The 141663-nt window shown below is 52.5% G+C and overlaps 3 protein-coding genes across 8 annotated transcripts in view; 1 reads left to right on the forward strand and 2 right to left on the reverse strand.

The window, feature by feature from the left end:
• Window positions 1-12724, forward strand: part of SERAC1 (serine active site containing 1) — a 35111-nt gene extending 22387 nt beyond the window's left edge. The window contains exons 11-17 of one of the 2 annotated variants that reach the window (XM_079779938.1): window positions 741-891; window positions 2351-2486; window positions 3709-3803; window positions 5175-5272; window positions 6359-6541; window positions 7751-7894; window positions 9334-12723. In XM_079779938.1, coding sequence (XP_079636064.1) covers window positions 741-891; window positions 2351-2486; window positions 3709-3803; window positions 5175-5272; window positions 6359-6541; window positions 7751-7894; window positions 9334-9470 — 944 coding nt within the window. In that variant the 3' untranslated portion in view covers window positions 9471-12723. Of the gene's footprint in view, window positions 1-740; window positions 892-2350; window positions 2487-3708; window positions 3804-5174; window positions 5273-6358; window positions 6542-7750; window positions 7895-9333 lie in introns of both variants that reach the window. The other variant, XM_079779939.1, reaches the window with a different exon arrangement.
• Window positions 12725-14342: 1618 nt separating this feature from the next.
• On the reverse strand, window positions 14343-92253 carry SYNJ2 (synaptojanin 2). Of its 5 annotated transcripts, none has more exons than XM_079780397.1 (27): window positions 92057-92253; window positions 72253-72339; window positions 65919-66189; window positions 63123-63348; window positions 59778-59861; window positions 50263-50324; window positions 45963-46059; window positions 43137-43309; window positions 41621-41702; window positions 40839-40973; window positions 40583-40748; window positions 40025-40213; window positions 38036-38117; window positions 37225-37365; window positions 36094-36286; window positions 33292-33450; window positions 31559-31715; window positions 29359-29476; window positions 28930-29148; window positions 28747-28825; window positions 27860-28028; window positions 27247-27414; window positions 25675-25806; window positions 23655-23764; window positions 22542-22650; window positions 19238-19389; window positions 14343-17846 (listed from the first exon to the last, which is right to left on the reverse strand). In XM_079780397.1, exons 1-27 carry the CDS (start codon window positions 92175-92177, stop codon window positions 17130-17132), a joined length of 4398 nt encoding a protein of 1465 aa, XP_079636523.1. In that variant the 5' UTR covers window positions 92178-92253; the 3' UTR covers window positions 14343-17129. The 5 variants fall into 5 exon arrangements, with proteins under 5 accessions (XP_079636523.1, XP_079636522.1, XP_079636521.1 ...); XM_079780396.1 differs by having other exon boundaries at window positions 23655-23761; window positions 40839-40988; XM_079780395.1 differs by having other exon boundaries at window positions 14344-17846; window positions 40839-40988.
• Window positions 92254-100199: 7946 nt separating this feature from the next.
• Window positions 100200-141663, reverse strand: part of SNX9 (sorting nexin 9) — a 68950-nt gene continuing 27486 nt past the window's right edge. The window contains exons 3-18 of the mRNA XM_079781063.1: window positions 139588-139662; window positions 138228-138353; window positions 128630-128795; window positions 126779-126929; window positions 124087-124171; window positions 121919-122044; window positions 121691-121808; window positions 116384-116514; window positions 112911-113014; window positions 111197-111300; window positions 109146-109223; window positions 108531-108607; window positions 107090-107179; window positions 105231-105345; window positions 103555-103646; window positions 100200-101711 (exon numbers count right to left, since the gene is read on the reverse strand). Coding sequence (XP_079637189.1) covers window positions 101664-101711; window positions 103555-103646; window positions 105231-105345; window positions 107090-107179; window positions 108531-108607; window positions 109146-109223; window positions 111197-111300; window positions 112911-113014; window positions 116384-116514; window positions 121691-121808; window positions 121919-122044; window positions 124087-124171; window positions 126779-126929; window positions 128630-128795; window positions 138228-138353; window positions 139588-139662 — 1686 coding nt within the window. The 3' untranslated portion in view covers window positions 100200-101663. The remainder of the gene's footprint in view (window positions 101712-103554; window positions 103647-105230; window positions 105346-107089; window positions 107180-108530; window positions 108608-109145; window positions 109224-111196; window positions 111301-112910; window positions 113015-116383; window positions 116515-121690; window positions 121809-121918; window positions 122045-124086; window positions 124172-126778; window positions 126930-128629; window positions 128796-138227; window positions 138354-139587; window positions 139663-141663) is intronic.

A 141663-nucleotide genomic window follows, 5' to 3' on the forward strand; every position in this document is an offset into this window, starting at 1 on the left:
TTATAGGGACTTGAGCATCCGTGGATTCTGGTATTCGAGGGGCCCTACAACCAATTCCTGGCAGATACTCAGGGGCAACTTAAGTTCTGAAGAGTCTAAAATTATGTGAAGATTTTCAACAGCATGGGTTGGTGGGACCAGTGCCCCTAACCTCCTCGTTGTTCAGGGTCAACTGTATATGCATATGTTCTTCATTTACATATATTAGAAATAAAGAATTTACATTTAAGAGTGTCTTTTGATCAGAAGAGGGATCGGAAAATTCTATCAAGGACCGCTTACAAATAAATTTTATTTGTTCCTCTTTTTATAGGTTCTTAAGGTAGAAACTGAGATCACTGATTTTAACCTTTTTCTTGTTTCAATTATATATTACTATGTATCAAGCCATCCCAGAACTCACTTGTTGAAACAGCAGTTATGTATTTTGCTCATAAGTCTGAAACTAGGGCAAGGCGGTGTAGGGAAAGCTTATACCTGCCTTACGCAGCATCAGTGGGGCAGCTCAGCTGTGGGCAGTGGATGCACTTTCCAGATCACTTGCTCACAGGGCTTGCAAGTTGGTACTGGCTGTCAGCTGGGAGCTCAGTGGGGCTGGGGCCATTGGCTCCTTTCTACATGCTCCTTTCCGCCAAAGCCCAAGAGAAAGCCAGGTAGACCGAAGGCCATCGTTTTCCGTCTGAAACCTCTGCACCATTCGAGACGGATGATGGGGATTTAGGAGGTGTTCTCTTCACCAGGCTGGGTTTCCTTACTGGCAGAAGCACTGAAGTCTCACCACATTGTGGAGGCCTCACATGCCGCCAGAACCCTGGCTAACCTAGACCGAGAGACAGTGCGAGAAAAGTACCAGGACGGCGTGTACGTGCTGCACCCCCAGTGTCGCACAAGGTGAGAGAGCAGCTGTCCCCTCTGTCCCTGTGGGGATGGGAAGCCCACAGGGCTTCCTGTTCTAATTTATTTCTGCGTAATTTAGAGGAATTAAATACCTTACAGGTAAGAAAGTCACACCTTATATACGGAAAGTTGTCCTCCTCACCTCAGAAGAATCTCAGGCTGCCACAGAGCATGGAAGGAGCCAAGTTCTCAGGGTTCTTTCACATCGAAGGCTTGGGTCCAGGAAGGCGGCCTTCACCTTGCATTACAGGTCGCACTTAAACTGTGTGCGCGTATTTCTTTGTCTCAGAGCACTTTCCACGTAGATTCAATAACTGATCCGGATTGTACAGGTTGTTCTGGATGGGAAGGAGCTAGGACATTATTATTTATATGCAGGCACCCAAATTAGCCTGGGCCTAGGCCTCCAGGGACTGGAAAAGGTTGATGCCAGGTTTAAAAGCACGTGCTAGAAGCAATAAGTCGTAATAAATCTGACTCACACTCCTCCTCAAGGTCATTTCTGGCCACCTTTTCCAGTTGTGTCATTGACAGAAAGGACCACAATGAAAAAGTTACATATTTCTTGGATTTTGTCAGACACTTTAAAATATTAACTCAGAAAAGAGCAAAAACTTGTTTTTTTTAATTTGAAAAATGGATTGCCTACTTAATTCCAATTTGCAAGTAAAATACTATGGTATTTGTGTGCTGCATAGTTGTGTGTGCCCTATAAAAAGATGTAAGTAATATACTATCTACATATTTTAAATGTCATGTCCAAGGAAAGAATATTACTTTAAAATGTCATTAGCAGCCGGCTGGAGTGGCTCAGTTGGTTGAGTGTCATCCCATGAACTGAAAGTTCACCGTTCTATTCCCGGTCAGGGCACAGGCCCAGGTTGCAGGCTCGCTCCCCAGTAGGGGTTGTGCAGGAGGCAGCCGATGGATGGTTCCCTCTGACATCCATTTCTCTCTCTCCCCTTTCCCTTCTTCTCCAAAATCAATAAAAACGTATTTTTTAAAAAGTCATTCGCTCTATTTCTGATAAACATTATCCTTGATAAACTTTTGAAAATCCCTTTTATGCACGCTGACTTTGAAATTACTCTAGCATATTCTTATTTAATTTTTAAAATACTTATTGATTTGTGGGACAGTCTCATTGAGTTCTTTGTAGGGCAATCTGACATGTGTCACTTCTCTCATCACTTAACTCGCTGCAATTGATTTTAATTGGTCCGTCTGGCTAGATGTCCCCATTTCTATAGAGCAGTGAGCACACTCCGTGCATGGCTTTGCCAAAGCTCCTTGGAGGGTTCTTTAGCAAACCTGCACTCCTAAAGCTTGCCTTCATTTTTATCTTATGTCCCGTAACCCTGCTAAGCACCATCCACAGAGTGTGCTATGTAGATTCTCACCAAAACAATAATGTGTTCATTCTGCTTCTTTTTAAAACTCTCTCCCCTGTTAGTCAGCCCATTAAAGCAGATGTCCTTTTTATTCACGGCCTTATGGGAGCAGCATTCAAGACGTGGCGTCAGCAGGACCAGGCTCTAACTGAAAAGGTTTCAGGGGATGAAACCAGGTATACAACATGTTGGCCCAAGGTAAGTATACGGCTGACTCTGGTAGGCCACCTTTGTCACGACACACTGCGTGTCACTGCCTGTTGGAGCCCTCATTGTGACTTGCTTTTCCATTTTTACTGGGGGTTTTTTCTATGCATTGTTTCTTTCCCTTAGTGACACCTGTGGTATGTTACAAGAACAGCTGGGCTTATCACCTTGTGTAATTTGTGTACAGTCTGTGACTCTAAAAGAATATTCCAATAAGTAAAAAAACAAAACAGGGACAAGGGCCAGTAATCATTCACTTCAATTAAAAATATAATACAGCCTGACCTGGTTTGGCTCAGTGGATAGAGCGTCGGCCTGCAGACTGAAAGGTCCCAGGTTCAATTCTGGTCAAGGGCACACGCCCGGTTTGCAGGCTCGATCCCCAATAGGGGGCATGCAGGAGGCAGCCAATCAATGATTCTCTCTCATCATTGATGTTTCTATCTCTCTCTCGCTCTCCCTTCCTCTCAGAAATCAATAAAAATACATTAAAAATATATATATATAATACAGCAAATAAGATATTACATGCATGGTAGTTGGCTAGTTCTATGATTTTAATAATGTCAAAAATAGAAAGACTTTGAAGAAGTAATTCTCCTTTGGATTTCTTTGACATTGTTTCTTCCAAAGAGCTTAACACTGAGATGCAGTCCCTGAGTGGAAGCTCTTGAAGCTCAGTGGCATTGGTGCTGGAAGCATGTGGAGAGTGCCCAGGGCTTGTCCCGCTCTGCCCACTCCCCTTCACAAAGGCTTGTCAGCGGAAGAATGGCTTTTCCTCGGTGGTGACATAGAGGTGTGGTGCTAACGACAGAGCCTGGTCCATAGAGACAGAACTGGGACTGTAATGAATGGCTCTGAGTGCTCGGGCCGAGTCTCTAACCATCAGACCATACTATCTGTCCTGAGGTCATAGCTTCCTGTGAAATGCTTTCAAAAAGCCCATTTGATCCAGACTCAAAACCAGGCCTTGCTTCTGGCTGTAGCAGATTAAAACAGAGTATCCTCTGGATACCTACTGGCCTGACGCTATAAATACTCATGCCACCTGTGACCAGAGACTTGGAAAGATAAAATGCTGGCCTTTTTTTCTGGTCAGTGCGATTTGTAGTCAATATTGCAGGAGTCCTTTAGTTATGAATTTCAGTTACTAGGAAATAATAGGGGCCGTGGAAAGTCATATATGTTCTTTTGTACCTTTTATTTTACGTAGACATGGTTAGCAAGAGACTGTCCCGCTCTCCGGATTATATCTGTGGAGTACGACACCAGTCTCAGCGACTGGAGAGCGAGGTGCCCGACAGAAAGGTAACGGGAGCTTTGGGATGGCGAGGCCCAGGCCACAAGTGGGCCCTCAGGGATGGAGACGGTGTTTTCTTAGGAAAAACTAACCGTTGTTTCTCTCTCTTCTCGAGGAGTTAGCCACACATGAATTAACGCATAGACTTAGGGTGTCAGTGTTGGCTCCTAACGTGGTTCACTCACAGCTACTCTAGTAGGAGGACCATGGACCCCACAGCAAAGCACCCTTCACTCCTGAAGTACACGTGGTGCCTTTTGCTTTTGTGTTCACAGTCACACTGGCTAACGGAAGCACAGAAAACGATGCTGAGCAATAGAGGCTCCTTAGGTCACTTGCATGTCACCCGTGCAGTTGTATATACAGGAAGGGCACGGGACTTCAGCTTAGGACCTAGACGGTTGCCAGTTCTACCTCTGACTCACTGTGTGATCTTAGACAAGTCATTACTTGTCTGGAGAGCTTGGTCTACAAATTGGGAGACTCAGTCTGAGTCTTGGGGTTCTGTATGGCCCCCACCTAGATGCCCATAACGGTGCTGAGGGCGGGGAGACAGGACCCAGGGCTCCTTCCCATTTCACCCAGAGGACTCTGACAAGCCTTTATTCTGAAGAAAGGATTCTACAGGTAAACAGTTGGAAACTTCCAGACCAGACAGTTTTGACATTCCCGTTTTGAAAATTACTTATTTTGAATGCTCTCATTCTAATAACTTTCTGGTATTTCTAAGTAACAAACTAAAATAATGTTTTCAGCCTCAATACAACAACGACTCAGTACAATGACAGCTGCCTTCATGTAGGCCAGTGGTCGGCAAACTCATTAGTCAACAGAGCCAAATATCAACAGTACAACGATTGAAATTTCTTTTGAGAGCCAAATTTTTTAAACTTCTAATGCCACTTCTTCAAAATAGACTCACCTAGGCCATGGTATTTTGTGGAAGAGCCACACTCAAGGGGCCAAAGAGCCGCATGTGGCTCGCAAGCTGCAGTTTGCTGACCACTGATGTAGGCGAATCACAAAAGAGAGGCCACTAATGAGAAAAGACCCATGTCCTAAGTGCTGGGGGCAGTTGGTGTGAGACCAACCTTTGACCTGTGAAAATTGCTAGACTCGTATTAGATGCTCAAATGAGCATTCAAGTACATGAATGACTTGTTCTGGGCTTAGATACTCTCAACTATGCCATGTGACTAAGTTAGAAATGCGGAATGAGCAATTGTAGAAGTTGAGCAGAGAAAATGGGGTATTCCTGACTCCAGATGTAGCTCGTAGCATTGGTCCAATAAACTAAAGTTCTTACCTTAACAACTGGATAGCAAACTTTGGGCCAATCAATAGCCTCCTGTCATGCCTGCTGTTTTCATTTTGTTCAGAAAGTCCATTGCATTCAGGAGCAACGAACTTCTTCAAAAACTCCGAGCTGCTGGTGTTGGGGACAGGCCGATGGTTTGGGTGTCACACAGCATGGGGGGTAAGTGCGTGTCATCGCTGTGAAGCGAGCATTGTGAGGGCATTGTCGGCCATGCAGGCTACCTGAGTTACTGCAGCTCTCTGTCTACTCGAGTGACCCTTTCCCCCTAAATAAATGCTCTTGTGCAGCTAGGGGTTTCAAAATTACTCTTCTCCTTCCGTGCGAGTCCTTTGTCAAGAAGGGGCAGCTAGTGACAAACCATATAAAAGGGATATGAGGTTGACAACTTAATGCTGTCATGTCATGGTAATGAATAAGCATCAGAAGCAGTCCCTGGCTTCTGCAAGCCTGACGCGTGACTGTTCCTGGCTGGTCCCAGGGCTCCCCTCTCTTTCCTGCACCCCAACCACTGCAGAGTCCCTGACTGTTCTAGTGCCACAGCCACAGCCACAGCCCCTTCGTGCCTGCCCACCCGGCCCTGCAGGTGCCCGCTCTGCGGCTCCCTGTGCTCGCTTGCTGCGGGGCATCTCCCAGCCCTGTCCCCAGTCCAGTTCTTAGTCTCGCCGCCCGCCGCACAGAGGGCCTTTCTGCGCTGCTGCCAGTGCACCTGCTGAGATGCGCAGGCGCCAAGTGCAGCGTTCAGCTGAGAGGAAGGCAGTGCCGCCATCTCCGTGACCTTGTGTTTCATTGCTGCTCCACGCCCGCGGGGCACAGAAAGCGCCTTCCTGGGTGCATTTCCCACAGAAGCTTGTTTTGCACGGAGAGTCGGCTTCATGGACTGTGTGCTTTGGAATATTAGTACTGTCCTAACGGTGGGCCGCTGTGGGCAGGATGGGGGACTGGCAGCTCATTTTCGCTTTATTGACGGACACGTAACATAGACCTGATACGCCTTCTGTGGGACAGTGCAGCCTGGGATACAGATGAGCTTCTAGAATCTTGTTTGTAGGTAAGAGTCTGACCCAGAGGACAGGGAGTATTATCCAGTGTTGATACTTTAAGCCCTGTTTATTAGACTACAGAGAATTATTCTTAAACTTTTTAAAGAAAGCTTCTCTTCTCTGTATTTCTTGTTTTGCATATGCTGGGTTTTAAGAGCAATGGAGGTTTTAAGAGCTTCTGCCTTTTTGTCTTCTCCGTGGCCAGGTCTTCTTGTCAAGAAGATGCTGTTGGAAGCCTCTCAGAACCCAGAGATGCGCACGGTCATAGACAACACCCGCGGGATCATCTTCTACAGCGTCCCGCACCACGGCTCCCACCTGGCCGACTACTCTGTGAACGTCCGCTACCTTCTCTTCCCCTCGTTGGAAGTCAAGGAGCTCAGCAAGGGTAACACTGATCTCTGTCCTGAGGGAAACGGGGACTGTATTAACATCAATTGCCTGGGGAGGGAGAAAAAAGACAGTTTCTAACCTGACTAGATCATCTCGTTTTACTATTTGTATATGAATGTGTTTAGACTCTCATGGAAAATGTTCAGTTTGCGTCTGGCTTTTCTTTGATACTTACCCTTTTTGTCTTAAGCCATTGTTTGTTCAAATATAACAATTTTAATACTATGTGAAATATTTAAAAATTTAAATTACATAATGTTTTGTTTTAAGTATAATTCCAAATTACCAATTGCTTTTTTCCATGAATTTGGAAAATCATCAACTGTTAAAATATGCACACGCGTTGAAGATTTTCACCATATCAACTGTAAAGCATTATATACAGGGCAGGGCAAAAGCAGGTTTACAGTTGTTCATAAGGAAACTAACAAATAATAATACAAGAATAAACTCTGGGTTTGCATAGTCACAGCTGTCAACCTACTTTTGCCCACCCTGCATTTGCTTTCATTAGTAAGCGTTTTCTTTTCCTCTGGAGTACCTGTGGGTCAGGATGTGGAGCCCTCGGCTTGAGCTTAATGTGCCAGATGTCTTTCTATTCCTGTTTTCTCTCACCTTTATGCAGAGAGAGTTACTTTATCTTCTGAACCTTTTGTGGAATTTTATTTCTGCAGTCAAATTTTATTTTCATAAGCTGTTTCTTGTTCGTTGACCCATTATCTTTTGAAATCATTCTAAAGAGACAAATTAGTGGGGGTTTTAAGTTTCTCTCTGTTTCTTCCCCGTCCGGTTTTCTGTTCGCTCCTCAGGTCTGACTTTAGGATGTCAGCTTTCCTCTAACACCCGGTGCTTCGTGGGAGTCCTTTCATACTGAGGCTGAGGGATTCTGCTGCAGACAGGCTTCGGGATGGGAGGCTGTGCCGAAGGGTGGGTGTGGGGTGCCAGCCAGCACACGGGGGGACCCCGAGTCCCACACACTAGGGGCTGCTTCCTGTCAGCAGTAATGTGGGAGCTCTCCCCCCAAAACTGGCCACTCATTTTTGCGTTTAGCCCTCTACTCTCAGCTTAAGGAAGTAGAGACGGTAAACTAGCCACCATCCAAATTAGAACCCTGATTTTCCCTCTAAATTTGGAAGGTTAATGTATTTTATTGTGAATTGGATAAACAGAACCTGCCACAGTCTTATTCTCTATAATTTTACAGATTCTCCTGCGCTTAAGGCACTACAGGATGACTTTCTGGAGTTTGCTAAAGACAGAAACTTCCAGGTGCTGAATTTCGTCGAGACACTACCAACCTCCATCGGGAGCATGATCAAACTCCACGTGGTGCCTGTGGACTCAGCAGGTACTCCCTGTGCAGGAACTTGCTGGCCATTAGACACCTAGTTGGCGATACCTAGCATTTAATGATAAACGTCAACTTTTATATTTAGTTTCTCAATTTTAGGGAGATTTAGATTCTAATCCTGTTATTCTTTTCAGCCATAGATTGACATTTCTCCACAAACATATAACTCCCCACCCTTCATTTAGTTGATTAGATGGCAAAGGTTAATTGGCTAACTCTAAATTAGCCATCAACAGTGAACTCTGTTGCATTAAGGTAAGAACACAAAAACTCTTCTATTAGCTAGACTGAAAGGGGCATTTCATTTAAAAGACTGATAACTGCATGCAGAAACCTTAAAAAAAATGAACTAAAGGTATGGAGGCTTTAGTAAATAAATGGAAGATGTATGGAATATTCAACAAAGATTTTTATGGGAAAAACTAACATTAAAAGTAGCATCTCTTCATAATCCTGAAGGTGAGGGAATGACAGGACCTGCTACTACAGTGTATTGCACTGTGCCATCGGCTCTTTGAGAGTAGGGCCCGAATCTTCGTTCTCCTTATGGCTCCTTGATTACTCCGTGATGGTAGGTGACCCTGCCTATGGCTCCCCGGACCCCTCAGCTTGCTGTGAAACCCTTTTCTGATCACCCCGGAAGCGGGCTTAGGTGCTGCCCGGGAGCCCGCAGTGCCCCCTGCAGCCGGACAGTGTGAGGCTGGGCACTTGCTGGGCGGATCTTTGGTTTGCATAACACGTTTTGTCCGCACCTCCTTCCATGCTATCTAAATAAAATGAAAAGCCTTCATACTCCAGTGAAACCTAAGGATGGTTTTCCTCAAGAAATGTGCCGTAGGGTGAGCAGTTACTACTGAGAAGTTGGAGAGCTCAAGGAACAGCTGCGGGTATTTACCAAAAAGGACTTTGGAGCTTAAGCCAAAAGCCAAGTTAACATTATGGATTAACTGCGTGTAGTGACAGAGCCTCATCACAATTCTGTGTGCGCCTTCCTCTGTGTCACCAGGAGGCTCTTTTTCTCCCACACCACCACCAGCAGCCCGGGTATGGCTAGAATGGACCCTATGTGAGATATTCCCATTCTTTATATCAGGACAAGGGAGCTCATTCATTATCAAGTTTTATAATATAAGCTCTAGAAAAAGTGTTTCATTATATTATAGTGATCAGGCTCTATTCACTACTAAATTAGGAAGTATACAAATGAATTTATGAAATGCATAAATTATAATTATACCTGCTGAGAATCCATTCAGGCATGATTAATCAAATATAGTTTAGCTACAGTAAAACTTAGCTAAAGATCCTTTATCTTTTAAGAGTCCCTGTCACAACCAAGTGAACATTTAGAACTGCAAATTTGGCCTCTTTCAATATTCATAGGGGAGAAGCTTGCATTTTTACTTAGATTTTGTTCACTTTTTTGTTTTCTTCAGATTTAGGCATTGGAGATCTGATTCCTGTGGATGTGAACCATCTGAACATTTGTAAGCCAAAGAAAAAGGATGCTTTTTTGTACCAACGTACCTTACAGTTCATCCGCGAAGCTTTAGCCAAAGACCTTGAAAACTGATAATTACCTTCCGTTTTTCATGTGAACACAGTGCAAGAAGCTTGGTGGTCTCTTTTGAAGCAATCGTGCAAACATAGTCACTGTGGCATCGCGTGGTCTGGAGTCTGTTGCAGGCAGCAGAACACTGCAAAGCACAAGCACAGAGTGGCACTCAGAGAAGGAAGGGCTAGACGGAGTCTTTTGGTTTCAAGGACTTCCATGGGTGCCAGTTGATGCTGTGCAGTGCTGTCCCCGGTGAACACGCTGCTGTGGATAGAGAGGACCTTTTGTCACCTGTGACCGCCTATAGCTTACGCGAGCGGAGCACTGATGGCTTCTGAAGGGACAGTGCATCGCCAGCTTGCCATGACCATGCTATTGGGCGAGTACCTAGAATGGGCAGAGCATGATCTAGAACATAAAAGACTTTTTGTTCTGGGATTCCATGTGCTGTAAATTTTTACTAATCTGTAAGGGTAAACCTTTGTCTAACATGTTAACTGTTAGACCTGTTGCCACCCATGGGTCAGTTCCTTGTACGTTTTTATTTTCATATGGCTGAGAACAGATATTTCTCTTTAAAAAATCTAGCTTATAGTAATTCTTTCCAGACTTTAGCTACCTATACTTGTATTTTTCCCAGATAAAGTAGCTAACCCATTATTGATCACAGTGTGAATAAAACTATTCTAAGCCATTATATAGATTAATAATATTTAGTATCAAGAATCTCAGATTCTCTTTAGACCAAATAATTTATCCCTTTCTTTCCTGCTCCTTTAACCTCCAGCAAGTGAGAAATAGGAAATCATGTTGACTTTTTCTAAATAATGACATTATTGAGATATAATTCACATTTCATAAAATTTACCCTCTTAACTCAAGGTTATTTTTAGTAAATTTACAGAGTTGTGCAATCATCGCCACTGATCTCAGAACATTTTTCTCATCCCCCCAAAGAACCCCATAACCCATAGCAATCACTCCTCACCTTTTCTCCTCCAGCCCTGGCAAACACTAATCTACTTCATCTCTATGGATTTGCCTGTTTTGGACTTTAATATAAATGGAATTATACACTATGTGCCCTTCTATGTCTGGCTTCTTTCTCTTAGTATAATGTTTTCAGGGTTCACCCATGAGGAAGCATGTATTGGGGCTTCATTCCCTTTTATGGCCAAGTAATACTTCATTGTATGGATATACCACACTTGTTCATCAGGTGATGGACATTTAGATTCTTTGGAATTTGGGGGTATTATGCTGCTTGAACATTTAGATTCTTTGGAATTTGGGGGTATTATGCTGTTTTTCATTCTCTTGGATGTATACTAGGAATGGGATTGCTGGGTCTTAATAAGCTCACTAGAGGCCCGGTGCATGAATTTGTGCACGGGTGGGGTCTGGCCAGCCGGCCCGCCCCGATTGGGGCTGATTGGGTGGGGCCCGCTGGGGGGAGGGGCCACAGGCAGTTGGCCAGCCGGCCCTGCCCCCTGGTTGAACTCCCCATCGAGGGGACAATTTGCATATTAGCCTTTTATTATATAGGATATAACCATTTTGAAGATGATGGACATTGTAGAATGGGATAATCAAAGCTAAAACGAGTACAGAATCTAGAGGTAAACAGGTCATCAATAAAACCCTGTCAACATCTAATTGTTTAATTTGCAAGAACCTAACAAGTGGCTTAACCACTTGTGTTATTGTGTAGATACAGTGAATGCATGGTTACGAGCTGACAATAGTAACAACAATAAATGCTAGCTAAGGGGATGATATGGGGAGAAGGGGGAGATACATTTGGTTCATTTTCTTTTCCTGTTTTCCATGAACCATGGCAGGTAAAACATGGTTGAAACAATTGTTCATTAATGTAGAGTAATGCAATGAAACCCCACTCCTTAAATCTCTATATAGCTGTTATAGCGGTGCTTTTAAAATGAGGTCTGGGAGAGAGATCCACTGTAGTACTAAATTACATAGTTTTTCAGGCAAGGCACTTACATTTCTTTTTATGCTGCCTATGAAATGGATATAATTGTACACAGGTTGACTTCATCAGTTTTGTGATAGTTAAGTCAATGTTTTTAAAATAATCATTGCATGAAAAATACTTTAAGAACACAAAGTATGAAACATGTATTGGAAATAGTTTCAAACTTAGACCATCAATAAAACGCTCTGGGAATTTGATCAGCTTTGTTTAAATACCCTTTCTGGGGAAAAAATTCAAATGAAGCTTCATATCACCTTCTCCCTCATGTGAAAAGTCACTTTTTATGATCTTGTTTAAGAAGGAAGTAAACAGAATATAGGTGTTACAGAACAAATTACTGAAAGCAAGCTGTAAATATAGCTAGAATGAAAATGAAGTCAGTTATTTTTACTTAAAACCTATTTATTTCTTTGTGGTTACATTTCCCCCAAACCTACCAGATTACATTGGCAGCCCTAAATTTCAAGGGCACCGAGTCCCCTTTTCCCCAGGGTTTAAATTAAATGTCGCCACAGAAAGAGACTACAAAAAGGAGGGTCATGATACCTTTCTCAACAGCATCTCAACCCGTCACCCAGGCTATGCCGACACACAGGATACGGTGGAGGTGCAGGCCTCTGCCCTGTGAATGCCTGAGGGTGGGGACACCAGCATTTACTTCCTAGTGAGAAACATAGTGCAGTAAGACAGTGATGTGTCTCATAATTCACAATGCCCCTTAAACTCCAATTCCTAAAATTTGAGTTTTAGGTATATTTTCCTGAATTTTTACTCCTTCGTAATATCAAATATATTGAATGAGTTTGTTTTTATTGACATTTGGTATAAAAATTATATCCATGAAAAAGTTGAAGCATGTTTAATAAATGTCACTTTAAAGTACTTACTACAACTGATTGTGCCCTTGTATTGGATGTTGAACACTCCCAATAGCTAATCACTTAAAATTGATTGGAAATTTGTTTATGAAAAGGGATATTTTATTATGAACTAGAGGCCCTCTGCCTGGCCTGTACCCTCTTGCAATCCAGGACCCCTTGGAGAATGTCGGATAGCCGGTTTCAGCCTAATCCCCACAGGCCCGATCCAAACAGGAGGGAGCCCGATCCTGTGTGTTGAGCATCATGTCCCCTTGTGGTCAGTGTGCGTCATAGCGATTGGCCGGCCAGTTGATTGGTCGCTTAGGCTTTTATATATATAGATTACCTTAATAGAGCAGAAGACATAAATCAGTTTAATATCTAAGGAATTTTCAAATTTAGAACAAGCCATTTCTTGTAAAATTTCCACTTCTTAATCTGTGTTCAACTTGGCCTTGGAGTTTAGAAACATGGCCATGGAGTTCAGTACCTGGTCCCAGAGTTGGGAAACACTAAACTTACTAGAATCTTTGATTTTTAGTTTAATCCAAACTTCAATGCATAATCCATGGATGCACACAGTGGGTGGTAAGGGCCTGGGGCCAGGGGCCAGGGTGGGCTGGAGGGAGGTCCATGGGGGAAAAAAGGAGACATGTAATACTTTCAACCATAAAGATTTTTTTAAAAAGAAATGAGAAGCCATTTCAACTGATAACACACAAATACTAAGGTTCACAAGAGACCAATATGAACAATTATACGTCCAACTATCTCTTAGGAAGATAATGTAAGATCCCCCCCACACACCATTTATAAACTTTATTCCAGGTGCTTTGAAGAGTTTCTATTAGCCCAGGCAAAGCCTGTAATCTTTTTTTAAAATAACACATGCTAAATTTTTAAATGTTTTTTTTTTTTAAATTGATTTTTAGACAGGAAGGGAATGGGATAGAGAGATAGAAACATCATTGATTGGCTGCCTCCTGCAAGCCCCTTACTGGGGATCAAGCCCGCAACCCAGGTATGTGCCCTGATGGGGAATTGAACCAGTGATCTCTTGGTTCATGGGTGGATGTTCAACCCCTGATCCACACCGGCCTACGAAGCCTGTAATCATAACCACTCTTACACAGATTTGTTTAGGTTTCTGTTACCCACTATTATCTACAGAATAAAATCCTAAACTGTCATTTAAGGTCTTCTGAAGTTCTTTCCCATAGCCAACATCCTTTCCATGTACATAAATCCACATTGCTACTTGTCAAATCCTTAATCTTCTCCACTCAAATGTCCCCGGGCTGTGTGTTCACAATCACTCATTTGTACTCTCCTACGTCACTGAGTTAGAGGTGATTCTGTAGACACAAACAGTTGGCCTCGAAGGGAGCGAGTGTCAAACCTCTCTCTCCCATGACCTTGGAAAAGAAAGGATCCTAACCAGCGGTTTCCTCCTCCCCAACCAAGCCCAGGGGCTGTGCAATCAGGTCAAGGGACTTCAAAATGGTACTTACTGGGCAGGAAGGACTAGCCATCTTTATTATTTCGAGATTGTCAGTATATCCTCATTCCTAGAAATCATCAGAGAACATTTTTAATGTATGTTTGTGTTAATTAGCTGAAAACCAACCTAGACAGAACTTGAACACTGTTTACTCTCTTCTGCCTCGACATAGTAATAGACTCAAACCGATCTAGCAGTCTAAGATTGCATGTCTGCTATAAGACCCTACAGAAAACGAATTCTCGCATCTCTCACATCTTATAAATATTATAGCTTAAAGTTATTATGTATGGCGTCATAGTGGTCCCGACCGGCATTATTCAAGTCACAAATTCTTAACCAAATTATTCTAATGTTTTTTCAACTCAGTCTGATGGTTGAAAAAAAAACAAAAAACCCAAAACTCAAATAGAGGAAAACTGTTTGTAATGTAGTCACATTTCATCCAGAACAGAAGGCTAGCCAAAAAAGCTATCCCAATATTCTCTTCATATCTAAAAAGAAGGCAAATTACAAAACAAAGACAAAACATTTAATAGATTTTTTTTTTTACAATTTCAGTACAAATGATCACTTCAAATAAACATTACAGGGTTTTTATTCATTGCCAGTCAGTCAATAAATAATTTTTGTGGCTTTCCTTTCTGATGAAATAAATCACTCTGTTATAAAGAGAATGTTTTAATACATTACTTTGCTTATACTTATACACATCAGGAGAATTCTATTAAGTGTCATGAACTTCAACAACTTTAAAACTTTGACAGGAATTGCTTAGACAGATGTCCTAATTCCAGTAATTTACTGGAATGAATTTTAAAAATAGCCGCGAAGTCGGAGATGACACTGTGCGAGGGAAGACGGCGATTGGAGTCCTCGAGAGCGTGCTGAGTTGTAAAGTTCCTTGCCGAAAACACGGGACCGCAGCGAACTGCAACGTCTTACAGAAAAGGAATGAAATAAACGACAAGGTCACAGTAAAAAGCCCCGTGTGGGAGGGAGCATCAAAGAAAAACCGAAAATACAAACCCCATGAGTGACATCCCCGGATAATGACATCCCCGAACAGCGGCTGCTCACTGTGGTTATCCACTGCCTGCCCCTAACCTAGGAAACCGACAGCTATGAAGCCTCGATTTAAAAAGTAAATAAGGCAATGCTAATTGTCTTCTTAAGAGGAAGTTGGTTGGGAGCCTCATATTATCAACTCAAAATCCAACCTACGTGCGGTCACTGACCGTGAACACCCGGGACCAAGTATTTGTTCAACTCATCATGTTAAACTACTGGTCACTTTCCTGTGTCACTACTTACTGTTGGATTCCTAAGTGCTACTTGTGTGACGAGCACCTGTCTCCATTGAAATTCAGTTCCTGTGCCAGTCACTGGCGACTGGTTTTCTAGAACAAAGAAGTAACTTGAGAATTACGCCTGTTCCCAGCGCTGCAAGCAACTGTGGTGGCACTGACTTCCCCCTGCCTTTCTAACCGATGGTTACATGTACCTGCTTTCAAATTCACCTCCTTTAGGTGGGAAAAAAGGTTATAGACAAGAAGAGCGGCTGCATTAAGAAACTTCTGCTTCCATTTCCAATTGTACTCTAGTAGCCACTGGAAATCATTGAACTTCTCCGAGCCTGCTACGCATCCTGCGTGCTTGCTTCCTCTATGCGTTCAAGGATTGTGTTATTTGCATTTGTTAGAGAGGCAAACATGATATAAAGCACTTACTACCGAAGGTGTCCTAACACCTTGGACCAGAAACACCATCCTTTTGTGACATGACAACTCGTGTATTCTGCTTATCTCGATGGGTCAGTAATGCCTTTTCCTTTGCTCAGTTTTCAGATGAAGTGAAATAATGTGGTAGTTTTGTTTTTGTCTTGAGTGCCGGATGTAAATGATCGGCAGTGTACCTTGACAGTGGCAATGAGAAATAATTCTGAACACCCCCGAGGTCTGATCAGTAAAGAGAGAGTGGTATTCCCTGGGCAAGACCATCCCTGCCATCCCAACCGTTGGCATTTAGTGTAGGGATTCCCCGGTCACCTCAGGGGTAGCCCAGACTCATTGCTGTGTGACCCTATGACACGAAAGTCTCCTCCGTATGCCATGTGACACACTAAGATTTTTGCCAGTGAATTTATTAGCAAAAATACAATATCTGCTCCAAATGAAACGCTAGGCCTTCTAACATTGTTTTTTTCAATGTGGAACAGCATGGCCATTTCTTTTTAAATGATTTCACGGGCAAGAAGTGGTGTTGGAGACGTAAAGGGAAAATGCAGGTAAAAAATAGACTTAACTGACATAGAGAGAAGCCAATCCCGAGACGCTGCCTGGGTCTCTTATGGAAAAGGGGCACGAGGTGCTTTCCTTCCTGACGCTGCAGCCAGACCAGGCTAAAGCAGACAGTCATCATTATAACACTGAGGACCCACGGCAGGCGCCGGTAGGCGTTCTCCCATTTGTGCGTTTACCAGGTACGGAATATAAGGGAGAAAAGAAGTCACAAGGTTTCCTTTAAGAGGGGCTAGACGGCGTGTAAACGCCGGTTTACGAAGCACACTAGGGCTCAGGGCCGTCGCAGGGTATGGGGCGTGCGTGTCTGAGACAGGACACAGGAGTCTTGAGCGGGTGAAGCTCAGGCTAAGCTGAGGCATATGCTTCAGGGCCCCAAAGGCACAGACACCGTCCCCGCACGGCCAAGGCTAACAGACACACGCACATAAACACACACCAGGGAGGGGCAGCCCCGTCGCTGGGTTCACCTCTTTGCTGCTCTGTCTGTGACGTTTCTAACCTGGTGCACGGCGGTCAGGCGCGGCTCTCCATGGTCCCCACTACCTGTGAGTGTGAGCCTTACTTTATGCACCCACCCCCAGGGGACGCACCAAACAATGACTCTGAATCTGTAAAATACAAACGAAATGAAAGAACACCATATACACACGTAAACCCAACAGCCATTTAAAACTCGACGGGAGGGAACTTCGGCGGCGTCCACGAATTCCCTTTTCGAACCCCCACACGCGGACTCCAGCAGGAAGGCTCCTTCCCGCGCCCCTGAGCGGAAGCTCGGAACGCACACGTCTGGAATAACCATACCTCGGTGGCTGAGCAATAATCTTACTGAATTAAGAGACACGATTTTTGTAAACTACACAGGAGGGGACAGAAGTCCGCATGTGGCTTCAGTGTGCCTTTACACGGATGTCTCTTCCGCGGGGGCGTGGAGGCGATCGAACGGGCTTTTCTCTATAAAGTGCTGCCTGAGGAGGAAGGCACGCATTCTGCCAGGGCGCGGTCCACGGCTCCCGCTCAGGTCTTCGCCAGTGGGTCAAACACCTGCAGCACCGTCCTCTGGTCCGTGTCGCTGACGGCGGCCCAGGGACCCGCGTCTTGGTGCCTGTGCTCTGGTGGCGGCTCCTCCGCGGCTGAGCCACCGACCTGCAGTGGGGCTGTGTGCGCCCTCCTGAGGTTCCTGGTCCCCGCGTCCAGGGGCTCAGAGCTCTTGGACAGCCAGGCGCTATTCGCCAGGTTAGGGTGCTGGAGAAGGCTCCAGAAGGGGTCCTGGCCATCACCCAGGAGGGAGGCCGCCTCTGGTCTGGGCTCCTTGCGGCCATCGGTCTGGGCGCTGGCTGGCGGTGGGGGGAGCGCGCCCCCGTCCGGCCGGTGGGCAGGGGGGCCGTCGCTGCGGAGGCCGCCGCGGGCCAGGTCCTGGAGGAGCTGGCTGTGGGTCTGCAGAACCTGCAGGTGGAAGGCGGCCGGGGCGGACTTCTTCCTCCTCGGGGGCACCTGGGGCACAAGAGGCGGAGCCCCCCCGAGGGGCGGCGTGGCCCCAGCAGGGGCGTCCTCGTCCTCGGGCGCCGGCTTCCCAGCGCTCGGCCTCCTCTCGGCGCCTTTCCCAGGCGGAAGCGTTCTTGGTTTGGGAACAGGCGGGCCGGTCACAAGAGGAGGGGTGTCCAGGCTCGTCTCCGGGGGCCCGATTGTAAAATGGACAGTCTGTGGCCCGGACTGTTCTTCCGGCGACGTGGGCTGGGGAAAGGCAGGACACAGAGTGAGTGAGAGGCCAGCGCGGGGAGCGGGGGGGCTTGGGCATCAGCGCTCAGCGTCAGCCAGGACATTCTAGCAAATTCGAGATTTGAGAATGTCGGGGATGCGGCAATGTGACCGGGGCAGAAGCACACGGCAGGAACACACACACGCGGGTCAGGAGCACCACGGGCCGAGGAGAGGTGGGAGGGGACTTGAAAACCAGGGCCACAGGCGGCATCTGAGACGGGCTCCCTTTGCTCCGGAGGGGAAGGGGCCTCTCTCCTTAGGAAAGCACCCTCCCCGGCGCTCGGCCGGAGGCCGCGGCGTCGCTCGTCCACACAGATAAGCAACCGCGGTGCCACTTAGGTCCCGGCCGGGCCAAGTGCAGGACGCCCAGAGCCGCTCGCTCCTGGGACGTGGTGTTTAAAGATGGGAGAACGGAAACATTTACACGGACACGTCGCTTCCCTGGTTCTGATTCAAAGCCACCCCAGAGAGAAGAGCCGCGCGGGGCGAAAGGAAGCTGTTTCCAAAGTGGCCTCCGTGTTTCCTTCGCTTCTTTAGACAACACGCGGCAAGCACAGGCCCCTCCGGCCGCCGCTCCCGCGCAGCGGGCTGGGGCCATGAACTACTTTCTGCTCCTGGCTTTTAAGACGAAAGACAAAGCGAGGGCGGGGGGAGAGAGGAGGAAAATGACAGACACCACAAGCCAAGCGGGCAGAGGGGACAGCGAGCTGGGTACGCGCGAGGCGCCGAGGCCCCGGCCCACACGTCCACGGGGGAAGGCAGGGGTCATCTGTCAAGAGCAGCGAGGGGTTACCGAGCGTCCGGCCCTAGAACACTGAGGTCAAACGGAAGGTCCAGACGCCTCTAGAGGTGCCAGTCTTTGGGCGGCTACTGTCCTGACAAACTCATGTCTCTGAAGCAGCAAGCAAGGCTGGGGAGCTGGCGAGCCAGAGCAGAACACAATCTGCAAGAGAAGTGGCGAGAAGAGCCGTGGCACGTCCGCCCCGCAGGCGGCACCGCTAGGACCGGTTACTGTTCTTCTGACGCCAACAGGACCGCCCATGTGGCGCCTGCACACACGCCGCCGACCGCACGGACGGGAGCCCCGGAGCACGGGGAGCAGGCCGCCCACCGCGGCTCGCTGTGGGGGCTCAGCCGCCAAGCCGCTCCCCATGTGGTGAGAAATGCCTGGCTTTTCCGCGCAGCCGGAGCCGGGATACGGAGGAGAAAGCAATTGCCAAGCATCTTCCTCAGGGATGGGGCCGTGCCAGGGACTCGTGAGTGTTTACGGAGAGACAGACTCAGTGGAGATGGGACTCTTATCTCGCCAGACGTCCAAGGTTCGAGCAACTCAGGGCTAAGAGGCGGGTGCTGCCAGCTCTTACCTTCCCGGTCCTCCTGAAGGTGGGCTTCTTCATGGCGGGGACTCTGGGTGCGGGCCGGCGGGGCAGGAGCGGGGCTGGCCCCACTGCGGGCTCTGGCTTGGAGGACTCCTGGTCCCTCAGGGCCGTGGCGTTTAGGACTTCCCCTGGGGGGCCTGAAACATACAAGTGCATGGCTCAAGTGCCCAGGGCCATGTAATCTTTAGATCATCTACATTCTGAGGGTCATTTATTGATGCAGCATATTTCCTTTTTTTTCTAAAAAAGACACTTGAGGGTTGTCAGGACCAACGAGCTAGCTTTGGCCCCCAGCTTCTCATGCTCGCATCCCAAGCAGGGATGGTGAGCTGGGTCTGTAGTGGTCTCGGTGGGGCATCAGTGACGCCTGACATCACATTCAGAGATGTGTGTGTGTGTGTGTGCGCTTCTCACGGGAGATCACCTAAAGCTCCTGAAAACCTCGGCAGGGCCCATGATTAAGAAAATGTTAAGTTCAAACTCCAGGCAGGTTTCAAACTTCATACCTCTCCTGCCTCCACATCCACAGCCTTAAAAAAAAAAAAAAAAAAAAAAGCCAATATGACCAGGCCGGCGCAGCTCAGTTGGCTGAGTGTCGTCTTGTGCACCAAAAGGTTGCCGGTTCGATTCCCAGTCAGGGCACATACCTGGGTTGTGGTTCGATCCCTGGTCAGGGCATGTACAAAAGGCAACCGATCATTGTTTCTCACATCAGTATTTCTCTCTCTCCCCCTTCCTCTTTCTAAACATGTCCTCTGGTGAGGATTAAAATATATACACTGAGTGGCCAGATTATTATGATCTCTGAATGCATAATAATTTGGCCACTCAGTGTATATCCTATACAAGAAAAGGCTAATATGCAAATTATCCCCTTGACCAGGAGTTCGACCAGCAGGCAGGCCGGCCAACTGCCCATGTCCCCTCCCACTGGCCAGGCTGGCTGGCCAGACCCCACCCATCCACGAATTCATGCACCAGGCCTCTAAAATATATATATACTGAGCGGCCAGATTATTATGTGTTCAGAGATCATAATGATCTGGCCACTCAGTGTATATATCTATATATATAAAAGCCTAAGCGACCGTCCGACCGTTTGACCGGTAGCTATTATGCGCACAGACCACCAGGGGGCAGAAGCTCAATACAGGAGCTGCTGAGTGACAACAACTTTGCAGAGTGCCCTCTCAGACCCCGGGACCCCTCGGGGGATGTCGGACTGCCGGTTTTGGCCCGAACCCCGCAGGCCAGGCCGAGGGACCCCACCTGCTGGAGGGATGCCGCTCACTCCGCAGATGCCCTTTGAGCTCCGGTGCCACCCCAGGTGCGGCCGGCCGGGGAGGGGCCGTGGGAGGTTGGCTCCAGGGTGTGTCCGGCCCGTTTCACCCAGTCCTACCCCACCAGAACCTTCTAATTAATTTACTTTCAATGTGCACAAATCCGTGCACCGGGCCTCTAATAGTAATATAATTCACACACCATAAAATATACCCTTTAACCTTTTGCACTCGGATGTCGAGTGTGACTCGACACTGTTATCATTAGAATAAAGGAATCGAGAAAAAAGCAAGCGAGTGCAAAGGGTTAAAGAATAGTTCTGCAACCATCACTGTCTAATTCCAGAACATCTTCATCACCCCCCCAAAACCCCACACATACCCTAGCACTCATTCCTCCTTCCCTCCTCTCTCAGCCCTGGAAACACTGTAACTTCTGTCTGTAGATTTGCCTGTTCTGCATACACAGTGTGTGTGTGTGTGTGTGTGTGTACACATAGCATACTATTTTCAAGATTCACCCATGATGTAGCATGTATTAGTATGCCGTCCTTTTTTATTTTATGGATAATATTCCACTGTATATTTACACCACATTTTATCCACTAATGGACACTTGAGTTGTGACATACACTTATAGTTATACTAGAGGCCCAGTGCACGAAAATTGTGCACAGGTAGAGTCCCTAACGGCTGCTGGCTGCCGGCTGGGCCTCCCTTCCCCTGGCTGCCTGCCGCCGCCGCCGGGCCGGGTTGGGGCCGGCCGGGGGGAGGGGCTGCGGGCAGTTGGCTGGCTGGCCCACCCCCTGGTCAAACTCCCGTTAGAAATTCCGGTCGAGGGGACAATTTGCATACTAGGCTTTTATTATATAGGATTTAAAAAGAAATAAAAAACAGCCTTGACCAGGCAGCTCAGTTGGTTAGGTGTATCTCTGATACAAGGTACAATCCCAGGTCATATAAGAATCAACCAATGAATACATAAATATGTGGAAAAATAAACTGATGTTTCTCTCTCTCTCCGCCCCTCTCTCTTTAAAATCAATGAAAAAATCTGCCGAAACCAGTTTCGCTCAGTGGATAGAGCGTCGGCCTGCGGACTCAAGGGTCCCAGGTTCGATTCCGGTCAAGGGCATGTACCTTAGTTGCGGGCACATCCCCAGTGGGGGGTGTGCAAGAGGCAGCTGGTCGATGTTTCTCTCTCATCGATGTTTCTAACTCTCTATCCCTCTCCCTTCCTCTCTGTAAAAAATCAATAAAATAAAATAAAATAAATGAAAAAATCAAAAAATATAAATTGATGTTTAACAAATATTTATTTGAAAATAGATTTAAATTAAAAAGAAACCACTTGAGATGATATTACCCTACAACAGTGCTTCTCATCCTCTTACTTTCTGCCCTCTTTCGATGTTATTTGAAAATCCCAAGTAAGTTAAACACCCTGACTAAAAACAACTCAGCCCCTTGGACGGCATGTGGCTTTCAGAGGGCATGCTCTCCCGCTTCCAAAATCCAAACAAGCGAGTGACCAGGGCTGTGAACGCAGCGGGGAGATGCTCAGGTAACATATGACTAACGTGGGTTAAGGGAAGTGACAGCAACTACGTGAACCGGCAGTTAACTGTGGGCTCTCTGACATCAAAGAACCGAGAGCTGCTGGTGATTTAGAAAGTGGGCTTTGTGTCTGGAACAGGAATGTGTACCTGAGTACCCCTTCTTCAGCAGGATGGGTTAGTGCCTGGAGCATCAACCTTGGCTACCATTCATTTGTGTTTATGTCACTCTCTCCCTTAAGTACTGCTTAACAATCCTGGGATCCTCTTTATATACTTACTGAATTTTAAATATATAACTTGAAATGGACCATACATCTTAGTGGTGGAATTCTACAAAATGCTGCTAACGGTGGCTTTTGTTTAATCCTGCCTTTAGGAAAAAATTATTTCCTCCTCTCAACCCGTTTAGTAGGAAGATGAAAAGGAGGGAGGAGGCCCGGGAGCACCTACCGCCTCTGGCTTCCAGGAGACACCGGATGGCGGCCTCTGCCTCCCGGGCGTTGGTGGTTTTGATCTGCTTGACATTGTAAGGCTTACTGATCCCCGTCCTGGCCTTGGGCTGGAGGGCAGATGAGGAGAGAAGCGTTAGGAACACGGGTTGGAAGCAGCCTCACTGGCCAGCTCCCCGCCCACTGATCTGCACGTGAGCCATCAGTGGTGACGAACACACCATCCTGTCTGAACCGCGTCCTCAGCCCCTGCCTCGGAGCTGTGTTAGAGCGGGGACCCTCGTCTCCCCACCGGGGGGTCACCAGTTTTTGCAATGTGGACAAGCCGGCCTCTAACCTTCTTTCGATAACCAGGAAAGAGCCAGAGCAGAGCAGAAGCCATTTTACGGCCCAGCTGAGTTATTAGAACACCTTCCAGATGTTTCATTCAAAGTGCCTTTCCCGCCTCCTCACCCCGTTTAAACAGCAGGGTCCCCTTTGCTGACCTGCCTTCAGGCCTGCAAACCCCGGACAGAAGGGTAGCCAACCCCCTGCTGGGACCGCATGGCATCTGGCCCCGCCCTCTGCCCCTGTCCTGGGGCCCAGTAGCTTCCACCCAGCCACCTACAGTCTCTAGCAGCCCTGTGCCTCCGCCGGCACTCCGCCTCTCCACCCTCCAAAGCTGTTATTCCCAGGGCCCCTCCTTGGGTCTGGTTTAGCCTCTTCTCTCAGCTACCTTCACCCCAGAGTCATCATAATTCTGTCCAGCAATGGATCGGAATTTCTCCTACTTTCCCTTCTGCCACGCACTGCTCTGCACACCCCGGCCCAAGCCAGGCATCGGGAGAGAGAGAAGCCGGCGAGTCTGGAGGCCAGCAATCCCCCCCCACGGGACCCTTGGGTTTTTCATCAACGGGATTTCTCTCCCATGCCCTGCATGGCCATTTCAACGTCCATAAAAACATGCGACTAAGCTATGGGGTTTGGGGGGGGGGGGGGGTCGGTGGGCAGTTAGAGGGTTAGAGAGGCAGAAATCGATGTGTGTGCTGAAAAGGGGGGCCCCGGGTGAGATGAGGGGCCGAGGACGAACCACAGGCCAACCCCTGGGCCCTGACGCGTCTCCGGAGCGACTCACCGCCTGCTGGGGCGCTCCGGGCAGCAGCCTGGCTGTCTGCAGGATGGAGTACTGCCCGTGGGTGCCGGAGATGGACACGTCCGAGGCCGACTTCTTCACCATCAAACCTGCTGTGAACACCACAAGGCAGAGTCTCACCCTCAGCGCCGCCGCCGATGCTTCCAGGCAAGGTCGCGGCGGCGGGCAGCGAGGCAGCGGCACGGGGCCGGGCGGGCGGGCGGCTCGGCGGTGGGCACCCGGCGGCCACGCGGGCCCTGATTCTCGCTCTCACGGCTCCTGCTGTGGACACAGATTCTCTGGAAAAGCACGACTACCATGTCACTGCTGGTGTAAATGTCACCCTAACGTCCCGGGGACGCACAGGTGGTGTAAAGGCCAGTTGGCTCTAAGCGGTTGAGAACACACTATTGTGACGAGGACCAAATTTTTAAAACGTGTTGTGGACAAAAACTGAAAAAAATCCCAAAGCAGGGGAGTACTCTATGCCAGTGGTCGGCAAACTCATTAGTCAGCAGAGCCAAATATCAACAGTAACGATTGAAATTTCTTTTGAGAGCCAAATTTTTAAAACTTAAACTTCTTCTAACGCCACTTCTTCAAAATAGACTCGCCCAGGCCATGGTAATTTGTGAAAGAGCCACACTCAAGGGGCCGAAGAGCCGCATGTGGCTCGCAAGCCGCAGTTTGCCGACCACGGCTCTATGCTAAATTACACGTGCAGCCATTAACAGGTCACGTCCTAGAACAACACGTAATGACACAGACATTTGGCAAATGACCAAACAAAATGGTTACCAACTTTGTAAAAAAACATGGAAATAAGAAATTGCCTGTGGATGTCGATATGCATAATTGGAGAAAGGCTGGCAGTCTTTGGATTCACAGCTATTCTCTCTAAGTAGTCAAGTGAAACGAAGAATTTACTTCTTTTTTATATTTACCTATTTTTATAAGTTTTCCACAGAAATATATAGCATTTAAATTTTTGTTTATATTTTATTTTCTGAGTCTCAACGCAGAAAAGTAAAAAGTCATGTGCGTCCAGCTCACCATTGGTTACTACTGTGACATAAGCCACGTTGAACCCGATTCTGAAAGTCAAGTCTTAGCAAAATCTAGGTCTAATGGCCACAATTTGGGGGGCACAAGGGGATAGCAAACAGCAAAGGGGACTCGCAACTGATGAGAAGCATGTCCCAGCAGGGTTCGGGCATTGGCGACAGGCTGGCGGGACGGGCACTGTGCTCTGAGGGGCCAGGAGGCCCTCTCCGGGGGCTGGGCTGGGAGGAGGGTGTCTGCAGTCCAGGGCAGTGCTGGGAGCCAGCGGGCCTGGGCTCAGACAGGAAGCCGCCTGGCGAGAGGCGGGTGTGCGGTCACCTGACAGGTCAGGGGCCTGCATTTCCTCAGGTGAGAGAGGGCCGGGGCCTGGCAGTGCTGCTCAATGGTTGCAGCATCGGCTCGTGCATCAAAGGGCAGAGGCTCTAGTCCTGGTCAAGGGCACGCAGCTGGGCTGCAGGTCCATCCCCAGCCCCGGTTGGGGTGGGGGGTGGGGGTGTGTGTGTGGAGGCACCAATCGGTGTGTCTCTCTCATATCAATGTTTCTCTCTCCCTGTGTGTGTGTGTGTGTGTGTGTGTGTGTGTGTGTGTATCAGCACTCAAGGGGGGAAGATTCCGGAAGACGCTGTGGGGCTGGGGAGAAGCTAAAAAGCGCCCGCGCTGGGCTGAGGCCCGGGGTCCCATTCTCCGCGGAAGCAGCTAGAAGCAGAGCGCAGCCACAGGAGGACCGGGACGTCTCACAAAGGATCGCCAACGGCCGCGAGAAACCCAGCCGCACCCCCCATATCCAATGTCATGGGTTTAAGACAAAAAGAGGCCCAAGGAGGGCGGAGGGCAGAGGGCGGAGGGCGGAGGGCGGAGGGCAGTGCATGTGGCCTGGAGGCCGGAAGGTGCGGCCACTGTGCGGAGCGGAGCGGGAGCGGGAGCGCGCAGCGTCCAGCAGGGCGGCCCAGCAGAGTCTTACTTGGCGGGGGCGGCCTCTGCGGCGGGTGGGGCGGCCGGGGCCTGTTGGGGACCGACAGAGACCTACTTGGCGAGCGGAGGCGGTCCCCCACGGCTTCCAGCTCCTGCGTTAGCTCCACCAGGGCGGCGTCATCTGGAGGACACGCGGACGGGAGGGAGGGAGGTGAGTGGGGAGCCACCTGGGGCAGGAGGGCTCCGGGGAGCCGAAGTGTCCCCCTGGCGGCTGGCACACCAGCCTTGTCCAGGCGGGAGAGACACGGGAAACGTGAGCGCACGGAGAGGCGTGTTTCCTCCTCAAACAGCCCACAGGACGTCGGCGCCGAGCAGAGGCCGCAGCGGGAGACCGAGCGCCTCCTCAGCCCTCACGCTGCACACAGGACACCTAACTGCGACGCCGAGAACCATCCCTCGTCCCTGCAGCCGGCGGCCTCCAGCCACAGCCCCGCGTGGAGCGTCCGGGCACTCAGGTCCCAAACACTTAGCCAGGCCCGCGACGTCACCGATGTTCCCCATCCGGACCACCGAGCCCCGGCCCTCCAAGGCTACAGCAGCATGAGGAAGTGCCGCTCGTGTTTCATTACATGTATGTATCATGTGTAAACGCAGAACACGTTCAGGTCTTCCCTCACACTGCAACACAGCCCGGTCCATTTCACTTTGGCTCCGACACCCCAGCCCTCAAATCCACCTGGATGCCCACCAGGTGGCTGGGCAGCCCACACAGCCCGCTGCGCTAGTCTTCATCCCAAGAGGCACCTGGCCCTGGTCGGTTTGGCTCAACGGATAGAGTGTCAGCCTGCGGACTGAAGGGTCCAGGTTCGAGTCCAGGTCAGGGCACATGCCCCAGTTGCAGGCTCAATCCCCAGTGGGAGGTGAGCAGAAGGCAGACGAGCAATCATTCTCTCTCATCATTGATGTTTCTATCTCTCTCTCCCTCTCCCTTCCTCTCTGAAATCAATAAAAATATGTTTTAAAAAACTATTCAAGAGTCAACTATACTATATAATCTAGGGACGTGCAGTTCAATCCACATGCCTTTCAGTCAGTGGTGATATAATGATGCTAATGTTGATATCATTAATTACATATATTTGTGTGTGTGTATATATATATATGTGTGTGTGTATATATATGTGTGTGTGTGTATATATATGTGTGTGTGTGTGTATATATGTGTGTGTGTGTATGTGTATATATATATACATATATATACACACATATATATATAAAATTATGTAATGTATAAAATTGTTACTACATAACAATATAATGTTATAAAAAAATAACAGACCAGCAACTTAGCACAGATATTGAACATGCCTCTTACAGGACTGAATCAGAAAGGTTTTGGAGAGGAAAAAAAAATCAAATGTAAAATCAGTTCAGAGCTGTGGCCACTGGAATAAAACCAGCGTGGTGGCAGCTGCCCCTCCCCAGAGCCCCGTGCCCGTCATTTTCGGTGACTGCGTGGGTTAGCCCTCACGGGACGGCACCCTTGACTGCGGCATCACGCAGAGATGCTGAGAAAAGAGATCTGGTGCCCAAGGCTATTAGGAAGGCAAGGCCCAGCTACCTCTGTAGGTCGGGTGTTGCTTCTTTTTGGGGAGCGCAGGTGACTTGCTGGGCGGTGCCGCCGTGGAGCCGGGGGCATCGGAAAGGTCGTCCCCGCCCAGCTCGCTGTCTGAGACCACGGGCTGACTCAGCTCATCCAGATAGTCTTCGTCCTCTTCGAGAATATCCCCTTGGGAACAAGGGAGCCACAGACGATTAGGGTGGAAGGCCGTCACTTTCATGGGGGGCCTGTCTCGGCACCAAGGCCGACAGTTGGTGTCAGGACCCCTCGGCCCACCTGCAAGCAGGCCACGGGAGCCCACGGGAGCCCACGGGACCCCCAGGACGGGACCCGAATCCCATTCATGCCTGGGACGGGGACCAAACTGAAGCCCTGACATCCTCACAACCACTGCTTTCCAGGGAAGTCTCGACGTCTCTCGTCCTAGCTGCCGTCCCACACATCATCCTGCACACGCATGCTGCCCACCTCATCGCCGGGACACACTGCCCCGGAGCCCGTGTCCGTGCCGAGGCCGCGTCTCGGAAGGGCTCCCGACCACCCATGCCCGCGGCTGGGAGCATGGCCTCCTGCAGCCTCGCCACCCGACCGGAAGGCCTGCCGGGCCACTCACCCTCCGACTCGTAGTCCGAGCTGGTGAGGTCGAAGCCCTCCTCCAGCAGGCAGGAGTTGGCGGTGGGCGACACGGGCGCCAGGCTCTCCCGCTGCCGCAGGAGCTCGGCCTGCAGCCCTTTCAGCCAGTCCCTGGTCTTCGGCCGGATCTGCACGGCCCTGCCCTTCACCTGCGGGACAGCCGCCCGCGTGAGCGCAGCGCCCCACCAGCCCGCGGGGCCCCTGCTTCCCGCTCACACGCCGGTGCCGGGAGCCAGGCCGGCTGCACGCCCGCCAAGCACAGCGGGGCCTGGCCTCGGGCAGGCTCGCCCCGGGTCTAAGCAGAAGGCAAACCATCGTCTTCAGCTTTTCATTCCGCATGAATTTAAAATCGTCAAAATGGAAAACACCTGGGCTGCCTGTTCCAAAATGCAGACTCTGAAAGGTGGGAACCTTTTTCCTGCCCAGGGCCACGGGATGTTTATAGCATCGTTTGCAGACCATGCAAAACGACCAACGTAAACATTAGCCTGCTGTGTTTGGTCACACACTTAATTCACTCACCCCTAATGCCTGGGCAGGGCCAGGCCAAATGGTTTCTTTTTATACGGCCCTCGGGCCAGACGTTCCCCACCCCCGCTCTCAAGAGAAAGATGGCAACACTCCCCTACGGAGGCGTGAGCACAGACAGACCCAGGAACCCGGCGGGAACGAGACTCCAAAACCTGTTCTTTCTCCCAAATTCTGCAAGTAGCCCAGGCTGGCCATCAGACACCTCAGCAAAGGGACCCGGAGGAGATGCCCGGTGAAGGGTCCTGGCCTCCGCCCTCACGCGGAGCCAACACCTAACGACACGGTGAGGAGAGGGGACATGTGACCCTGAGGACGCACGGGACCAAGCGGACTCACCTTCATGCCGTCCACATCGAGGACGCTGAGAGCCGAGTGACTGTCTGCAAACGTCACCAGCATCTGCCCTTGGTTGATCCTGGAATAAAGGAAATGGCCCAGTCAACCCGAGAGCCTCAGAGCCCCCACGGCCTGGGTGTCACCCCAGCGGCCGCCCGCCGGGCAGGGCGGGGCAGCGGTCACCTGACGAGGACAATCGTCCCGTAATTCTCCAGGGTCTGCATGAGCTCGGCGCGCACATCCTCAGGAAACTCGTTCTTCTCCTCGGAGGAGGGCGACTGGAGGTTGACGACGACGGTGGCGTCCAGGGGGCCCTGGAAAGAGGACACTTCCCGGAACACCCTCTCCCGGGCCCCCACGTCGACTTCCTGGACTTCCACCTCCACGATGGCCAGCACGGGTCTGTGAGACACGGAGGGAAGACGGGCAGCGGTCAGCCCGGGCGCGACAGCCACACCGCGCCCCCTGTCCCCAGAGCTCCTGCGAACGGAAACCGCCAACAGCCCGAGGCGGCCCCCGAGCGGCCCTGCGGCCTCCCCGGGCTGTCCCGGGGTCTCCGTCTTCCCGGGGTCTCAGCAGAGGAGCCTGTGCCCACGGCAGCGAGGACCGTACCTGTGATCCGACGCCTGCAGCTCCGCTCGGCCGTAATACTTGAGGGATCCGGGAGACCAGGTGTGTCTGACCTTGGGGTCAGCATCGAGGTCGTTGTCTAGAAGGTTGAGTTCTCCAGCTACTCATGGGGTTCCAATCCAGAGACCCACAGACAACACAACATGGTATCAACATACACGGATGCCAAATACAGAACTGGTACCACAGGGACGGACCACACGTGTCTCAGACTCTTTCGCTCTAACCCTTGGACCTGGGGTCAAGAACGTCTCCCACGAGGATTGTCCAAGACAGTAAGCCAGCCCCACCCGCACCCTCCCCAGTGGGCACAGTGGGGGGGGGGGCACGGAAATCACGCTGTGGGGCTCCCGTCCCAGGGCGCAGGGACACAGGTCTGCAGCCCTCTGCACAGCAGGAGATGCCAGGCCGAGGCTGGGGACACCAGGCCGCTCGGTGCCCTGGGGCCACCAGGTGCCCCAAACGGATCTGAACTAAATGTATCTTTCAATCTGCAGATGTGACTTCCTGGCTTTGAAATCTCAGCAAATGTCTCACCAGAGAAGTTCAGTTGTTTATGTACCAGTTTACAGGTGGTCTAATTTTATTTTATCTTATTATTACTTTTTAAACATTTAACTTATTTGAAAATAATTTCAAAATTACATAAAAGTTCAAGGAACACCCATACATCCTTTTCCCAGGTTCCATTTTGCTCCATCTGCATTTTTATAAAAAATGATTTTTATTGTTGAAAGTATTATAGACGTCCCCCCTTTCTTTCCCATTGACCCCTTCCACCCCGTACCCGCTCCTCCCAGGTCTTCACTACACTATTGCTTGTGTCCGTGGGCTACGCATATCCTAATATATAAAAACCCTGGTTGTAACGACCAGTAACGACCAGAGGCTGACCAATCGGAAGTCAGTGCTGGCACTGCCCACAAGCAAGCGGTAAGGGGCAATCAGGCAGGCAGGCAGAGGGGTTAGGGGTGATCAGGTAGGCAGACCAGCGGTTAGGGGTGATCAGGTAGGTAAGCAAGCAGTTAGGAGCGATCAGGTAGGCAGACGGCCCCTCGCAGGACTGGTCCCACCCCCCAGCAAAGAAAGAGGGAGGCCCAGGCCAGCCAAGCCATTGCACCCCAGCCTGTCACCTGCAGAGGGAGGCCACTGGTGGCAGGGGAGGGAGGGGGCAGCGCTGCACGGATGGCAAGCAGTGGCAGCGGCAGGGGTGGGGCCAGCTGCCTGTAGCCGGGGGAAGGAAAGACCCGATAGACCCTGATCTCAGGCCAGGCCTAGGGACCCTACCCGAGGGGTCCCGGATTGTGAGAGGGTGCAGGCCGGGCTGAGGGACCCCCCCCCCGGGAGTGCACGAATTTTTGTGCACCGGGCCTCTAGTATGCATATAAGATCCCCGATTAATCACTCCCCCACCCCCCCACCTTCCTTCTAATTTTAAATCAACTGCACTTCATAGCTGGGGTCATCGGCCCAGACAAACCGAAGCTAAATGATAGCAAACCCTGATCTTTCCCGCTGGGTTCGGAACCGGGCTTTAGCAGATGAGGTTTGGTTGAAAGGAGTGGCCTGGGTGACGTGCGGCTGTGAGGGCAGGCAGTGGGGAAGGCGTGGCCTCTCTCCTGTCCCCATTGGAACCAAGGGGGACGGGGGGGGGGGGGGGGGTGGGCCGTGGTGCAGGGACGGGGAGTCAGGAGCAGGTGCTTGCAGACCGGTCTGCAGAGAGAGGACGGGGGGAGCACCCCAAAGCACACCTCCCAGAGCGCAGGGGCTAACAATGCCGGGAGGACTGTGCACAGCTTTGGGTTGTCAAGGAAACGTTCCTTATGTAGCCGAGTGGGAGGCTGATCAACGTGACTGTGCTCGTGGTGCTGACCCCCCCGCCCCTCCAGCCCGGAGAGCCGCAGCTCCCACACACCTGTCCTGTCGAGGGGATGCTGACCCCCCCCGCCCCCTCCAGCCCGGAGAGCCGCAGCTCCCACACACCTGTCCGGTCGAAGGGATGCTGACCCCCCCGCCCCCTCCAGCTCGGGGAGCCGCAGGGCCCACGCACCTGTCCTGTCGAAGGGATGCTGACCCCCCGCCCCCTCCAGCCCGGAGAGCCGCAGCTCCCACACACCTGTCCTGTCGAAGGGATGCTGACCCCCCGCCCCCTCCAGCCCGGAGAGCCGCAGCGCCCACACACCTGTCCGGTCGAAGGGATGCCTCCTCCTCCACCACAGGACCCTGTCGGTCCAGGCCGGGGTGCGGCACTTGTCGCTCGTGTCGTAGGCGGCGGAGCCGACGTCGTACTTGTAGGTGGGTCCAAAGTCAATGCTGCCTTCGTGGAAGTCTTTAAAAATCTAGTGGGCGGAAAAGAAGCCACGCGCTCACCTTAGTTCTCCGCGCTCCTACGTCACAGAACCCACGGCACATTTACAGACATGTCTACAACGGGACGTGTGCGTGCCTTTTAATTAGAAAGCAGTGGTGACTGACTGTTCACCTGTCTGACTCACTACCACTGGGTGCACACCTCCCCCGACACCCGGCCTATCACACCGTCTGCTGGTTGGACCCGCAGACAGTGAGAGGCACGAGGCGAGGAGGCACATGCGGGCCCAGCGGGGCCCAGCCCACACCCAGCCAGGCCATAACCGATGTGTGTTCACTACACGAACTGTGTGACGGAAGCCCAGAACTGAGGTTGAGCTCTCCTCCTCTTCCTTTAGCTCTAGGTCCAGCCTTGGTTCCGGGCGAGGCCCAGGAACAGCCGCCTGCTCAGTGCATGAGTGGGAGGGTGCGGAGAACACGGGTGGGAGGAGGGAACGGTGTGGTGACATTTCCTCAGCGCCCCATGCCTGGCAGGGCTGAGGGGGATGGGCAGGGGAAACCTGGAGGAACATCCGAATCTCGCTGAAGGAGAGATCTAACTTCCCAGATCTCATGTTCTCATGCATTTTAACCAGCTGCCTTCTCGGAAGGTAAATGGAAGTTAGCGGTGCTTCCCTCATTCCAGCCCAGCTGCTGGAAAGCTAACAGGCACCAAGATAAGCAAACAGTGTCGGCTGGAGGAGGAAATGAGTTTTGGGGCATCTGGAAGCTAGCCAGGGTGACCTTGCAGAACTGAGGCGGTCATGGCCCACGGAGTCGCTAAAATCTGCACACGGGTCACGTAAGGGGAAAGCATGAGCTGTGCAGTTCCAGTCCTGGACAGTATCACAGCTCTGTTACTGACCCCTGTGACCTTGGATGAATTATTGGACCTTAGCCTCAGTTTTCTTGTCTATAAAATGGGTATAATAACTAATTTGTAGGGTGGCCTTGAGAATTAACCATACAAATTGGCATGTAAAATGTACATCGATACTGGTCTAATTTGTTAGTGTCTTCACCAATGAGGACTAGAGATGTCACCCAAATCCAGCGTTCTGAGCAGAGTGTGAAGTGTCCCTTGCTGGTTGAGGCCATCGGAAGCACAGCAGTCCCTGCAAGGTGTGCACGTGAGCCTGAGGGGGTTGCTCAGGTGCTGAGACGGGGCCGTTCCAAGCTCAGATGCTGTGACGCACACCGAGTGCAGCTATTTTCTGGTTTGACAGAGTCAGGGACAGCACCCCCACCCCCACCCCCAGAGCACAGGCTCTGACAGCGCAGAGAACCTCCTGCGGCCTGTGGCTCCTGCAGCTGGCTGCCGTGCCGGCAGGTGCGCTTTCATATGGCGACGGCCCCTCGCCGTGAGAGGACACAGACCCGGACACAGCCCGTGAGGGGGGAACAGGGCGTGTGTGTGTGTGAACGGACGATGACACCCATTTCCTACGACGCCACGATCCTTTTTAATCTACTCCTGGAACTTAACCTGCCAGACGCGAGCATGCCCATCTACATGTTACTCCCTATGGGAACAGCTGCCCAAACTGCTTTAAAAGCACGACTCACTTTCCCACTGGATTTCTGCAGGTGTAGCTGATCGAATTCCAGAAGTTTCTTCCAGTCTTGGCGCTTGACAAAATAGAAGACTTCTTCATACGTGAGGTCGATGCGGTAGTTGAAGTCGCCACACCAAAACACGTAGTCATGAGAGAAAATGTTCCTTCCCTAAATGGAGAAGAAAATCACAGCTGTTCAGGCCCATCTTGCAGGGACGGTGGGAGGGCAGGGATGCTCCCCGCGCAGGCGACGAGCGGACGCATTTTCTTAAATGTCACTTTAAAGAAGTCTTCTGCGAAAGGATCTTACGTTTCACTCATCCCCGAGGCCTGCTGGGGAGCTTCTACAAGGCTCACTTTTTGTTTTAAATAATCCTGCGTTTGAGTGGTTCGGAGAAATTCCCCACCCCTCCCCTCGGCATGGCTGCCGACATCTGCTCTGCTGACCGCCCGATGGGCAGGCTGAGCTCCGGCCTTTATGTCCGACCCTAAGAGCCGCCCAAACCTTCCGTCTGTGAGGATGAGGTTCAAGAAACAAGTAAAATTGCACAGGACGCGCAACTTTATAAAACGTCACGGATTTCATACATTTTCTTTCTCCTTTTTCTCTTGTTAACCCTCACCCGAGGATATTTTTCCACTGATTTTTAGGGAGAGTGGGAGGGAGAGGGAAAGACAGAAACATTGACGTGAGAGAAACACATCGATTGGTTGCCTCCTACACAGACCCCGACCAGGGCCCGGGCTGGGGAGGAGTCTGCAACTGAGGTACCAGAATCGAACCCGGGACCCTTTGGTCCGCAGGCTGACGCTCTATCCACTGAGCCAAACCGGCTAGGGCAGGATTTCATACATTTTCATCTGTGACCCTCCCTACCCATCTCGCCCAGTCACTAGGACTGGCAGCCCGGTCCCTCGCCCTCCCTTCCCCCAGGAGTCACGGTGAGAGTGGCCGCTTCCTATCGCCTGTCTCCGGGGCGGGGCTCTGTCCCGGGCACCCCTCACGGCAGCCCCTGAAGCACACCCTGCCGGCTCCGGCTCTTTTCCAGGTTAAAAAAAAGTTCAAAAAACTGGCTGAAGGCAACACAACCAGCGTGTGATAAAGACAAGACCTGAACTCGGCTCCCAAATCTGTTTCTGTTCTGCTACCCCCCAACCCACAGCACTCATCTGGGCAGAAGATTGAAATGACCAGGACCACAGACAGTGAGTGCCAGGGCAGGCTGACCAGAACCTTCTGTGGTGACAGAGACGTCCTGCCCGCGCTGTCCAAGCCAGGACTGCCAGCCGCTGCAGCCACGGAGCACTTGAAATGTGGCCAGTACAGCCGAGGGGGTTTTAATTTTAATTCATTTCAATTTAAATAGCCGTTACGTGGCTAGCAGCTCCTTTATCGGACAGTGCAGGTGTGGGTACCTTCATTATTTCCACTGTTGAAAAGGGAGCTATATATCTTTTAATTACTTAGAATGTGTCCTTCCAATAGGCCAGTGGTCGGCAAACTCATCAGTCAACAGAGCCAAATATCAACAGGACAGCGATTGAAATTTCTTTTGAGAGCCAAATTTTTTAAACTTAAACTTCTAACGACACTTCTTCAAAAGAGACTCGCCCAGGCCGTGGTATTTTGTGGAAGAGCCACACTCAAGGGGCCAAAGAGCCGCATGTGGCTCGCGAGCCGCAGTTTGCCGACCACTGCAATAGGTCATATTTTGAATGCACTGTGAAGTGACAAGGTTCGACCTTTTAAATTACACAGACACCCGAGGAAGATACGCACAATGTCCTACACAGTCTGGAAAATGACAAAGCGCCCACTTCCCAACTCCTCTGTTTCTTCTTTAATCCAAACAGGACGCCGAGGCCTGCGGCACTTATTCATGAACACCAAGGCCTTCCTGCCTCGCGTGCTGGTGCCGCCTCGGAAAGGAGATGCCGTTCCCGGGGTCTGGCCTCCCCATGAAGAGCTCCGGACCTAACGGGCCGTGTCGCTGACACTGCGGCGAGCACAGCTGAGGTCTCTCCTCCCTCCGGGAGGCCGGTGGCCAGCAGCAGGCTGAAGGTGTGCGGCCAGATTGGCACAGAACATTCCAATCTGAACTCGGAGGAAAATCCACCGGCTTCAGAATGAAAAGCTCTGGGTCACCACTAGAGGGCAGCGCAAACGCATGTTACCGGCGGCCCTGTGAGCGGATGGGCGGCCCAGGGCCCAGAGTCAAACACTCCCTGGTTTTGAAAACGGGCCTTCTCATCGGAGCCACAACAGAATGTCTGTGCCGAGACTGTGAATCTCCAGAAAACAGCCCTGTGCTGTTCTTCACCAGCTCGGACAAAGAACGGACACTTTGGTTTTCCTTCCCCATTCCACACGCTTGAATCAGAAAACCGGAAAACGCACGTAAGAACACGCAGGGTACGTAAGGACATGGAAGAGACGTATGAAGACGAGGCGTGGTCCCTCCAGGCTGGACGCCCTGGGCTTGCCTCCACTGTACCAGCCGAGGTCACCCCTCCCCCAGCACACGTTCCCAAGGCAGGGACCCTGCTCTGGGGCGTCCCCAGGGCCTGCCCACGCGGGGGGCCTGCGCATGGAGGTCAGAGCGGGCCCCACATCCTGCCCCCCCCACCTCTGCCGGCCGCTGCCGCCCTGCAGGCCTCACCATGGGGGAGGCCAGAGCGTGCCCCACATTCTGCCCCCCCCACCTCTGCCGGCCGCTGCCGCCCTGCAGGCCTGACCATGGGGGAGGCCAGAGCCTGCCCCACATCCTGCCCCCCCCACCTCTGCCGGCCGCTGCCGCCCTGCAGGCCTCACCATGGGGAAGCTGAGCTTCTGGGTGATTTCCCGGTAGTCCTCGTTCCGCTCCTTCACCTGCGACTGCCCGGCCGTCAGGTGGCTGCACACGAAGCAGAAGCTGGTGCTGTGGAACTGGAGGCGGATGCCCACGGCGCCCTTGTTCCCCGCCTTCCCGCCCATGCCCGTCTTCACCGTGTCGATGGCCACGTCCCTGGAACAGAATGAGCACAGGCGGTGGCTTCTTAGTGGCTTCGGGGAAGAGCATCAACCTGTCTGGCTACAGAGAAGAGCCGGGCCGCAGCCGAGGCTGCAGCTGAGAACGCCAAAACACCGGCTCAGAGCCGCTGAGTCCCATCTTCAGACGCCAAGCCACACGGCGACCGGGGCGCCCACCATCAACTCCGCTGGCCCTGACCCCCGCCCCCACTGTCGCTGTCGGCAGCCGCCCCATGGGTTTGGAGCGCCTCTTCCACAGCCCCAACTCTCAAGGGCTCGGCACCCACAAAAGCACCCCACAAAGCAACCCTGAGGCCGACCCACCTCCATCCCTGCCTCCTGATCGCTGCCAGCATGGACGTCACCACCCGCCACCCCACCCGGCTTTCCCGCAAAGCTCAGAGGTGCCACCAGGGAAGCAACAGGCTGAAGGAGCAGGGAGCATCCAGGGACGTGCGCCAGGCGGGTAGGGGGGTCAATACAGACTCCGATCGCCTTAAAGTGCCAACTTACAGTGCACACGAGTGGGTGCGAGGTGACAGACCGAGGCCTACACCTGCTGCGGAGGCTTTCTGCCCACGTGGCTTAGGTTTTTTTTAAAAAAGAGGCAAAGAATTGGCCTTTCCTGATGAGTTACTCAGCTCCGGGTCAGAGGTTTCCCGTCTAAAATGTCAACACGGCACCCGGCCCTGCCCTTGTGCCGAGCTGAGCGTGGGTGACGGAAGGCTCCTAAAGGGACCCCGCTTCCTAAGCGAGCTGGCCCCATTGTGGCCGGCTCACTGCTAGACAATATCCTATTCAGCCTAGTTCTCCTGGGGGTTGGCGTCCATGTATCTTGGATAATGGCAGGACGAAGAGGAAGCCAGAACAAAGCTCCGTGACCAACAACCCCCGTCTCCCCCGACCCCCTGCTCCGAAACTCCAGGTCCTTACCTGATGAACGGGACGTGGTACGGACGGACAAAGATATAGAGACAGACGCCCACCAGCTGTGCCGAGGTCAAGAGGATGTACCTGTGGCTGCGCGAGATGGCTTTCTGAAGCTGCTCGCCCCACATCTTCCTGTTGGTGGTGCTGGGCGAGGACAGAGGGCAATGACGCCGGTCACCGTCGGCTGGCCCGGTTCTCCCGCCTCCAGCCCGCCGCCAGCCCCCAGCCTGGTCCTTCACACGCGTGACGTCCGCGGTCGCACTCCCTGACAGTCGGGCTCCGTGCAGCACTGGCCTGGCCGTTTGCTGCTGGCCGCGCCATACCCACCCCAGCAGGACTCCCCACCCGCCACCTGGAAGCCAGCACGGGACCCTGCTCCTAGGAGCACCACCGAGTCGGGGTTTATGATTTGTTCAGAAAGTTCCTGGAATGAAGCCGTGCCAGTTTAGGAAAGAAAAGGTTCCGTTGACTTTATATGCCTAGTGAATCAGGTACCTCCTCCCACACTCCTCTCCCCTCTCCCCAGGAAAGGTGACTCAGCACCTCCCGCTGACCCTCCCCCCACCCCCTCCAGCTCACGGCAGGGTGCACGGGCCGAGGCCGCGGCTCAGAGAGCATGCCCCGTAACCCACCCTTCTTCCCTCCCTTCGCAGAGCAAGGGGCGTGGGGAAGGGCAGTCAGCGGCCCCCCCGACCGAGGGTCAGGTCAGCGGACCCCAGGTCAGGACGCAGACACAGATGGCCGTGGCCCTGCGCCGGCCGGGGAACCCTGTGAGTTCCGCGTCTCTCCCCTGCACCCCGGGCCCGCCGCTCACCTGGCGTTGACGATATTCCCCGCGCTCAGTTCCACCATCTCTTCAAACCCCACGGCAAATATGTCAGCCGGGCTGCTGCCATCTGGGGACAAGGCAAATGAAGGACGTCAGAGCCACCATGGCCAGCGTTAGCGCACTCGTGGGGCGCCACACTGGCCTGTGGGTGCAGGTACCCCTCTGCCTAGGCGCACTCATACGGCCCACCCCCTCCTTCCCCCACGTGCACGTGGCCCTTCTCGTCTGCATCCTGGGCAGGTGCCTGCCCCTCACGGGTGGTCATGCGTGTCCATCGGCGGCCGTGGGAGCCCCACCCTCCAGGTGTGTCACAGGAGCCTCTCCCTCCCCGTGCCGTCCATGTGCCTCACACCTTCTCCCCGCCAGGCCCAGGTTCCCAGGGCAGGCACCGTCTCATGCTTGTCTGTGCCCCACAGACCGGTGTAGCCCTGCCCCAGGGACTGTCATCCCCGAGGCCAGAGAAGGGAAGCTGTCGGCTGGGGCCTGCGCCGATGAAATGAACGTCTGGTTCCCAGGAAGCACGGCACGTGGAGGGTGTTAGTCCTGCGTCCCCCGTGTCCCTTTGACAGGAAGCTCAGGGTTCCGTGCCATCCCGGCAGCCCCTGGCCGCCTCTCTCCATCACGTCCCTCTGACACTCAGTGTCCTGGCCAGGAAGCCAGTGGCTCTCGAGCTGCAGCCAGTGACACCCCTCGCCCGCCTCCCCGACTCCATCCGAAAGGCCCGTGTCCACGGCTTCCTGTTGGCCACACAGGACAGCGGGACCCTCCAGCTTCACTGGCTTAGAGCTTTTCTTTCTTTAAAGAAAAAAACACTGTTCCTCTGATCTGCGTGGCAACAGCCACCACTCCCCCTCTCCCAATGCGGCGAGTTTTAGTGGGAGCCCCGGTGCACCCTCTATCCCGTCACAATCCCCCGCACAGCAAGAGGCAGGGTGCTGTCAGCACCCACCCTGCTCCTGCAGACAAATGGAGACGAGCCATTTCAGCCAAAGGAGCTGCAGAGTCAGCCCAGCTTGTGCCTTACAGGGCTGCCTGGGGCGGGCGGGGGGCATTCAGAATGGTCACCACAGACACAAGGATCCCAGTGACCCCAAATGGCAGACGCGAGCTCCCCTGACCCCCGAGGCAGAAAGGGGGTGCAGACTGCCTGCACGGCTGGGACGGGGGTCTGCTGGCAGCGAGAGGCTCCTGCTCCTCTCGCCGGGTTCCGGAAGAGACTCCACGGAGCCGGAGGGAGCGAGGCCCTGGGTGTGTGCCGACCGCAGAGAAATCATTTCCTCTTCCAGTCCTGAGCTCCGAGGCCTTTGCAGGCTACCTCGCAAGATCTAAGACAAAGGTGAGGTCCAATCTGGGATTATGTCCTTCTTAAAAGGCACACGGACGCACGGCTTGACGTGGCTGCACCTAGCTGCATGGCTGGTTTGGAGCAGTGGTCGGCAAACTCATCGGTCAACAGAGCCAAATATCAACAGTACAACGACTGAAATTTCTCTTGAGAGCCACATTTTTTAAACTTAAACTTCTTCTAACGCCACTTCTTCAAAATAGACTCGCCCAGGCCGTGGTATTTTGTGGAAGAGCCACACTCAAGGGGCCAAAGAGCCGCATGTGGCTCGTGAGCTGCAGTTTGCCGACCGCGGGTTTGGGGGAAAGCAGGCGCAGACGTTGGTGGCCAGCGGTGACGGGGGCCGCGTGCCTGGCCCCTCACCGGGACATGATTCGAGGCTGCCTCTTCCTCCTTAGACAGAAGGTTCTAAGGATCAAAACCTAAAACTGCGAATCTGTGTGAAAGGCGGGGAGAGTCGCGGCCGTGGTAACCCTAAACGCTTGGACGAGAGAAGGCGGCGGGTCGTTCACGTGCCAGGGGTGCTCTGAGGGCAGACCCTGCGCCCGCTAAACCCAGAGGGGGCGGGAGCACCAAACACCACATTTCATGGGTCCACCGCCGTGGAAAAGGTCAAACCACGGGCTCACCCTGGGGCTCGGGGTCGGAGAGCCTGGGCGAGTCCAGCAGCCACTCGGCGAGCTCGGCGGTGCCCAGCAGGTTGCTCCGGAACTGCTTCCCTCCGTTCACGTTCCAGGTCCCCATGGCCACGCGGACCCGCTTGTAATTTGTGAACTCCGCCTGGCGCTCCGACATCGCCCTCAGGATCCTGGGAGTCACTGCGGGGAGGCAAGGCCGGGCACATCTGTCTGCATCCCACCAGCCCCCGCCCCGCCCAGAACACGGACGGGGTCTCTGTCCGAGAGAGGGCGCCTCTCTCCTGCCTCCCCGTGTGGCCGCACGTGACTGACCATCACATGAGAGTGGGAAGCAGCCACGAGCAGCATAGGACCCTGGCCAGGCTCCGTCACGGCCACATGCAGAGCACACGCCCCGCCGTCCGCCCTCAGGCTCAGGGAGTGTCTGCCCCCCCCCCCCCCCGCCACCTGGGATGACAGGAGGGGCGGGGAGGGCTGGCTGGCACCCCACACGCCCTCTGCGTGGCAGGGCAGCTGGCGCCCCAGGCAGGCGGAGGGGCACCCCCGTACCCAGCAGGGCCGTGTTGTCCAGCAGCATCCTTCCCTTGTCAGCCGACTCCTCCGTGTACACGTCCCCGACCAGCAGCAGCTTGATGGCCTCCTGCTTCACCCCGTCGAAGAAGTTGGACTGGATGGTGCGGGACACGGACCGAGCCCCGTCCTTCAGCTTCCCCACCTGCCGAGAGCGGGACCACAGGCTGTGAGAGGCATCCACACGCCACCCCCTTCAACCCCCCACCCCCCGGTCCCCTCGGCCTGCCCCCACCTTGGCCTTGCCCTCCAGGGCGCGGCTGCCCGTGAACATCTTGCTGAGGCTGTGCCCATTCAGAGACCACATGGCTTTGAAGGACTCCACGAAGCGGTCGGCGATGGGCTTGGAGTTCAGCCCGAGGCTCCTGAGCTGCAGGTGAAGGACCTGGTGAGAGTGAGGACAGGTGTCGTCGACGTCCACCCGGGAGCTCCCCCCGCGGCCCGCTCACACCACCGTGGGCCCCCTCTCCGGCAGGTCATGGATCCCTCTGCCCCTCCAGAGGACGAGGGGCCCTTGAGCAAGGAATGGGGCCTGCACCACAACTGCCCCCCCTTACCATCCCACCCAGCCTCCTCTGACCCCTTACACGGAGGTCCCTGCCCCACCACCAGAGGGTGTACAGCGAGCAGGGCAGTTGGCCTGGACCACCGCCTCCTGCAAGCAGGCAGCCAGGAGAGGGCACGCAGACACCCGGACAGACTGGGGTTCCCTCCGAGGCCTCTAGCCGGCCTCCTCGCACAGCCGCTCCCCGCCTCTGCCCGGCAGTGGGCTCACGATACTCCCGCCCAGAGCCCTGCTCCCCAAGGTACGCCTGGCACCCGGGCCACCGCGTCTGAGATGCATGAAAAGTGTGCCTGACGGGTCAGAGGCCAGCCAGCCCCCCAGGAAACCTCGCCAGGTGCCTAGCACACCCCGACCCCTCCCCACAGGGAAAGCGAGCCCATGAAGGCGCTGGCCCAGCCTGCCCGCTGAAGGCACGGACACGACAGAGGCCCGAGGGCCGGGGCAGGACAGACCTCAAGCGCAATGAAGCTCTGCACCGTGTTGGTTCGGTCCAGGCAGTCGAGACAGTTCATCCGCAAAGTGCCTTTCTGAAAACTTAGGAGAACAGGAGATAAATGGTGACGTGGTGTCAGAGGAGAAATGGTTGCAGCACAGCGGCCTATGTGGGATGTGGGCCCCCAAAACGGTGCCCCTCGTAGCTCACCAGGACCCCAGAGCACACGCTCGCAGCCCGCACACCCGGGTCATCCTAAGTCAGTGGTTCTCAACCTTCCTAACGCCGCTGCCCTTTAATACAGTTCCTCATGTGGTGGTGACCCCTAACCATAAAATTATTGTCATTGCTACTTCATAACTGTAATTTTGCTACTGTTAATGAACCGTCATGTAAATATCTGTGTTTTCCGATGGTCTTAGGCTCTACAGTTGCGACCCACAGGTTGAGAACCGCTAGCAGGGTCGCCTAAGACCATCGGAAAACACAGATATTTACATGACGGTTCATAACAGTAGCAAAATTACAGTTATGAAGTAGCAACAACAATAATTTTATGGTTGAGGGTCACCACAACATGAGGAACTGTATTAAAGGGTCGCAGCATTAGGAAGGTTGAGAACCGCTGTCCTAAATGCGCAGGAAGTGGCCGTGAACTATCGGTGAACTGAACCACTAGCCCACGGGCAAACGCTGAGCCACTGCTCGCAGGGAACCAGTTCCTGAGCCTCTGGCCACGCGTTTCCACCACCTACTCCGCATGCAGCCTGGTGCCGTGGGCTCCGCGGGCAGAGAGCCTATTTAGTCCGTGCGTTCCCCAGCATGGAACTCACAGCCAACGGCGCTCTCCGCGGCACGAAGCTTCCTGAACTCTCCGTTAGCCACGTCACATCCCTCCTGTGCCGAGTGAGCGTCACTAGACAGCACTTAGCGCCACATTCGGGGCCGTTTCAAACAGTGACACCGCCAACCAAGTGCACAAAAACGTGAAGCCGCGGCACTAACGAGACGGCAGCGAGAGAGCGGATCCGAGGGCAGAGCCCGCGGGAACACACGCGCCGGGCGGGCGGCTCAGGCTCTCCCCGGCGGAGCGTGTCTGTGAACGCCGGGAGCACGGGTTTGGGGTCACAAGTCTGCCCAGTGGGCGCATTTGCAAATACGGAATCTGGGAATAATGGGGATCAGCCGTATTGTGATTTGAGGGACACTGGACTTCCTTCTTCCGCTCAGCTGAGCGGCAGAACCCACACCTGTTTTCTTGGGCCACCGGGGTTATGCCAGCCACCCCTTCACCCTCGGGCTCTCACCTCTGTCTGGAGAGGTCATACGGTTACCATGGCTCCCATTCCAGCCTGGTCGCCTTGATCAGCAAATTTAATGTGCTTCCCTATGTACTCACAACATTCAAAAGCATGTTCTGATGGCGGAGGGGAGGGAGAGGCTGGAACTCCGGGGAGTGGCGGGGCAGGCACACAGCCGGGAGCGCCCAGCCCCCCGCGACCTGGCCCAGCGGGAGGGGCCGGGCGGACACTCACCGTGGACTCACACGCTCGCCCTTGGTGAACACGCCCAGGTCATCCCAGTGGAGCTGCAGCTGGGGCCTCAGCAGGTTCTCCAGCTTCTCTAGCTTCCTGCCCCTGGCGAACTGGTGGAAGTCGAAGTTTATCATAGGCGTGTCGCCGGCGTGGCAAGAAGCCCAGAGCAACTTCTGAAGGGGGAGAGGGAGAAGGTGAGAGTGCGGGGGGCCGGGGGAGGAGACCATGGCAGCCAACCTCTCCCGGCTGGAATCCGAGCGGCTAGCCCACCACTCACTGGAGCAAGTGGCCTGTCCGTCCTGACCCTGCGGGGGAAGCACGCAGCCGGCCCCCAGACCCACAGAGCATCCTGCCTACAGAAGGTCCGCCCGGGGCGAGCGACAGCCCGGCCGGGTGAGGCTGCCGAGGAAGCCCCAGTCCTGCTCCGACATCGCCCCCTGCAGGGCTCTCCGAGGGCGCCGGGGAGGGAAGGACCACTCTGTTCTTCAGGCCCCACGTGCCACAGGCCCCTGGGGCGCCCAGCAGCCAGCAGGCTGGGAGCTCATAATCCAGCTCACGGTTGCCTGGTAACCAGCCCCATCCAGGCAAGCACTGGCCTCCAGGTGGGCGCGCTCTGGAGCGCCTGAGTCTCCGGGGTCCTCTGGGTGCTCCTGGCAGAGACCCCCCTTCCACACAAGGAACCTCGCCCCCTGCTCCTCAGCTCTCTCACCAGCCCCGAGGGAAGGAGACCTGGCTGCCGCCCAGGGACCTGGCCTCAGGCCTCCCCCACCCACAGCTTCCGGCCAGACTTGTCCCGAGTGTGTAAGGACCCGAAGGACTTAGTGGGACTTCCAGCTGTCTGGTCCTGTGACTCAGGGCACCCGTCCACCATGGGCCAGGATGCAAACCAATGCCCGGTGCTGCCATCAAGGAAGTGTTGCCATGAAGATGAAGTCGGATGAACTGAACAGGGCGCCGCTCGGTGGCTGTATGTCGGGAGCAGGCGCCTGTCCCTGTGGCCTGATCACCACGGGGTCGCAGGCCGGCTGCGGGGCACGGACCTCAGCATTGCAGAGCTGACAGGCCGAGGGAGCCGGGGCTCCATGGGACCCTGGTCAGGTCTCCTGCAGGCGGAATGTCAGCTCCTTACCGCCCACCTGCCCAGGAGCCTGCCCTCCCCGGCCTGGGCCACGGGCCGCTGCCATCTCCTGCCCGTCGTGTGCCCAAGGAGCCCGTCAGCCCAAGAGGCACTTCCACCGGCCGACAGGTCGCAGGGCATGCCTTCCCCATAACTCAAGGCATAAAAGGGAACGACGTCCTTGGGCTCTTTTTTGTTCTTGCTCCCCTCCTTCCTTCTTCCTTAAAATGAGCTGCCAAGATGGGCGGAGGGGAGAGATTTCTCAATCTCGTTGCTGGTAGCAACAAACCAAACAGGAAAAGCAGGTCTGGCCAAAGGAAACCGGCACCTGGACAGTCTGCTCCAAGCCCACCCAGCTGGGTAGCTGCCACCAGCCAGGGGCAGGCCTGCCTTCACCCGCTCTCCGTCCGGGCCTTCCTTGATCTTGAAACAACCAGGGCTTTTCCCATTAAGTGGGGGCTGTGGGTGATTGGAAAGGGGCTGTGGAGGTGCCCACAGCTCATTCTGGAGCTTTTCACATGGTAGACAATACATACAGGAGCTCTGGGGACAGGGAGAGACGGGGCACGGGGGGGGGGGGGGTGTCGCTCCAACTGCTTCCTCCCCTGCCCAGGGTTTCTCCGCACACCTCCCTGGTCCTGCACAGGGAGGCCACAGGGAGCCATGGGCAGCCGGACACAGGCAGCAGCAATTAGGGGCAGCCCAAGCAGGAGTGGAAGGTTTGAAGGCTCCAAGTCAGCAGGAGGAAATCCCGGAAGATTTCTTGCCTTAAGCCGATCAGGAGCTCTGAAGAGCCACTCCAGGCACAAGGGCCCCGAGGGTGTTTACATGAGCTTGCCAGCAGCGGAGCCAGACCAAGGAAGGAGGGGGAGCTCGTGCTCCCTGAGCAGGTCAGGGTTGCATGGCCAAAGCCCAGACATTTGTGCGCACACGCGTTTGCATGTGTGGCTGAGTGCATGTGTTTGTGTGTACATGTATGGGTGAGTATGTGGGTGCGTGTGCATGTATGGGTGGGTGGATGAATGGGTGGGTGGATGAATGGGTGGGTGTTTGCACGTGCGTGTGTGGGTGAGAGTGCGTGTGTATGTGCATGTGTGTGTGGGTGTGTGTGTGTCCATCCAAGAGGATGGAAAAGGCCCGGCTGTTCTGAGTCTCCAAGCCCCAGTGGAAGCTCTAGGGCAGTGGTCGGCAAACTCATTAGTCACAGAGCCAAATATCAACAGTACAACGACTGAAATTTCTTTTGAGAGCCAAATTTTTTAAACTTAAACTTATTCTAACGCCACTTCTTCAAAATAGACTCGCCCAGGCCGTGGTATTTTGTGGAAGAGCCACACTCAAGGGGCCAAAGAGCCACATGTGGCTCGCAAGCCGCAGTTTGCCGACCACAGCTCCAGAGCAAGCATGTCAAACTCGCGACATGCGACCCACCGTCCACAAGTTTGACATGCTTGCTCTGGAGGAAATGCAGCTGGAGACAGGAGATGCTCTGTTTCGACTCAGCAAAGTCTCCCAGCTCTCAGCTCATAAAAATTAAACCTCACACATCAGGAGCCCAAGTCACTAATGCTGGAACCCTGGTGAGGTCAGCACTGTGTTCCAGCCCCCCCGCCCCACCCCAGGGAGCCTGCCTCGGAGCAGGGGACCCTCAGGCTCCCCGCTTCCCCTCCCCCATCCCATGTGGAGAAGCGGCAAGGGGCTGTGTTTACCTTGAAGGCTCTGTTGAGCACCTCCTCTCCGCCTCTGTTCCCCAGCAGGTTTACGACCACTTGCTTCCCATACTGCTCCTTCAGAAGGACCATATGCCTGCAAGAGAGCAGGTGGCACAGTGACCCCGTCACCAGGACGCAGACCGAGAGCCCCGCCTTCGGGGGAGGGGATGTGGAAGGGACCTGCTGGGCACGGAGGCCCAGGATGCACCTGCCTGTGAAAGGGCAGAAATAAAGCTGGCACATGAGAGGAAGGACTTTCCAGAAAGCGCCCCATTAAACCTAGAACAGCTGACCTGGCCTGCATGAACAGAGCCTCACAAATGAATGCCATGTGTATTATCGCTGAAATTAATCTGTTCCACTTGGTACTGTCTGTCCTCCAAGCTGGAAAACCTGGTACGAGAGCAGTCAACCGCAGGGTCCAATTTTTATCTAAGAGCTGCTTTATATATTTTTTCCATTTCTTTTTATTTAAAAATGTGTTTGTTTGTTTTAAGAGAGAGAGAAGGGAGAGGGTTAGAGAGAGAGAAACATCCATGAGATGATTAGCTGCCTCCAGCCCTCCTGCACGGCCCCCACCGGGGACTGAGCCTGCAACCGGCCTGCGCCCTGACCGGGAATCAAACCAGCAGCCTCTTGGATCCCGGGTCGACACTCGACCACAGAGCCACCCGGCCGGGCTAAGAGCTGCTTTAGGATGGTCCAAACAAGGAGACACAACCAAGTCTGTCTTTAGGAAAATTATTTGTGTATCAGAGACCATTTTAAAAACATACATGTTGAAATATTAGGGAGAGACTCTAATGTTTATCTTTTATCACCAGCTTTTGAAAAGTAACTTTACAATTTTAACAATGGCTAGAAAGGTTGAAATGCAGAGTTTAAAAAAAACACACATAGGAAAAAGACACAAGCCACAAGCGGATGGAAAACTGTAATCTAATAGGGCCATCTTTACACCTAAATATAGAAGAAAGACCAGACGATAATGATGTTAGAAGTGGGGCAATTTTATGACATTTGAAATTCTTTTCTTCTCTAAACATTTCATTATTTTCCAAATTTCTCCAATGACATGTTTCTTTTATAAACAAAATTTTTAAAGAAGTTAATTATCACAAAAGAACCAAACCCCATAAGAGAACACACACACACTCTGGTACTAACTTGGAGGGGAGCCGTGGGAAGGAGAATGTGACTCTGAAGGGGGCCTGCAGGTTGCTCGCTGCGGAGTTAAGCGTGAGTCTGCAGGCAGCTCCTGTCGGTGTGAACTGCCTTCCCAGAGCAACACGCCCGGAGGCCCCGCCCCCGCCCGCGGCCACGCCCTCCCGGCGGCCCTTCCTGTGCCAGAGGGACCGAGATGGTGCAATCGGGCCTCTCCGCAGGCTGTGCTCTGTCCCTGGAGCCGTGGGCGTGCAGCCCTGGGTGAGGCTGCGGGAAGAAATGGGACGTTCCTGGCCTGGCCTTCTGGGCTCTCTGGGGTCTCTGCCCAGAGAAGGGGTGTCCTGGCCTGAGGTGTGACATGTGGACAGAACAGCAGGCTCTGCTCTGGTGGGAAGTCCGAGCTGCCCAGCACTGAGTGAGCGCCCTTAATTTGGGGTGAAATGTGAGGAAGCCCACTGTGGCCACACCTCCGAGCTGTGACCAAGCCACGGCGCACCTTGTCAGAAATAAGGCTGTCTGATGCCCCACATACATCTCCACCGCCCCAAACTCCAAGGCTGGGAGAGGAACACCGTTACTCGTTACTCATGTCACCGGCCCCACACACCCTCGACCAAATCATTCACCGCTCTGAGCTGGCGCCTTGGTCTGTAACACAGGCCCATCCTACCTCCTGTGAGGGGCGGCATGGGGAGGACAGGCGAGTGACAGTGACAAGCCCAGTGTTTGGCACGTGGGAGCTGGTTTTCCTTTCCTCCCTTTTGATTTAAAAATAAGATAGCATGCTTCGTATTGATAAATTGAGACTCATATCAATGGCTCTAAGGCAGTGGTCGGCAAACCGCAGCTCGTGAGCCACATGCGGCTCTTTGGCCCCTTGAGTGTGGCTCTTCCACAAAATACCACGGCCTGGGCGCGTCTATTTTGAAGAAGTGGCGGTAGAAGAAGTTTAAGTTTAAAAAATGTGGCTCTCCAAAGACATTTCAATCGTTGTACTGTTGATATTTGGCTCTGTGGACCAATGAGTTTGCCGACCACTGCTCTAAGGGACAGTCTTGGAGTCCATACCGAGGTTAGGAGAGTTAGGCTCATTGGTGGCCCGGTGCATTTAGGGATTTTTTTCAACCTTTCTGCCCATCTGCTACTGTCATATGGCGCTCCTTGGAAAACGGGGAGTTTTCCAGCACCTCGAGGAGTCAGATTTCCATCTGGCAGCATCCTTCTCAAACTCAGGGCATAGCTGAGGGGCCAGCAGTTAAACCCACCGGATGTCCAGACACAAGCAGGTCTGTGCAAAGCGAGAGAGGGCGGATGGAGCGGGTCACCGTCCTGCAGAGTGAGACCGGGCACCGCCCAGTGACGGGCTAACGCTGTCATCAAAGCTGTACGACACCCCGAGCAGCCGCAGCCCAAGGCCTGCTGGAGACACCCCCTTCCTCAGGCATGGCAGATGGCAGAACGACAGCAAGCAACCAGGGAAGCAAGACAGCAGAGTCCCACGGAGAGGATCCCACAGAGAGGATCCCACAGAGAAGATCCCACGGAGAGGATCCCATGGGAAGGACTTTTCACATGGGGGGGGGGAGGGATTTGCTCTGGACCAAACACATCAAAGAACTGAGAAACTCAGAGATCTGGGGGCACCTCTCCAGGGGGTGACACAGCCCTGCTCCTCTGGGGGGCCCACGGCACCCCATCTCGGTCTGTGAGAGAAACCTGTGACCTCACTCCCAGACACTCACTTCCCAACTGTGGCCCAATGAGAGCAGGCAGCTCCTCCCAGCGGGAGGGAGGGGGGCACAGTCTGGTCCAACTTCAGGGTTAGAGGCGTTAAAGAAGAAACCCCTGCAAGCCAGAATTTTAAGTGGGGGCTGCCTGTTAAAGGACTTACGGCCTCAGAGACGTGTTTGGTGATTCACAGAAAAGACCGAGTTTACCCTTAGATTGAGGGGAGAAGTGAGCGTAAGAAAGGAGAGGGCTTGTACTCCCAAGTACACACACACACACACACACACACACACTATTTTAAAAACTGTAAGTCCATGTAAATGTTCTTAATTAAAAACAAAACAAAACACAGCTCATAAAGATGAAGGTTTTTGAAAGGAGCTCAGCAGGCCCCCTCCCTCTGCCTCAGGCCAGCTCAGGAGGAATTTCATTTTCGCTTATATTTCCTATGAACACTTAATGCAGATCCATGTCAGCGAAAAGAAGTCGATACGTGCCACGGGCAGACACATTGCTAGTGCTCAGGAAGAAAGGCAATAGCATATTCACTACTAGGTTACGTATCTCCGTCCAGGAAAAGCTATTATGAGGGGTCGCAGCTGGGCTGGTGTCATCAGGTTATGGTAAACGAGACGGCTGCAAACAAGTTTAAAGTCCCAGCGAAGCTTCAGGCACAGCGATTAAAACACAAAATTACTTTTTGAAGTTCTATGACATTCGCTAAGATAATTTTTAAACTTAGTATTTAGATTAAAACAGCAGATACTTTAGGAAGCTATTAATTCTTCAAGTTCAAGTTAATAGTTCAGGTTAAAGTTGCAAAATATTTAGTGTGTTATGGTCCAATTTGTGTTTTAAAACATGAACTACGTATATGCCAGCTTTTTTCTAGAACGATACATAAAAAGCCAATAGCGGACTCTCTGGTAGTGAGAATTGGGAGTTAGGGTACTGGGACTTTTCACTTTATACCGTTCTATGTGGTGACCCTAACCCTAACCCTAACCCTAACCCCTAACCCTAACCCGGGAATATATTACTTTTAAAACGAACACCAACAGCTGCAAATACCCTATGATTCAGAGGAGCCCTCATTAACCAGGACGCAGGGATACAGCTTCACCACAGGAGGAACTGATAAGATAAAACAATTCTACACCCTACCTGAGCATTTATCACTGAGCCTCAGGGAGATCTGAGCGCAGGTACAAACCTCACTTTGGAAACTCCCTTTTGCATAAAGGAACAAAGTAAAGGGCAAGGTCAGACGCAGGGTGGCGGCGGCGGGGTGGGGGTGGGGGGGGTGGGGGAGGCCGGGGGTGTGTGTGTGGGGTCTCCCTTCCCACTGTCCCCTGCGCCGCTGTCTGGTGGGAGGGAGACCCCTGAGGGTGACAGACGGCCTTACCTGTCGAAAGCAGGGGCGTTGGCTTCCAGGCCTCTGTTGAGCCTCAGATGATGCGAGCCAACCTAAAACGTAAAGAGAAACAACCCCGTGACGCCTGCTGCTCTTCCAAACCCAGAAGTGGTCCCCACTCCCCGCCTCTGCCAGCCCGGCCTCCAGCGGCCAATTCCCAGCCCCGGATGTGGCCCCTCCCAGCGCAGGAGGGCCAGGCCCCGAACTCAGGTCCCGCAGCCCGAGTGGGGCTCTGCTTCGGACCATGCCACTCAAATTCTTCCACAGACAGAAGAGAAACTCCAGGGTAAGACCACGAGGCCTGCGACAGACCCACAAACCCCTCCGTGCTGAGAGGTACAGCTAAGCCAACGGGAGAGAGACCGCTGTCCCAGCATCCTCTGCAGCTACGGGGCCCTCGGCGGCCCTGACGCTTGAGTTATAGCTACCTGGAAACTAACGTGTCTTGTTACTAGAGCTACCCGTTAAACACTGGAAGTTTAAAAACCAACTTGAAGCTAACGTGTGGTTACTGCAGCCAGCTGGAAGGGCTCTCTCTGAACATTTCTGAGACAATGTGAGGACCGTAACGGATTGTAACCTGGAGAGTAAAACGGGAATCCATGAGTCTATACCAGGGGTGGGGAACATCTGGCCCTCGGGTCGTAAAAGGCCCGAGAAATCATTTGGTGTGGCCCTGCCCAGGCATGAGGGGTGAGTTAATTAAATGTCTGACCCAATACAGGAGGCTAATTTTTAAGTTGATGGTTTTGTATGGTCCGAGAATGATGTTATAAATATCCAAATGGCCCTTGGCCGAACAAAGGTTCCCCACCCCTGAATACAGATGAGAGCTGGCCGGCTGGGTGCGTGGGTGGGTGGGCAGGTAGGAGGGTTGATGGATGGATTGATGATGGGTGGATGGATGGATGGATGGATGGATAGGCAGGCATATAGGTATGTGGAGAGCGGCTACAGTGTTTGGACAGGTTCAAGCCTCGGACTGATGAGAGGGCACAGTCCTCTCTTGGCCACGTGCAAGTCCCAGCTTGGAGGGCAGAGCCTCCCAGCACAATGATAGTCAACAGCTGTAGTTGTCACCTTGAACCTGTGGTCCGAACACGTGGCACCACGTGCCTGAGTGATGTGGGCTCGATAGAGTTCAGGTGCATGTAATTGAGTAGATTCGAAACCCCTGAGAACGTTGTAACCACGCCCTTACTTTGCCTCTTGGAATCTGGCTATAAAATAAGGAGACAGCTTACAGGCCGTGGCACTGTCTCTCTCCATCAGGGAGCACAACGTCCCACCCAGACCCAGCTTTCTTCTCTTATGTAGTCTTTTCTCAATCCTTCACCGCCCCCTCTCAGGGTCACCCTTGGCCGTGCTGGTGCGGCACCTAGGCAGATGGCTGGGTAGGTGTGGGGTGGACAGATGGATGGAGGGTGGGTGGATGGGGCAGCTGGGAGGACTCTTCCTTACAGTGGAATACTAACGAATGGAGGAAGCGGTAGGAAATCATCATTTTACAAGCATGATGGGAAGTAATTGCTCAGCAAACATCCGGGTTGATCCTAAGCGTGGGGGAGAGAGATGAGGAGCAGGATGCCTGCCTGGTCTCGGCGTCACCCACAGGCTGCTTATCAGCTGAAAAGGAAAACACACTAAGGGAAGAAACGGAGCAGCTCCTTGCCCAGGCGGCCAAAATCAGCATCGCTAATGCGGGACAGAGGCACACCGAGGAGGGCATGGCGTCAGGCCTGCATTCTCCAAGAACGCCTCGTCAGAGCCAGCAGGCGCCGCTGGGACTGAAGGAGACCAGCGATGCGATGGCTACCTGCAGCTGTGACGCTGGCCTGGAGGGAGCAAGTGCCACCAGGACGCCCGCGACAACAGAGAAACCCAGAACGAGGCCTGCATGCTACATCACGGCATTGCGCCCATGTGACACTTCCGGAATGCGTGCCTGCACTGCGGTGATGGGAGCGTGCCCTTGTTCTTAGGAGAACCGTCCTGACATAATAACAGGGAGAGACACGAGGTAGCAACTGCTCTCACGGACTCAGAAAAGAAGCAATAGCGTGTGTATGTGTGTGTGCATGTGTCACGTATGTATGCGTGTGTATGTGTGGAGATGGTGACAGTGAATTTGGGTAAAGGACACACCGTTCTCTCTATTGCTCTTCTAGCTTTGCTGTAGGCCTGCAGTTATTTCAAGATGAAAGTTTCTTCAAATGCACTGCCTCGCTTGGGCTGTTCGTGCGCATTATGAAAGTGTGTCCTCAGACCCACCAGGATGATCGCATGTAGTTATTACAAACATGTACCAAGTGTCACTCCGCAGCGCCTGCCCGGAGGTAGTACCTGTGTCCCCCTTGTGCATAGGAGCGCAGCCGTCCAGAGAGCCGGCTTCCGGCCCGATGCAGAGGAGACTGGGCTGGGCTGGCCCACCTGACTGAGTCTATAAAAGCCCCATCCCTCGGTCCGACGGAACCCTGGGGTTCTGGAGAAAGGCTCAGCCAGAGGCCCTCATCTGGGGGCTGAGCTCCTTCTGCCCCTTTCCCCACGGCCGCCGCCACCTGGCTGAGGAAATGAGATGCTGAATTCCAAAAACCATCACAGCCAGGTTCTGAGAAGCCGCTCTGCCCTGCCCCCCCCCTCCTCCCCCCCGCCCCCGAGGTAGTGGGCTCCTGTCTGTTTTCCGGATTTACAAGGAAGGCACCTGGGAAAATGGGATCCTTTCAGCCACCCTCTGAGATCCCCGAGCGCCAAAACCCAAGAGCAGGGGCTGTGTCCGTCTGTCTGTCAGTCTGCCAGTCATCGCAAGAAGTCTCCCCGGCCTCAGGGATACTGCGGCTGTTTTTAGACTCGTTCCCATGGGAACACAGCGAGGGGAAGATGGAAAAACGGGCTCAAAGGCCTAGATTTTAGTTGTGACAGTTCTATTACTGAACACATCTCCCCCGCCCCCCCCCCAGCCCAGTCACAGCCCACGGTTTCTTCTTCTAAACAGGTAGACATGTCAGTCACGGATGACTGCACCAGGAGTGTCCCACCTCTGGGCTCGAAATTCCTCCCACTATAAACATTACCTGAATCCCACGACAAATTGCGTAACCAGTCCAGGACGGAGTTAGCGAGCGCACCCTGACACCCACGTCTACGCAGCACAGGGCACCATAGAAAGACTGGAGAGAGATGGGAGACCCCAAATTCCCTGCCCTGGGCGAATCCATTGGGGTTCCCCATGGGAAGACCCGGAAACAGACTTCCGGCTCATTAACAAGCCCGCAGAACAAGGACCAAGGAATCGGACGGAAACTGTGCCCCTACCTACTGAGAACACGCCGTGTTCCAGAGGAAGATGCCACCACAGCGGGCCAGGGACGGGGGGCCCAGCCGGGAGGCAGCAGCCCACCGGCCAGTGCACGTTCCTTCCGAGGCCTCTGGCTTCTCTCTCGGCTGCCTTTGACACCCATCCCTGTGGACAGGGCTAGGCAGGACCGCCGTGGGCGTGTTCTGTCCCCAACAGCACTTAGTCCAAGGTCCCTGCTGACCACAAACCCTCCTGGGGGCACTAAGAAGTCAAGGGCACTGCCCAGCAAGTGACCAGGGCAGTCAGGATCCCTGACCCCAGCAGTCCTCAAAGTGTGGTCCCTGGACCCGCAGCATCATCTGTTTAACGAGCCGCCCAGGTGACTCCTGCATGCGTGTGCGCGTGTCTGCGCGTGTCTGCGCGTGTGCACAAGCACTGGAGTCCGAGCAGCACTGGTTTTGACTCATCTTCCTCCTCCATCCCCTTTTAGCTCAGGTTGCAAATGCCCGTGAGCAGAGAAGGTGGCAGGAAATGAGCAGCTGGGGGCGGGGTGGGGGGAGGGGCCATGTTCACACCTGTCCAGCCACAGGGCACTGTGACCAGGCCCAGCTTACCCCCCTCCCCCGCCCCTGCTTCCCCAGACATGGTGGCCTCAGGCTGCATTCTCTCAGGAGGTCATCCTTCCTCCAACATTCTTTTAGTTTCATGCCTCAGGCCTCACATCCTGCCTCCTCCGCTGACACTGACCCGCATCTGTCCTCTCTGGTGTCCCCTAGTCCTGAGGCCACCAGGTGTTGGAAGCCTTCGGTCGGGGCTGGAGTGAAGCCACGGTTCGCACCGGCAACTGGACCGACTGTGATGCTTTATTGGGTCTCCCCTCCTTCTCCATCAGCCATCCTCCTCCCCCTGGCCAGGCAGACGCTTGGACAATCCCTCCTGTCTGAAGTGGTCACTTCAGTCCTACAGACCACACACCTCGGGGCATTGGCCGCGAGAATAACCGAGACCTCGAGGACGCCTGGCTGTGCGAGTCAGACCTGAGTCCACACGGGCCCAGGGGGCCCCACAATCACAAAGGGCATCTGCGAATCCCCCGGGCACCTCCTGCCCCTCCCCTCGTTAAGGCTGCCAGCATCTTACCTGGATCGCCGTGACTTCCCACCTGGTGTCTTTACCTTCAGTCTTCTCTCCCCAAACCCAAACCTATCACACTCGCAGCTAATCATGTCACCCAGCCCTGGGAACCCTCCCGTGCAGTGGTCCAGTGTGTGCTGGAGCCAACTGCTACCAGCTCACACGCCAACTCCAAGTTCAGGGACATCAAGGTGGTGGCTTGACATCAGCCATGATGGGAGTATTTACACTACAGTAATGGGCAAACGCTGCAAATTGGATTTCTCCCTCCTGGCCCTCAGAAAACCGGTTTATCAGCACACCCGAGTAGTTCCCAAGCCTTCCTGAACACTGCAGTCATCTAGGGGTTTTCAGAAAGGACTGATGCCTGGCTCCCACCTCCAACACTGATTTTTAAAAATATGTATTTTTATTGATTTCAAAGAGGAAGGGAGAAGGAGAGAGATAGAAACATCCATGATGATAGAGAATCATTGATCGGCTGCCTCCTGCACGCCCCGCACTGGGGATCGAGCCCACAACCCGAGCATGTGCCCCCAACCAGAATTGAACCCAGGACCCTTCAGTCCGCAGGCCGACGCTCTATCTACTGAGCCAAACCAGCCAGGGCCAACACTGTGATTGAGTTGGGATGGCATGCAATCTGGGGACCAGGAGCTTTAAAGTTGCCCAGGTGATTCTAATGTGAGCGATGTTGGGGCACCACTCCCCTGGCAGCTCCTGGGGGAAGCTGTCACCTCCTTAGCAGAACGTGCAAGCCCGTCTGATCTGGCCCCTGCCTGCCTCTCCAGTCTCCCCTCCCGCCGTGCCCCTGCCTAGGACTGCAGGCAGCCAGACCAGACTACGTCTCTCCTGGGCCCTGAACCCAGGGGTTACGTCTGCACCAGGCCTTCCTTGCCTGGTGGTTCTGCCCAGTTCCTCCCAAGTGAGCTCAGACCCCTCCCTCATCGGGCTCTATTCACACAACACTGCCCTCCCCGCCCCCCACCCCCCAAAAGCTGTGTCTGGCGCCAGGGGCTTTGCCTGTGTATTCACAGATGCTCAGTGAGTGTCTGTGGGACAAACAGATGGCCTGCCCTGGGGTGTCTGAGGGCTGGGAGGTGGAACAGCCCAGAAGACGGTCCGTGCTGCGTCCTGAGAGACAGACGTGAGGACGCTGCCACTGCACCTGCCGGTGTCCGCCCCGAGGCGCAGGGGGAACTCCCATTCCGCTTGCCAGAGGCAACCAGCCATGCAACTTGAGCTTCCGCCTCCTAGATGTCATAATGTACATTTGTAATATTAACAGCTACCATCCCCGGTGCTTTCCAGGTTCTAGATACTGTGCTCAATTCTGATACTCAGTCCTCTCCATTACCAGAGGTTGGTATTGTTTACTCCACGCTACAGAAGAGGAAGCTGAGGCTTAGCGAAGATAAGAACTTCTCTACTTTTTTTGAGATAAGAACTTCTTGTTTGAAATGAGAACATTTTTTGAGATAATATTTTTGAGATAAGTACATTCTTCTGAGATAAGAACTTTTTTTTTTGAGATTAGAACTTTTCACAAATGTATGGTTCCCATGGACACCGACACAGTGTGGTGATTCCCAGAGGAAAGGGGGGGGGGTAGCAGTTAAAGGGGGGATAAATGGTGATGGGAGGAGACCTGACTTGGGAAGGTCAGCACACAATACAGATGTCTTGTAGAACGGTATACCTGAAACCTGCATACTTTTATTCACTGATGTCACCCCAATAAATTCCATTTTAAAAAGTATATGGATCCTGAGAGAATCAGACCTTGGATAGAACTTGGTTCTGTGTAACTTCAAGGGCTCTAAGCTCTCAACCACAGGAAAAGCGATCTTGTTTCTGTGACGGCTGCCTTACACTCAGCAAGCACGCAAGACCCATGGGCAACACGCGTCCGCAACTTTATCTCGGCTCCGGTTCGTGCTCACTGTATTTCCCCTCACCCCAACCTCTGCGTTATTTTTGAAACGGTCGTTCTACGAGCCATCTCACATTCTGGAACAAAGAAAAGTGCGACCACACAAATGAGCACAGCACAACGCACCCGAGAGCTCGGTGGTCTGACGGGGGAGGGGAAGGCAGGGGATGCAGGCCGCTCATCTACCCCGCACCCTCCCCGGCTGGGGCGGCACAGGGAGCGTCAGAGCTCAGACTAACTCACCTGTGCAAGACGTGGTCCCTGTGTGCACGTGACGGGGAGGGAGGTTCTTAAGTGACAAGGGGACAGACACACGGTATGTAAAAGACAGACCCTGTAACTAACACGCCAGGAGAGCGGTGAGCCCTGAGGGTAAGATTTCCCTGTGGCTGTTTATAAACTGTGCAACCCCCTGACACGGTGAGGCTGGAGCTGTGAAAGGTACTCGGTGGCTGGAAATGGCCTCAGGATCCAGGACTTCCTAACGAGGGTACCGTTCCTATGAAAAGTCGCACAGGAATCAGTATCCCACAGTCCTCTCTGCCCATGCCCTCCCCCTCCCCCTCCCCGAGCCCCTCCCCCATCCCACCCCGGGCCCACAAGGCTCAGAGGTTCCCTGGGGCACCCCCAAGAGGGGCAACAATGCAACTTAAAATGCAAGCTATTCACCCAAAAATATTTGTGCTTATAACCTAAGCGAAGAAGGAAGGGGGAAGGTCCACATGGAGAAGAACAACCAGCATCCACCCCCAGGCTTGCTCCTCACACATCCGTGCGGGAGGCCCTGCCACCACTGAGCACGGCCTGCTGGTCCCCCTGCAGCAGCCCGGCTCCCCTGGGGGGAGGGATGGTACTCGGAGGATGCACGTGCGCATCAGACTCAGGTCAGCACAACCTTCATAAGATTCCCGGACACAAAGCCTTTTGAAATGTTTTGAAGGAACCACGCACGGAGCCTCTGGAGAAGCACCGGCGTTAGGATCTGAAAGGTCTACAGCTGCCGGAGCGCGGGCCCCCGGTCCCGCCGACACGGTCAGGCTGGGGGGCCCCAGGTCCCGCGGACACGGTAAGGCTGGGGGGCCCCAGGTCCCGCGGACACGGTAAGGCTGGGGGGCCCCAGGTCCCGCGGACACGGTAAGGCTGGGGGGCCCCAGGTCCCGCGGACACGGTAAGGCTGGGGGGCCCCAGGTCCCGCCGACACGGTCAGGCTGGGGGTCCCGGGTCCCGCTGACACGGTCAGGCTGGGGGGCCCCGGGTCCCGCCGACACGGTCAGGCTGGGGGGCCCCAGGTCCCGCTGACACGGTCAGGCTGGGGGGCTCCAGGTCACGCTGACACGGTCAGGCTGGGGGTCCCGGGTCCCGCTGACACAGTCAGGCTGAGGGGCACCCCGCTGACACGGTCAGGCTGAGGGGCAGCTGCTCCATAGCAGGTCAGGCTGCGCCAAGGGAGGCCAAGCTGGAGGCCAGAACTAAGAGGGAACGACACACGGGTTTGCTTTGTTTTTAGAAGAGGGGGCCAGACCCGGCGGGTCCCAGACGTACGGTTGCAGACGGCCGGAGGTCTGCAGAGCCAGACGCGCTCTGGGGCCGTATAACCTGGACAGACAGAGGGCACCGCAAGGAAGACGCCCCGCACCGTGGCCTCCAGCTCAGCGCCTGGAGACAGCCTCGGACATCCCGGAGCGGGCCGTGGCCCCGGGGGAAGTGGGTGAATGCCACAGCGCCTTCCCGAACACTAGGATTCCGTCATGACCATCCCCACAACTTGGGGATTTCTTAAACGTGGTCTCCCTCTTTCCTTTTGCACCCTGCTCATCGGATGTCTGCTTTGTCTCCTCCTACAGAGCTCCAGAATCTCCAAATCTACGGAAAACCCAGTGTCCCTCTGCGACTGGCCAGAAGGGGCCCCTCGATGGAGACTCAGCTGCTTGGGCCGTGGGGAGCGATGGGAGGGAACGGGAGCACTGCTCGCGGGGACAGGGTTTTAGCTGTGACGAGATGTTCTACGTTAGGTTCCATGATGGCTACACGGCGCTGTAAACGCACGAGAACCACTGGCTCACACACTCCACCGGGCGAGGTTCATGGCTTGTCATTTGCATCTCAGCCCGCTGTGCACACACCCGCTGTGGGGTGCGCGCCGGGGGGTCTCCACGTTATAATCCCGCTCAGGGGGCTGCTCGGCTGCCACCTCCTGCCGCCAGCTGTCCCCGCCGCTCAGCCATTCCTTCCCAACCCACAGGCTGGATGCAGGAGGCTCTCCCTCCCAGGACCCGAGCCCCGGTGACGCTCACCCGTCCATCTCCCCCGCAGAGCTGACGAGTCTGCCCCCGGCAGCGCCACGACAGACGGGAGGACAAGGCGCCCACGGTGACACGGGGCCACGTCACCAGGTGAGACCCAGCCTGTCCAACCCCCACGGACCTGGGAGATGGCCCTGAGCCTCCTCAGTCACCCGAACCGCTGTCACCCAGAGCAAAGGGACCGAGGCCGGGCGGGAGGCTGCTGAGCGCACAACGACCCTCAGGCCAGAAGGACGGTCCGGGTGGTGGGCGGTCCGGGTGGTGCTGAGGAACCTCAGGACCCCTCGCAGGGGCGCTGCCCACCCCCTCGGGTAGGAACTCAGTGAACGAGGCAGTGCCAGTTCGTGGACAACAAATGCGCTCTTGGAACACGGCACCCCGAACTCTCCCCATGAGGCAGACGCCAAATACCTCGGCGCTGGCCAGAGCACTGTTGTGGGCGGCAGGGGTATTTTTAGAAACCACGAGAAGACTCTGTGCAATTCTCACGTGGCCGCACAACGGGCCCCTGTAATGCCAACCAAGCCCGCTGCCCGGCCCGGGCCCTCACAAAGCCCTCCAGCACAGTCACGACTCCCAAATGCCTTTAACAGAGTCTCATGTACGGAATCTGGGGGCTAACAAGGTCATTCTATTCAATTATACTACAGGGCTGCATACACACCACACACACACACACACACACACACACACACACACACGCCGGGCTCAGCCTGACTGCACTGCGGGAAAGGCCAGAAACTGCCCTGAAAGAACATGGTTGGAAGAAACCAACCACAGCCGTGTGGGAGAGAAGGCAGGGCAAACAGGAACACACGTGCACGGACTTTTTATGACCTACCTGGAGCCCCGGCTGCTCCCAAAACAGCGGGACCGAGCCTCTGATCTGGACGAAAGACGACACACCATCATCCATGTAGATCGTCTGCACCACAAAGAGACATAAAGGGAAGTGTTCTTCAGTGAAACCCAACGTCCGGGCCGGTAACGGGATCCGGCCACCTGAGACCCGACACCGGAGAGAAGGGCAGACAGCGGACGTCAGGCCCGCGCCCCGCGGCCCTGCGGGGCGTGGGCTCCCTGACCCGGCCGGCCGGCGCCCTCCCCGGCGTGCTGGCTGCCCACCAGCCTCCGAGCCTGGAGCAGGCAGGGCTGCCGGGTCTGTGCAGCTGCCCGAGCTCCCTGCAATCCCAGCAATGCCCCGCCCTTTCAGGGATCTAACCGGCACCCTCCTTAGAGCCCTCGACTTTCACTTCGTCAACCAGCCAAGCAGAGAAGGCGCCTGGGAAAGGGCTGCATGAATGAAACGAACAGGCTGTAGCCAAAGGCGCCGAGGAGGGCACTCGTCCGTCCTGTACTTGACCACTGGGGTCAATACTTGAACTTGTAGCCGGCCCTGGCCCCGCGCCACCGTGTCCTTAAACATGCCGCTCACTGAGTCATCACACACAACACAGCTGCCACACGCTTCCGGGGGGACGGCCCCTGCTCGGAAGCCGATACTTACTCGGTGACGACGGCATCTCCCCTGCCCCCCGTTATTCCAGAGCGAACCAACTGCCCAGCTGCCTGTGGGGGTTTTAAAGGACAGAACGGACAGGCCGAGCCTCACGAGGGGAGGCCGTGGCAGCTCTCAGATGCTCTGCCCTTTATCTGAGTAACTCTACCCTGGCCTGGCAGGGCGGCCGGGCGATGCCGCCGGCCTTTCCACTTCTCACCAGCCTGCTCCCTTACCGGGTAGCGTTCCATGGGCTAGATCTCGCTCAGATCAGCATGCATTAGTCATTCCGCAGGGAGGACTTGAGTCAGGCCCGCGGGCTCCCTGGACTACAGGAATCACACCAGCCGGGGAGCCACACTGTTGGGCGGCCATCCCATCCCCTGGTCTCCAAAGGGAAAGGCACTGGGTGAAGGACATGCCATCTGTGTCAAACACTGACCACCATCATCCTACTGACCACAAGGAGTCAGGGTGCAGGCTGTTTAAACCACTGCAGGCAGCGCTGGCCACCGTGAGGGAGAGCAGACCCGAGCGGCCGAGAAAGAACCCGCTCGGCCGGCACTTCTCCGTGAGGACCCTGCTCACGTGCATGGACACATGCTGACGGCGCCGCTGCCCACGTCAGACCTCGCTCCCCCGGAGCGGGAACGTGGGGGGAACCGGCCGGAGCGAGGGACCTGGGCCCACAGGAGGCAAACCTGTCACCAGGCAGCTGCGGGGGAGCTAGCCAGGCAGAGGCCGCGCCCCTGGTCCGTAGACAAATGTGAAAGCAGACTCAGTGGAGAGATGTTTCCTGAAGCTGCAGGTGCTGCATTGAAGGGAGAGTCCTCTAACACCGATGACGTCCCTGCTGAAGGTCGAATCCTGTCCGCCCAAAAGACATGCTGCGGTCTTCCCCCCAGCACCTCAGAACGTGACCTTATTTGGAAACAGTCGTTGCAGGTGTGATTGGTGAAGGTGGGGTCACCCTGGAGTGGGGAGGGCCCTCCTTCCAGTGTGACCGGTGTCTTTACAAAAGGGGAGACACGAGGGGAGAAGGCACCGCGTGGAGAGGCGGGCAGGACTGGAGGGGCGCTGCCCCGGCCGGGCCCCCAGGAGCGGGAAGAGGCGGGAAGGACCCTCCCGGGGGCTGCAGGGGGAGGCGGCCTCGGAGTGATTGTCAGCTGTTTAAGCCACTCTGGGAGCCACGCTCGTCCTCCTCCGGTTTCAGCTGAAACGGCCTCTTTTAGGAAATCACGTGACGTGGAGGGCAGTTGATTTTCCAATGACTTACTTCACCCCAGTGTTTAAAGACTGGTTGGGGCACACCACGCAAGAGGAGCCAACGAGGGGCCTCGGCCCGAGGGCTGGACGGAGACTGAGGCAGCGGCCGGGCATGGGCCGGGCTCCAGGGCCGCCAAGGAAGCCTCTAGAATCTGGTTCTGTCCCCAGGCCCCCGGGCTTTGATGTGCACCGTCAGCCTCTGCACTTCTGGCCTCCACTTCCCACCACGGCCCCCGGCCCACGGCAGGTGGTCAATAATAAAAATTCATTGAATGGATTGGATGATTGCAAGGCTAACGGCACGGGGTGGAGAGCGGTAATGAAGGAGAGGCATGAGAACAGAAGGGAGTCACGTTCATCGTGAAGACATGAGCGAGAAAAGGCCAGCGGCCTTCACTGGGGGCTCCGTTTTCTCTCCATCACTTCCACCCAGGCATTCATGTACCCGCCGTGTCTCCGTCCAGGAGCAGAGGTATCAGAAGTCCCAGGCGAGAAGCTGGCCCTGCTGCTCATCGTAAGCCTCCTGGGGGTCCTCCCACGCGGCGTCTAACACAGGCGGACGTCGCTCCTCTTGCGTCCGGGAGCCCGGGCAGGCGGCAGCCCGCACGCCGGCCAGGCGCTCCGGTCTGGGCGGAATTACCCTGGCTGCAGTCCCCGGGAAACCCCTCTCAGCTGCCGCCGGCAAAGCCACAGCCACTCGGTACACACAGGTGTTTGCAGCTTGACACCCCCACACGCTGCACCCGTGCGCCCATGCCTATCTGCATCCCACCTGCGGGTCCACACGTGCATCACCTCCGCATGGCACGTCCGGGAGAAACACAGCCGCTGAGTCAGCTTCCCCGGAACGGGGACCGGATTTAGGAAACTAATCAGTGAGAATTCAGCAGAAGGCTCCAGCCCACGGCACCGAGAGCCACGGCTGCCGAACACGCGATTTCACCCCCTCCCCTCCCCCACCCTCACCCCCGGTGCTGAGACGGCTTTTAGGGCGCAGCTCCGGTTGATTCAGAATGAAACAGGGTCCCAGGGTCGTTTCTCCCCTCACCCTTCCCGGAGCGATGTACCGCCTTTTTTACGAATTCTAACTTTCACTGGTTCATCGGTCGTCAGCGGCTCTCTGTTTAACGGCCACCCTCCACCCTCTGGGGAAACCCTGCTTCCTCTCGCTCAGGCATGTCAAACCCGAGGCCGGCGGGCCGCGTGCCTCGCTGAGCTGGCACGCCTGCTCCAGCTGCAAGAACCCAGGTAAGCGGTGCTTTCCCAGCGGAGACGTGAATCAGGGATGCCCGTCTGCAGGCAGAGCCCCATGACCGGCCCCGTTCCCGCTGGAGTAAGACACCGCCCCGCATACCCCTCACGGAGACACGTGTGTCCCCCCCAACCCCCCCGAGCCGCGGGCCGGGCGGCCTGGGCACTGACCTGCTCCGTCTCCACGAAGTTGGACACGTGGCCGTCGTCGTTCACGCCGCGGGTGAGGAAGCGGGCGCCGGCGCGCTCGCAGCCGATGCGGGAGATGAGGCAGGCCTTGGCCTGCTTGTGCGAGGCGTACACCGTGCGGATGGCCACCACCCCGCAGATGACCTTCAGCAGCCAGTCGCGGCAGCTCACCTGGTGCTGCCTCAGGGGCAGGTGCAGCAGCTGGTTCCTGCGGACGGAGCCCCGGCACTCAGGTCACCTCGCCTCCTGCGGGAAACGGCCCGACGCAGGCAGGGAGGGCCCCGGCCGCATGCCCCTCCCTGAGCGCTGAGCGCCCCCTCCCGTGAACTCCGCACTCGGGGCGCCCGGCCCGGGGGCGTCTGGGGCTGCCGAGAGACACCGTGTGCAGCAGGAAAGGGCAGGGAGGCCTCTCCCGGAGCCGCTGCCGTGGCCACGGCAAGGGGAAGCCACGCCTGGCTTGGGAGCCATCGCGCGCCTCTCGGCGAATTTCAGAGGAGCCTGTGTTTACACCTGTGGCCTCCACGTTTTAAAGGGCAATCCCATCAGTTAAAACGGAACCACGTGTTTTGTGATTAGATAACGACAAATGATTACACTAACCCTACTACACACATGCATGCTTATTTAAATTATATCCAAATCCCAGGAGGTGAATCACAAAGCCGTCGCAAATAAATAAAAGAGGATGAGATGGAAATAAAACTTGACGGGAGCTCCAGCATCTCCATGCCTGGTGGACAGCTCTGGGCTTCTGGAGAGCCGTGGTGTGACGATGGGACAACTGCCAACGTTCATCCAGCGCACGGAGCACATTCTAAGTGCTTGGGGTGGATTAACTCCCCTTATCCTGAAATGACCCTATGTGACGGATATTATCACTCACCCATTTCACAGATAAACAAACTGAGGCACAGGGAGCGAAGTGCCCGCTTGCCCAAGGTCACGGGGCCAGGAAGCGGCAGCGTGGAGCTGGGAGCAGGTGTAATTTTCCCAGGCAGCCAGCCCTGGCCTCTCCTGATGAAGGCCCTGCCTTCCCTGTGGCACCACGTCCGTCCTCCTCTCCTCTCCCTCCTGGGTAATTAAGCAAATCTAGATCACATTGCTCCACTTGTTCAAACAAGGCAGCCTGGCCCTGCCCCTGGCCGTCCTCAGAGACAGCAGCTTCCTCTCACTTCTGGAGAAGCGTGCTGTGACCCCTGGGGTTTGGATATAATGTCAGTAAGCATGCATGTGTGTAGTAGGGTTAGTTTAATCATTTGTTGTTATCTAATCACAAAACACATGGTTCCGTTCTTACTGATGGGATTGCCCTTTAAAACGTGGAGGCCACAGGTGTAAACAGAGGCTCCTCTGAAATTCGCCGAGAGGCGCACGATGGCTCCCAAGCCAGGCGTGGCTTCCCCTTGCCGTCGCAGGTGGCTTCTCCAGGCAGCAGCGCCCCCCGCCCCCCGACTGAGGCCAGCCTTCCTGCCTGTGACACGGCCACTTCCATCTGGGCGCTGGGAGCCCCTCGGGAGCGGCCACGTGGGACACTCCCAGCCCCATCCCTAGCTCTCAGCACCTCAGTGCTCGTCTGCCTGAAAAAGGAGGTCACCAGGACTGCTTAGCAAACACCCGTCTCCCTCCCCTGCACCCCACCCCCACCCCCTAAAGTTCAGACAGTGAGCCAGCCTGGGGGACCGGTGCATGCCACCCACACGGGCGTCCAGACAAAGCCTCCAGCTGTGGCTGCCCTCAGCCCAGGCGGCAGCAGGACACTGGCCAATGGACGACCCGGAACAAGCCTGCCTGTAGCCACTGCCTGCCCGCCGGGGAGGACCCCCCACACCCCCGGAGGAGGCGTGAGAGAGGAAGTCAGCTCTGTGTCCTCCCGGGCCTGGCTGGTCCGGGAAGCCATTCTGGGCGGGGTTGATAACCAGCCGGGAAAAACGACTTCACCCACCGCACACGCTCCCTACTCACCACCACGCTCAGCACGGACCCCGCCTGACTCCAGACATGGGGCCAGACCCGGCACCCCAAATGGTGGGTGAGGAAAGCAAGCCCGTGACCACTCGGCCAGAGCCGACTCGGCTGTGGTCAGTCCCATGGGTGCACCCTGAGCCCAAACCCCACGCCCTGGTGTCCGGCCCAGCAGCCTGGCACCCTCCCCGGTCGCCGCCCCCTCTCACTCAAGATGAAGTCTGGGGTCATGGGGTCTCCCCTTCCCAACCCCACTGAGCCTCTGCGTGGCAACTCGCTGCTGTCTTCCTGTTTGTGGGCTCGAACCTCCGGCCACAGCGCGGGCAGGAGGAGGCTGAGGAGGGAAGCTACACGGGGGGGTGGGGATAGAGGGGGGAGGGGGGCATCCAGAGTCCCCTGCCATCCCCTGGCCCTACAATGTTCCCAAGGAAGGTCACAGCCTCAGGGACTCCTCGCCTCTGCTCCCCTGAGGGCCCCGTGTTGAAACGGCTCCGTGCCCTTGGCACACAGACCCTCGGTCCGTGAGCTCAGCCGCCTCAGGGCCACACCCACCAGCTGGTCCCTGCAGTGGCCCCGTGAGTCACAGAGACCCCCCCGCCCCCCAGGACCTGTTCCTCAGAGCTGGTCCCTGCAGTGTCGGGGCCACCATCACCACCTTCTAGAGTGCGGGCTCGGGCCCCTCTGGGTGGGCACGGATCCCACTCTCAGGGTCACCGGGGACCCTGGGACGACGCCAGGCGGAGGTCAAGGATGCAGGTGCCCGCCAGGGCCCGCCGCCCTGAGACCTGGGCAGGAGATCGGGGGCCCGGGCCTCACCAGAAGAAGGAGTTCCCCCACTCGTCGCTGTCATCACCCTGCTTCTGCGCCCGGACGGTGAGGTCGAAGCGCGACCCGTCGCTGGGCCACGAGAAGTAGAAGACGCCGGAGCTGAGGATCTTCCTGAGCGCCGGGAGCCGCTCCTCCTCCCCGGCCGCCTCCTGCAGAGGGTAAAAGTCGGTGGCGGTGATCTTGTAGATTTCAGCCTCCGGGATCCTGCCCACCGACGTGCAGCCCGTCACCAGAACCAGGAAGCTCAGGGACGTGTCACCTGGAGGGGAAATGGGACAGGAGCGCTTAGGACCGCGGCGGCAGCTCGCAGTCCCGGGGCCCAGGCGGCCCAGCTTTCACCGCAGCTCATGACTCCCCACACCCCCCTGGCGCCTCCAATTCCTCAGCTCGGCGTCTAGGAATCGCCCTGCCACGTGGCCTGCAGTCCAGGGCCTGGTGCTGAGCATGGCCCCTGACCAGCAGCGGCGCCGCCTGGGAGGGAGCCTGTCAGAAATATCTGCAGACTCTCGGCCCATGCAGACCCGTGGGCCTGGCCAGAACGTGCTCCAACGAGCCCCTGGCGATTCCGCTGCCCACCAGAGCTGAGGGGTGCCGGCCTGGAGCCTTCCCAGCCCCACCCCCTCTTCCCCTACCCGCCCCACCCCAAGCCTCTCAAAGCCACCCTCAGCCTCCCTCCCCTGAATCCTCAGCCACGCCTGCGCAGGGCCTCCCGCCACGTCCGTCCTCCAGCTCTGTCACTGGAGTGGCCTCCCCTCCCCCCTCCCGGCAGACCTCCCTGCTCCACCTGACTCCTCCACCGCTCCCACGTCCCCTCTGACGGGGGGGGCTCCTCCCCCCTCGTCCCCCCGTAGGGACACCCAGGGCCCAGCAGCTACCCGGCCGTGCTCTGCAGCTCCTCAGAAGTGCCATGTGTCCTCCGACCGCTGGGCCTTCGCCCAAGACGCTGCCTCTGCCCCGATGCCTCCCCCCAACTGTCTGCCCGACAAGACCTTCCACGACCCCTACCGACCCCTCTCACCTTCCCGCCTCCACCCTCTAGGACAGCACAAGCCTGCCCCCGCCCCCACCTTTACCCTGCAAGGCCACCTGCCTCTCCACCTTTGGGGTCATCTCACAGCACCTCCTCAAGGAGCCTTCCCAAGTCACGGTCATTGCCCTTCTCTGTGCCAACAGCTTCCCTGCTAGCCTGGCCTCAGGCGGAGTGGCCCCTCCTCCCCGCGGCGCCCCGGGGCCCCGGGCTCCTTCGGGCAGCGCTGGCTCGGCGCCGTGTCCCGGCACGGCACAGGCAAGTGGTCGATGAGTTCTCCCAACCTGAGAGCAGCAGCTCAAGGCTCCCGTGAAAGGTTCCCAGACCACTGACCCCGAGGCCAGCCCTGACCCCAGGCTGCGAGCCCACGGTTAGGCTGTGGGGCGTGGGCTCGGGGAGGCCTGGGAAGTCTGCCTCTCTCCATCTGAGTCCCCGCCGCCTCGCGTGGGGGGCCGGGTCCCTGCTAGAGCCCAGGCTGCTTGGGACGGGCGTGCTGCAGGCGGGCGTGAAAGGCTCCTCAGACACATGAGGACCAAGGACAGTGCCGCCACCACAGGGCACCGGGTCCGAGTCCGGGACCCGCGGCTCAGGAGAGGGTGCGGGTGCCGGAGTCGCAGTGGGAGCCCCGGAGCAGGCGCCATGATGCCGGCCGGTTCTCAGGGCGTGCTGCCGGGGCACCGGTCCACGCACTTCCTCCAGCAGCCCCGGGAGGGGGCCTTCTGCCCCATTCACAGGAAGGGAGGGAGGCACAGAGAGGGTTTGAGGGGAAGGTCCTGTTTGAGCCTGGTGTGACGGTCCCCCTGCCCCCTGCCAGGGTGGTGTCCCCACCGGGAAGGTTTCTGTAGGGGATCCAAGCGAGGCCGGGGCGGGGGGAGGGGGGCGGCCTCCCAGGCGTGTGGGGATCCCCCTAATGCTCACCTGGAGCACAGGATCTAGGCCAGTGATGGCGAACCTATGACACGCGTGTCAGCACTGACACGCGTAGCCACTTCTGAGGACACGCGGCCGCATGCCGAGGATGAAACATTTGCTGCTCCTGAGGATGAAACATTTGCTGCTCCTGAGGATGAAACATTTGCGACTAGAGTCTTGGAGTTAGTTTTTTCCTCAAAGTGACACACTACCCGAGTTCTGCTCAGTTTTTTGGCGAAGTTTGACACACCAAGCTCAAAAGGTTGCCCATCACTGATCTAGGCTTTGCTGTGGGTGAGGCAGGTCAGCTTTCTCTCAGCCAAGGAAACGGGGCCTGGGGAGGGCTCAGAGGCCCTTAGTGCAGGCTGAGTCCAGGGTCATGGAACAATAAGGCCCTCGTAGCCAGGGACAGACAAGCCCTGACCAGACCTGGCCTCAGAAGACGGGCTCGGAGCTCCGCACACGCCCTGTGCCAAGTCTCCCAGCCTCTCCGGGCCTCAGAGGGGGGCACCAGATGGCCTCCACGTCCCTCCAGCTCACACTCCCTGGTCGCAGGGCTCTGGCCCAAGCAGCACCAGGCCGGGTCAGAGGTTGCTGGCCAGAGTCAGGCGAGGTGGCGGGGAGGGCAAGCAATGGGTGACAGGCCAAAGGCCCACCAGATCCAAACACGCACACACTCTCTCACATACATGCACAAACATGCACACAGGCAAACAGATGCACATGCGCATGTGTGTGTAGATACACACAGCCACAGGCCCATGCACAGACACAGCCGCATGCCCATACATGTGCACACATGTACGTATGCACCTGCACACACGTGTGCAGACACATGCGCACACACATGCATGCACACACAGGAACACCCCTGCGGAGGACAAGAGGCTCACAGTGCAGACAACTCCGCCTGCAGCCTGGACAGCAGGGAGGAGGACGAATGGTGCATCTCAAAATCGAGGGGTTAACGGCCGCGTTCAGTTTGGGAAGATGAGAAAGTTCTGAAGACAGATCGTGGCCCAACACTGTGAATGTTCTTAATGCCACTGAGCTGTATGTACACTTAACAACTTTACCTCCTGCGTATTTTATAACAATAAAAATTACTCTGAAACCTCAGCATCGACTTAGGGACTCTTTCCTCGAAGCCCACCTCCCAGCCAGAGCTGCCCCGCGCCCCGAGCCTGCAGGGACAGGGCCCGCGTCCATCGAGCGGTGGCCATCTGTCACCTGGCAGGGGAGGCTGGCACCGGGCTCCCCATGAGTCATGGCCGACACAAGGCCGTTCATTCCGGGACCAGGCCCGCCTCCTATGCTGGCATTGCTGTGAGCTCAGCTCCGAGATCTCTCCCCAGCGGGGTTCCTACCCATCTCAGCCCCACGGGCCGCCCGACCTATCGTCCTGCTCGTCCAGGGCACTCTCAAACCTCATGGGAAGCGAAGGCCTTCCGAACGCTGGGCTGCCCCAGGGGAAGGAAGCAGCTTTGGCCCGGGGACCCCGGGGCCCTCCCCTCCCCCACGCACGAGCCCAGAATTCTGTTGCCGTTGTAGCCACATGGCACCGGCTCAGTGTGCCTCACCTTCCCTTTCTAGAACCTGAGAGCGGTGCAGGCCACGCCGCCGCTCACCCAGCTCGGGACAGCCCCTGTGCACGCACCCCCCCTCTGCCTGGCAGCCGGCAATCAGCAGGGGGGGTGGTCACACCACGGACGTTCCCAGAGCTGGGTGTCCAATATTTCCCCGCTCACCACGGGTATCGGTGTTACAGTCACCGACTCCGAGGCCAGGAAGGCCACTCCGTTTCAGACGTGCCGGAGAGCACTGCGTCCCTGAACACCGGAGACGGTCCCCCTCCCTCTCCATTCTTCCCTCGGAAGGGAGCGCCCACAGAAGCCAGCGCTCAGCGAGCCCTGTCCCCCACAGCAGCTCTCCGGGGACCCCGCTGCAGCCCCGCCCACTCGGCACCCAGGCTCCTTCTCAGGGAAATCTAGGAGCCGCGTCAGGCAGAGAGGAGGCGTCCTGGTTCACCGATGGGAAACCGGCCCAGGGAGGTGGCATGGGCACAGGCCGTGCTGTGCCGCTGGGCCGGGACCGAGGGCTGTGGGAAGTGTGGGGCCGTCCATCAGTTCAGGGGCTGTGCCCGCACCGTCCAGGGGCCTCAGCCATTAGAGACCTCAGTTCATTCAACCGCGGAGGCCATGACACGCGGAGGCCTCGAGCGCTCAGGCTAAAAGCCAGTTAAGCCCCGGCTCTCGTTGGGAAAGTGCCTTCACTGCTGCTCTCACCCCCTGGGCTCCCGCGTGCAGTCCCCGGGGAGCCCGACGCCCTGCGGCCCTGCGCACGGCGGGGGCTCCACCCCCTTCCTGCTGGCTTTTCCGGGAGGAAGGGGACTCAGCTCCCCGTGACACCCAGGAGCCTGAGATAAAGCTTGGATGCAATGTTCGTGCGTGTTTCTTCATTCCTAACACAAAGGCTACTTTCACGTCAGTAAAATGAACATCGAACAACTGCCCCACGCTGAGAGCCTGAGGGGAAGCCTCCTTCTCTGCAGAGACCCTCAGCCTAAAACATCAAGGGGGGCCCACCCCCCCGGGGAGGGCCGTCCTGGTGGCCCTGCTTCCCAACACCCGCAACAGGTGAGAAATAACAAACAGAGAAAACAGATCTCGTGTGGGGGTGCTGCCACGCCCACCCTGGCCCCTGGCGGGCGCCCTGCAGACACCCTAGCTCACCGACAATGTTCTCCTGGTCCCGGCCCATTGCCTGCAGCGGCCCTCAGAGCACAGCTTTCCCCTGGGATGGGGGGTGCTGCGGAAGCTCACTCCCCGCCCTGGTGGTACAGAGCGGCCTGGTGGTGGAGAGCGGCCCCTGAGTTGCAGCTTAAGAACTGCCTGACCTTGGGCAGTTCCGGCCCTGCACTGAGCCCAGGCCCCTTCAGAGCGTTAATTAAGGATCACTTCGTTAAGCACAAGAGAAACCTTTCCAATTATCCCTGTAAGATGCCAACCACGGAGCACTCCTGAGTGCCTGGAGGTGAGTGACGGCGTGAAACAAGTGTCACAGAGTAGATGACGCACAGCAGGTAAGTCCCCCTCTGCCACCCCCTCCCCACACCCCAGCTTGTCACTGTCTGAGAAGCGGGGTGGCAACAGCGCCCCCCTCAGGCTGCCGGGAGAGGTGCGTTCGTCAGTTCCAGCACTCAGCAGTGCCTGGCCCAGGGTAGGCACCATGACCGGGGCTGGGCCACAGGAAGGGCGCTGGGGTGGGGCAGGCAGCACAGCACATTTTCATGGGAAAAGCAAGTGCTGGAGGCAGCCAGGTCGGGTGTGAGTCCCCGCAGAGCTTCTGGGGCGTTCCCTTCACTGTAAAACGGGGTGAAGATGCAGACCGCATCGCTGCTCTGCAGGATTAAGTGACGTAATGTGTATCGAGCCCTTGGCACGGAGCGGACTTTGAATCAAAGCGCTTCGCCGTGTGGGTGGGTAGCCTAGTGCTTCTCCTCGGCGCTGTTTAGAAATTGCCAATGTCATCATCATAGCTCAGGCAGGACCAGCCCCTGGAGGACCAGGGAAGTAAGGCAAACGCCAGGGCCGTTCTGGGGGCTTTCCGTCCTGGGTCAACGCACAGCCCTTCCCATTCGGACCCGGCTCTGGCCTCGGCCCCGTAACTCACTGATGACACCGGGCGGGCCAACACCAATTAGCCGGCTGAGACAGGGAGGGACACGGTAGCTCCGGGGTTCCCATGAGGTCCCAGAGTGCAGAGGCGACCTGGTGGCTCGGGGCGGGGGGCACAACCCCCAAGGGCCGCCTGGCTGACCGCTTGGCCCCTCGAGGTCATACTAAGCAAGGACACCCACCTGTTCCTCTGAGTTCTCTGCCTTTTCAAGCCAGACCAGGGGCCCGATTTGTGATGCACTTTCCTTCCCTGTAGCTCCCCCTCCCCCAGCCCCTGCCAGTGCCTGACGCTCAGCCCTGGTGGCCTGGCTTTCCTCGCCACCAATGCCCAGACCAGCCTGTCCAGGGGGCATGGGACCTGTGGCATCCACCTTCTAGAATGCAGAGTACAGGCCCCTTGTCAGTGACAAACACCCCCCCCCCCCCCACGCACACACACACACACACACTGACGCTCAGGCCCTGATGGGCAAACAACCAGGGGACCTTTCTTTGCACCCAAGGCCAGAAGCAACACAGGCAGGTGAGAACTGGCTGCACTCACCTTGACCTTCCCAGCGTGGAGGAGCAGGCTCAGCAAAACAAACATTCAAAAGATCACACGGTTAACATGCAACGCCCGAGTCTGGCAGTCTTTCCAGACTAACAAGAGGCCCTGCCCAGCGGGCCGGCGCTGACAGCTGCCGCTCGTGGGAGGGGTACTCACCGGGTCTCAACCTGAGCGCTCCCAAGCAGCCATAGGCGTCCGTGAGCTTCCCGTACTGGCCTCTGATGACCTCCTTCTCGGCGGGCGCTGGGGGACAAGCACATCAGACACCGTCAGTCAGCGGGGCTCCCGGTGGAGTTCGCTCCCCGCCACCTCCCGCGGCTCCCCACCCACTGGAAAAAGAAAACGCAGAGACAATAGCTCGGCCCCGGCAATGCGTGTGGAGGTTTGAGGTTTCAGCGAATCACCAGGCAGCAGAGATTTAGACCTCCCCGCGAAAAGCTTGCTCTCTGCAGGCGCCCACAGCTTCCGGGGGGAGGGGGGGGGCTGGAGCGGGTGAGGGGCATCCCCCGTGGGCCGGAGGCGCTGGGTTTGGGCGGGGAGCAGGTGCCTGGGCCTGACCCTGTCCCTGCACCAGGGCCCACGTGCTCAGACTCAGAGCGAGTCCCCGTCACCTGCCAGCGGGCCTGCCTTCCTAAGTGTGTCCACTGGGGGCTTCGTTCTGCAGGGCCCCCCCCCCCCCCCAGGAACTGTTCACCCACAGGGCGCTGCACAGAAGGCTGGGCACCCAGACACCCCAGGCCCAGCAGCGTGAACCCTAAGGGGAGCTGCATGAGCAGAACCCACCCCCCGCCCCTCATTCGGCAGCTGTGCCCAGAGCAGGTGGAAAGCAAAGCTGACAGAAGGAAGGACGCTCAGGGGCAGTAGCCCCACCCTTTCCAATGGCACCACAGTCACCACTGGTCAGAGGACAAGTGGACAAACGTGAGAGAATGATCCTGATACAATCTGTACATCCAGCGCCGGGCGCTTTACCGAGCTTCCTGCCGGCCCCCGCCTCCGCAGGCCGGTCCCCAGCTCGTGAACCGTAGACGGGGCTCTCTGGGCACCAGACAGAAGAGGAGGAAACCGCTGGGCAAAGCAAGTGTCAAATCCAACTTTGGACGCGGCCCGGCCCACGGGAGAGGCTGTGGACACGGGGGACCGCTCGGCCCACGGGTCACAGACCACAGAGCACACATCCCCCCACCCGGCCGAGGGGAAGGAAACAAGCACGAATAAAAGGAGCTCTCTTCGTCTTCGAGCCCTGCACCAGGGCCCCGGGCCCCACGAGTCCTGTCGACGACCGGCTCCCTGACGTGAGCATCCTCCTGCCGGCCTTGCCCCGGGACAACTCTCAGCCCGCCTGCCCGGCGGTCCGGTCATCTGGTGAGAAGACGTGTTTTCCCCGCAACAGGACTGGCTGGAAACACCCCGGCTCACGCCCGACCGGCAGGGCACCGTTCCGGAGGGGCCGGCTGGAAGCGAGGGAGGCGGGGCCAGCCCCCTCTGTGGGCTCCAGGAGGACCCCTCCCTGCCGCCGCCCGGCTTCGGGGTGGCCGGCACCCCTGCTTGAGCTGCCTCACTCCCTCCATCGTCCCATGGCCGCCTTCTCCCCGTGGGTCTCTCTGTCTCTCTCCTCTTCGTATGAGGACACCGGTCTTACTGGACTGGGGGCTCACCCGACCCCAGCATGACCTCATCTCAACGAACGACCTCTCCGCGGATCCACATTCTGAGGTGAGAGCTGGGGCCTCAACATCGGATGCTGGGGACACAGCTGAAGCCGTACACTTGGTGATGGCTTCCCTTGGTGAGCCAGCCCTGTAAGGCCCACACCCCCTGCCCACGGTCTCCCCGATAAGCTGCTTCTCTTTCCTCTCCACGGCTCCTTCTGACCCACCCTGACCCAGCCCCACTCCCCAGGCCTGGCCGCCCAGGCAGCCTGCTCCGAAACCACGACCCCCCTGCTCGCCCCAAACAACTACGTGTCCTCACTGGGTTTGGAGAAAGGAGGAACCCATTCTGCTCCTCAAAGGAGAGCTCTCGCCCCAGTGCCTGCCAGCAGCGGGCAGGTCCCAGATGGACGAAGCTGCTGGAAGGGGCCCTGGGCACCAGAGGACACGCCTGCCCGCTCTGAGGGGCAGCGGTCAGTGCTGCCAGTGGCCCCCCAACGGCCATGCCAGCCCAGGGCCCGCAGGACTCGGGTTTTTCCAGAGAAGTAGGACAGGCCTGATTTTTTGCTGCTGACAACCAACCCCATTTATTTTAAGCACCGTGTGGGCAGACGGTACTTGCCTGCCCGTGTGCAACTTCTGTCCTGCTGATGCCTCCGAAACAGCGCGTTCCCGTCCTCCACGCTTCCCTGCGTTTCCTGTGGGTTTTTCCCGGGAGAGTATCGTTGCTTCCCCTGCCATTGGCCATGAACACCCAGCCTGCTGAGGGAAGTCCTCTCGTCTGCTCTCCCATCCTCTTCCTCACCCATCTCGTGCTCCCGGGATGCTGCCATTCATCCTCTGCCGGGGCTGGCACTGCCCTGGCACAGGGACCTGGCAGTGAGCCAAACAGGCCACCATCCCCGTACACCAGAGCCAGCCCAGGCAGGCACTGGGCGCTGGCAACCGAGGGACGTGTGTCATGGATGATGAGTGACAGTGGAGGCCAACCCGGTGGGTGGGACCCTAGAGCAGGGGCACCGCCGAGGCACATCCACCGAGGCCTCGTCGGTGCCAGGCACCCTGCAAGCTTCCTGCCAGGGCGGATAGGCATGGTCAGTGAGCACAGGATAGACAGTGGCATGGGCTAAGGAGAAACAGCAAGCAAGGAAGGGGGGTATGAGGTGGTGTGTGTGTGTGTGTGTGTGTGTGTGTGTGTGTGTGAGAGAGAGAGAGAGAGAGAGAGAGAGAGATATTTTACATCGTATGGTTTGAGAAGGCCTCGCCGCAATGGCGACTTGTGAATGCCGTCGTGAAGGAAATGAGAGAGAAGGCTGAGCAAAGAGCAGGGAGCATTGTAGGCCCAAAAGAGCATGTGCAAAGGTCCTGAGGCAGATGCATTCCTGGCAATTCAGGGACCAGAGAGGAAATAAGTGTGTCTGGCAGGAGTCGGAGTGGGGGACACATTATAAAGAGCCTCTGGGTCATAAAAAGGCTTGGGTTTCACGCTGAGAGGGAGCCCTTGCAGGCTGCCGTGTTGGGAACAGAACCCAGAGGGGAATGGGGAGAAAGCAAGGAGACCAGTTAGCAGGCCCGGCAATGGCTCAGGCCGGAGACGCTAGAGGGATCACGGTGGTGGCAGCGGCAGTGCTGAGAAAGAGTCCAATATGGACACACACGCACACACTTTTATGATGGAAATTTCCCCAGAAAAGCAGAGTAAGTGGAATAAACCGTGTGCACCCACATACCTTGTACCCACCAGCTCCAACACCAGCTACTTTCATTCATTCGTTATTTCATTCATTGCCCCCCCCCCCCCCCGCCACCCCACCCCAGTCTCACCCCTGAGATCAGGGCCTCCGATGTGGCCCTCAGACAGTAAGCAGCACCCAGCATTAGAAATACCAGTTACCAGCCCCCCATCTCCCCCCGCCCCACAGCTTGGCTGAAGACTCAGAAGCCTGTGTCTGAATGAGTCCTCTTAGTGAGAATCCCTGCCTTCAGTGATTCTGAGTAAACCCCAGACTTCATATCATTTCATCTCTAAATATTTCAGTACGAATCTCCAAAAGATAAGGTTGTTGTTTTTTTTTTAAATAACCACGATAGCATTATCACATCTAAAAGAACTTAAGCACATTCCTTAGCATCATTAACTATCTCCACGCTTTGAAAAGCGAGGACAGGATCTGAGGACAGACTGGATGCGGGAGGCGAGAGAAGACAGGGTTCGAGGACGCCGCCAATTTGTCTCCTGACCGCAGACAGGGTGAGCGGCTGCCCGCGGGACAGGGTGAGGGGCTGCCACTGCGAGGGAGGCTGCGGGACAGGTCTGTGGAGCAGCAGGAGCTCAGGCTGGAGAGAAGGCGAGGCCAGAGCCGTCTGGAGCCCCGCAGGGAAGTCGGCTGACCTCACACCCCGGGGTCCCCAGAAAACAGAAGGTATTTAACGCTGGGAGGCTGGGAGGTCACTGGGGGGTGAGGCTGGGGGACGGTGTGTTTAAAGGTCAGGGAGACGAAGAGACATGGCCTAAGATGCGAGGAGCACCGGAGTGTGTGGTGTCCCAGAAGCCTGTGGAGGGACGAGGCGGGCAGGAGGGGTCAGGGGTCAGAGCTGCTCATGTCCTGTGACAGAAGGAGCCACCGAGGAGCAGTTTCAGAGCAGCTGACGGGCAAAACCATAATAAAGAGCAGAGAGAACTGGAGACAGTGGGCAGAGACAATTCTTTTTTAAAAAAAATCCTCACCTAAGGAGATATATATAATTCAAGGAAGGGAGAGAGAGAGAGAGAGAGAGAGAGAGAGAGAGAGAGAGAGAGAGAGAGAGAGAGAGAAACATCGATGTGAGAGAGATATCGATGGGCTGCATCTGGTAAGCGCCCTGAATGGGAATTGAACCTGCAGCCTTTTGGTGCACGGGATGATGCTCCAACCGACTGAGCCACACTGGCCAGGGTGAGACAGTCTTTGAGGAACTCTGCGTGTGCACATGTGTGTGCATGTGTATGTGTGTGCGCATGTGTGTGCGTGTGTATGTGTGTAGAGGAGAGTGGGGGGAGGCTGTGGAGAGGACAGCGAGGCCAGAAGGTTTCTCTAAGATGGGGTTCGCACCCAGCGTGCACACACTAGAAACGATCCGAGAGGTAAAAACTGATGCAGCAGGAGAGGGGAGCTTACGCTGGAGCCATGCCCTGGAGAGGTCAATGGATCCCAGGCCGGGGTGGGGGGGTGGGGGGGGGCCTCGCCTGAAACTCAGACAGTCCGTCCACGGCTAACAGGAGAGAAGGGACAGACGTGGGTGGGCGGGTAACTGGAAATTCTCTCCTGCTTGCTTCCACCTCCTCCGTGCAACCAGAAGCTACTCCACCAGCTAAGAGCCGAGGGGAGGAGGGGGAGGAGGGGAGAGAAGGAGAAGAGGGAGAGGGGAGAGTGCAAGGCAGGGTGGGTGAGTGAGCAGGTGAAGGGGCGGAGGGTTTGGGGGGCAGGAGAGGGACTGTGCAGAGGTGGCAGGTTCAAGGGTCGCAGTCCCAGGAGGTCAAAGACGGTTGGAATTGGGGAATTACGGAGGGATGAGCTGAGGACAGAGCTGGGTGTTTGACACTGATGGTGGAGGGACAGGGATGGCCGCGGAGGGGGTGGCTGAGCCAGGGTGGAGGACACACTCATTGGAGGAGGGGAGGTCAGGGAACGGAGGCCAAGGTCTTCAGAAGGATCACCACGGCAACTGAAGGCACCAAGCGCGAGGGCAGGACGCGGCCTCGGGGAGACGGCAGAGGAGGGCCCAGCACGTTCCAGGAGGCGGCAGGTGACGTGGTTCCGGAATGTGTGGGCAAAGGGTTAACACAGCTGCCGGAGCATTTGACCTTCGGTTCACTTTCTAGCCCTGTTTCCATGGTAACCTGATAAAAGTTGTCTATGTTATTAGACAACATGGCTTATGATAAAAATAGGCCTGACTGGCCCAGCCGGCATGGCTCCGTGGTTGAGCATCAACCTATGAACCAGGAGGCCACGGTTCGATTCCTGGTCAGGGCACAGGCCCGGGTTGGGGGCTCGATCCCCAGTGTGGGGCGTGCAGGAGGCAGCCGATCAATGATTCTCTCTCATCATTGATGTTTCTCTCTCTCTCTCCCCTCCTCTCTGAAATCAATTTAATAAAAGACGTGACTGATGGAGGATCTGGACCGAGAGAAACCACACGTGACCTACCACAGCGCCGGGGCCCCTGGGGGCTGGCCTTTGGGGGCCTGGACTCGGCCCTGACACAGATCCCGGGGGGGAGGAGAGCAGGGGCGGGGGGAGAGTCCCCGGCAGCACGGCCTGGCCTCCACGCCAGGGGAGTGAGCGCGCTGGGGCCTCACAGGGCTTACGGGGCGCCTCTGGAGGAGAAAGTCACGGACACCCACCAGCGAGCTGGGTTCCCGTCAGGATCCCAGAGGGGTGCTGGCGGTTTGGATGCTGAGAGGAGCCCGGACAGACCTCCTGGTGGGTGCTGCGCCTGAGGCTCCAAGCTGAGTGCTTTCATGGGGAGGGAGGGAGAGTGTCTGGAGGGGGAAGAGGAGACTCGGGGACACGCATCCCACCCCCGGGTGCAGGGGGCCGAGGGGAGGGGTGCGAGGCAGCCCCACCTGAGGCCTGCAGGGAACCAGCGGCCGGCCCAGGCAGAGCACACGAGGCCTGGTCTGCTTCCCAGGACAAAGCTCTGCGGTCAGACATCCGGTCAGACATCGAGGCCGCGGCCGGTCTCAGGAGCGGCGGGCGCCCGGCAGCCAGAGCCTGCTTCTCCCCCCGCAGGCCGGCCGTGCTCCTGGCCAGCAGCGCCGGCCCCGATAAACACTCAATCCAACCACGCGCTTCTCTTCCATAATATTTTCTTTTTTCCCTTTCCTAATATTTCCACAATAACATGCCGTAAGGAAACTCCAGCAGAGCCCAGCCCACAGTCAGAAAAACAAGGAGGTCAGTTAACAACGCGGACAGCCCAAGACGGGGTGCGTCTGCGGCTGCATTCCTGTGCGGAACGCTAAACCGTCCTCTCGTGTTTCAGGGCCTCCGGAGGCTGGAGCCATCCAGATCAAGGTCGCTGCCTCCTTCGCGTGTGCGCCGAGCTCGGCTCAGGCGGCTCCTCCCGTTATCGGTTCGGAGCTGCGGCAGCTTCCGAGGGACAGTGGCTCTCCCGGCCCAGAGGCTGCGGAGCGTTGCTAAGCGCAGTGCAAACCAAAACATCCGTCTGAAGCCGAAGCTGGAGAGCCAGGCAAAGCCACCAGGCCGGCACGCCGGCGCTAGAAACTTCCCTGCCCTCCCCACCCCTCCCCCACCCAAATGTCCAGCCCCCACAGGAGAGCCAGGGGGAGGGGTCCTCAAAACAGCATGACCTGAGCAAATGTACGGCTGCCCGCCAAGCTGTGCTCAGAGCCAGAGAAAACAGAGGCCGATCCTTCCTCTGCTGTGGCCACAGCTGGAAAAACATCTGCGGGGCAGGGGCAGGGGCAGGGGCGGGGCAGGCCCTCAGCCCACCCTGCGTGGAGGTCGAGGTCGGCAGGGGCTGAGGTTACTCGGCCGAAGGAAATGGCTGGCTCCTCGGACACGGGGGCTGGAGTGCAGAGCTGGACATGAGACTTTACAGCTGAGTTTTCTTTAAAAGGCGGGAATCCAGCCGAAACCGGTTTGGCTCAGTGGATAGAGCGTCGGCCTGCGGAATGAGGGGTCCCAGGTTCGATTCCGGTCAAGGGCATGTACATTGGTTGCAGGCACATCCCCAGTGGGGGGTGTGCAGGAGGCAGCTGATCGATGTTTCTCTTTCATCGATGTTTCTAGCTCTCTATTCCCTCTCCCTTCCTCTCTGTAAAAAATCAATAAAATATAATAAAATAAAAGGCGGGAATGCAGGGGTTAATTTGCTGATACGAGATGAATATGCTTCGGGCAGACCAGGCTCAGGACTCACACCCTGATCAGCAGTCCTTACCCCGGAGGACGCGCCGTGCCAGGAGGGCCGGGTGGCCGTGGGCCTCCCACAGAGAGTCCCGTCTGTCTACAAACGGGCACGTGCTCTGTTTTATTTATTTTATTGATTTTTTTTACTGATTTCAGAGAGGGAGAGAGAGGTCGGTCCTCCTGGGCAATGGCTCCTGGCCTGGCCCAGATCTCGCTCCCGCTCCCGGGCCTCAGTCCCTCCCCTGCCCCCGGGATCCTCCGGGACCAGGCTGGGTGTGGTGCTTCCTCCTACAGCCAGCCCTCCGGTTGGCTTCCTCTGACTAACAAATTAGGTCCAGGCCCCGCTGGAGGCTCCGTGCCAGCTCCTTTCCAGTTTCTTCACCAAGGGACCAGCCCAACCAGTTCTGGGCACTTGCCCTCTCTTCCTCCTCAGCAGGTATCCCTCCACCTGAGGGCCCGCCCAGCTCTGCTACACCCTCACCGCAGTGCGTCCTGCCTCCCACAGATGCCCCATTTCCATGCGTGTGCTCTGCACGCGCGCACACGCACACACATGCACACGCACGGCCCTTCAGAAGCCGTGTAGTGTGAGCTATATACTCCTCTGTGCTACATGAGACGCAGGGAGAGAGCCGGCGGGAAGGGGGAAATCACCCCTTTCACACCTCAACTCCTTCACCCCACTGTGTGCTGGGGGGGGCGGGGGGGGCGGCTCTAGGGCCCAGGAGACGGGGACAGGACCAGGAGACCCGTCGCCTCAGGAAGGAGGGGGATCACCTGGGTGATGCTGCTGGGATGACAAGGCCCAGGCGGAGGTCTCTGGGGTGCTGATGGAGGGCTTCAGGGGCCTGGCTGGCCCTGCATCAGGGGAGAACAGGAGGAGAGGAAGGGAGACAGCAGCGTGGACGGCCCCATCCCATCGGGAAGGAGGGAAGGAGGTGGGGGTTGGGGTTGACAGACTGCAGAGAAGGAGCGATGCCATGGATCCAGATACGGGGACAGAGAGGATGGAGGGAGTGAATGGCGGGAAGGTCTGGAGCCCACACCGGTTCTTGGTGGGCTGCAGAGCCATCTGGGCAGGGTTCTGAGGGCCTGACAAGGACAGAAGGGAGCAGCGAAGGATGCCCGGGTCCTCGCCACGCCGGGTCCTGCCACAGCTGTTGTTCAGGCCTCACGCCCGGGCCCTGCCCTCATGTTCCCAGCACTGAGCAGGTGTGTCCCGTGGAGGGCAGGCAAATCGGGGCTTGTCTGGAGGCCTGCGGGCGGCCGTCTCCTGGGAAAGGGGTCAGCCTGAGGGGACAGGACAGGTGTGAGGGTGGGCTGTGGGCCAGGAGGGAAGGTGACGAAGAGAGCGCACTGTCTGTCACCAGGGCCTCGCCGCCTGCACCACAGGAGAGAACAGAGTCGGCATCCTCCGTCCACCCGATTAGGGGCGAGGCAGAGCAGCAGGGTGGCCATGTTCACTTTTCCTTTCAGAATTACCACATTGGTAACTAGCTTCTCCCCAGCTTAAAGCCTCGTGCGCACCGGATCCCCATATCCCCTACAAAACCCCAAAGGGAGCGATTCCAGGGCTCAGCAGGGGCGGCCCGGTGCCAGCTGTCACACTGAGGAGGCACGGAGCTGCCCCTGTCAACGTTTATCATTCCTTTATGGCTCCTCCTCCGCAGAAGCGATTCGCCAGGTCAGGTCATTTCTGCCCTAAGCAGTGTCACCGAGAGTCAAACCCATGCCAGATTCCCCTTGGGAAGGGGAAAGAGCCCTACGTTATGTCCTGCATTGGAATACATCCCAGAGGTATTTAAGAGTTAAGTGTACAGAAACCCAGCTTTTCAAAGTACTAGAAGAAAACATCGGAGACGCTTTCACAGTCTGATGGTATGAAAAGTCTTTCTAAGCAAAGCACAAAGCTCAGAAGTCACACATAAGAAGAAAGCCTGGTCGGTTTAAGAAATGTTTTTGTAACTGTAGTATAACACCGATGGAAAGAAATGAGCAAATCCGAAGTGTACGGCTCCATGAATCTTCCCACAGTGAGCGCACCCACGTAACCAGCTCAGGGACCTGGAAACAGCGCTGGCGGCCCCGGGTCCCCGGCTCCTCCTCCAGCCTGTGTCCCGCGGATGAAGGGCCCACCTGCTCCCGTGTGACCTTACCCTAATTTACATCTTGGTTAGGTCTGCAAAGACCCCATTTCTAAGTAGAGTCACATTCAGTTACCAGGGGTTAGGACTTGAGCATGCCCTGGGGACACACATAACCCACAGCACCCTGCTGCGAGGAGCCTGCATTCTCAGCCACAGACGATGCAAGCCAACGAAGAAGGTCATCCCGGGGATAAGTGACAAGAACACAGATGCTGGGACAGATAGGGTTGGGGCATGGAGGCCATGGGCTGGTCCTGCTGGGTGGCTGGGGAAATCGCTGAGTTAGGCCTGAATGAGGAGGTGGCGGCCAGGCAGGGTCTGGGGAAGAGCATGGGGCGGAGGACACAGCAGGAGGGGAGGTGCTGAGGCAGGACCCACCCAGTGAAGGGGAGTGAGCCCAGGTAGTGGAGGCGAGGCTGGGGAAGGAGCAGGCAGCGGATGCAGGCTGTGCAGGCCGGACCAGGCCACCGTGTGTGATCAGGCCACCGTGTGTGACGAGGCCACTGTGCATGACCAGGCCACCGTGTGTGACGAGGCCACTGTGCGTGACCAGGCCACCGTGTGTGACCAGGCCACCGTGTGTGACCAGGCCACCGTGTGTGACCAGGCCACTGTGCGTGACAAGGCCGCTGTGCGGGCCTCCGGGGGATGCTCCAGGAGTGGCATTTGGCCACCTGCCAGGTGGCGGCCAGCAGAGGGTACCCAGAGAGGGCAGTGGTGGGATCACCGCAGGGCAGCGCTGGGCGAGTGGCGGACTCAGATGTATTTGGCGGAGAGCGGTCCGGCCGTGCAGGTGGGCTGGATGGGCCGCGGGAGGCAGGGGTCCAGGAGGACTCACAGGTCCTTGTCCTGAGCACCTGCCCCGCCCATGGGGGCTGCCATTAACCAAAATGGGGGGATTGCGATAAGAATGCATTATAGTGGCGGGGGGTGGGGTGGGGGGGAGAGTCCCAGACATACCTTAAAATCAGCCCATGAAGCTTTAATGGGAATTTCATTTGCATTTTTAGATTAATTGGAGAACTAATATGTGTACATTGTTGATGTTCCCATCCCCAAAATGTGGTGCTTCACTGAAGTTTGTATCTTTCTTCTGTGAGGCCGTAGGTTTTTTTACTGTGTTTATTCCCAGAAACTGCCGTCCCTGGGCGTGGAACCTGTTTCCCATCACACACTCCAATGGGCTGATGACGCCGTCTGGGGGCGCTACGGATGGTGCTGGGAGAGCAGCCAGCTTCCTGCCTGCCTGAGCCTAACGGACGAGGGCCTCTCAGCCGCTCCCACGGCTGTCAACGTTTCCCAGCCTCGCTCACCTCTTCTCCCGGCGGCTGTGCCCGTGTGTGTGTGTGTGTGTGTGTGTGTGTGTGTGTGTGTGTGTGTGTGTGTGTCTGTCTCCCGGAGTACTGACAGACAAATGCCAGGCGTGACGTCACTGCACGCACGGCTACTTCAGGGTATCTCCCGAACTGTCTATGCATACACCTTATCATCTGCGCCCCAAGACCTGAGGGCGTTCAGGAGGGGGAGACAGAGCCACAGGGGATCCCCTGGAGGCCCAGCAGGAAGGGGGGAGCACCCTGAGGGCACACACCGTCCTCGACAGCCCCCCCTCACAGGCCGCTCCTCAGCTTCTCCTCTGGGAGTGTTCTCTCCTAAGGCAAAACCCGAATAAGCGCTCAGCAACCTCATTTTCCCAACAGCAGACTGAACCTAGAGGGGGTGCTGCGGACGTGAGACCCCCACACCCCGCGGAGGGAGCCTCTGCAGGCCACGGGATTCCCCTGTGACTCCCACCTCTTGTATGCGGTCCCGTGTCATTGGCACCCGTGCTGTAGGGGCACAAGCACAGCTCTGGGCTGAATTAAACATGTTACTTCCATGCAAGTCAGATAAAAGCCTTCACCAGGCCTTCTCTGGGGCAGCCTCCAGCCACAGGGAGAATTGGGAAAAGTGTCTGGGGGGGGGGCGTGAAGGGGAATTCACACGCACGCACGCACGCACGCACGCACACACACACACACACACACACCACAGCTGGAGGACCCCCCCCCCCCGCCCCGAACTGACACTGAGGCCTAAGCCTTCCCCCTCCGTCCCCATCACAGGCTCCCTGGGGTCTCTGGCACCGTCAATATGTTTATCATCCTAATGAAAATGATACCTCTTCCCCTGCCAAAAAATAGCAAATCTTAAACAGACAGATGACAGAGTTCTGATCAAAATCAACTTACACGACCAGATGAAATCTCTCAGTCCTCTCCCCAAAACGGTTTTGCAGTCTGGCTGGAGAAAGAGGCAAGCAGCCATTGAAAGTGAGAACTAGATTCTACTTGTCCACTCACGAGACAAGACTTCCACGTGGAATTCCATTCCTGCAGCTCCATCGCTGGCCCTCCCATGCTACCCATGAAGATGTGTCTGACCCCCCTTCTGCCCGCCACCCCCCCACCCCCGATCCTGGTCCAGGGGCCACACCCTCCCGGTGGTCTCGGTGACAAGACAAGCAGATACGACGCAGATGATCTTGTTCCGAGGGCCTGGCTCAGGCCTGGGCCGGCGGCACGTTATGGCCAGCCGGCTTCCAATATTCCTTCCGTTCTCCGCACCATTTACCGTAAATAACAAGAAACCCACTGCTGAACCGGCCGGGACACTGTTCTGCGGGCTGGGCACGCGTGACAGCACTCGGCTCACCCCTCGCTGCCGGGAGCCGGCCGGGCCACGCCTGAGCGCCGTTTTGCTGACTCGGCAGCAGGAGCCGCGGAGAACCGTGTCCTCCTCCGCGGAAGGAGCTTTCTAACGTGGACTGTTTATCAGCCACGGGCGAGGGGCATGCGGAAGCTCAGTCCGTGCAGCCAGTCGGCTCAACAGACAAGAAAAGACCGCACGTGCCCAGACGCGCAAACCCCCACGCCACGCCGACCTATTACACAAAAGTCACGCAGCAGGATGAAAGGCAGCTGAAGGATGGCAATGCATAGGAATAAGAACCAGCTAAAGCAACTACCGAGCTGGCACGGTGTATGCTATCTTAATAAATCCATACTTTGTGTCCCTAATTCAAACTTACGTTGTTTTGGCTTTTTAACTTTTTTTGTTGTTGTTGCTGATTATAGGTAAGGAGCAGAATGAAGGACAAGGATTCTCATGCATTTTAATTAATTCATAAGTGTCCGATTAAAAATGCATAGCATCGGTTTCCTAAGGTAAGTTCAGACTCAGAGCTGAGCCATCTTGGATTTTACGTTGCTAGATCATTTCTCCTAAGATTCAAATTTCTGGGTAGTTGTGGGTGTGTGTGTGCGCGTCTGTGAGACTTTTTATTTTAATAATTTTTTATTTTTCAATAACAGTTGATGTGCATTATATTAGTTTCAGGTGTACAACGTAGGGATTAGATGTTTATGTAACTTACGAAGTGATCGCCTGATAAGTCTAATACCCGTCTGACACCATACACAGTTATTACAATTTCACTCACTGCACTTTACACCCCTTTACTATTTTGTAACTGCCAATTTGTACTTCTAAATCCTTATAATTTTAACTAGGTGTGTGGAGTATGGTGTTTCTTATTTGCTTATGCTTAGTGTTTAAGCTTTTTTTTTGTTAAGACACAAGGAATCTCAAGAGTAGAAAGGCAATACGGGTTTCATTCATTTGTTGTCACGTTAGGATTCTGAGTTCTGGAGGGGTTCATTCAATTCCCCCAGCACAGACAAGCCGGAGGAGCCAGAGCCAGGGTTCAGGCCCCTCTCCGATGCCGAGAGGTGGGGGACAAACAGGCGAAGAGGGCTTGGTGGTATCACTCCATGTGGGTCAGGCCTGAGGAGGGACGGGGTCTGCTTCTTCTTAGCAGAGATCACTGGCACCGATCAGGAATAAGTCAACGCAAGTGACAACAGAAAGGCAGCGGCTGCCCAGCCGGTGTGGCTCAGTGGTTGAGCATCGACCTATGAACCAGGAGGTCACAGTTCTATTCCCGGTCAGGGCACATGCCTGGGTTGCAGGCTCGGTCCCCAGTGGAGCGTGTGCAGGAGGCAGCCGATCACGGATTCTATCTCATCATTGATGTTTCTGTTGCTCTCTCCTCCCTTCCTCTCTGAATCAATAAAAGTATTTTTTAAAAAAAGAAAGAAAGGCAGCGTCCCACAGAGATGCTCACCTTAACTCTGGACCTTGGCAGGCGGCTGGACCATCAGTCCTGTGCGAACACCCCACCCTCCCCACCCACTCCTCAGTCCCACATGGAGACCTCACGCTGCTTTACCAGTAAAAGACAGGGAAAGTCCCTTTGCATTTCTTATCACCCGGTTTGTCCAGCAGCAGGAGGCCCCGACCCCAGGCAGTGCAGGGCCTCACTGATAACACACAGGAGGAGTCAGAGCCGAGCTTGGGCTTGGCCTCAGGCGGCCCGGGTTCCGGGAGCCCCAGGGGGAGGGCGGCTCCGGCTCGGGCAGGCCCAGCCTCGGGGAAGGAGGCGGCCAGAAGTGGCACAGAGGCCAGACTAGAACCAGGTACCAGCTCCCAAGACAGTACTGAGTCCTCTCTGGGAGAGTCCCACATCCTCAGGAAACTGCCTGAAATTTAAGTCTCAAATTTGTATTTTGGAGCTGCTGCCAGGAACTGGGCCACGGGAGGAGCTGCCCTGCCCCCCCCCACCCCGCCCTGCGACTGTGCTCAGAGTGGCTCCTCCCACCCCGAGTCTTTTCTGAACCAGGAAGCTGTCTACAAGCAAATGGCAACCCGCCAGCTTCCCACGCCAGCAGCACTGCCTGCTGCCCTCCCCCCCCCCCGCCCCGCCCCGCCCCCCCAGACCTGGCCAAAGGCACCACCTTCCAGCTGGGGTGCTTTGCTAAGGTGCCAGCCCAGCACAGGCCCACAGGGGGGCCCAGGGCCACCTCAGGTGCAAAGCGCAGTAAGTCCACCCACTTGGCAGCCCCCACCCAGCCCCCCGGACAAGCAAACAGGGCGCCCAGCACACGCACCCAGAACCTGTCCCCCAGGTCCAGGAGGCCTGCGATGACACCAGTCCCACACGCACCTGCCTGACCGTCTTCACAATGGAGCCCTGTACCCACAGACCAAACTATGTTTAAGTCTGAAATCAAGCTAACAAACTATTAAACAAAATACGTTCCATCCTCTTAGTTTGAGGAGATACCCCATGGAGAACGGGAGGGCGGGGTCCAGAGTGCGGCCGGTGGGGGAGCGTCCCAGCGCCCCCCAGCATCTCCACCGATCTCCGCTGTCCGGCTGCATACCACCCTGCTAGGGGCCTTGTGCACACTCCTGAGGACACCCCGGTTCCTCCCAGACCCGGGACCCTCGCCACACCCCCTCCCCGGGGCCCAGCGTGGACGGCCCCACTGTGCAGTCTGCCGGGGCCCTGGGCAGAGACCTGAGCAGCCTGCAGCAGGGGGCACCGTGTCAGGAGGCTCCAGGGTCCTGCGAACCTGCAGTGTGGTCCAGACGGGGGCGCACAAACACGGTGGGCATGGCCCTCAGCCCACTCCTCACCCGGTGAGAGTGCAGGGTGGGACCCTCCCCCGCAGCCTAGCAGCACACGGCGCCCCCGAGCCCAGCCAGGTCCTCCCCAGGACTGCAGTCTTCTAGGCGGTAGTTTACTCTTCTCACGTGACCACTTTGCTTTTCAAAATGTGTCCTGGCCAAAATCTCAGGATCGATCCGCACCACCACTTCCGCTGTTGGTCAGCCGGAGACCTGTCCCGTCCATCTGAACTGACGCGCATGAATGCAAGCTGGGGTGGGGGAGCCAAGCCAAATTCTCGCTTGGCGTTGAACCAACTGAATTTTAGAAGACTCACTGTTCATAAAAAGGACGGGCATGGGTGACACAGATTCGAAATACACTGATAATTATCAAGGCGGAGTGGCAGGCACACAAAATTAGTTTTTCCTTCCACTTCCGTGCATATTTTTCAATTTTCACAACGAAAGGTGAAAGCACCAACAAGGAGCCCGGCGAGATGTGAAATCACATTCCTCCCAGTGAGTTACCAAAACCACAGCCACAAGCCACACGAACCCGGCTGGCATTTCTGTAAACATGACGGTGAACGAACCTACAACCAGGAAGGACCTGGAGCCGGCCCACCAGGCCGCGGTGGCTGAGCTGTCCCGGCCGGAGCCCGCAGCCCGCCGGCCCGCCCGCGCTTCTCTTTACCGAGACACGAGGGAACGGCCACTCGCGTGGTCCGCTCAGGTGCCCTTTGGCAGGCCGAACTTCCAGGCACTTACCAAATAAACCCGGCCCCAGAGCCGGGGAAGGGAGCGAGGCGACAGCTCCGAGGAAGCCCGCCTGGCCCCGGGGCCACCTCCCCGGGTAAACACAGCGGGACGCTCTCCACCGCACGGCAGCCGGGAGAACCCGGCCGTGTTCACATAGAAACTTCTCCCCCAGGAGCTCAAGGTGATTTAGGGACAACACTCACTAATCAATGAAGTCTCCCAAGCCCCCTTCCCACCCTCCACCCCTCTGCCTCTCCGCAGCAAGCCGGGGTGGGGCTGGGCTGGCGCAAACGCAGGGGCAAAAGCAGGGGCGCTGGGGGACAGACCACCCTCCCGCCCTCCGGGGGCTGTTTGGAGAACCCTGAACTTTGGAGCCTTGGGGCTGGCCCTGAGGTGGACGGAATCCGTGAACAGCAGGCACATTTCCCTTCGCCTGGTCCACACCGAGTCTAGAGACAGAGGCAAGGACAGCAAGTACGCTCTGTCCCATGGGCCAACAAGAAACCGTCTGTGCCCTAATTCTGTGGGCCACGGGGAGTTCTCCACACTACGGCTTCCGCTGCATCTGAGACGTCCCTTTCGCCAACCAGGCCACCAAGGAAACTTGACAAACACCTTGGAAAGGGGAGCCGAGACGTTGGGCTTTTCTGCCCCTGGAATTCCCGTTCCCAGGGACCCACACTGCAGACAGAGTCTCCAGGGAATTCCTGTAGAAGCAGGAACTGGGGCGTTCCTTGGGCAGCCCCCTGCGGCCGGCCAGCCCCCTGCGGACATGTTGGAACAGAAGGACTGGGCCCAGCGATCCACCATCCAAGGGTCATTATTAGTTTTTCCTAAACTCACAGCCCAATTCAAGCAGCCGCTGTCTCCAAGCTCTGCCTGAAAACACGGAGCAGCCGTGAGCCCCTTCCACGGAGAGGCCTCCCAAGTTAGGGTCCTTTTGGGGTTCGGTGTGCTTAGAAGAGCTGTGCTTACTGGTCCCCCCCCCCTCCCCCCCGCCAGCCCGCCTGCTGCTCCCCATGAAAGCAGCAGCAGCAGCGTCATCGGCCAGAGCTGAGCCAGGGCCACCCCGTGGCCAGGGAGAACCACTACCCACATAGGAATAAGCCCCCCACTCAAGTCCCCCTGGCCTCGCATGCCCTCGGGACAGACCCATCACAGGGAACCACAGCTGGAGTGAAAAAGGAAGCTGCCCGAGCCCTGGACCTCATGGGAAGGGTGGTGGTCAGGGTCCCGCCGCCAGCGCTGCCGGCTGCCCGGTGTGCTGCCCCGCACACAAGCACACAAGCAGACACTGCAGCCTTCTGGGAAACAAATGAAGGCATTCTTCACCTTGTCAGGGAAAGGAGAGCCAACAAGCCAGGCCTTTGGAACACAGGTAGAAGTTTCTAGTTCAGAGCCATTCTGGCTGCTCGGGGCATGTTTAGGATCTGAGACGACAACTTTTGAGCAACGGAGGCTCTCAGTCCTCAGGACCAGCAATACCTCCAAATGCCACACTGCACTTATTTATTTAAAAAAAAACCAAAACTTTAAATACGTTTTTATTGACTTTAGAGAGAGGAAGGGAGAGGGAGAGAGAGAGAGAAACATCAATGATGAGAGAGAATCATTGGCCAGCTGCCTCCTGCACACCTCCTACTGGGGGATCGAGCCCACAACCCGGGCACGTGACCTCCTGGTTCATAGGTTGACGCTCAACCCCTGAGCCACACCAGCCGGACACCATGCTGCTTTTTTAAAAACAGTTCTACTTAATTTAAGAAAAACAGACTTTAAAAATTAAGTATTCCGCCCAAGGTCTGCGGAAACACGAATGCCAGGTTAAGGGACAAATGTGGGCGGCACCTGAGTCGGGGGCGTGCCATTCCCTTCATCCCACTCTTGGTTCTAGAACCCACTGTACTGTACTCACCAACGTAATGCACACGGTGTCCCCCCAAAGCGTAGACACACACTTTGGATAATTAATTATAAAGGCAGTGTTTATTAAAATGCATTTCATTTTCAAAATTGAGCTACTGGCTGTTAAAGTGTATATACATTTTGGGGGGACACCCTGTACACATATGTTAGCCCCAATTTAATTTCCACATGGGAAGTACGCACATTACTTTCTTCTTTTTTTTGTTTTTTTGTTTGATCTTCTTTTTAAAAATATATATATTTTATTGATTTTTTTACAGAGAGGAAGGGAGAGGGATAGAGAGCTAGAAACATCGATGAGAGAGAAACATCGACCAGCTGCCTCTTGCACACCCCCTACCGGGGATGTGCCCGCAACCAATGTACATGCCTTTGACTGGAATCGAACCTGGGACCTTTCAGTCCGAAGGCCGACGCTCTATCCACGGAGCCAAACCGGTTTCGGCGCACATCATTTTCATTCATCATTTTTAAATCTTCACTTTTGAAAAAATAAAGTCTATTTTCCCCGAGGGGCTTCAAAGGAACTCAAATGTGTCTGACTCTAGCTTAGTGGTGTCATTCGACCACAGGGCGTTTTAATCTCTTTGATGAAGCAACAGATGTACCATGAAATTAATCTCTCGGCTCTGATAAATGCAGTATGAAGTGGACATCTAAAATGGAATGGAAATTTCTGTGGTTTTCTCACAAGACCTTAGCCAATGACCAAACTTGGACTTTTCAGGACCGAGCACAAATTGGAGTAACCTGGTAATAGTTTGATCCACGATTCGCTGCACATGCATGGTTCTGACAAAACTGGAGACACCATTTCAGAAACGGAGCGACGGAAAACAAGCCCATAACTAGATGCTGATAAAATCACTGGGGAGGCGGGACTAGAAGAGACAGTGCTTCCAAGGCGTGGGTCCTAACGGAAGCACCAACGCCCACAAATGTGGAGAAAAGACCAGAGACTTTATAAAGTGTCATGGAAGCGAGTGCACCGGCCATCGGCCACCTGAGGGACCAGTGGCCATCCTGCTCGGCCACGAACCAGGGAAGGTGGAACAGCTGGACACCAGCTGGGAGCCTAGTCTCCAGCTTTCAAGTTCAAAGTCGAACAGGCCTACCTGTTCTCCCTCTTTGGTGCTCCCTAGGCCTCCCACAAAGCAAGGGACCAGGGGCCCGTGATTCCGGAAGAGCCACCCAGGAGTCAGGTACAGACAGACGTGTCACTCGGGCAAGCAAGCTTCTTAGCCTCTTCAGTCCTCAGTTTACCCATCTGTAACAGGGGGATAATAACAGCTCTTTTGTTCAGAGAGGAGATGGTCTCTAAAGTCCTTGGCACAATGCCAGGCTAAGGACTTCCTGGAGCCCTCTATAAAACACACGGGCTCGGCTCTGACTCTGAAACACCACCATGGAAGGTGGTGCAGGAAGAGGGCCTGCCTCCGAGTTCTGGGCTTTGCAGCCCTGACGCCTCCGCCGAGTATTTACCTGGGGCCAAGGTGCCCTCGGCGGGGCCAGAGGAAGACCCGGCAGGAGGGGGCCTGGTGCCCTCGGAGCAGCCACGGGGCTGCGCCTCCAGGAGCGGAGCGGGTTGGGGAGGGACAGGGGGACTCATTCAGAGGGGCCCCAGGGGTCGGAGCCCACCCTACTGGCCCAGGGACTCACCCAGAGGTGGCCCCGGGGCTGCTCCGTCTGTTATGGGGGTTTGGCCCCCGGGAGTGAAGCTGGAACACAAGCCAAAGGGTCTCACCAGCGAGCGCCCAAGAGCGAGCGCCGGGCACACGGCCCCGCGGATCCCCGGAGCCGCACCGAGCCCGGCGCGCGGGGCAGCCAAGGCCGGGGCGGCTTTCCGAGGACCGACCCCGCCGCGCACGGCCCGGCCAGCACTGTCCGGCGTCCCCGTCCCAGTCCCTCCATTCAAACCCGCTGCCTCCGGGCGGGTCACCGGGGGAGGAGGCGCCGGGTCTCCAAGTCTCCGCAGGGCGGCGCCCCGGGTGCCGGGCGCCCCACCCGGACGGGAGAGAGGGGCGCGCCCGGCCCCGGCCCCGGCCCCGGCCCCGCGGGCACTCACCGAGCGTGGCCACCGTGCCGGCTTCGAAGAGCAGGCCGTCCCCGCGGCCGCGCGCCTCCAGCAGGACGCTGCCCCCCGCCTCCGGCCGCCCGAGCAGCCGCAGCCCCTTGCTCAGGGCCATGGCGCCGCCGCCGCCGCCCGCCCGGGGCCGCCACGCGCCGCGCCGCCACTTGCGGGAGTTTCACTGGCGCGGAGCTCCCGCCCCGCAGGCTCCGCCCGCCGCCCCGTCCCGCCCCGTCCCCGCCCGCCGGCCGCCCGGGCAGGTGAGGGGCGCGGCCGCCTCCGCCTCCGGACCCGCTGGGCGCAGCGCTCCCCCCACCGGGAGGCCCGGCGTCGGCCCCGGCCCCGGGCTGGATGGGGCGATCGGCCCCGGGGAGGGGAGGCCCGGCGTCGGCCCCGGCCCCGGGCTGGATGGGGCGATCGGCCAGGGGAGGGGAGGCCCCGCGGGGGCGGCCGGAGGGAGATTCCGCACATTCCTGGCGCCGAGCGGCCGGAGGAGCGGACATGGTTCCCGCGGCCTTTTATGGGCAGCCCGGCCGCTGCGGCTGGAGCCCCGGCCCGCGCCTCCCTCTCTCGGCCGCTTGGGCGCGACCCTGGGGCGTCCCTGCAGCCCGCTCGCCCCCGGTGCCCCGCGGGAAAGCGGCTCCTCAGCACCTGCCTGGCCAGGCCGAGCGGAGGGTGCGCGCTGAGCGGACACTGTTGGACAAGCTGCCCTGTACCCGCTTCCCATGGAGGTCACGGGTGTGCGGTCTTGGAGAGACTGAGTCTCTGTCTCTAGACCTGCCCATATGCGACCTTGACTTCCCCGCCTGCTTTCCGCACCTCCCAGGACCTGCCCACCCACCCCACGCCCTTACAGGGTGGGCGCGGGGGTTTGGAGAGGTGGGGGGGGGTGTCAGGGGAGTTTAGGGCTGAAAGCTGGGGCAGGCGCACCTGAGGTGCTGGAGGAGGGCTCTTCCCCTCCCACTTGCCAACCTGCCCCCACTCTGTTAACCATAGCCCCCCCCCCCCCCCCCCACATACACACACACACACTTCAGGGCAGAGGGGACAGTGAGCGTTTGGCTCACCTGCAGACTCCAGCCCTAACCGCGCCGGCCCACTGAGGACTGGGCCGAGCCAGGATGACCCAGAAGCTGAGTCAGGCGACTGCGGAGCCCTGCACACCGGTGCCATTATTCCTGATTGAATAGCAGCTAAACAATAATTATTTAATATCGCCAGATATTCAGTGAGTGCTCCCATTTCCGATTGTCTCATAACTGTCATAAGGTGCTTCACACCGTTTGTGACTCACACAGTCAACCCCTCTTCATAGACGGCTTCCCTCCGTTTCTGTTCCCCCGGCCATCTGCTTGTTGGAAAACCAAGTTGCCGGCCAGCACGCCTCCGCCACGGGATTTGTTGAGCGTGTCCCTGAGGTGTGTGTGCCTCGGGCGTCCCCCTCGTCATGTAGCAGCCCCTGGTCATCAGTGCTGCCCACAGCTCCACCTGTTCTGTCACTCCTCCTTCCCTGGGAACTCAAACTCTGTTAACAGAAAACCCCCACCTACTAAGAGCAACAAACAAAACCTGTGGGGTAGGGCTCTTTTCCTTTATTTACTCGTGTTCAAACAAGGGGCTGTTTCGGACTCAGTGAATCGGTTCACTGACACCCTCCCACGGTGACCAGTCAGCTAGTGTTTGACTCGCCCTGTGAGCGCCTATTCCAGTGGAAGCACACCTGCTGTGTCCCCGTCCAGGGCGGCTTTCGCCTGGCCCAGTGGTCGGCAAACTCGTTAGTCAACAGAGCCAAATACCAACAGCACAACGATGGAAATTTCTTTTGAGAGCCAAATTTTTTCAACTTAAACTTCTTCTAACGTCACTTCTTCAACATAGACTCGCCCAGGCCGTGGTATTTTGTGGAAGAGCCGCACTCAAGGGGCCAAAGAGCCGCATGTGGCTCGCGAGCCGCAGTTTGCCGACCATGGGCCTTGCCGATGCTCCGTGTTCCCACGCAACGCGACCCCAGTGGTCTGCCCGGCTCCGTGCCTGCTGGTACGGCGGCAGCAGGCTCGTCTTGCACATGTTCTGCTCCTCAGCCTGGAATGAATCGTTTCTCCAAGAAGTCCTGATTTTTTCAGCGGAAAAAGGACTTTCAGGGCCACAGCCGGGTGCTAAGAAGCCCGTGACTTTGAACCTCGAGCTTACCTGCCCGTGACTCCCGGACAGTGCGGAGTCCGGCTCTTCTCTCTGAGACAGGTGTTCCAGCCCTCTCCTCCGGCACGCACCCACCCCGCAGTCTGCCTGGCCCCCCTTCCCTGAGGAGGGGGGCCCTCTTCTCCCGTCACCCGGTCTCCGGGCGTCTGCTCCCCTCCCCAGGTGCTGGGACCCTGCCCGCCCTCCCTCCCCAAGGACTTTGTTCCTCCCCTCATCCCCGCTGTCCCCCAACACCCGTCTCCCCCTCCCTCCTAGGGTACACATGTGCTCTAGTGTCTCCCACCCGAGAGAGGGGACCCTCCCTCCACCCACATCACCTCTCACTGGGCCCTTCTCAGAGATCGTGAATTTAAGTGAAGCCCCTCTGCAAGATGGTGGGGCGCCCTGGCACTGTTTAGGGGTGTTAGGAGCAAGCTGGGGTGTCCATCAATTGAGCTACCAATCCCACACCAAACACAGGTAAACCTCCCCGGCCCATCTCTCCCCTTGACCACTGTGACCACCTGTCACTGGACTCTGCTACCCGCCTCCTGCCTCCTCTCCTTGCCCCGAGGCATGCATGCTGAGTGCTCACCGGTCACCAGCGCCTCAGCTTCTGATGGCACTGGGGCGAGGTACCCCCCCCCCGCCCCCCTCCCCCCTCCCTGAGTTCCAGGCCCGCTCCCCTCACCACGTTTCCCTGTTCTCTTCCCTCTTCCAGCCCTTGGACATCTGTGCTTCTCCCGGTCCCCTCACCCAGACAGAGCCACGCAGGACGGGGATGTACGACGGGAACCTGGTCTGCCCTTTACCTCGGGCGACCTTGAGCAACTGGCGTGACTTCTTGGTGCCTGGGACCCTTCATCTCCCCCACGGAGAAGCGGTGGGAATTAAGGGCATCGCGGGCACGGATGGCACCGGCCGCAGCGGCAGGCGTGGTGTGAGCGGTCACACTGTCCCCCTGTCCCCCTGTCCCCCGGGCTCCGGGAGCCGGGCCACGTCCCTGTGTTACTGCCGGGCACCAGCGCCTGCCTTCGGCGAGTCCTTGCTGAGTGAAGGGACGAGGACACCTGCTCGGAGCCTCTGAGGCAGACTCGGGGCGAATGCCGTGCCGACGACACATGCCCATGCCGCTGCCTTCCATTCGCAGCCTGGGCTCAGGACGCTGCTCGAGGCCCTGGCGGCGGGAGGAGGACGCAGCTGCCGTGGCGGACGCTGCCCGAGGCGCCATGAGGTGGGGGTCTGTGTTCTCCCTGCAGGCGGCCTGGAGCCCGGAAACGCTGCCCTGCACAGGGAGCGGGCATTCACCTGCTGCGGGGGGAGGAAGGGGGGGGAGCAGGCGAGTTCCTTTCTGCTCTCCAGCGTCACTCATTCAGGGACAGCTGAGCCTCCGGGCCATCAGGGGCTGTCCTGGGCCGGCTCCGGGAAGCTGCGGCTCTCCTGGCCGTCACAGGGGACGGGGTGGCAGCCTTCACAGGACCGCTGTTTAGAAGCTCATTTTATTAAGTTATTACTTTGGTGAAAAAGGAACAGGAGGCACTGATCTAGCTACACGCGCGCGCGCGTCTGGACTTAAGGCCTCAGGTTGATGTCACTGGGGATGGACAGGCTCACTTTACTTTCTCACGACGCACCTGAAGCAGCAGAGCCTGCAGGGCTGTGACCTCTCAGAACTGCGCCAGAGCCCGACCCCAGTGAAACCACCGCCACCCACTCCACCCCCTCTACCGCCCCCGCCGCCGCCCCCTCCATCACCCCCTCCGCCACCCCCGTGGCCTGGCAGCTCCGGCTGCAGCACGGCACGCACTGAGTGCTCAGCAAGCTCAGAGCCTGGCGACCCAGTGACCCTCACACGTGCCTCTCTGCCCGGGTCCCCAGGCCCCTCGCCCCTCCCAGGCCACAACACAAGCCAACAAGCCTGCCGGGAGGAGCTGGCCCACAGGAGCCTGGAAGAAAGAGGCGGACTGAGAGGCAGCTGCAAAAACATCAGCATTCTTGCCCATCTCCAGCTGTGTGACTGTTTTAACCTCAAACCTGAACTAAATCCACGTGAGACGTCACGACAATAACTAAAAAACCATCTGCCTGGGTTTGGCGAGCCCAACAAAAATATAGGGGCTGCTGCGGCCGTGGCCATGGCTGAGCCCTCCCTCAGCTTCCTCCAGCCCCGGCAGGAGTCTGTCTCAGTGCGGACGGCTGGGGCTATGAAATACCCGCACTTGTGTTTTTAAGGGTATTGTAAGAGAAAGGGTTTTATGCATTACAAACCCGTGACAGCCGCCTCGAGCCAGCAGTGTCCCGTGACAGAGCAGCTTCCAAGCTGAATTCCTTCCTGCCGAGCACGCCCCGCAGACCCCGGCGCCCGCACACGTTTATGTGGACCAGTGATGGCCAACCTATGACACGCGTGTCAGTAGCCATTTCTGATGACACGCGGCCGCTGAGGCGGCCGCATGCCGAGGATGAAACATTTGCGAAATAATGTTTTTTCCTCAGTGACACACTGCCCGAGTTATGCTCAGTTTTCTGGCGAAGTTTGACACACCAAGCTCAAAAGGTTGCCCATCACTGATGTGGACAATCGTGTTGACTCTGCCGCCAGATTTCTCTCTCTACCTCCGGAAGGTTGGCTCATAGTTAGCGAAATAAGCCTCCCCCGCCTCTCAGTGCCAAGACCCTTCAGGAAGTGGTGAGGGTACCCACAACTTTCTCTACCCTCTCTCTCCATTCTATCACTCGCCCACTCTTTCCAGAACCTCCCTCACCCACGCCAGACTCCCACGGAGCCACAGGGCCGTCAGCTCTGAAGGGAAACACATCTTTTAGAAGGACATTCCTTTCTCCTCAAGGCCCAGCCCCTCCCCCCACCCCCCTCCCTCCCTCCCTCCTTTGGGCGGAGGGAGAGCGTAGCTCTTGGGCCTGTCCTTACCTCAGCTGTTCTGAGCATGAAGAACCCCAGGTGCTGGTGGCAATGACCACACAGATTAAAGCTCTGGGTCTTGTCCAGACAGCGGACCTGGGCCATCAGCTGGAACCTCTGAGGACTGGAGACCGACTTCGCACCCACTTGTGAAATTACCCGCCCCCCCCCCCCCCCCCCCCCGCCCCTTTCAGGACATCCCTGTGGTCAGGGGCTCAAAAGAGAAGCAATGACAAGAAAAAGAACAGGATGCGGCTGATGGAGTGAGAGATGACGGTCTGGGTGGGTGAGGAAACACACCCTTAGAGTGACCCTCCACTGAGTCACCCATGCCTTTAAGAGTCGGGTGGAAGATACCTTTTCCCCAGAGAAATTGTAAAATGCACACATGAATCATTGGCCTGAAGTCGCATGTGACTCACTGACACACACACACGCCAGTACTGCATGGACCCTGGCCAAGAATTCCTATTTTAGAGGCGAGTTAGAAGCAGCTGAGGACAGGATCCCCCTGAGGAGGGGCTGGGAATTCGATCTTAACGGCAAACACATGTCCCAAGGCACGAGGACATGCACAGCTAACAGCTGCCAAAGGAGGGGTGAAGCACGGATGCCCCCCTCACGGGGTGGGCCATCACGGAGCACCCCACTTGTGCTCACTGGCTTTCCCTTCTGCGAGGATGTGTGGCGAGGGGAGAGCGGGCCCTCCTGACTGCAATGGCGTGGCCCATCTGGAAGGGATTAAACACGTCCACAGAACTCACGCTCACAAAAGCGGCTCGCCTTGGTAAATATTTGTTGTGTTTTGCTTCCTCTGTGGGTTGACAGTTTTCCAAAGGGCACATTGCCCAATGCTCCTGCTTCACGGAGGCAGCGTATGCTCAGACCCACCGGTTTGGGCCCGGTGAACGCACACTCTGGTTCAGCAACGGGGGGACCACAGCCCTGGGGACAGGCCGCTGCGGCTCAGGCCGGGCTCCACGTGGCAGAGTCTCTCTTCTCGGGAAGTTGGCTGTGGCGCCAGCAGCTCTCCAGGCCCCTCTCTCCTGTGTGTTGGCTCAATGTTCTCAGCTGAGCCTCTTTTTTCTGGTTTAAGTTTAGTTTAACCAATTTACACAGGTGCAGTAATGCACGAGAATTACCACTACCCAACAGAGTTCACTACATACAGTTTAACTTATTTTTTAACTAGAGGCCCAGTGCACGAAAATTCGTGCACTGGAGGGTGGTCCCTCAGCCCGACCTGCACTCCCTTGCAGTCCGGGAGCCCTCGGGGGATGTACAACTGACGGCTTAGGCCATAGCACTGCTGAGGAGGCGGGAGAGGCTCCCGCCACCACTGCTGTGCTCGCAGCCACCAGCCTGGCTTGTGGCTGAGCAGAGCTCCCCCTGTGGGAGTGCACTGACCACCAGGGCGCAGCTTCTGCGTTGAGCATCTGCCCCCTGGTGGCCAGTGTGCATCATAACGCATCATTCAGCCATGAGGGTCAATTTGCATATTACCCTTTTATTATATAGGATTGATTTCAGAGAGGAAGAGAGAGGGAGAGATAGAAACATCAGTGATGAGAGAGAATCATCGATTGGCTGCCTCTCGCACACCCCCTACTGGGGATTGAGGCCCAAACCCAGGCATGTGCCCTGAATCAAACTGTGACCTCCGGGCTCATAGGTAAGATGCTCAACCACTGAGCCACAGGGGCTGGGTAGCTGAGCCTCTTTACGTCACCTCTTACTCAGCTGTCACTGTAGAAGTGCACGCTTTGCTCCCAACTACTTTCTTTGGCTAAAGCAGGTCGCATGATGATGCCTGTTTTTACCGAGACGGGGAAGCATGGTCCATCGGTGGGCCCAGGGGCAATGAGAAGCACATGATGGTAAAAGTGGTAATGTCTGCTCAGTGACCACGGGAACACGCTGGAAAATTAAAGTGAAGTTTGAGGAATGCGTGCTAAGCTGTCTCTCTGAATGGGAGAACCACCCCATTAGATTTAGAAAATAGATGATAGGCTTTCCACTTCAACCACGAGGGGAGCAACAGGCCAGCTTGCTCCCCTTGAAGAAGAAGAACAATGAAATGTGGTTTCAGACACTCGCAGGAGGGCAGGACTTTAATCCTGGGAGAACGGAAACAGGTCAGCCCCCCCAAAGGCCCCCAATTACTGCTGCATGCAGGTTCCAGGCTCAGTACAGGGCGGGGAAACCAAATAGAGGCTCGTGGTCTCGCCACGTCCAGGAGACAGAGATCAGCGTTCAGGGTGAGCACGGCGGGTAGGATTTGCAGGGCAGCGCACAGGAGAGAAGGAAAGAGAGATCAGATGGAAGCGAGAGAGACACATGGACACAGTCAGTTCAGATCTGCGGGGGAGTCACCTAGGAACACTGGCTGAACATGGTTCCACACACTCATGAGAGGAAACCATGTGAGCACAGGGACTCAACCCCCAGAAACCAACAGGCCTGAGGCTGGGCAGCCACCAGCCGAGGAGCAGACATCCCGACACAGGCCCGGGGCAGGGCCTTGGGACAGGCACCCTCAGCAGGGCGCAGGCCCGCCCTCTGGTCTGCAGCCAGAGGGAGCCGCTGACCACGCACACCCAGCTGTCCTCCCCAGGAGGGGAGTGGGCCCCCTGGAGCCCTGCCCCCGCCAGGCGACCTCGTCCAGGCCTCCGTGTCCAGCCTCACCTCACTCGCCTGCTGCCGAGGGAGTCCATCTCTGCTGCTGGTCAGTTTGAGATCAACGAGGGTCCGTAGTAAAAGGAGGGTGTCGCGTTTGCCTGGGCCACATCTGCTCTTCAGCTCACCTTTTATCGCCTCCAGGAGAGGGGCCTGGAGCAGCGGCGGGGTGGACGGGATGGAAGTGGGGTACCTGTGATTGCCCAGCGGGCCCCCTAGGCTGCCCGAGGCTCCGTGAAGAAGCGGCCCAAATGCCCCTGGCCACCACTCCTTCCTCCCCCGCCTGCCCTGGGGGCACCAAGGGCACTGTTTCAGCTGATGGCCACAAGAAGCAATTTTAAAAAATCACACACTAACACCAGAAAGTGTTTTGAAAAATGGTTTGAGAATTTACTGTACAGGTTTTTTAAACAATTTATTTATGTTTGCTACATGCTCTTACATTTGTGTAAAACATTTATACATATTCTTTACAATTTGTACATATATTAAATGGCTATATCATAAACACTGTTCTATGAGATTTTATAAAAGAAAAATCAAGGGAAATTACTTATAAAACATTAACAAAAACCCGTGACACTAAAGAACAAGAAGTTCTCATTCATGTCCATCTGATTTCCTCTTCTACTTATTTTTTGGTTTCATTTCATTCATGCGGCCCAACGTTCCATTTTCTGTAACAGCGCGGTCATGGCAGAGCGAAAGCTGTAGAGGTCACGGAGTAAGTAAGGCAAGAGCGCAGACGGGGACGCGTCCGCAGGAAGACCGTGTGCTGCGCGCTCAGACCCGCAGGGATGGTCTGCGGCTCTGCTTGGCTTAGGCCGGGCACCGAAGCACCAGTGACCGGAAACCTCCGGGGATTAGCGCACATTGTTCCGGTTGCCACCCTTCGCAGCCGCTAAGCTTTTCCATTTGGGGGGAGGGGGCGGCCAGGTAACTGTTCTCATCTGTCCGGTAATACCAACTGGACCGCTGTCTGCACCCAAATCAAGTGGCCAGTCCTGCTCTCACCTCTCATTACGTCTGACTGGGCGGCTGAAGACTAAACACAGGCAAGAAGCCTGAGGATGGCGTGTGTCTCGCCCCCGACCAGGAGGAGCGCTCGCTCCTTCCTGAGCACAGGGTCAGCGCAGGGGTCAGCGCAGGGGTCAGCAGTCAGAGCACTGGGGAATGTCCCCACCGGGCCCCACGTGTTCTTTCCCGCGTAGGGCTGGCCCTGCTGAGGAAGGACGTGCAGGAGAGAATGCCCCCCTCATGATGACGCCCTCCAAACCCTCCTGATGGTGGGGCGGCATCGCTGCAGGGACAGCCTGTCGCAGCGCCCACAGCCCCTCTGCCTCCTTTCCTGAAAACGCAAGCACTTGAGTCATAAATGTGTCAGTGAAAGGCATGTGGATCTTCCTAAACAGACAGGAGTTCCAAGGCATTGAAAAGAATTATAAAAATATATACAAACATATTTCTTTTTTATTCTGGCATATTCCATATTTTTAAGAAAGCAATTAGTAACCATCTGGCCTTGGGTAAGAACTGGACGATTGTGGGCTTAAAAATTACAAATTTATGTAAAATATAAGTGGGGAAACCTCTAATTTTCCATTCAAAATTCTGGTAATTTTAAATACTTTCCAAAAATAGAGACAATTTCCAGCGGTTTAAATAATGGCTGTAGAAATGAAGAAAAGAAGACATATAATTGATGCCGTAGGTAGAAAGTAGGTGTAGTTTTTGCACTGTTTCTCTCGGTGCTGATTTGGATGAGGGGGATCAGACTGCATGGCCCCCGGTCAGAGAAGCACTTGGGAGTTTCTTCCTGCTCCGCTCCGTCTACATCACCGGGAAGCGGCCGAGGGCCTGCCTCAGCTTTTCTGCAATCTGGTGGGAAAGAGATCTGAGATAGCACCTCCACACAACGTCACAGCGACCTATTACTTCCAGCTCTTCTCAGCAAACACTGTAACAGTGCCAAACTCGGGTCTATGCACCCAGGCTCTCCCAGCTGCTGTGGGAGAGACCTTCTCAGACTCGGACCAGACGCTCCCAGGGAAGTGCCGCTCCTCCGAGGCCCCCCTGCCTCCATCCCCTTTCCCTCCAGGGAGGCACGAGGATCCCTCCACCTATGAGCTCCTAAGACCCAGCAGAGGGCTTGCCCCGTGCTCACACCCCTCTGCTACCACGGGGTAGACAATGTCACTGCAACATAAAGCCACTGCTGTCCCTCAGGGATGGCGTGCCTACGTCTCCCCCAAGGACACAAGCTCCAGAAGACAGAGGTCTCAGTCATCCTTGGACCCTGAGCATTTGCAGTAAGTGCTTAGTGTATAACACTGAAGAAATGTTTGCTTCGTGAATATGCACATTTTAATAATAACTATGTTAGACCTAACAAAGACAGTTTCTTTTATATATATACATGTATATATATACATGTGTATGTGTGTGTGTGTATATAATTTCAGAGAGGAAGGGGGAGAGAGAGACAATGATGAGAGAGAACCATTGATTGGCTTCCTCCTGCATGCCCCCCCATGGGGATCAAGCCCGCAAACCTGGGCATGTGCCTTGACTAGGAATCGAACCTGGGACCCTTCAGTCCGCAGGCCGACGCTCTATCCACTGAGCAAAACCAGCGAGAGCAACACGTAGTTTCCTATTCTGAATTACAATGGCATTAATAATTAAACCTCACTTGGGCTTGAGAATTATTTAGCAAATTAACATCAGAATTTCAAGATTTGCCCTTCAATTACTCTCTCACACAGAACACAAGTGCCTGCTCTTCTGACACAGGATGCAAGGCCACCATCCAATGGCACCGACGATAAAGTGCACGGTACAGGGCACAGGAGCGCATGAGGGGAGAGCAGTGCTTCGGAATCCTTTCTGTGCACTTGTCTCCAAAAGCAACTGCTCCAACGCACAGGCACAGCATGCAACAGGCACATCAAGCCAGCTCCTTTCCGGAACCGTGGCGGGGACAGACTTCTCGGCGGTGTCCAGTCCAAAGACCACACAGCACGGATTGAGTTTGGGGCCTGCCTACTAAAGCCCTGGACAACCATGACATGATACCGTGGAACGGTGGAGGACTTAGAACATGGCGGCCAGCACACGGACAATTCTAAAGTGACAGAGCTTGTCTTCAGATGGCTGACTTCTCATTTCCATGCTGGGGCCTGGCTCTCTGGGCTCTCTGGTAAACAATGAAGTTACGCACAGAGGTACGAAACTTTGCGTTCTCATTGATTTCTGAATAAAGTAGTTAAGGCCTCGCTCTCTCTTTTCAATTTCCTCTCTGCAGTCCCTTGGAGCACTGAGACCTGTCACAAACAGAGGCCGCCTGTGGTGCCCCGAGCGGTGCCAGGCTCCTTCCCCGGCTGAGCCCGCTGGGCGGCAGGGTGACCTCATCCATTCAGCAGTGTTCCCTGCGCACAGAGAGGCAGTGAGGGAGGGAAGGAGCCACACAATAGGGTCTTCTCGGGCCTCACCACTGGCACCCGATCCCCCTTCTCCAAAAGGAAACCTTTATGTTAACCCAGTGTTACTAAAAACGGAAAGGCAGAGGTAATTAAAAGATTAAGATAAACCCTAGGAAATATTTAGCCTCTTTGGGTTTAATCTTAGGATTAAAAAATACAAGCAGATTAACTTGATACGGTCAGAGTGAGTGACCAGGAACCCTCCCTCTGCACAGACGGTGGGGCGGAGGGTGACTCACCGTTTCATAGAACTGTACCTGCTGCTCCAGGTACAGGCGGATGACGCTGTTGTAGTCATAGATCCGGTTACTATGGAAGTGATTCATCTCCGCTACAACCAAAACCAGCACACCAGTCAGTTCCCCCCGACTCCACAACGACCCTGGCTTCTCTGCTCCGCTGCGGCTCCTCGCCAGCCAGGTTCACCCTGCTTGCTCAGCGCAGTGCCGGCTCTTGACAACTCACTTCATAAAGAGACTAGAAAACCACTGAACAGTGAATGGCAAACACTTTCGAGTAGATGGAGGACTCTTGTTGATTTGTATCTTCTCTGCAGATGACTGCAGTTCCGAAGTTCAGGTGTGTTTACGGGGACCTAGCCAGGCACCCGGTGGGCCCTCTGCACCTGATCCTTAATGGGGCGTCACTGCCTGAGCACCGGGCTGTCAGAAAGCCACCTCTCATTAGCGAGAGGCTCTGCGCCCCCCTCTTCATCTTTACTGACGAACCCACTCACAAAGGAATCCCTCATCACAATGTGTCTCTCGGCGCCACCCCGCCCACCACAGCCGCCGAGGCCTTCCTCACCACAGCTGCTGCTTGCCTTTTCCCTTCCACTCCCGGCCTAGAAAGCCAACTGCTGGCATCAACTCCTACAAAAAGCTAACTGTCCTGAGTTCCATATTATCTGAAGCTCTTCATTTGTCTATCTGGATAAGCTCAAAGACAAGTTCAATACCCAATTCCCTACTGCAAACCCTTCAGCACCAAATCTGCAGTCCGGTTTCCCATGTCTGCTCTGGCTGTCCTGGTGCTGGAAATCTCTCCCACACCTCCTCTCCCATGACCCCCTCCCCCGAGTGCTCCTTGGAGGGCCTGCAGGGCTGTGCCCCGCCCCCAGCACACCTTCCCCGCATCCTCCAAACCTCACCGCACAAGCAGTGGTCTTCGGCGGGGCTGTCGAGCCAACGCCGCCCCTCCAATGTACCCCACACAACTAGCAAGCCCTTCTCCCTTGAGCATTTTTTCTCTCAAAACCTTTTAAAGGCTTTTTAATGCCCACCTCAAGTCTAGACTCCTCTGCCCGGCTTTCAAGGCCCTCCACAATCACCAACGCGTACTCCCCAATAACCCACAAATACGTTTATTCCCAAAGGCCAAAGGCATCATTCTGCACTATCTGGTACGCTTCTGTTCGTGCTAGAGCATCCGTCTTCTCCTTTCCCATGAATATGCTATCTGTCCACCAAAACAGGACAAACCCGTTCCCTGCTCCAAGGAGAACACTCAACTACGTAAAAAGCAATGAACTGTCCTTTCACTAGAGTCACACTGTGCCTAACTGCTGCCTCCAAATGCCTTTCACACCACGGTCCTCAGCTACGGAGGCTACAGGCTGCTAACGGCTGAACTTGGAATTGGACAGAGCATTAGGAAGGTGCTGATATTAAGGCTGGAAAAGGCACCTTCAATGCCCCTAAGAAATAATAAAAATGTGCAAGTTTAATCAAACCGTCACTCATAGCCATGCCAGGTAAATGTCAGTTTTCATCAACACGGGTCCTGCGAACAAGTGGCTTATGAGGATGTTCCAAACCAGCTCTTACTTCACTGCGGTTCCCATCTGGGTTTCTCTCCAGGAGGAAAACAGCAACTCTCTGGGAAACCAGGCCCACCTGCTACCCAGACGCCTCACCTTGTAACGCGTAGGACATGGTGCCGACGCGCTTCACCATGTTCTGTTTGTCCTGTGGGGTGATTTTGCTAGTTGCAACCAGTTTATCACTTTCTTTCACTTTTTCTATTGCTGCCTGTGAAACATGGAAGTGAAATGGCATCAGTAAAACAAGGCTGAAAGGATCAGTCCTCAGTTTAAAATATAACCAAGCAACCACCGCTTTTACAATGACTTGCTGTTGAACCGGACAAGGTCCCTACAAGGTGACATAGGAAAACACCCACTCACGACTCCTTTAAGTCACCTGCAAGCAAAGGTAGCTGCTCTTGGAAAGTGTCACTGAGCTACGCCTTAGTTTATGCTGCGAGCAGCAGGAAGCCCGGCAGCACTCCGTTTCTGGGGCATCTGTGGGCGCCGCCGGGGTCAGCGCAGTTCCCAGCAGGACACAGCGTCCTCGCGGCGCTCAGGGAGGACGGGCTCGGTGTGCATGCACAGCGCTCCCTGCGCTCAGGGCGAGGACTGACGGGCTGGGGCTTAAGCGAGCAGGCTGGAGGCCCGAGCTTTGCTGCGATTTCCGAAAGATGCACCGAGTCCGTTTTAAATTAATATTTAGGTGGAAGGAGCCGAAGAAGCTGCTGCACATCTCACAGCGCTCATTACTGAGAGCCGCCTGGAGAGAAAACCTCCACGCTCGCGGACAAATCCGGCCCCGTGCCTAGAACTCTCACTCGGTGGAATACATTCCTCCAACAAGCTAACTGATCTGAGTTACGTAACTGAGATTTTAATTTGACTTTTCTTCAGTTTTACTGGAATGTAGTGACATGTAGCACTGCACTAACTTAAGGTGTGCAACACAATGACCTGTTACATGTGTCTATTGTGAAGTGATCACCACAGTAAGTCTAGTCAATATCCATCTCCCTCACAGAATTACAAATATTTTTCCTTATGACGAGAATATTTAAGATCTACTCTCCCAGCAATTCTGCTTCTGTTACATATTTGAAGGAAACAAAATCACTATCTCAAAGAGACAGAACACTCGCAGGTCACTGCGGCACGATTTAAAATAGCCAAGATACAGAAACAACCTAAGTGTCCACAACGGATGAATGAATCAAGAAAATGTTCTGAGATTTATATTAAGTTATCTAAGTTGCACAAAACTTCTTATTTACGTATGCGATCTCTTCATACTTTAATTACACTAGTAAAGCCAAATGCTAAAATGGGCTCTGACCAGGCCTTCGTAGAGTTTCCTAACAAACCCCAGCACAGCACTGTGTCCTGGAGTCCCACAGTTGTAAGATACCCAAAGTCCGAGGTAACACAGATTTTGAAACAGAGACAAAAATTAACCAGAAACAAAATTTGAGTATATCCTAAGTCAATTTTTAAATTTAGTTTAAAAATACCTTTTTGACGGGAACTATATAGTTTCCTTTTTATACTATGTATAAACATATAATGCCAACACTGACCATGTGAATTTTAACTAGAAGACTCGTGGTTATTTCATGCGCCAGGGCAGGGTCTTTGAGGACTTGCCCAAACAGCTGACAAGGTCTGACTGGTAAGAGAGGATCATTCCTATTACTGTATTGGATTTCAAACATCATGATACCTAACTACATGCATGAAGATATACTTTTCATATGTTTAGTTCCTTCAAAATAATGTTGTTTTTTAATAACAAAAGAAACAACTACTACTCTTATATCCAAACCTGTGATGGGACCTTGCTAGTTAAACACCCCAAGGACTTCCAGGGTTCCCCGAAAGCTTCCCGCCTCCGGAGTGTGAGAGGTGGGGCCCGTGCCTGCAGCTCCCGATTCACCCCCACTGTCTGCTGTAAACTTCCACAATCCAGTTACCTTGTGAGCGCCGATAATGTCAGGGAAGCAGCCAAGGAAACCTTTATATTCATGATTACATTCCATCAGGAAATGGAGGTCTTTCTTTGGCTGTAACGAGACACAAGTTGGTTGTTACTGGCAGAGGAATCCAGACAATCAAGGAAAAGAAAACGCCTAGTTGAGGACTATATTAGCCAAATCCTCCAGGAACTCATTAAGTTATTGAGTGTTAAGCATTCAGCTTAGTTTTCCTACAAGAAAATCCCCAGAGTCCTATACCCTCTACCACAGGTTGTAAAGAAAATTATAACACATCAGGTAATATTTTAGTTGGTTTGAGGTGGCCCAAAATACAACACCATGAGGAAAAGAATGTTAGGACTATATGTTTACATACAAGGAAATAAGATGTTATAGTTTAATGTCTAAATTTTAGCAGAAAATGTAAAAATATTATTAGAAAGTCTAGTAATCAATGTAAGTGGCAACTTTAACATTTTCTATTTTTCTGAATTATAATTTTTAATAGCTATGTCATGCACAGTTCTAAAAATTAATCTTTTTTCCAAGTAGCAGAGAGTAATTAATGACATGAGTGTGTGTCCATAGGCACATGTGTACATACACATTTTGAAAAGCTATCTGAAAAAAACAATTTTTTAATTCAGGGATTTGAAACAACTTAGATGACTATGTCCTTGGAGGAACTTAATTCCGTTATCTGCGAGAGGGTGAGACAGGCGACTAGAGACTCCAGCCCACACCCTGTTCTGTACCGAGGTCGGCTCGTGCTGGGACTGGAGCAGGAGCCTTCGCCTTATTAGCGGTTGAGTCCTGAGCTCCATGTAAGTGAGCTCCTCCCAAGGTTGGTGCCTCCGTCGCCACTTTCCCGATGGGGAAACCGAGGCAAGTAAGAGTCCAAAGGGGACTTGAGCAGTGCTCCTTCTTGTACATACTGATCCCTGGCGGCTAACGGCAGATCCAAGCCCTTGACCCTGGAAGGTATTCTTTTAGATTTCTTTTTTTTTTTTTAAACATTTTAAAATATATTTTATTGATTTTTTACAGAGAGGAAGGGAGAGGGATAGAGAATTAGAAACATCGATGAGAGAGAAACATCGATCAGCTGCCTCCTGCACACTCCCTACTGGGGATGTGCCCGCAACCAAGGTACATGCCCTTGATCAAATTCGAACCTGGGATCCTTTAGTCCGCAGGCCAACACTCTATCCACTGAGCCAACCTGGTTAGGGCTCTTTTAGATTTCTTGATGACAACTTTATCCATCACTTTAGCTAAATCTAAGAAGCACTATTACCAAATACAATTTAAAAAGATAAATAGGAGTAGAAAAGTAGAGGATAACCATTGGAGCATTTGTCTTAAAACTTACTTTAAATTAAGTATGTAGATTAGATGGCATAAAACATTACATGGAATTGTGTGGTTATGTTAATACCTGCTCTGCCACGAGACTGGCAATTTCTTCGTAAGTCTTTCCTGCTTCTGTTATTGCATCATTGAGATCTGTTTCACCTGAAAGTCATCACAGTTACCAGTGGTTGTAAGTTATGTCTTTTCATTCATTTTATTTAAAAATTTTATCACAGAAAATTTCAGACTTTTTAAAACTGGAATGAATCCCTACATTTACCCATCACCTAAGCCTCCCAATGAACAGTTCATGGGCAATATTTTTTCACCTATACCATCCACTCCCACCTCCCTTCCACTGGCCACATAACATTTCACCCATAAATGTTACTTAGAAGATAAGGACTCTTTAAAAAATAAGGACAATAGCGTTTTACAGTGAAGGCAATTGTCCCTGATGTGAATTATCAGTCAGTGTGCAGCTTTCTGGCAAAGATGCTGGCAAGAAAATACACTTAACAACCCTCCATTCTTCTCCAAAGTCACACGGTGCGGTGGCACAAGGCCTGAGAGGAGCACCCAGCCAGTCGGAGTCGATGCCAAGGTGCTGACTGAGCGCTCCTGCTTGTCTGCAGGAGCCTGAACGGCCGGCCGTCTGGGTAACACACTAACGCTCACTGGGTAGTGAGTGCAGCCCTACCTTGGTAAGCACTGGAACTGAACACTGTTGCTAAGCTCTGCAGGGCCTTTCCTATCTTCTGATACTCCTTGGGTAGTGCTGAAAGAGAAAAAGAAATCAATCGTCCACTAGTCCACCCCGCAGACTGCAGTGGGGCTCAACTATTTTCTAAAAGTGATTACTTTTATAATAGTAGAAATTTGAAGTGATTCAAAATAGTTTATATGCTATAATAAAATGATGGGGGTTTTAAAATTTATTGGTTTTTTTCAATCAAATTCTTTCAATTTGTAAGTAATCACTTGTTTAATGAATGGTGCATGCTGTTAACAACAACCATTCTCATTTACTGAATGACATCCGCGTGGACGGGCAGCTGTTAGAGGACGATTCTAGTGTGCACAGTGCTATCTATCACACAGGCCACCCGCTCCATCACAACGACCCCTCCGCCCGATGCAGACACCCCTCCACTTCATGGGGTAGGAAGGGAAGGGTCAGATCAGTGAAGTGACGTGCTCAGGGTCACATGGCTAATGAACCTGCGGATGTGGCACTTCTGATTCCAATTACATGGCTTTCCCCATTCTGCTATGTATGTATGAATAATTATTTGCAAAACTAAACAAAACTCAAAGCAACGAGGTGTGGAGGAAAAGGCAGAGGGACTCCCCAGGACCAGGCAGGAGGGATTTGGGGTTTCTATCCGTTGGTATAAACTGTGTGGATGGTAGGGCCCACTCGGTGGCTGGACAGTGAGTACTCGAGGCAGTGTGGGGCCACAGGCTTCCGCTGCGACCCCTCCCGCCCCTGCGCACTGTAACATGCAGGCGGCCACGACTACACGTAAGTAAATGGGGACGGCTTGTTACTGTAGCACGTTATTACAAAAGTGGGGGGACGGCCAGACTGCCTGCAGGTCCGAGTTTGCCCATCCCTGATGTAAGGCTTCACTTTCAAGTCTGGGTCATTCACTTGCTTTGTTATTTTAATATTTCACCCTCAAGTCACTCCACATTCAGTGTCTTGTTCATTAAAACTGTTACTGGACTTCAAATTGATTCTTTCCCATTATTTAGAAGAAAAATTCCACCTTTAAAAAACTTTACAAAAACATATAATTTAACCTCCTTCCTATGCTGAGTACCAAAGTATTGATATGATGTTAAAGTGGGCTGTATTACTTTTATACTTCAAAGCCAAGCCATTTTTATTTTAAAAAATAACTGGGGATGACCAGGATTCTTGTAGGTTTTAGTGACAGACTAGCAGGACCTCATTCTCACAAAGTTAACACGGGTGAGCCCCAACTGCAGCTCAGAAACCCGGGATTTCTCTGCGGGACTCAGAAGGCTGTGCGGGCAGTAAGGGCAGAATGGATGTGAGGGGAGAGGACTCCTCATCCTCTGAGGCCGTCGGACCACCTGTGTGGACGCTACACTGCCGTGGCGGGCCGGCCTCTGGAGCCCGAGCCTCGGGGAGGAAGGCGGAGGCTGAGGCAGGACCCGCAGTGGACACGTGTGTCCAGGCCGGGCTACCGACACCGGAGCTCAAGCTTCTGGGAACACAGAGAACGTGGCCCGGCAGGTTGACGGTCTGCAAACCAAGGGAAGTGAGGGGACAGGACGTCCTGGAGGCACGGCAGCAGCAGGCAGGAAGCACTCCTGGTGCCACTGGCCCCTCAGCGGTGCTCCTAGCCTGACCTGTCATGTTTCCCACCAATCACGTTGGTTTCTCCTAAAAACTAGGGTGTTAGTCAAATCAACACCTTGCCAATGGAGAAAGATTGAAAATTAAAATAATGAGCTACAACCATTCTCTAAACATGCAGAAAGGATAAGTTTTTCATAGATTACAAAACCCCAAGTAACTGGAAATATTTAAGCAAATGTGGTGTGTTTTTAAGAGTTCGTGAGCTGGCTTTGTGAGAGCCGACTGTCTGTTGCCGACTTGGGTTGAGCAGTGAGGTTCACCGAAGGGCTATGGGAAGGACACGGCTCAGGTCACCAAACGCACTCCTGCCCCAGGGGTGTGGCCAGGGAGACACGAGCCCCGACGGCGGGGGCACTCACGTCCAGTGCATCGCTTCCAGTGCTCCTGCCCCACGGTCAGCAGCTCCTTCACGCCGTCGTCCATGGCCTTGGTGAATTTACCAACAGCGTCGCACTTCTGTTCTCTGTGGGGCAAAAACACAAGGAAAATAACACCTCCTGGGCTCAGCTGCCGAATGCCCGCGTCGGGGGCAGGAGGAGACACGTCACGGTGGTCAGGGAGCCTCACACCGAATGTAGCCGCAGGCACTGTGTCTGCGTCAGAACCACCGCCCTTTAAGCAAATCAGTCTCACAAACAGGCTTGATTCAGGCTTTTAAAGAACTACTTAGAAATGTGCCATTTCTGTTTTACTCTGCTTCCTTCTTCCCTCAACTCCTTGTGAATGTCAAGTAAGACTATTCTAAAGTGAATAAAATCCTCATTTCTTGAATATCTTAGTTAGAAAAATTCCACCGTGGGCAGTACCAGGGAACCTGTAAAACAGAAGAGGGGCTGCTAACGGCAGGTGTTCCTCCTCCCAACAGTGAGTCCCAGAGACAACCCGCATGGACCACCGACCACCTGCGCAGCCTCGGGGATGTTTAAAACATGCGGCACCTGACCTTCAGTCAGGGCACTGACCTCTTTCCCTTAGATTGCCAAGTTAAAAACGGACAACAGCCAACACAACAATAGCCACTTGGTGCGCATGAATCAAAATTATAGCTATTTTTTATTTTTGTCAGCTTGGCAAAAAAATATAACATGTTTTTTGGTATGCCTCAGGTTTTAGTAATTCGTTTATGTGCGCGAGATGAAAAAGGTGGAAAATCACTGCTCTAAGGTGATACTGAACATATCAATTCTTTAAGGATGTAAAAAGTATTTACCAACCTGAAAAAATCATCACCAGATACTTCTCTTTTTTAATTATGGAACGCTTCACCAATTAGCGTGTCACCCTTGCACAGGGGCCATGCTAACCTTCTCTGTGTCATCCCAATGTTAGTACATGTGCTGCCGAAGCGAGCACACGAGACACTCTTAGATTTACAAAAGATGATAAAAGAGAATGCATGTTGTGAGGTCATTTCTGTTTAAACAATTTTCCTTTAGATACATATGTACCAAGGAGGGTTTGGGAAACTATAGATATAGGCAGATGTATTAACACTGACTTTCTCTCTGGGTAGTTGGAAGACTGTGTGTGGTGTGTTGTTTTTTTTTTCCCTTGTCTATGTTTTTGGTAAAACATATGCAATGATTTTATAAGAAAAAGGTTTCTTAAAATAAAAACAAACCTCAAGACTTTTTATCAGTCCTTACACAGAAAAGGAACTAACTACTGCAAATCCTCAACAAGCCCACATTAAAGAAGAGATGACATGATAAAGCACAGATAAAGCAGGCCAGAGATTACTTCCTTCGAGGCAATGCTCAGAGACTCCGCTCTGTGGACTGTGCGTGGGTGTGAGCTGGCCCCGTGCCACGCTGCTTCATCGTGCTTTCCTGGGAGTAACCACCAACCACGGGTCAGCTGAGACCACCGCCAGCAGGGCAGAGAGGAGCAGACTTCCGTGTGTGCTTTGCTGGCAGATGTGCTTTCACGACCCGAGATGCTTTCCTTGATACGAGCCCCCCTCATTTCCTACCCTCGAGCCTGACCGAGTCCCACCTGCGCTGTCCTGCCAGACCCGTGAGCAAAGGCGGCGGACACCGTTGAGAAGAAGGCAAATCTGGCAGTGTCTCTTACATTTCTATTAGGTCCAAGTCAGGGGCCTCTGGTTCCATGGTGGAAAATATCATAACTCCCACCAGCTCATCTTTCTCGGCCTTCCTCTTCCCAGTTTTCCATTCCTGTAAATGGGAGGGTCATGAGTTAAACTGGTCTTTCAAAACCCCCTGGTAGAATCGGCTCACTGATCATCTCCACCTTTCTAATTCTCAGGAAGCAGCCCCCGCCATCTCCCTCTGCCCCGTGGGCCACGTCCTGCACATCTCACATGTAACCTCATGTGAACTGTGCCCCTGCCCAGCATGGTCTCTGAGCAACCCAGCCCTTCCCGAGGGAGGTGACTCAGCCATGTTCCTTTCCCAACCGCTACCAATCTAAACACAGGGAGTAGGAACGCACCTATGAATTTGGACAAAATGCCTTAAATTTTTAGGCTGTTTAGTTCTAAAAAAGGTTAACACTTTTCTAAAATATAAGATAGGAACCAGTACTATGGGCTAGTTTAAAAACATATTATTGCAAGACATATATAATATATATACACATACATACAGGAAAGTGCCGCATGCAAGGAATTCCCACAAAGTAAATTCCTGTGTAACTACCACCAAGACCAAGAACGGGGGAAGGGCTAGCATTCCAGAAGCCTCCTCATGTCCCTTCCCAATCACCACCCTTCTCTCCCCCACAAGTTAACCATTACCCTCTCTCCTCTATGGTTGTCAGTTCATCACTTTTCTTCAGAATTTTACCACCTAGGCCTGAGTCCCTAAACTATAGTTTTCCTAGTTTAACTAGCAAAGAACTCTATACATTTTTTTGTGTATCTGGCTTCTTTGGCTCAACCTGTGTATAAGAGATGCATTCACACTGTTGTTATAGCTATACAATATTCCCTTACAGGAGTATTTCCCCATTTATTTATCCATCCTATGACTGGTAGTCACCCCTGGCCCCTGCCAAGTTATGAATGAAGTTGCTATGTATGTCTTTATATACACTGAGTGGCCAGATTATTATGATCTCTGAATGCATAATAATCTGGCCACTCATCGTGTGTGTGTGTGTGTGTGTGTGTATTAGAGGCCTGGTGCATGAACTCGTGCATGGGTGGGGTCTAGCCAGCCTGGTCAGGGGGAGGGGACATGGGCGGTTGGCCGGCTTGCCTGCTGGTCGAACTCCTGGTCGAGGGGACAATTTGCATATTAGCCTTTTATTATACAGGATATACACTGAGTGGCCAGATTATTATGCATTCAGAGATCAAAATAATATGGCAACTCAATGTGTGTGTGTGATTATACACACACACACACACACACACACACACACACATGAATTTCTGTTAGGTATAGGAATGGAAAATTGTTCCACTTTAAATATGAAACTGTTTACCAATTCTCACACCCACAGGCAGTGTGTGAGCCCCCGTAGCTGCTCATCTCACTTACCAGACTTTCTAATTTTAGCCTTTCTGGTGAATATGTAGTGGTATTCACTGTGGTTTAATTTGCATTTCCTTGATTACTAATGAGATTAAGTACTGTTCTAAACATTTGTTGAGGATTCTATACTTTCTTTTGGGAAGTCCTTAATCAAATCTACAATTTTCCTTTGGGGTTGGTTACCTTACCTTTTTGTTTGGGTTTTCATATATTCTAAAACCCAGCCATTGGTTGGTCATATTTGTTCATATATTAGTTTGTTTTTCACAATGGCTTCTGATGATAAACAGAAGCTTTTAGTTTTAATGCAATCTAAATTTCTAAAAAATCTAAATTTCTTCCTGTATGGTTAGTTGTTTTTGTCTTATTTCAGAAACCCTCCTTACTCTAGCGGAATGAAGCTATTCTCCCAGGTCACCTTCTAGAAGCTTTATTGGTTGCCTTTCACATTTAGACCTCAGAATGATCTGGAATTAATTTAAAACTTTATACAATGGAAACTTCCAAACATATACAAAGGTAGAGAGAAAGAATAAGCCCCTACAAGACTCAGCCCTCAACAATTAAAAAATTTACCAATTTTGTTTTATCTACTCTATTCTACCTGTTTTCTTTCTTACTTAAATGGACCCCTCAGATATAAGGCCATGTTTTAAAAACATAACCACCATGCTAATGTCAACCCTAACAAGATCAACAGTACATTATTATGAGGTGGCAGCCATGCTGTTTTCCCCCATGGTGCCATCTATTCAGCGGTCGCCAACCTTTCGGACCTCACGGCCCACCAGTGGTCCGCGGACCACCGGTTGGCGACCGCTGAGCTAATGGACTCAGCACCATTTGTTAAAAGGACTGTCCTTCCCCACTGTATCAGCATCCTCTGCGTCAGATACTAGGTGTGCATTCTGTCCTGCTCTGCTGGCCTGTCGTCTTCCTTTATGCCACTTCCTTGCTTCTGAAATTCTTTTAACTTTACAGCGAGTCTTGATATCCAATAAAGTCCTCCTCCCACTTCATGCTTTTTCAAGAGGATCTTGGCTGTTCTTAGTGCTTTGATTTTCTACATATGACATCTTTTCTGTTCTTCAATCCATGAAAGATAATGTTGGAAAATTTATTTAAGTCTTCTTTTATTTTTCTCAACAGTGTTCCATAGTTTTTATGTAGATCTTTTGTAAATTTCCTTGTATTTACTCCTAGAAATTTGATATTTTTCATGCTGTTGTAAATGCTAGTTTTTTATACTTTCATTTTCTGTTTATTGCCAATATACAAATATGCAATGTCTTATATCCAGCTACCTCACTAACCACTTATTTCTAGTAATTTTTCTGTAGATTCATTGAAATTTTCTGTTTTTTTTTTAATTATTTTTATTGATTTTTTAAGAGAGGAAGAAAGAGGGATAGAGAGTTAGAAACATCGATGAGAGAGAAACATCGATCAGCTGCCTCTTGCACACCCCCTACTGGGGATGTGCCCGCAACCAAGGTACATGCCCTTGACCGGAATCGAACCTGGGACCCTTGAGTCCGCAGGCCGACGCTCTGTCCACTGAGCCAAACCGGTTTCGGCTCATTGGAATTTTCTGTATCCATCCATCTACATGAGTTATTGACTACAAAAATCAGTTTTTATTGATTATCTCTGCCTCTCTCTCTCTCTCCCTTCCTTTCTAATATCATTTTTTTAAAAACTGACCTGACCATAAAAAAAAATAAAAATCATTCACTCTGTTTCCCTCACTTCACACTGGTAATATCCTGCATAGTTTGGGATCTATCCTATTTTTAGCATCTAGGAACCATTCCTCACCCTAGCACATCCTTTGCCCCATCTACTCCAGGCCAATCTGTTCTCCACAGATGGAGAACTATCCCAGCAAACAGTTCTTTCAGACTTTGTGACTAATTTCCTATCCCTGGGATTTAGGTTTCTATCCCCATTGTCTTTGTAGAGAAAATCAGAAATAACCATCCAACTGACATAATTTTAACTCCTTTCAGACATAAAATTGGTGTGAATATGACAATTATCAAATACCTTTTCATCCCGGAAATTTAGAAACTGCTGGAAAACCTCACTTTCTGAAATTACCGGATGCCGACACATCCTGGTCATCCATGCCTGAAGTCTCTCCATGCGCATTTTGATAAATTCTTCTTCAAAGCGACCTGCAAGGGATGCGCCGAGAGGATGTACCACTTTGTCGAAAAGCTGTTTATATAGCTAATGGCTACTTGGTAGAAAGTTATTAGTAAAAGGTAAACCATGGTAATTTTTCACTAACCTAAAAACAAGCAACAGCCCTAGCACATACATCAGATGCAGGCTTGATCCCTGGCCCTGGCTGGGGCTTGTGTGGGAGGCAACCAATTGATGTCTTTCTCACATCAATGTTTCTCTCTCTTCCTTCCCTTTCACTTGCTCTAAAAATCAATGGAAAAATATCTTCAGGTGAGGATTCACAAAAATTAATATAAATAAAGAAAAATAAAAACAAGTAACATAGTGTATTCTCAAAGACCCACAGGAATGATACAATAGACTTTTTAGTTTATAAGCATGAAATTACAATTTAACAAGTCAACAAACCTTTTAATTGGGATAAGAATATTATAACCTCAAAGTGCTATTTTCCTCAAGGTTCCCTAAAGTATTTTAAAAATTTAAAGTAAATCTTATTTCAATATGAAAAACCTTCTATTTCTTATAAAGTAATCTGTGGCCATATTAAGTCCTATTGACAAGAAAGAGGTAATATTGTTGAATTTAATAAGTAATTCTTACAAAAGTATATGAAATTTCTATTTATAAAAATGTGACCAAATGCAGTATAATCTCAGATATACAAATTTAAGTTTAGTATTTATGCAAAGTAACTCAGGACTGTAGCTTTTTTCCCCCATTTTTTTAAGTTACTTAAACTGAAAATAGAAAAAGCAATTTTTCCAAGAATGCAATAATGAAAGCTGCCATTTTTATAAGCCTATCAAACAAAACCACTATCAGTTAAAAGGCTTCTGATAATGGAGATCCCAGCTACAGTCAAGTGAGGCAATCAGCTAACCCAGTCCCCCCAAATGACTATAAACCCAGACAAGCAAAACAATCAGCGCTCTGGAAATCCACTGAAGGCCAACAGCCATCTGAGAAATGTCTGTTTGCAAAACTGCCATATACTTCAGGCAAAAACAGTAGAAATCTGTGGCGTCTGGCTTGTGGCTGCTCCTGTCTTCCCCTCCTGCCCCCACCCTCCCATCTCTACTTGGCCGACATGGGGCTTCTACCAGGATGGAGCAGGGTGTGAAGATGGGCAGTTGCTCTTCCCTGGGAGGAAAGAGCCTCACTGGCTCTGGAGCGTGGGAGATGCCCATGCTCAGTGGTGGGGCAGTGACGATCCAGAGGCGGTGAACAGGGAGGCCAACAGCTCCACTAGCCAAGGTTACGAGGTTGAGCCAAGACTTTCCAGGCCGAGGCTGAGTGCAGAAACAGGGGAGACTTTGGGGTCCAGGCCAGGCATGCACTCCCAGCCAGCCTGAGGCTATACACACATGGGAAGGAGACACAAAAGGGGCCCTCGTAAAAGGAAAAACCAGGGCTAACTTGAAAATGACCTGAGCTTTGAATTTGCTCCCCTACTCATTCACAGGTCCCTTGGCAGAGGGCAGAAGCTCAATGGCCTGAGGCAGCCTTACCACCAATACACACAGACACAGGTGAACCCTAGGAAGCCATACTTAAAAGATAAAATAAAACTGAGCCGCAGGAGAGACATATTTCAGAGATTTAGCCTATGCAAGTTACTTGTAAATCAAACAAACAAACAAAACAAAGCAGAAACAACAACTTTCAGAGAGAAAAATTATAATCTAGAATTGCTAAAATATATTCTCCAAAATGTTCAGTTTTCAACAAAAAATTAAGAGATTGCAAAGAAACAGCAAGGCATGATCCATATGAGGAAAAAAGCAGTCAAGAGAAACTGTAAGTGTTCCCAGATGTTGAATTTCACAACAAAACCAAAACAACAAAGAAGCTTCTAAAAATATGTTCAAAGAACTGAAGGAAGCCATGTTAAAAAAAAATTTAAAGAAAAAATTGACAAGGAATCAACAAATAGAGACTCTTAAGACAGAAATTATAAAAAAAAAAGAATAAAAAATTTTAAACTTGAAAATACAATAACTGAAATTAAAAATTCACTGTAAGGTTTTAACAGCAGATTCAAGATGGCAAAAACATGAGTGAATCTGAATATAAATAAACAGAAGTTATTTAATCTGAAGAAGAGGGAGAAATAAAACTAATGTAAAGTGAACAGAGCCTCGGAAAACATCAAGCACACCAACATTCTCATGATGGGAGAACCCAAAGGAGAAGAGAAAGAAGAAAAAGATATCTGAAGAAATAATGTGGGGAAATTTCCCAAATTTGATGGAAAACTTTAATTTACACTTCCAAGAAGCTCAACAAACCCCATGTAGGATAAATATAAAGAACCCACGCCAAGATATAGCAGAATCAAACTTCTGAAAGACAAAACAAAATCAAAATTTGAAAGCAGCAAGTGAAAAGCAATTTATCATCTATGGTGTGTGTACGCGTATGGGTCCGGACAGCTCCTGTATATGAAAGCACTTCAAATTCTGCACTTACTAGGAACAGAGATTAAGTACTATATAAGCTTAGGCCGTGCAGAAACAGTCTTGTCTGTTGGGTATAAGGAGGGACAGAAAAAGACCCGATAAATCAGCATAGACCTGAGTTATACCGAATTTCCCATTATGACCAAGTGAATTATACCAAGAGTTCATAGCCTACTCTTTGATTGATTCTTAACTTCTTCCAGAAAATTTTCTGACATAGCTGGTTTATTTCCAAATAATTTCAGGTGTTATTTTGTGCTTGGTAGGATTTTTATAGCAGGTTTCAGAGAATTTTTTTTTTTGGGGGGGAGTCCCTTTTTCCCATTTTTAATAACCCTTCTTATGTTTTCACTAAAAATGTGAACATACCAGTTTTGCACCCAGGAGTAAAGCCAGATTAATTCAATATTATTGCACAAAACCCCAAATCTATGAACAAATAAAAAATGGTAGCTGTAGGTTTTTCAGGGACAGCTCACAAGTCCACAGAAATGCGGTGACATCATATGTTGGCATTTCTATTCCGTCCTCCAGACTGAAGTGCGAGGGGAGTTTGTTTACACAATAATGATCTTGTGGCATCGGGGCAGGAGGCAATCAAGAGGAGGGAGAGAGACAGGGCTTCTGTGCTTTTCAGTTTCCTCGGCACATCTCCCAGGCAGTGAATCAAAGCTCAGCTCTCTGCACACGACGGGCTGGTGCTTTCTGCTTTTCTATGACATCCCCCTGGCTTCGGGCCTGAACTTTTCTTTTAAAAAAACCCATACAAACCTTAATATGGGACAAACCATGACTCCACGATGCTTTAAAATAGCACAGTTATCTGATTTAGACTAAACAACGTATTAAAACCTAAGTGATCTAAAAATTCCTTAGCCCTGAAATAACTCAATCCACTTATTCCACACATTGGGCCAGTCAAGTTGATAAAGGAGAGTATAACATTCAGGAAACGAACTGCAATTTGAAAATATGGAGAAAGGCAGACTGAAGTTTTCAGGGAAAGAAATCTAAAATTTTAAAAAGCAAGCTGTTATTTAAAGCAATAGGATGACAAAAGGAGGACTAGTGAACTGTGAACCGGGCACAGAACTAGGGGTACAGTGACCCCTCCGAGTGGAAGGAGGCAGCAATGCACACTAGCCTGGCCACCCTGACACGGCTTCCAGTCGATGTGCCCCGCCCAAGGGGCCGCTCAGGGTCACCCGGATGAGGGCGAGAACGTGTTTATGGGCCTGGCAATGCAGCCCCAGCCCACTCCCCATTCTGCTGTGACAATTTGAAATTTTTGAAAATTAAAAAAAAAATCAAAATCCAAACAACTTTTAAAAAACATGTTTCCGTTCCTCAAACAATTTCAGAGAAACAGAAAATAAGTTCAAGGTAACGTTTTAAGGAGAAGAACAAACTTCTTATCCTAAGGTTCCTAATTCTAACTAAGATTAGTTGGTCCACATCTCATAATGTTCAACAGCGAGCTTCGGAATGAGATTCCAATTCCAACGCTGGGCAGGGCGTGCTCGGCGTTTCTGAACTGAGACAGCACGGCGACGTGTCTGGGCACACAGACCCGGCATGGAGGGGAACTTCACTACAGCACTGAAGGGTCCTGAGCTGGCTCTGCCATGGCTGGTTAGGATTCTCAGTTCCTCTCTAAACCATTTATCTCAGCTCTACGGGGTGCGGATTAAACCCTGTCCGGTCCTCTCTGACATCTGGGAAAGGAGCCTTCCTCCGCAGCCTCCACGTTCTGCCCTCTGGGTTGAGGTCAGCCTGCTGATGTCATCCCTTCTCTCAGAGGCTATCTACCTCAGACCTCTAAGCCGGACTCTCCTCTTTGATCCTTTCCTTCCTATACTTACCAGTTCCATTTATTGGAAAAATTTCTACCCACATACTAAAACTCTTTCCAATCTTCAGTAAAGCTCAGCTTCGTTACAAACTTTTATTCCAAGAAAAACATAACAAGTCCTGAGTACTAATTTTCCAGGTTTTATACTAGGAGATAAAAAAAAAAAAATCAACGACAGTTCTCAAAACAGACACAGAAGTCCCTTCCGAATGCACGTTATAAGGGGCTCTGGTAGCATGTGGATTCTTGACCAGATTACTTGGGGCAGGGCAAGTGGGAAAAATAGCACCTTAAATGAGTAAGAAAAAGCAGAGGGCTTCTCAGTGATAAATAAAAACATTTAACTACAAATAGTCACCTAGACAACTGGGTAGAAAACTTGGCAGCGCCCTACATTAACAGCTGGAAGCTCTGTGGCTTCTACCTCGGATATCTACACACCTCTAATGCAAACAACACATCTGGACTGCATGAAGTGCTCACAGCAGTTGGGTCATAGATTTGTAGTTCCACTTCAGGCTATTTGGATCATTTCTCAGGTATCATTTTAACATGCATGTACTTCTTTTGTAAGAAAGGGTGTAGCAATAAAGACACAACAACTTTGCTAGAATTCAAGCTATGTCTACAAGAACTCTGATAGAAAATTTTATGAGTCTTTCTTGTTAGGTGTTTAGGTCACTTCCAAATACATGTACGGTATGTATAGTGTACGCAGCTACTGTTTCCAAACTCCTACATCTGGCTCCCCTAGAGGATGGAAAATGCCATTACTGGTTTATATTGGGAAACTCTAAAAACTGGAGTCTTTTTACTTGTCATCCTGAGTTCAGCGTCACACACACTCACCTGTGACTTGCTTGTCTGGAAGAGAAGGGATTGGAATGGCTGATCCAAACTTAACCAGGAGACGTTCATATAACCAGTCAAAGTGCTTATACCTGTGGTTTACAGATCGATTAGTATTCTACAAAATAAGGGAAAGAGGAGAAAAAGTTACAATGCCAATTACAAAAAAATGAAGAAAAAAGCCAATTCTAACTAGTGACATAAGCTTTTGATAACTCGGATACTTACAGTGGGCGTTAGCTGATATTCAATGTAGCTCTTCAGCCCATACATTTTGGAGCCTTTTCTGGGATCTGCTACCACACAGTCAAAGGTAGAGGTAGGATAAACCCACATCGGGCCATAATCTCCAACCTACATAACGTTTCAGGGAGAGTTAACTTTGTTACAAGGAAAAACCGCAATAAAATTGATGCAAGTCATCAAAGGTTCTCTTTAGGACTAGAGGTCCTTTGGAGGGTCGCTCTTGCCCTTGTTTGAGGGTTACATCAATGCTCTCTGTTCCTGTTGAGCTCTATTTGAAGAACACACTCGCCAGGCAAATGCTGCTGTTCCTCATCCGGGCACTCCAGGCCACGCGGGAAAGGTGCCTATTTCCCTCCCCGCTGGGAATGCTGGGCGGAACACAAGTTTTCTCTCTCTGGTCCAGCAATCTTAGTTATATGTATAAAGGGCTAGTTTTAAAATGTTCTCATCTCTCATGGGTTGATAGTTTGTGAAATAAAAAATTACAGCCTTGTATGTCTGAAAAATGTCACATTGCCATCAAACTTTCTCATTTTCTGTATACCCTGTCATATTTCTTTTTAAGGGTGGAAGGAAGAAAGTGGGGTGGGGCATGCAAGTTCAGAGGCCATTAGGTCAGGATGATGAGTGGGGTCAGAGAATTTTCATAAGGGACTAGAGAGAAGATCTCTGATTCCCCAAGAGGGAGTGCTGATCCAGAAAACCCTTAAAGCTGCAGAGCAGGGATCTCTAAGAGGAGCCTCTGGGGAACTTCCCACAGTCACAGCACCGAGAGCAATTCTGATCCACTCCTGCTCACTACACAAGGGTCCCACTGTATCAGTGGGAAGGGTTACTGTGCCTTAAAAGCAAAGAACCAGGTCTCTACTTCCTCTCGGTTTCCTGAAGACGAATGGCTTTCCTGGGCTTCCTTTCCACACAAGAAGCCCACATACGCAGTCTGCCTGCAGGGCACACGGCCACTTCGACCTAAGACTTTTGGTACATATGCTGGGGTCCTCCAGCTCTATTCCACCACTGCCACACTTGTGACAAAGTCCCCTTGGCGAATCCAAGGGGCAGGGCCATGGGCTCTTAACTGTGTGGAGTTTTAAATTTAATGGAAAAAAAAAAAAACACGAAATAAAACAAAAACAATGATACATGTTCAGTATTTACAAAAGGTCTGAAGAAAAAAAATTTTTTAATCTAATGACACCATTAAGAGTATCTGTTTTAGAATAGCTCAGAAGAATTACCCCAAATTTGCTTTGAGGGAAGAAGGAAAAAAGGGGTCTTGGTCACATCCCTTCTCTCTAGAGGTTTCTAGGTTTCAAAGATGTAAGAATAAGTAATAAAATAAGTCCAACATCATTCTTGCAATTTTATCAAGTTTCCTAAGAGATTATAGAATAAGACCAGATGTTTCCTCCTCCTTGTTTGAGTCTATGATGATCACACTCAAGGTTCCCCCATCTTGTAGTTACAGGGGTAACTCAATAGGGTCAGAAGGTAGCCACAGTTCTCTTTTCCAGAATTTTATCTGGGAATATCGGCTATATAATGCTTAGACAGAAAAATCTACCAGCAATCAATGTTTGGGTGAAACTAAAGAGCCAGTGCATGTGATGTAATAATCAAGTTATTCTAAGACAGATATTCTTAATGGTGTCATTACTCCCAGCTTTTATTTGCTAGCTCCTTATCATGACCTGAGAGCAGGTTTACTGGAAGAAAGACTAATTATATCAACTTAGTGGAAAAGGCACTTTATTCTGATAACATGCATGGACTTTGCCAGGTAAAAACCTACATATTTGAATTGGGTTTATTAGCCAAATAGGTAGGGCTGGTAGAAAAACAGCATGTAAAAGGTACTTCAAGACACCATACAGACAAAGAATTATTAAAAATACATATACTAAACGGTGTTGTTGGTTCAATTACTAAATCTGAAAGGTAAATGTAAAAAATATCTAAACAATATAATGACAGGCATTAATTTATGCTAATTATCTTTAGTATTTTTAAAATACTAGCACATACTCAGTTATTTAGAGTATTAAATGTGTTTAGAAACTTTCCAAATAACTAATAACCCTCTTAGCTTTAAGACATATAAGAGAGCTTAATCAGAAACACAGCAAACAAACAAAAATGAACAAACTTACAATGATAGGAATTTTCTCTTTGGGTTTTGCTAGTTGCTTAGTCAACAAATACTGTTCCATCCCAGGTTTTGCAAATCCCGGAAATCTAATCATGAAGACAAATGTTCATGAGTCTTACGCCTTTCTTAAAAGAATTATACAGCTCTCATCCACATTTACTTAATACAACAACTTAACCTTGTCTGTCTCGCAGATGTACTAGGACTAGGAAACTGTGGTAAATGAAACCTAAACTAATCAGATTGTGCAATGGCCAACTAGTCATTTAATTAAGCTTTATCTGGTAAGAGAACAGTTTGACTCCAGAAGGTGTGATATTTATGGCACTCCATTTGCCTATCTGGACCTGAAACACTCTATCACCCCACAAAGAGTGAAGGTCACACCAGAAAAATGTCCCCCACGTCACAGGAGGAGATGCTACCGAGCATACCAACGGGAGCTGACCACTGGGGTAATGCACCGGGGTAATGGCCACACACAGCATTTCTAGATCCAAATTAAAGCTGCCTTTCAACATACACCCTCCTCAGGGAAGCCACAATTATCCCAAAGCTGCTGCCACTGATAGACAAAAGAACCAGTTTTTGCAACACAAAAGAAAATCAGTCTTCTTAATAGAGACCTAAAACATAATAAAATTGGTTACTTCCAGAAATCATATCTAAATCCAAAGCAAATTTCTAAAATTGGAGAAGAGCTGGAATACATGCATAGCCATCCAAAGTGCTACTTCTAAAGAAGACAAGATTGATTTGGGTTTTAGAAATTTTTGCAGATGCAAATGAGGACTGCTTTAATTTGGTTTCAAAGTGGAATGAAATTTTAGAGCAGAAAATTCTTAAAGCCAGCCCCTTCACTTTAGAGGTTAGACGACTGAGGCTCAGCCAGACCTTCCAACCTCTCTAATATCATGCAGCATATCAGAGCCAGCGTCGAGCAGTGGAAAGAAAGCACAGGCAGTGCAGCCGCGGGCCTGGGCATCAGCCACAACCTCACTTTCTGGCCACAAACACTTGGCAGAAAACTTGGCCCGTCATGTGATGCGGTCTCGACTTCCTCATTTTCAAACTGGGACAAAGAGATACATTCTACTGAAATGGGTTTTAAATATACTCTGTGTTCAGGTTTAAAGAACAGCGGAGAGTAATACACAGCTCTACTGACCATACTGAAAACTTCAAATTTGACCCTAAGAAACAGGATACTGTCAATAACAAATGACTAATTTTATTATACAAGAAACTAAGCATGAAAATACATAATGGAGGATACCAGACAGAGATGTAGGAAAAGTGGGTAGCTAAAAGATGACATTTAATCACTGATGCTCATTAAATATACTAAGGGGACTTGTAGGGCTCATTAAACGTATGCATATGTGTGTAGATCTAGAACTGGAGCCTGATAACTAGATACAGATATCAAACATTATGTTGACAATATTTTTCCAGACACAGGTTAACGTTCCTTGGTATCTGCTTTGAATCATTGGAACACTGAGAAACAGTATCATTTTAGAAAACTATTTTAAACATAACTGCTGTAAGAAAGAGCACTTGAAGATTCTTATGGAAGTCACAAATTATATCTCCTTCAAGCTACATGGTGTGAACTACAGACTATCCAGAACTCTCTACCAAGCAATGCTACAGTACTCCATCCATATTTACCACATGCTTTCTTGTTAAGCAGTGCATCTACAAGTACGACTCAAAACCTTTTTTTTTTTAATCTAAGAGAAATCTAGGTGAAAACAATCCTAATTACCTTAAGCATTGTAGTTTAGAGCATGCACTTAGAAGACTGAGGGACTGGACTGGAATCCTGTGTGAGTCTGGGCAGATACTTAACCGCTCTGGGCTTCAGTTCTCCCCACAGAACAGAGATTACATGTACCACAAGGGATATGAGGGTCTCGTGAGAATGTATACAAACTGCTTTGCACAATGCCTGGTAATTCGGTAAGCGATCAACGATCAATAAATAATAAAATATTTAAAGAGAGTTAGTTTTGGTTTTCCTGTGACATCAGTAAGGAAACCTTAATACATCCTGGAGTTGATAAAGGTAAAAAAGTGTTTGCAGATCATTAAATAGGACAAATATTTCCTTTAAAATGAAAAAAATCCTATATAATAAAAGCGTAATATGCTAAGTGTCTGGTTGTCTGTTCAACCAAAGCGTAATATGCTAACGATATGCTAAGGCCACTCAACTGCTTGCTATGATGTGCACTGACCACCAGTGGGCAGACATTGACCTGTTGACCAGGTGCTATGACATGCACTGACCACCAGGGGGCAGATGCTCTGACCGGTAGGTTAGCTTGCTGCTGGGGTCCAGCCGATTGGGACTGAGCTAAACAGGCCGGACATGCCCTGGAGCCCTCCTGTGGTCCTCCCTGGCTGGCCAACCTCCCACGTCCCTCCCCAGCCCCAATTGTGCACCAGTGGGGTCCCTCGGCCTGGCCTGTGCCCTCTCGCAATCCAGGCTAAGGCACTGCCCCCCCCCCAGTGCATGAATTTCGTGCACCGGGCCTCTAGTATTAAAACAAGCTACCAAGCTAAGATCCAAATGAAAGTGAGCAAATTACAAAACTTCGTAAATCACTGAGAAGAGAAAAGGCCTCTTTGTATCTTGTGTCTATTCCTACACAGAGGTCCTGTGCCTTGACTACCTTTAAACCTACTTGTTAAGTGGCAGCTTCATAGACGAGGAGCCAGCACGACTGTTTCCGCGTTGAGCACCTCCTGCTTCGGCTGCCTCTGAATCCTTGAAGTAGGGAGAAGATGACTTGGGGTCATCCCAGTCTTCATCCCAGTCATCATCATCACCAGTTGCTAGGGGTGGGCACCAAAGATGGTCAGTGAAGAAAAACAAAATAAAAAGGGAATGATTTAATTTTAGGATAAAAACTACCGACTGGGTTGACCAACTGAAAAAAAGGAGAAAAGGGTGTACTATAGGAGTATGAAGTAGACATGAAGAATACAGGCTCCGTAGTCAGTCATAAGGCTTGAAGTGTAGAGTCTGCCTTTTAGCTTCAAGAGGACTGTCAGTCCAAGTAACTTCATTTTAATCTGAAGCTACTATAAAAATGCTACATGGTACACAAGGGGAGGTCTTCTAGAGGCCCATACGTTGACAAATCTAGCGTTATAAACTCGCAAATAAGCAGATCAAACACCCTTAAAGTCAAGAAGATTGGGGAGGTCTGGCCAGTGTGGCTCAGTGGATGAGTGCTGACCTATGAACAAGGAGGTCATGGTTTGATTCCCAGTCAGGGCACATGCCTGGGTTGTGGTCTTGGTCCCCAGCACGGGGCATGCAGCTGATCAATGATTCTCTCTCATCACTGATGCTATTGATGTTTCTATATCTCTCTCCCTCTCCCGTCCTCTCTGAAATCTATCTATCTATATACCTATCTATTTATCTATCTATGACTGAGGAGGATAAGAGGTATAATAAAGCTCTTAAAAGCAATTATCACTAGTAACAATAAAGGTGAGAGAAGGGTGATGATGGGAAAGAGATGGAAAGAAACAGGATGGGGATGGAGGAGAGAGGACAGAGAAAAACGGGAGACAGGAAGTACAACCAGCACTAGCAGCCTAACACAGCAGTAGTCTGTGTGTCAGGTAAGGCGCTGCCAGCTCGCCTGCTCCCTTCCTCACCACGGTCTGCCTGCCTCCCACCTCTGGGGGCCTGGCGTGTCCTTTTGCTATTAGGCAGGAAATGGCCCTGGCATCTCTGCCTTAAGAGTGCCACAACGAAGAGACAAATGCCAAAACAAAAAAGAACAGAACAGGAAGTATTAGAAGGATCTGGGCCAAGCTTCCTGGGGCCATGCCACGTCACTAAGAACTACACGTCAGCAGTCTGGCCTCAACATTTCTACTCAGCCCAAGACTCCTGGTCCTGCCAACAGTCCCGGTCCTGCTCCGAGGGGGAGCTTAGGACCAGTACCTGAGCCCTGGTTCCCTGTGCAAGCCCCTCGCCAGTTAGCACATTCAGTTCCTGGCACAATGTGCTCATATAGGGATCATAAAAAACGATGAGCAGATTTTTATCTTATTTAACTTCAGAACCGACATAAATATCCTTCCTTAATTGTTTCCCCGTCTACAAATTCTGCTTCTGCCTCAATATTCCCATTGATAGCCTGGGAGTCAAACAGGTAGTTAAGGAAAAGATGAAACAGCTGGTCAGAGATCATAGCCTGGCAGGTGATACACCATATTTCATCTATATACGTTTGTTTTTAGCCTAAGATTTAAAAGAAAATACATGTGTGCTAATTGCCAAGATTTTAAAGTGTTCTTTTGCTTTATGAATCTGGCCCCTGCAAGCATGTGACTCCTTGACAGATAACTCAGATTGGACTAATGATCATAATTAATAGCTACCTACAATAGATGCAGACTAATAAGTTTGCTATTACCGAATAGGAGCACCTGAGAGCAGCTCCTTGGATTAAAATCTGTTTTTATTCCGATGCCCTAGTCCCCAGCAGAGCCCTCTTCCTCATCTTCCTCACCTGGTCCTTGGTAGGCCTGGGGATGACCAAAGGCGGTGTCCCAGTTATTGGCAGTGTTTTTCTGGGCTGCAGTCCCCTCTGGCTTGGCTCCCCAGCCATCCGTGCTGTCCCAGTTTCCAGATTTGGAGGCACTCCAGGCTGACCAGGGGTCACTGCCACTGCTGACCTGTTGTTAGGGGTAAAAAAGGAGAAAGAATATTTGTGACTTCTAGAAGCATTACTCAATTCCGTAGGAATCACGTAACAATTGAATTCAATAGGAGTGCTGAAAGAAAGCAGTAGAAATTTACAACAATTTTAAATTTAAATAATAAAAAATTTTAAACATGTCAGAAAGCACAAAAAACAGCATCAACCGGATTTTCTTGATGTTGACATTTTGCCATTATTTGCTTAGGAACTTTACAACCAGCAACAAAGAAACTGCTTGACTAGCACCCCCTCCATGTCTTCTTCCTTCCCCCAGTAACTTCTTTTCTGAACTGAAGTCATTCCTGTGTATGTTTATGTGCTGCCGCTGCATGTGTACACACTCATAGCGGTTTTATAGTTTGAAACTGAACTAAATGACATTATACTGTATGTATCTATTTTCAACTTGTTTATTTTTCACCTGACAATATGTTTTTGAGATTATACATGCTAATAACGAGGATGTTTTATTCACTTTAACTGGTTTAGAGCAGTCAGTTGTATTTTTACTAGGCTTTTACTTTAATCTGAAAAAGTAATACATTCCAGCAAAAAAATTTCAAACAGAATAAAAAGACATGGAATTTTAAAATATGTCTACTGCCCTCGCAGGTTTGCCTCAGTGAATAGAGCTTCGGCCCGAGGACTGAAGGATCTCTGGTTCTATTTTGGTCAAGGGTATGTACCTCAGTTGCAGGCTCAATCCCCAGCCCCAGTTGGGGTGTGTGCGGAAGGCAATGTTTCTCTCCTCCCTCCCCCGCCCGCTCCCTTCCACTCTCTCTAAAATCAATGGGAAAAAATATCCTCGGGTGAGGATTAACATACATACATACACACATACACACACACACACACACACACACACACACACACACACACACACACCATCTTAAGATGCCAGTCATTCTTTTAAAGACAACTACTACTAACAAATCCTTACATACACTTCCTCAAACATGCCATGCAGAGAGAGCCTTTGTGTTTTTAAACGAGTAAGTGAGCCCACATTACACTATCTGCTCTCCTCTTCTGTTTCCCCATTGAAGAGCCTGAGACACTCTTCAAGGTGCAACAACATCTGGGGACCTCTTTCTTTTACACGGACCGAGCTCCACTGCACTTACCCCCATAATTTAACCAGCACCTGGGGATGCTCACTTACCTTGTTCTCAGTATTTTGTTCCTGTAAATAAGACTGCAATGCACATCCTTCCCATGTGTCCAATAGACCTTTGTGAAATCCCCAAAGAAACACTGCTGCGCTAAGGAGACTAACATTTACAATGAATGGATTTTGTCAAACTGCACTCCAAAGAGCCTGCTGCCGTTCTATCTCTACGCTCCTGACAGGCCAAGGAATTTTGTCTTGCATAAAGGTGGGCTACCACATCCCCAAATTATTTTAAAAACATTTTCTCCCATTATTCCTTTGAGTAGTTTAATTACTATTATAAATAAAATTTTTGAACACATGGCACCCAATTGCAAGGAGCATGGCAATAAGAGGCCTACAGCCCCCCTCTCACCCCTTCTGTACCACCCGTGAGTCAAAGACAATTTTTTTTTGTTTTTGTTTCCTTGATTTAAAAATTTAAATCTTTAATCTGTCTGAAACTTACTTCAGTATAAGGAATAATATAGGACTCCAGCTTAATTTTTCTTGTAGTCTGTCTGTTGCGCTATCATTTAATGATCCATCTCCCCGCACCGATCTGAAAGGTCACCCCCATCACATACTGGACTGGGACCCATGTCTAGGCTCTCTACTGTATCCTAGCAATCCACCTGTACTAGTACCAAGCCACTCTGGAGCCCACTGGATAAAATACCATTAGCACTTTAGTATAACATCTTTTATTGATTTATTTTTAAACAAACTTTTTCATCAGCTTAATATTTTAAACCTAAAACAATGTGAACTTTAGCACTAGAGTGTCAAAAATTTTAAAAATGCCTTGATTTTCATTTCAATCACCTAAAATTTATAGATAAATTCAGGGAAAACAAGTAATGCCTTAAAAAAACAACAGCAATTTCAATGTTGAATCTGTTTATCCAAGAACATGGAATCGCAATATTTCCCCTTCACATGGAAAAAAAAAATTGGAGTTGGGACGGGGGAGAGAGATTGAGACATATAGATATTTATAGGAAAATTTTCCAAACTGTTTAATATAGCTTTTTAATGTTTTAGAATCCTATAATGTTGGTCTTTGTTTACACTTCACTGACAGATGGGATGGATAATTGGCTACCACATACCAGAAGCATAAAAAGCAGAATATATGTTTTACATATGGAGTTATGATTTCTGAAGTTCCTAGTGATTTTGCTCTAAGGCAAACGTTAATAGCAGAAAGACATTTCATTCACACGACCGTGAATTTCTCCAATACATGGCTTACAAGATAATACTTTCAAGCCACTCCAGTGAGGCCTGGAAATGAAGGCGGATACTGAGGGCGGCAGTTAGGAACACAGCTTCCCTCCAGTTAGGCTGCGGGGTTACAATCCTGGCTCTACCTCTCCAGCTGGGCAACCTCAGCTAGAATTCGAATCCAGGCAGCTGACTGGATTCAGTTCTGAAAGACTGACAGAACTGAAATGAAGTAAACTGTGAAGGAACAGAGGGTTATAAACTAAAGCAACAGGAAGGGGAGGAGCTCAGCACTGCCATGACGATAAGGCTGTAAGCGTCAGTGAAGTGCCAAAGGAAGATTTTCATCAACACTGGGGAAAACGGAACGTGACCTATTCACAGCAAGTATCCCCCAAAATTTAAATTTAGGACAGAAACATATGATAATTCTCTTTAAAACCACCTTGTTCATAAAATACTTGTACTAACTGCTATATTATTTGGTTATGTATATGATCTTAGCTCTCCATCTAGATTATAAAATCCCTGTAGGCAAATCTAGTAATGGTTTGCTTCTCTCTGTCTTTTGTTATTTTTCCTGGAACTTTCTATCTTGTTTCAATCTTTCCAAACCAGAATTCTCTCTAGCTTCTCTCATGCACTTTTTACTGGCTTTCTCTCTCTGATGACCTTTCACTGACCTCCAGAACCCCTCTTCTAATATCAATACCTAAAATTAGCTCACACAGTCTATCAATACCTAAAATTAGCTCACACAGTCTATCAATACCTAAAATTAGCTCACACAGTCCTGTCTCTCTCTGAGCCCACCGTTCTCTGCCTCCTTTGCTTTCCCCCCATCTCCGTGGTCCCTCAGCTGCATGTGTCTGGTCACACACTGTGCTCCTTCCTACGGTTTCAACTCTGAAGGGCCTCTTCTCTACTTTCCTCAGCTTTCCTTCCTCTCCTTCCTCCCCAGCAGTGTCTTCATCCTCTTCTTTTAAGCTCTTTATGGTACCAAACCCTTCCTGACTCTCAACCACATGTCATTAAAAAGCCTTCATTAGCTCTCACTGACCATGAATAAACTCCACGCTCCTCTGTCCACCCATCAAGGTCCTAACTTTTCCTTCCATGACATTCCGCATTCTTACTTGCCATTAACCTTCACTTCTGTGCTTCAACCTTCACCGGTTCCCAAACTCTCCTACATCCTTGCCTTTGCTCATGCTATTCTCTCTACTGGCACACAAAGCCTCCTCCGTCATCTTCCTGAACTCTGTCCAAGTCCTACCGCACTGAGGGCTCCAGTCCCAGCCTGCTAGCTCACACTGTCACACCGTATAGCCTCCCAAAGCTAGTCTTTAAGTTAGAGCCATTTGAGTATCAGGTGGTCACTCCCACTAGTAAGTCACAGGTATAGGCCTATCTTATTTATTTATTTTTTTAAATATATTTTTATTTATTTCAGAGAGGAAAGGAGAGGGAAGGATAGATAGAAACATCAATGATGAGAGAGAACCACCGACCAGCTGCCTCCTGCATGCTCTCCACTGGGGATCGAGCCTGCAACCCGGGCATATGCCCTTGACTGGAATCGAACCCAGAATCCTTCAGTCCGCAGGCCGATGCTCTATCCACTTAGCCAAACCAGCTAGGGCGGCCTATCTTATTTAAAAAACACTTTCCCTTAAGAGTTTTTGAGTGGCAAAGATTCAAAATTTTTTTTGACTTAAAGTGGTTAAGTATGATGTTCTTAATCATCTGCATGAAATATGTATTATTCTTTGTCAGACATCTAACCTTCATAACATCATTATTTCACAAAGAGGGAAATTGGATTTCCTTATGTACACTTGAGTCTTTTCTAGGAAAATAACCTGCTGTGATCGATCACAGATTAACACATTGCGGAAGGATCATGAGAATTCTCACTTCATATTACACAGTGTTTTACAAAGTATCATACTCCCAAAGCGTGTTTGTCTGGGACCTCTGTTAAGAATGCTTTTTCATCTGCCTTTCACTAAAACTGGCTGATTAAGTCCGACTCTCCCCTTCCCCCTACACCAACTAAATTAAGTGCTGCTTAAGGCCAGGAACAAACTACTCAAACAGTTGCTGATTTAGCACTCTAAATTTAAAAGCTATCCTATCCTCTTAAAACAAATAGAGAAACACATTTACACTGGCTTTATATAATGAGAATTATTTAAATCTATTCACTGAAATGATGAACGCATAAGCTGAGTTTCTTCCTAAAGAAGACTGGCTTGTACCTGATTGGAGAGCCAGAAAGACCACAGAATGTAGTCAGAATGCCCATGCGGAATGGGCAGGTGATGGGTTTTCTTGAGATCACTGCAGGAAGCTGTGGGTCTTACAAATACATATGGGATAAAAAGGGGCAAGGATAAGACTGGTTCACTGGGTGAATTTTAAATCCCAGGAACCAAGGATTCAATGGAATTTTATTCAAATAAATTTCACATAGGTACAGTGGTTAAGAACTTAAACTTGGGCTCTAGAGCTGTCTGTCTGGGTTTGAATCCCAGGTTTACCACTTACAAGCTGTTTGAACTTGGCCAAGTTACTCCATCTCTCTTAGTTTCTACACTTATATAATGGGTACAATAATATTAACTTCCTCATAGGGGCTTTATAAGGATTAGATGACATGACGTATGTAAAGCATTTAACACAATATGTGGCATCAGGAGAAGTTATCTTATTATGGGGGGGGGGAGTGCCATCTAGAATATAAAGACAAGAATGAAGACTGGCAGTCCTCTGAATAAATCCCAGTATGACTCGTATACCTATTGGTATGTGCTTTAGAAGAAAAGGTCAAAAAGCTGTATTTCCAATTGGTTTCAATGCAGAAACTTTGTATTAAAGAGATAATAACAAGCACTTAAGATGCTCTCTCTTCTAGCCAAAGATCTGTTTCCTTCAGCTCCATCAAGGACAGAGAAAGAGGCAGAACTGTTCCACCTGCAGTTCAACAGCAACTCCTAATTCTCAGGGCCCTTGGCACAGACGTTTTCTGAGTGCTGAACGCTGAGATCTTGGTTTCTTCAAAGCCTAACCTAACTGCTACTGTAACAAACTGGGCTACAATGACCTGCTTTCATGACAATCCTTTGGCCTCTGATTTCTTTGCTATCAATCCCAGTAACCCCCTCGGTCCCTCAGCTGCAGGCATTTGGTCACACACTAACCCTTTCTGCTCCTCCATAAGGTTTCAAACCCTGAGGCACCTCTTCTCTACCTTTCCTTCCTCTCCTTTATCCTCAGCAATGTCTTCCTCTTCTTCCTCCCCGCTCCCTTTATGGCACCAAGTCGTCCTGAATCTCAATCACGTCCTTAAGACTCTTCTTGAGACCTCACTGCAGTTCCAATGGTTCCACATGCCCCCAGAAGAGCTGTGTAAGATACTTTACCTGGAACAATGACCTCACTGGGAGACAGGTATTACTTCTTGGGGTTTTAAATGTTTATTTCCTCTTGCATTTAAGTTTGAATTTTACCTTATTTATGGAAGAAGAAGGAGGAGAAGGAGAAGATGAAGAAGGTGGTGACTGGCTGAGACTTTCAACACAACCAATCTGAGCCAAAATATCCACCTTAAAATAAAAGAGGTGCTCAGTAAATGAAGAAAAAAGAGTACTCCAAAGCTCTTAACTAAAAACAGCAAATTCATAGCAGGGCTAAGTTTACCAGGAAATTCCAGCATGCCCCTCACTCACACACATTACATGCAAAAAAGCAAAGCCCCAATTGTGTAGCAATGGGCTATCTTCAATGCATTAATATATATTCTAAAGACTTGTTGCTGTCATAATGCAGCATCTCTGAAGCACTAAAAATAATTATAGTACAGAGGAAATGGAACAAATATGCAAGTAACACAGCCAATGAAAGAAACTTCAGAGAAAAAACATAGCCAAGCTTTTAATAATGTTAAGATGTTGAGCCTTTTGCTTTCACAGCCACCAGATACATGAGAGAGCGAAGATGAGATGAACAGCCATGGGGTTGATGTGAAGCAATCACAGAGCCATGATGAACCCACCAAGCTCAGCCAAGGGCACCAAACAGCCTGTCCAGGCCGTGAACTCAGGAGCAAAGGTCGTTTGGTGGGTTCCTGAGGCTCTGCCCAGCTCAGTATGCAGCATCGTAGCGAGAAAAAAATAACGGATACCCTCCCACTAAGCCAACCAAGGCCAAACCGGCATCACTGTTAAGAGGACAACTTTGGAGTCTAATTTCCAGGCTTCAGATCCCAGCCCCACAACTCTCTATCAGGGAAGTCAGTGCCATTGGTTAACATTTATACAGTTTGGTGAGAATGCACTTTTTGGTACAACTCTCTTGCAAAGTGGTGGCATTATTTCCATTTTATAGATATAGATAAACTTGGTTTTCTAAACCAAGTAATATGCAAAAGTAGGCAATCAAGATGGAGTAACTGGGATGCAGTTTACACTTCCACTTAAAACTGAAAAATAAAAATGACAAAATATATGAAACTGATTTCAAATCACTGGACGTAAGGCAATGAAGGACCTGCTCCCTCCTGGAGAGACTTTCCAGGCCACGGACTGGGGGTGGGAACCCACACAAAGCCCAGTGGTCTTCAAGTTGTGGAGACAGCTGGGAGTCTGGGGCAGAGGACCAAGGAGGGAGATGTGACTAACTGAAGGAGATCCCAGGTTTTGGGCTCAGTACTTATCAGCGTATGCAGGTGAGATATGTACCACATGAGAGGATTAAGTATCAATCTCTCACATATGGCCCTTCTCACCAGCCAGAATTGAAAACCTCATCATTCATAGGGCACTGGGGACAGACTGAAAAGGGTTTTGCTTCCCTGGAGGGGCAAAAATGTCCTTAGACTAAATGTAGCTCTGATCTCACTTTAAAATGTTTAAAAAATAAGCCATGAAAGTGATTAAATTGTTTCTAAGTAACTTACCTGCATGCCAGAATAAGGACACAAAACTATCCAGCATATAATAACAAGATAAAAATCACAAATGTCTGGCATCCAATAACAAATCACCAGACAAGAAAAGAAGCAAGAAATTAAGACCCATAAAAAGAGAAAAATCAATCGAAGCTGACCCAGTAATAAGAGATGATAGAATAGTATTTAAGAGCAAGAAAATTTTTAAATATTGACGTCAGAGGAAATACTTCGAATGGGCTTTTAAGAGGTAACAATTTTAAGCATAAGGGAAAAAAACACTCTAGTAATTCCATGGGTCCCTAATACTACTTGAAAAAAGATAGAAAAACTCATTTGTTGAGGCAGCTATTAAAACAACTTCTTACTTCGAAAACTGGCAACTAAAGGGAAAGAATTAGATTTCGTATTGGACTCCAACAGAAACTTTTTCAAGGTAGCTAACGAGCCTCAGCTGATTGAAGAAGTGCTGCTTTACAGAAGAAAGCCAGCTCCATAAATGTGGAAGGATAACAGTATTGATTCAGGCAGGCAAGGATGACCATTTGGCGGTAAACCCTAAGGTGAATGGTTATAGCATTAAATTACTACCAGACAGATTGCTTTGGACATATGGAGGAACTGTAATGAGATAATGGGAGCACAACACTATGATCAACCTGACCCAAGGTCATTCTGATCAATAATGGTGGGTTGACCAGATACAATGTCTTCTGATGTGATGCAGCATGAATATACAAAATTACCCATAATATATTCTTGCCCAAAGTGTTCAATTTGAATCCTTTGAGGCTTTAGGTACAACTTCCAAGTTTACAAATAAGTAATATAATTTACGAGTCTCAAATAGTGCTACAAGAATCGAGAGGAATCAAAGGGAGAAGAAAAATACAAAGACTTCTAAAGGAGTAATATTTGATTTGAAACTTAAGGGTTGGGCAGACTTCTGAAAGATGGAAGGAATCATTCTATCATTCTTGGAAGAGAACAAAGATACAAAGAAAAGATGGGGTAGCATAAGGCATATTTGGAGAACAGCCAGTTTGGCTGGAGCCTAATACATAGTAAGGATAAGGTAAGGAACTGAGATTAGAAAAGTATCTAATCCTACCTCAAGTTCAGGTGAATTTCTTCCGCAATTTCCTAGCATGCACTTCAGTGTCTGCTTGGTTATCCTGACTGATAGGATAGTGACTACCTCCTCCCTAACTCTTTCTCTTTGCATGTAGAAATAGTTACTTGTTTCAGGAGGCAATGGGGGAGCCCCTAAATGTATTATGATAGAGGCAGCAGTGTATAACATAGCTGTAACGAACAATTATTAAATCCCTACTTAGTATGAAGTACTGTTCTCAATACTTTGTAACTATTTTTCCCTTTTCTCTTTCCAACAATTCTATGAGGTTTTACTAATGAGGAAACTGAGGCACACAGAACCTAAGTAGTTGAAAATATATAAAGAAATAACAATCCCTAAAGCCCATTCACTCTAAAGATGTAGGCAGCAATAATATTCTGATATCCATTCTTTCAATTTTCTTGTTGTCACTCACTGTGGATAATCAATTAGCAATAACTGCACTAGGCAGCATCACCTAAACTGATATTTTCATTAAAATTAATGTAAAATTACAGTGCAGTTTTCTCACTGAATTATCGCACTGTTCCAAGTTTTCTAGAAGCAATACAATAATAGTACCAAGGGCTAAGAGCTGGATTTGCAGTCACTTTTACATGTGTTGCATTTGCGAGAAGAGGGAGCTCTAGCTGAGAGTGCAAGCAAGGTGCTAAGTTCAGACAGATCGCTTCCTGTCCCAGCCAGAGCTTTGACACTGACCTCAGCACAGGACCCTTCTTTTCTTCCCACTCCCTCACTTGACAGGGTATTCGCAACTTACAGGGTCTGTGTTCAGATCATGCCAGACTTTTCAAGGCAACTCTTTTCAAGCAAGTTCTTTGTTAATACCCAAGAGAAATGCCACACAAACATCTGACAGCTACAACGTATCACAAGCTTTCACAAATGCACTTTGCTCTCAGTAAGGCCAGCCACACCCAGCAGGTGATGTAAGACTTACCTGGTTGTTACTGTTGGCAGCTGACGCATTAGCTTGAGCTGTACTTGCTGAGAGGGAATCGAGGAAGGCTTGGTCAGCCACTGAATTTCCACAAGAAAATGGATCTTTCCCATCACTGGGCAAAATCTGAATATTAGAAAGAATCACAATCATTTTCATAGATTAGAGTTATTTCAGAGTTAGAGTCCCTGAGGGCAAGTAAGAATTGCTATCTATTATAGAAAAGGGGTTTATATTTCTAAGAGGCAAGTAACCCAAGAACAGTTAACTATTCCTTTCTATAAATATGCAGAGTTCTAGGAAATGCAATTAATGACAGTATCTATTTAAATCCTCAGATTTTTCTTATTCTTGTCAATTTTCAGAATCCTGAAAGCACACTGCACAGAGCTAAAACACAACATAAACATAAGGCATGTGGGCTGAGTTCAGAGGCCTGGGAAACCTCTGAAACTGTATGGAAAAGGTTGGGTGCGTGCAAATGCACACATCTCTGAGAAGGGCTACAGATTTCATTAGATTGTCCAAAGGATTCAAAACTTCCCACCCAAACGCTCTCAATCAGGAACAAGAGATAGGCAGCCATCCCATTCCGCAGGCAGCGCCCCGGTAAACATCTTCCCTGGGTACAGCTCCTCCCTACTGGAGGGGAACCGCAGATACCTTTATTCTGGATCTCACTCTGATTTTACTCACAGGGCACCAGGCAGCCTTAGTTTCCATACCCAGATTAGAGACAAACTCGCTGTATAACCCGTACTTAGTTTTGAGTGACCTACAGACAACCAGCGGGGGGCGCCAGGAGGTTGACACACTAGAGGGCTTGTCAGATGAGTGGGTGTGTCCCAGGCAGGGAGCCTCATTCATTCAGGGTGTTGTAACACTATCCTAGGCATCTATCATAACAGAGCTTAAACCAGGCAATGGTTCCCAGTAGCTCATTCAAGACCCTTCTGTCTATGGGAATGGGAGAAGGAACTGAGAGAAATGTACTAAATTTAAACTTTGTGAATCAATTCTATAATAAACAGTATTGTAGGTAGCAGCTATTACACAATATAAGCAAGTGAAAAACAGGGACTTAGATTCAGAATAATGAAACACTACTATCTTTGGAAAGAACTTCACTTAAATATCTGGAGTCACTCTTTGGAGCTTGGGTCCACAGATAATATTTTTCCTTAATTCTACTTCAATGTATTCTCCACATTTTATATAATTAGCGTGTATTACTTTTTCAATGAAAATTTTTTATTAAAAATAAAGTTGCTATCATCCAGTCTGTCCCTTAAGTTGGTAATTCATAAAACTATGTTTGACAAAGACAAGGTTTAATTGATGAATGACAGTAAGTTCTTACTTCAACATAGTCTGTGGGAACAAGACCTCGTTCTCCTTTGCTGTTTTTTCCTTCCAGCCATCCTCCACCAACATCCTAAGAAAGTTAAAAAAAAAAAAAAAAAGGAAAGAAAGAAAGAATATAGTTGGAATTTCCTGCAAAAATTTTACTTTGGGAATTGTTATATATGTGATATCAAAATTTTAAATTTTTAAGCCTTTTCTTTACTCCAGAAAATGATATCATCTAAAAACAAGAAGTAACAAACTTCAACACTAAGTGATCAAAGATTTGTAAATAGCCTGTTCACAGAATGCCATCCTTCCTTCCTAGTTATGGTCTGTGGTAGGTTACAAAAATGATCTGCAGCTCTGACTGGCAAGAAGCAGAATGCACACCCCACCTCTAGAACTGGCGCTGTCCTTTGTGGCCTCTTGGTCAACAGTGAGGTGCAAGTGGTGGGGTGAGCTCAGGGCCTGGCCTCAAGAGGCTTTCCCCCTAGAGGAGCTGCTATGTGAACACATCTGCGTTGCTAGATGATGATGAAGACAAAGCCCAACCTGCCTGTTGCCCCATCTCAAGCCAGCCTACCCCCAGCAGGAACACTGCCAGTCACGTGAGGGAGTGAAGCCATGTTACCCGGGGGGCCCCAGCCCAGTGCCAGGTGACCTCCGGCTCATGAGTGAGCCCAGGCTGGTAGAACTATCCGGCTGACGTGTAGACTCCTGAGCAACAACCAACGGTTGTTTGTTCTAGTCACTAAGCTCTGGGATTGCCTATTATTTAGGAAAAGCTAACTAATTGATCCATGGATTCCTTAGCTCTTCTTATAAAATACTATTAATAAAATAAGTAATAAAGTACTCTATACCAGGATTCCTGTGTTTCAATCTATTATCTCAGCAAAAACCCACTTTCCCCCCTTAAAATAGTAAGAGTTGTCTTAAGTTCATAAATTGTGCCCTAATTATTTAATAATTACCTGAATCTAGATAAAACATTTTTCATTCTTTAAAAAAAAAATTAAGCCACAACTCTGTCCATTTTTGACAACAGCAACTTAAAGACATTACTATTTTTCTAAGATATAAAGAATATGTCTTCATTTAAAAAAAATTAGGTAGATAAAAGAATCAAAATTTCATCAATGATTAAAAAATAGAACCTATTTACTTATATACACCTAGCATATTTTACAAAACTACATATACTTTTTCTACCCAGTAATTCATTTTTTGTACCTAAGGCAGATTTTAAAATAGGTTGTAAAAATACTATCACTAATAAGAAACCACCACCCTCCTCTCAGGCATCCTTGTCTCCTTCCCCGCTCTTTGTGCTACAGTCCCCGCCCCCCCCCGCCCCCCCCCCCTTCCCCGGTGGAACACCTGCATCTCCTTCCTTCCCCAGAGTCCCCTTGGCCTTCCTGGCACCTTCCTCATGTGCTTCCTGTCAGAGTCCAGGGAGCCAGCCTATCTCCAGCCCTCATCTCCAGCTCTGCATTTCCATTCTTAAACTGATCCAGGCCACGGTTAATTATTTTCTATTCCTTAAACTCAACATATCTAAAAGTAAACTCATTTAATCTTTCTTCCTGACTTACATACATTAATAAGTCCACCATTTTTTTGTCTCAGGTGCAAAGGACAAAAACCTCAGGGGTCCTTGACTCTCTTCTCACCAACAGTATCTAATCTGGCCCCAAGTCCTCTGGGCCTGACTCTCCAAAGCCTCCTATATCCATTTTCTTTCAACTTCTATTGCTGTGACTCAAAGTCATGTCCCTCGACTCCAATTCATTCCATATGCCTCTACTAGATTAATTTCCTCGAAGTGCAGGTCTCATCATGTCTCCCTGCCACCACCACCAACCACAAAAAACAAGCAAAACCCTTAAATGAATCCACTACTTAACAAATGAAGCCCAGAATCTCTGTATGGCCTAGCATACAAGTCCTGTCTGATTTGGCTCTAAGAGCCAGTTTTCTTAGCCTGTCTCCTACTGGTCTGTACATACCTGTGCTCCTGGGACAATGGTGTACATATAGTGTTCCCAGCAGAGAAAAAAAGCAGAAGCTTAGAAGCCAAACAGATGTG

This window comes from Cnephaeus nilssonii, assembly GCF_951640355.1.
Source record: "Cnephaeus nilssonii genome assembly, chromosome: 9".
Classification (NCBI taxonomy): domain Eukaryota; kingdom Metazoa; phylum Chordata; class Mammalia; order Chiroptera; family Vespertilionidae; genus Cnephaeus; species Cnephaeus nilssonii.

What these genes read in the sequence shown, in the direction of transcription:
- SYNJ2 (XM_079780395.1), bottom strand. Translation starts at nt 92,177, where the DNA reads ATGGCCCTGAGCAAGGGGCTGCGGCTGCTCGGGCGGCCGGAGGCGGGG. An exon ending in GCATCCCTTCGACCGGACAG is followed by an intron (nt 29,477 to 31,558) that starts GTGTGTGGGCGC and finishes CCCCATGAGTAG; the next exon opens with CTGGAGAACTCAACCTTCTA. An exon ending in CCTTCAGGAGGACCGGGAAG is followed by an intron (nt 17,847 to 19,237) that starts GTAAGAGCTGGC and finishes GCCTTTCCCCAG; the next exon opens with CCCACGTCGCCGGAAGAACA.